The sequence below is a fragment of the Paroedura picta genome, chromosome 16, assembly GCF_049243985.1.
Source record: "Paroedura picta isolate Pp20150507F chromosome 16, Ppicta_v3.0, whole genome shotgun sequence".
In the NCBI taxonomy this organism is placed as follows: domain Eukaryota; kingdom Metazoa; phylum Chordata; class Lepidosauria; order Squamata; family Gekkonidae; genus Paroedura; species Paroedura picta.
Genome location: NC_135384.1, coordinates 8617767 through 8727408, shown reverse-complemented (window position 1 = coordinate 8727408; position 109642 = coordinate 8617767). Strand labels below are relative to the sequence as shown.

Genomic DNA, 109642 nt, shown 5'->3' with positions numbered 1-109642 from the left:
AGAGAATATTGTCAATTCAAGGGCGGTCTCGCGCGCAAGGAGTATATATACGAAAGCACTGATTGACAATTGCTGCTTGGGTAATAAATGGATACAAAGATAAAATATATATGTTATTTCCTACCGGTCTGTGTAAGGTGCCTTAAACAATCTGACGTAAAATCCTACATTTTTCTTAAATCTGCAGAGCTGTTGTGTAGTTGGATGTTTTTTTTTATCGGACAAGATATCCAAGTCTTATTTTATTTGACTGATTGTCATTTCACAGGGTTCCTCTCCCTGTCCCTCTTTTAGCTCTAATTCCAGATATTTCTGCTTGCTAGTAATAATTCTTGCCTCGTTGCTCTGTGTGGCCTTTCCCTCAGCAGGGGCGATCCCACCATTCAGGATTTTGCATTTAGGCTGCTGCTTGTTCAAATGCAGTTGGAATCGAGTATTTCCCCCTAGTGTAGTAGCCCATGACATTTCTATTCTGGTTGTCCCAGGGTTATGTGAGTTGAGCTGCCCCACCTGAAAAAATGCCAGCCTTTCATTGGGGCTTTTCTCAGCTATCCACTAAGTCCTCCTCAAACTGAGAGCCTGTTTGGTGTAGTGGTTAGGAGTGTAGACTTCTAATCTGGCATGCCGGGTTCGATTCTGCACTCCCCCAAATGCAGCCATCTGGGTGACTGATAAAACTGTTCTGACCGAGCAGTGATCAGGACTCTCTCACCCTCACCCACTCCACAGGGTGTCTGTTGTGGGGAGAGGAAAGGGAAGCCGCTTTGAGCCTACTTCAAGTAGAGAAAAGCGGCATATAAAAGCTGCTGCTGCTGCTTCTGCTGCTTCTGCTTCTTGCCATAGCATTTCTGTTCTCTAAACTTAGCCTGGGATACTCCAAATAAGCTGGAAAATTCTTACTATAACAGCGCCTTCTTATAAATGGATGTTGTCATAAATATATGCCCCTGGGATTTAAACACATTTGAAATACTGGGTTGTTTTTGCATATAACTGTGATAAGTGTTTGTTTCCCATGGCTTGTATTTGGTACTCCCTTAGCATGTATGGGAGAGTTGAAAACTTCTGCCTTTCATGTATATGCACTGCAGAATGCTAGAGGAGAGAGTGTTTTGTTTAGCCATTTTCCTAGTCCAAATTTTGTGAGGCCTACAAATAAACTCAAATGCATCTGAGTTCTCATAACTGATACCATTCTGATGGCAGCTAATCAACTATACCCTCAAGAAAAGGAAACGGAAATTAATTTCAATTTTATCAGCACGAGATTTCTTAATGTAGCTATTAAACCAGTCAGAATGATTTGTCAGAATGATGGTCCTAAAACATATGGGATTTTCATGCTTTGGTTTGTCTACACTAGTTCTGAATGAGAGATAATTTAAGTCTTTTTATTGGATTAACAAAACCTGGTAAAGAATTACCTGAAGAGGCTTTTTGCTGTGCAGATACTAGAACTCGGTGTGTTCATATTTCGTTTGCTAAAGATAGAAGGAGAAATGGGTTTTAACGCACTGCTTTTCCTTTCAAAACTGCTTCCAGTGAAGCGAAATTCCTCATTCAGGAACGTATTCCTGTGCAGCGATGGAGGACGCGTGTTACAGCTCTTTTGAGAGTACCGAATACGAAGAATTAACTGCGGAATCGACAGGAAGTACGTGTTAGCCATTTCTGAAAAGATCAGTTTGTAACAATTTACGTCATGTGAGAAACTTCTTGTGGAAGACAGTTTGCTCTCCCTGGTCAATTTCATGAAAAAGGGCATCTCCCTCATGGGTTTGTAACAGGCCAACCCAAGGGGAGCTGGCAGGTAGCTGCTTTAATATGGTGACCAGATTTTAACATTGGTAAAGTGGGACACCATTGACTGGGGGGGGGGGGGGCCTTGATTAAAAATTTGGTCTATATGGAGCAACAAAAATTGTCATAGAACGCAAAAATAGTATTGTAATATATATATTTACTTGCAGCATAAGTACAATTTGCCAGGTGCCCCCAGATGTCCCTTTAAAAGTGGGACAATCTGGTCACCTTATGGTTTAGTCTTAATGGCTAGGTTCTCATAGCAAGTGGGGCTATCTTACCATCTTGGGTGAACTAGGGACTGTAGCCCATGGAACCCTCATGTCTCATTTGGCCTTATGAAGAAGGAAGAAAAATAATTTAACAGACAGTTGCTTTTTTGGCATTGAAAACTCAGATCCCACTTCAGTCTTTACCACTGCCTTACCTCACTGCTATGGTAGAGGACAGGAAGGCCTGGAGGATCACTGTCCATGGGGTTGCGATGGGTCGGACACGACTTCGCAACCAACAACAACAACAACCACCTCACTGCTGGTTTGCTCCCCTCCCTGGACAGTGATATATTAAATTAATATAATTCCCCACCGAGCCTTTTCCAAGTAGTTTTTATTCTAGACATCCTCACCTTAGTAATGGGATTGTAAATACATTTCATAACAGCTCCGGAAGGATGACTGCAGATAATCCAGGCTTAGGAATAAAAAAAATCTAATTTACATTTAATGTTACTTCCTCTTGTACCTTAGTGGAGCCATGGGACAACATTGGCGTCAGCAGCGAGAGCATAATTCCAAGTGCCAGCCAGTGCTCTGAGGATGATGATCTTAAATGCACATTCCAGGCTTGTGATCCGGAAGAAGCAGGTAGAAAGTGTTTTCGTGCCATGTAGAGACATCCAGTCTTCAAATCTAGCAGGAGCAGAGATTTGTTTCCTAATTGGTTAGCATGAGCACAAGAAGTCTTTAGCATCACACTCTTTACCCCATTTCAGTGTTCTCAAATATTACCGGGTAAAAATAGCAGCAAATCTGGGGTAACTATTTAATGACATTACTTCCTGGAAGAAAAGACAGATTTTTAAAAAAAACGGTTAAGTTTTTATCAAGGGTCTGCTGCTCAGTGGTACAGCATTTTCTTTACAAGCAGAAGGTCCCAGGTTCAGTCTGCGGCATCTTCCATTAAAATGATCAGGTAGTAGGTGAGATGAGGGGTCTTTTCCTAGAGAGCTGCTGCCAATGCTGAACTTGATAGACCAAATATTAGCCAACTTCAAGTGTCCATGTGTTCAGTTATTCAATTGATGATAACCACTTCAAAGTTATTGTGGCAGAACAGCCTAGACCCTGCTCTGCGTAAATTCTCTGAGGCATCTAGGCACCAGTAGTCATCCTGACTCTCCACCCAATGACATACCATGCTCTGAACCTTTGGAGGGGTTATCCTGCACCTCCCCTTATGTACACTGCTACCAGATGGCCAATTTTATAATCACCTGACAAGCAGGCTAGCAGTCCCAGATTTCCTTCTGTGTCGCCTATTAAAGACTCTAGTGTCCATGTCCTGTTACCCAATGATGGTTTACTGCAATTACAGGGAATTAGCACTTTAGCAACAGACTGCCTCTTTTCCCTTGATGCCTGTTTTGGAATGGTATATTTGAATGGTGGAGGTCTATGTGGTGTGATGAGCAACTACCAGCATTAATTTTTTTTTTTTTTACAAAAGCAAATAAAATGGGAGAATGTCATTGTTTCAAGAGGTTTGCGTGCAATCGAATCCTCTTGGAACTGCTGTCACGGTGGTTCTTGCGCAGAAAAACACGATTCAAGCATTAATTGTCTCCAGCAGTTTGACACAGATTGTTTAATCCAAATTTCTTCTAGATAGGAGAAACAGGAACACAAATACTGAATAATGTAAACGAGAAATGAGAGAAAGATCCAGTTTTAAATAACTTTATGTCCTTGGATTTTACTGGCTACCTCTGACTTTGCTCACCTGTGTTCTGGTTATAGGAGCGGCGTCTGTTTTCCGAATCATTGAATGTTTACAGGAGATGACAGGACAGAGTGACGAAGACTGTAGTTTTCAGTCTCTCTATAGAAGACTGGATCCAGAAGAGAGAGGCATTTTTGTTGACTTTCTTACCTTCCGACAATCCATGAAGGAAGGGATAGCCAAATGCCAAAAAGAGGGGTTTGTATTTACAAAAATCATATGCGTTGGCTTACTAATCGTTTTGACATCCTTCTCTGTCCTTTTCCCTCAATCCTGGGCAGGGATCAAGAACAAACTGAGTAGTAACCGCTGGTCCCAGTAAATCAAAGAGTATCTCCCCCTGGACAGATTTGCACATTTACACTTGTGGTGTCGTTTAGAGACTCCACCTGGTTGCCTTGTTTCCCTACAAGCTATCATGGGGACAGTCAATAATCAATTACATTTTTACAGTTTTGGGCTATGGCAACTTCTACATTTCTGTCCTTCTACATTATGGCACTTCTGATAACAAGACGGAATAGGCACAATGTGTTTACAGAGATCAGACTTAGAGAATTCATGATGTAAGAACATTTAATAAATGAATAAAAACATGCAATACTCTTTCTCTACAGTTTGGATCATAGAATTGGAAGGGGTCATACAGGCCATCTAGTCCGACCCCTGCTCAATGCAGGATCAGCCTAAAGCATCCTTGATAACTATCTGTCCAGCCACTACTTGCAGACTGCCAGTGAAGGGGAGCTCACCATCTCCTTAGGCAGTCGATTCCACGGCTGAACTACTCTGAATGTGACAATTTTGTTCTTGATATCTAGCTGATATCGTACAACACGTAGTTTATAACCATTACTGTGGGTCCTATCCTCTGCTGCCAACAGGAACCTTTCCCTGCCCTCCTCCAAGTGACTTAGAGAGCAATCATGTCTCCTCTCAACCTCCTCTTCTCCAGGCTGAACATTCCCAAGTCCCTCAGCCTTCACTCATGGGGCTTGGTCCTCAGAGGGTTTTTTACTCTTTAATTTGTACTTTTCAATATCATTAAGATTAGGGGGGCAACTTCCTGTGCATTGGAGGTAAGTCAGTGTTTTTTCCCCAGCACAAAGTAGAGGAAAACAACTGTAAGAAAGAGCGTGACAAACAAAGAAAGATCATCCAATGTCGATTTACTTTCTCAGGCTGATAATAAGGCAGAAGAGATGGCTGTTAATCTGTGTCTTATATAGGAGATTAGACAGTACCCAAGACGTTTATAGGCTATATCTACATGTTGCCATCTGGTCAATGCTTGTGCTGAAAAAAGAAAAAGGAGCAAATGAAGAAAGAGAGGACACTGTCCTTAGCTTTCTAAATATAGTGTGGTCAGTGATGCAGCCTCTTTTGGGACATGGTGCTGACTTTGCACAGATGGCTTCCTCTCTTGTGAGGAAACTTGTCACTGTTTAAAATGCAATCTATTTCCGCGTTGGTTTTTTGGGGGGGTGGGGCTGGAGGGGTGGGGAAGGGAAGCCCATGTAGATAACTGCCAAATGGATAGCATTCTCCTTCCGAAGATATACATGTGTGTGCTGATTAGTAAATAAAGACAAAAACAGCATGTTTTGATGTAATAATTATGAGAAAGTATGGGAGGATATTAAGAAAGATCTAATTTTATGGAATAAACTTAACCTCTCTTTGTTAGGAAGGATTTCAGCTATAAAAATGAATGTGTTGCCAAGGATGATGTATTTATTTCAATCAATCCCAATAATAATTAAGAAACATTGCTTTTTAAAATGGCAGAAAGATATTCAGAATTTTCCGGGTTGGTTTTTTTGGCGGTGGGGGCTGGGGGGGGGGGAAGGGAAGCCCATGTAGATAACTGCCAAATGGATAGCATTCTCCTTCCGAAGATATACATGTGTGTGCTGATTAGTAAATTAAGACATAAACAGCATGTTTTGATGTAATAATCATGAGAAATTATGGGAGGATATTAAGAAAGATCTAATTTTATGGAATAAACTTAACCTCTCTTTGTTAGGAAGGATTTCAGCTATAAAAATGAATGTGTTGCCAAGGATGATGTATTTATTTCAATCAATCCCGATAATAATTAAGAAAAATTGTTTTTTAAAATGGCAGAAAGATATTCAGAATTTTCCGGGTTGGGTTTTTGGGGGGTGGGGGCTGGGGGGGGCGGTGAAGGGAAGCCCATGTAGAGAACTGCCAAATGGATAGCATTCTCCTTTCGAAGATATACATGTGTGTGCGGATTAGTAAATAAAGACATAAACAGCATGTTTTGATGTCCTTGCAAAGCAGCTGGTCAGTCTTGGGCTGAAATCTCATGAACACTGAAAAGAGCTGGATGGTCATAACGTGCTCTTAAATTAGCCCTCCTGGATGGCCATCAATCAATACAGTCAGAGCCTGACACAAGTTTACTTAACGCTGCCTTTCTGTTTTTCACACGTGCATACCGACAGCAAAAGGGAGTCAGAAAGCGGCAGGTGCGATTTCACGATTTCACTTTTTTGAACAGAAAGTCCTGATGGGTTAGAAGCATTTATGGGGGCTGGCCAGAGAAAGTTTGTAAGTTCCAGCCTTTGAGGACCCAAACAGATGTGACACCAGAGGAATCTGTAAATAGATATTTCTGGCGTTTTAAAAAGAGAAATAGCAGTCTGGCCTGAAGGGCATTGATTCAGATCAGGGACTCACTTTCTAGAAAGCTGTTGTATTTCTTTTCTGTTTCCTAGAAGATCTTTGTGGGCTAGTCTCTGTGTACCAGAAGAGGCTGCCTGTAGTATCTGCAGAAAAGAGTTTCCAACCTCCAGGAGGAAAAATGGATGAACTGGGAGGGATGGGTCCCAGTGAAGAGACAAATATAGTACAGACGCACTGGGAAACCAATATGGCAATTAAAAATATCCAAATTGGACTTATATTGAGTCGTCTCTCTTCAGTTTCAGTTATTCTTTAATCCTTATTTCACACAAGTCCCAACGTGTTTTGCCTACGCCTTTTTCAAGGGACAATGGTTTTTATATCTAAGGACCAACTTCAACTTATTAAGAAATCTGTTGACAGAGTATAAGGTCATACAATAGCTCAACTTAGCTTGTGGCATTTCAGATGCCTATTAACCTCCAGGAGGGACCTGTTTTGCAAAGACACCAAAACAGGGAGATCTCCCAACATCTCCATTCATCTCCTGACAATTAAGATTAATTTATAAGATCAATTTATTTAGATCAAAAGGCAAGAACTATAGTAAATAGTGATTTATCAGAAGAATTTAGAATATATAGAGGGACGAGGCAAGGGTGTCCACTCTCACCCCTACTTTTTATATTATATTATATATAGTTCTTGAGGTATTATGTAATAAAGTTAGATCTGAACAAGGGATTAAGGGCACTAAAATTGGTCAGCAGGAATATAAATTGAGAGCATTTGCTGATGACATGGTCTTCTTCTTAGATGATCCTCTAAACTAGCGATCCCCAACCTGTGGGCCGTGGACCACATGTGGTCCTTCGACTAATTGGAGGTGGGCCCCGAAGGACGCCTTCCCCCCCCCCCCTGGCCCTTTACAACACACTTCGGGTGTCCTTGTCTCCCATCACTCCCAGATGGGACTATCTCGTTGCAGAGAAACAAGCTCAGGGTTCCCATTGATTTGTGATTGTCATGAGTTAAAATTTCCATGAAAATAAAATGTTCCTTATGTTCATTGTTGTGGCATGTCTGTATCTTATTTTGAAGGGATGTTTAAACATTACCATAGCGATCAGAGAGCGTTAGGTCAGTGGTTGAGAGTAGAGGAGTAAACTACCCCCCCCCACTGGACCTCAATAAAATTGTCAAGCGTTGAGTGGTCCCCGGTGATAAAAAGGTTGGGGACCACTGCTCTAAACAATATGAATGAAATGTTGGAAGTTATTAAGGACTTTGGTCAGGTATCAGGATTTAAGATGAATGAAAGTAAAACGAAATTATTGATTAAAAATATGAAGTATGAAGAAGTGGTAAATTTACAGGAGATGAGTGGTTTGAGATGTGAAAAAAGGTAAAATATTTGGGTATCTGGTTGACTAATCAAAATATAACACTATTCCGTAATAATTATGAGAAAGTATGGGAGGATATTAAGAAAGATCTAATTTTATGGAATAAACTTAACCTCTCTTTGTTAGGAAGGATTTCGGCTATAAAAATGAATGTGTTGCCAAGGATGATGTATTTATTTCAATCAATCCCGATAATAATTAAGAAAAATTGTTTTTTAAAATGGCAGAAAGATATTCAGAATTTTGTTTGGGCAGGGAAAAGACCAAGAATTAGTTTTAGAATCTTATCAGATTCAAAGGAAAGAGGTGGGCTATCTCTTCCAAACCTATATCTATATCATGAGGCTGTTATTATTAGTTTGGATTAAAGAAAGGGTGACATTGCAGGATACCAGTCTATTAGATCTTGAGGGTTTTGATAGACGATTTGGATGGCATGCTTACATGTGGCATGATAAAGAGAGGATGCATAAAGATTTTAAGAATCATTTTGTAAGAAGAGCCTTACTGCAGACATGGAATAGATATAAAGCTAGGTTAGAGAGGTGTACCCCACTTTGGATTTCTCCTACAGAGATAGTTAAAAGACCAGAAAAGAATATGAGAGATCAGTGGATTAGATACAGAGACATTTTGACTAACTCAAAAGAAGGCATCAAAATGTTGAGGTGGGAAGAAATGGCTGAGGCAGTGGATGGTTTCAGTACCACCAGCCATATGAATGTTTTAAGAGAGACAAAGCAACGGGCTTTAGTTTTAAGAAATCCAGATTTGAGATAGAGATAATAGACAAGGATGAGAAACTTATATCAAAGGCTTATAAAATGCTATTAGAGCGGGACACTGAAATGGAAAGTGTTAAATCAGTCATGGTTAAGTGGGCCAAGGATCTAGCCTATCCAATAGATATGGAGACTTGGGAACATTTATGGAAGAAACAAATTAAGTTCTCAGATAGTTATGATTTGAGGGAAAATTTTTACAAAATGTACTTTAGGTTAGCGATCCCCAACCTGTGGGCTGCGGACCGCATGTGGTCCTTCGACTAATTGGAGGTGGGCCCCGAAGGACACCTTCTCCCCCCCCCCAGCCCTTTACTTCATCCCCCCCGGCCCTTTACAACACACTTCATTGTTGTGCCGTGCCTGTATCTTATTTTGAAGGGATGTTTAAACATTACCATAGCGATCAGAGAGCGCTAGGGCAGTGGTTGAGAGTAGAGGAGTAAACTACCCCACCACACCGGGCCTCAATAAAAGGCATTGAGTGGTCCCTGGTGAGTGGTCTCCGGCGTTGAGTGGCCCCCGGTGATAAAAAGGTTGGGGACCACTTAACGCCGTCAAAATTGGCAGAATGGTCTCAGGATTCTGACAAGAGATGTTGGAAATGTAAGATAAATGAAGGCCACTTTCCCCATATGTGGTGGAGCTGCCCAGGGATGGTTAAATTTTGGAATAAAATATATGTAGAACTTAAGAAAATGCCGGGTGTTAACTGTTAGTAACTGTTAAAGTTACTAATAAAGTAAAAAAAAAAGAGAGATTGAAAGTCTCTAAAAGAGACTTATTAAAGTTATGTTTCTTAAAACAATTAAGATTAACTCCCCTGGAGAAAAAGGCTGCTCCAGGTACTTCCCTACCTAAGAGCTGGCAACCCTACGGGCAGCACAATATTCAAGGTAGCAGGTACCAGAGTTGTTTAAAGGGGAATGGACAAATTGATGATGATGGTTGCGTTGTCTAGTTAGCATTATCACAGAATAGTGTGCATCTCTGATTTCCTAATTTTTCCATATCCTTTCTTCCCCTAACAAAAGAGAGGAGGGGACAGATGTGACCAGCAGCACCAGAGATTTGCAGCAGGGGAACAAGCCCCTAGCCATGCAAAATGTCAATCTGCAAAGTACAATTGAGTCGGCAGAAGAGCTCAGTTTGCAACTTTCTGAGGTGATTGCCGAGCTGAAAGGAAAGCTGAGAGGGTACGTTAAAACAGACTGACTGGCTGACTAATAATTAGGACTAATCCAAGGAGGTAGAGGGTTCGGAAATACATGGAGGTTTTGGGGTAGAGCCTGAGGAAGGGGGAGAGACAGTGGGGTACAGTGACATAAAGTTCATCTTCCAAAGCAGCCATTTTTCCCCCCCAGGTAAACTGATTTTTGTTGACTGGAGATCAGTTGCAATCCCAGGAGATCTCCAGATACCACCTGGAGGTTGGCACTCCTAGGCCAGAGGGTTTAGTAAAAAAGAAGATATGAGATTATGTAATATTGAGAGCCGAGTTGAAGGAGGTCCATGTAATCCAATAAGAGGCTCCTTCGTATTTTCTGTTCTCCCCTTGTTTCAGGTCTGTTCCCACCCCCCTAGAATGCCTTCTAATCAATGTACTGCAGCCAAGGTTTCTTGTCCATGGATGGTGGGAGCCTGCGTCCAGTATAACAGGTTTCTCTTACCAGAGGAAGGCTCCTCATGCTAGGTGAAGACCCCATTATTAGCAGAATGGAAACTTTGAAGGCAACCTATATTTTCCAGCTTGGACTATGCTTCTTTCCTCTTAACACCGACACTCTTTGTTTGCATACCTGTAAACACAGCAAAGTTTGAAATGTGAGCATTTTAAGTAAATATCTATTGCCCTTTATTACAGCAATCAGCAAGCCCTAGAACAAGCTCGAGCAATGGCGGATGAATTACAAGACATGAAGTTGTACTCCAGGAGTTTGGAAGAGGAGAACAGAAAACTTCGCATGCAAGGACGGCAGATGGTCAGTACTTCCTGATATTCACTTGCGGGGGTTATCCATAAACATGTAGGTGTAGGTGCTTTTGCCGTAATTTGCAGTAGGTTACTGAAATCACAACTTTTGGGGGATTAGAGAGTGGAGATTCCTAGTTACTGTGAAACTGTGGGCAGGCTCCTGTTTATTGCAGCAGTTTTGTGTAAATACTTCTGAAAATGTGTTGTGTAAATATATTATCCATGTGGCTTCTTGTGAACTATCTCTGAATGTGTGGTACTTGCTGTTCATGGGACAAGAGGTCTATAATTGATGACCCATTTTCCACAAGTCTCCCATATGTATTGAGACTCCTGAACCACTCCTTGGTGCTGTAAAATGTGATGTCAGAACTCAATGTCCTTTTTTAAAAAAAATGATCGAACTAAGACATTTCCCCTTCAAACTTTAGGAAAAAGAAAATCATTCCCTTTTGAGTCAAGCAGATAAACTGCACGATGAGGTAAGCAGGGCAAAAAGGACCCCTCTATTGCCAGGCCAGTATTTGAAGAGCACGACCCAAACAAATTTCTTTTTATAAAGGGGATATCGGGCTCCGGGAAGGACCTTGTTTCTTTTACAGTTGTAGCTTCTGGTCACCAAATGTAGAGCCAAACGGTGGGGAATAGTGGACACGTGACCAGCGGTATGAAATGACATGGGATGAATGTACGTGTCTGTTTCTCTTAAGTATACATAGGGCGGAAACCCACCCAAGTGGATAGTTGATGTTCTCAGTTTCCACATTCAGCGGGAGAAAAAGCCCAACCGAAAAAATTATCCATATAGTTGATTCAGCACGAGATGACCGTGTAAATATTCCGGTGTGTTTTTTCTACAGAACCAGATGTTGCTTCGGGAAAACGAAAACTTCAAGGATCAAATCAGACAGCTGAGCACAGAGAAAGCCGAAATGCAGGTACGGGAGACCTGATGAGCCTATGCAGCGTTGTTAACATGTTTCGTTTGGCTGAGAAACTCTGTTCTTATCATTTATGTTATGGCTTGTTATGTTTCTTTCTTGCAGAGACAACTCCGTGAGTGTGAAGAGCTGATCTCTTACAATAATGCAGACCTTGACAAGGTGAGCTGCATCTAACAAATAACACCAACCTGAAAATTAGAAGTGAAACCAAACTGAAAGGGTTCACTCTGTTTGACCTGTCTAAATTCATTGCCTTAATTGGGCTTAAAAGAGTCCACCTCTGTGTAAGGTGATGCTGATGGAGCCGAGAGCTCTGGCCTGTGGGGTTCAGTGATGTTGGGGTACCTGGGGTAGCAGTATCATCTCCCGCTACTCTCTACCAGGAGGCACACTGCAGAGAAGAATTCTGTTTCGTGTGAAAGCTTGCTACTTTATCGGTTTAATCAGGACTTACCCTTGGGTCTCATGGCCAAGTCCCATGCCCACCAGACAGCCTCTGCTGACCCAGAGCTCACTTCCTCTTCTCCTAGTGCTTCCATTAGACCTCGCTGAAAACCATGATCTTAGATAAACAGAAATGCATATGGAAGTGAGTCTCGTGGCTTGTTCTGGCGGGATTTGTTCATTTGCAGGTGTGCATTAACAGGGCACACCTGCCTTCATTGATCACTAGGTGTCACTGCAGCCTCATAGCTAGGCATAAGTCGGTGGCAAGAAGCCATTTTTAAAATAAATGGTAAGATCCCCTCAAGTGGGTCGCCGTGTTGGTCTGGAGCAGCACAACAAAACAAAGCCAGAGTCCAGTGGCCCCTTTAAGACCAACAAAGATTTATTCAAGGCGCGAGCTTTCGAGTGTCAGTCTGAGGAATCTTGCACCCAAAAGCTCACGCCTTGAATAAATCTTTGTTGGTCTTAAAGGGGCCACTGGACTCTGGCTTTGTTGTGTTGTAAGATCGCAATTGGCTTTAAGGCGAGGTTGTCATAATCTTCTACTGACTGCTACGATTATCTTTGGCTTTCCCAGAAAGATAAAGAAGTGGATGAATTAACAGTGACTCTAGGCGAATACGAAAGGATGGTTCAGGTAACATTGGCCTTATTTGGGACCTTGGCCTTATTTGGGACCTTCGGGGAGCCTACCCAGAGTGGTTTATCTGTAATATATTGTATAACATGCATTTGATTTAGGGTGGGATGTAGAAATACATGTGAACCCTCAACTATCCTATCTTTGGGTAGGAGGGAGTCCTGTCCAAGAAAGAGAGCTGTGAGGTCAGGCGGAGGGAGGTATATAGAAGCAAAAAGCTTCTAACACAATCCTACTGTTTCCACACATAAAACTCTGGGAATTCTCACAACTAAACCTGGCATCCCTAGAAAACTAGACTCCCCAAGCTTTAGTAGGCAAGCATCGACACCTGAACTGTTTGATGGCCTGTGGTTCTGTCTAGGTGGCCACAGTAGCAGTTGAACAGGCGTACCAAGTTTTCTTTGTGACATTTGTACAGGAATTGGAATCGGAAGTCCGCAAGCTTCAAGAGCAGCAGGGCGATTCCTATGAAGGAGAAGAAGTGTAAGTATTTCTAAATATATGGGAGATTGCCGAGCTGAAAGGAAAGCTGAGAGGGTACGTTAAAAGAAAACTGAAAGGAAAGCTGACTAATAATTAGGACTAATCCAAGGAGGTAGAGGGTTCGAAAATACATGGAGATATAAAGCTAGGTTAGAGAGGTGTACCCCACTTTGGATTTCTCCTACAGAGATAGTTAAAAGACCAGAAAAGAATATGAGAGATCAGTGGATTAGATACAGAGACATTTTGACTAACTCAAAAGAAGGCATCAAAATGTTGAGGTGGGAAGAAATGGCTGAGGCAGTGGATGGTTTCAGTACCACCAGCCATATGAATGTTTTAAGAGAGACAAAGCAACGGGCTTTAGTTTTAAGAAATCCAGATTTGAGATAGAGATAATAGACAAGGATGAGAAACTTATATCAAAGGCTTATAAAATGCTATTAGAGCGGGACACTGAAATGGAAAGTGTTAAATCAGTCATGGTTAAGTGGGCCAAGGATCTAGCCTATCCAATAGATATGGAGACTTGGGAACATTTATGGAAGAAACAAATTAAGTTCTCAGATAGTTATGATTTGAGGGAAAATTTTTACAAAATGTACTTTAGGTTAGCGATCCCCAACCTGTGGGCTGCGGACCGCATGTGGTCCTTCGACTAATTGGAGGTGGGCCCTGAAGGACACCTTCTCCCCCCCCCCCGGGCCTTTACTTCATCCCCCCCGGCCCTTTACAACACACTTCATTGTTGTGCCGTGCCTGTATCTTATTTTGAAGGGATGCTTAAACATTACCATAGCGATCAGAGAGCGCTAGGGCAGTGGTTGAGAGTAGAGGAGTAAACTACCCCACCACACCGGGCCTCAATAAAAGGCATTGAGTGGTCCCTGGTGAGTGGTCTCCGGCGTTGAGTGGCCCCCGGTGATAAAAAGGTTGGGGACCACTTAACGCCGTCAAAATTGGCAGAATGGTCTCAGGATTCTGACAAGAGATGTTGGAAATGTAAGATAAATGAAGGCCACTTTCCCCATATGTGGTGGAGCTGCCCAGGGATGGTTAAATTTTGGAATAAAATATATGTAGAACTTAAGAAAATGCTGGGTGTTAACTGTTAGTAACTGTTAAAGTTACTAATAAAGTAAAAAAAAGAGAGAGATTGAAAGTCTCTAAAAGAGACTTATTAAAGTTATGTTTCTTAAAACAATTAAGATTAACTCCCCTGGAGAAAAAGGCTGCTCCAGGTACTTCCCTACCTAAGAGCTGGCAACCCTACGGGCAGCACAATATTCAAGGTAGCAGGTACCAGAGTTGTTTAAAGGGGAATGGACAAATTGATGATGATGGTTGCGTTGTCTAGTTAGCATTATCACAGAATAGTGTGCATCTCTGATTTCCTAATTTTTCCATATCCTTTCTTCCCCTAACAAAAGAGAGGAGGGGACAGATGTGACCAGCAGCACCAGAGATTTGCAGCAGGGGAACAAGCCCCTAGCCATGCAAAATGTCAATCTGCAAAGTACAATTGAGTCGGCAGAAGAGCTCAGTTTGCAACTTTCTGAGGTGATTGCCGAGCTGAAAGGAAAGCTGAGAGGGTACGTTAAAACAGACTGACTGGCTGACTAATAATTAGGACTAATCCAAGGAGGTAGAGGGTTCGGAAATACATGGAGGTTTTGGGGTAGAGCCTGAGGAAGGGGGAGAGACAGTGGGGTACAGTGACATAAAGTTCATCTTCCAAAGCAGCCATTTTTCCCCCCCAGGTAAACTGATTTTTGTTGACTGGAGATCAGTTGCAATCCCAGGAGATCTCCAGATACCACCTGGAGGTTGGCACTCCTAGGCCAGAGGGTTTAGTAAAAAAGAAGATATGAGATTATGTAATATTGAGAGCCGAGTTGAAGGAGGTCCATGTAATCCAATAAGAGGCTCCTTCGTATTTTCTGTTCTCCCCTTGTTTCAGGTCTGTTCCCACCCCCCTAGAATGCCTTCTAATCAATGTACTGCAGCCAAGGTTTCTTGTCCATGGATGGTGGGAGCCTGCGTCAAGTATAACAGGTTTCTCTTACCAGAGGAAGGCTCCTCATGCTAGGTGAAGACCCCATTATTAGCAGAATGGAAACTTTGAAGGCAACCTATATTTTCCAGCTTGGACTATGCTTCTTTCCTCTTAACACCGACACTCTTTGTTTGCATACCTGTAAACACAGCAAAGTTTGAAATGTGAGCATTTTAAGTAAATATCTATTGCCCTTTATTACAGCAATCAGCAAGCCCTAGAACAAGCTCGAGCAATGGCGGATGAATTACAAGACATGAAGTTGTACTCCAGGAGTTTGGAAGAGGAGAACAGAAAACTTCGCATGCAAGGACGGCAGATGGTCAGTACTTCCTGATATTCACTTGCGGGGGTTATCCATAAACATGTAGGTATAGGTGCATTTGCCGTAATTTGCAGTAGGTTACTGAAATCACAACTTTTGGGGGATTAGAGAGTGGAGATTCCTCGTTACTGTGAAACTGTGGGCAGGCTCCTGTTTATTGCAGCCGTTTTGTGTAAATACTTCTGAAAATGTGTGGTGTAAATATATTATCCATGTGGCTTCTTGTGAACTATCTCTGAATGTGTGGTACTTGCTGTTCATGGGACAAGAGGTCTATAATGGATGACCCATTTTTCACAAGTCTCCCATATGTATGCAGACTCCTGAACCACTCCTTGGTGCTGTAAAATGTGATGTCGGAACTCAATGTCCTTTTTTTAAAAAAATGATCGAACTGAGACATTTCCCCTTCAAACTTTAGGAAAAAGAAAATCATTCCCTTTTGAGTCAAGCAGATAAACTGCACAATGAGGTAAGCAGGGCAAAAAGGACCCCTCTATTGCCAGGCCAGTATTTGAAGAGCACGACCCAAACAAATTTCTTTTTATAAAGGGGATATCGGGCTCCGGGAAGGACCTTGTTTCTTTTACAGTTGTAGCTTCTGGTCACCACATGTAGAGCCAAATGGTGGGGAATAGTGGACCCGTGACCAACGGTATGAAACGACATGGGATGAATGTACGTGTCTGTTTCTCTTAAGTATACATAGGGCGGAAACCCACCCAAGTGGATAGTTGATGTTCTCAGTTTCCACATTCAGCGGGAGAAAAAGCCCAACCGAAAAAATTATCCATATAGTTGATTCAGCACGAGATGACCGTGTAAAAATTCCGGTGTGTTTTTTCTACAGAACCAGATGTTGCTTCGGGAAAACAAAAACTTTAAAGATCAAAACAGACAGCTGAGCACAGAGAAAGCCGAAATGCAGGTACGGGAGACCTGATGAGCCTATGCAGCGTTGTTAACATGTTTCGTTTGGCTGAGAAACTCTGTTCTTATCATTTATGTTATGGCTTGTTATGTTTCTTTCTTGCAGAGACAACTCTGTGAGTGTGAAGAACTGATCTCTTACAATAATGCAGACCTTGACAAGGTGAGCTGCATCTAACAAATAACACCAACCTGAAAATTAGAAGTGAAACCAAACTGAAGGGGTTCACTCTGTTTGACCTGTCTAAATTCATTGCCTTAATTGGGCTTAAAAGAGTACACCTCTGTGTAAGGTGATGCTGATGGAGCTGAGAGCTCTGGCCTGTGGGGTTCAGTGATGTTGGGGTACCTGGGGTAGCAGTATCATCTCCCGCTACTCTCTACCAGGAGGCACACTGCAGAGAAGAATTCTGTTTCGTGTGAAAGCTTGCTACTTTATCGGTTTAATCAGGACTTACCCTTGGGTCTCATGGCCAAGTCCCATGCCCACCAGACAGCCTCTGCTGACCCACTCACTTCCTCTTCTCCTAGTGCTTCCATTAGACCTCGCTGAAAACCATGATCTTAGATAAACAGAAATGCATATGGAAGTGAGTCTTGTGGCTTGTTCTGGCGGGATTTGTTCATTTGCAGGTGTGCCTTAACAGGGCACACCTGCCTTCATGGATCACTAGGTGTCACTGCAGCCTCATAGCTAGGCATAAGTCGGTGGCAAGAAGCCATTTTTAAAATAAATGGTAAGATCCCCTCAAGTGGGTCGCCGTGTTGGTCTGGAGCAGCACAACAAAACAAAGCCAGAGTCCAGTGGCCCCTTTAAGACCAACAAAGATTTATTCAAGGCGTGAGCTTTCGAGTGTCAGTCTGAGGAATCTTGCACCCAAAAGCTCACGCCTTGAATAAATCTTTGTTGGTCTTAAAGGGGCCACTGGACTCTGGTTTTGTTGTGTTGTAAGATCGCAATTGGCTTTAAGGCGAGGTTGTCATAATCTTCTACTGACTGCTACGATTATCTTTGGCTTTCCCAGAAAGATAAAGAAGTGGATGAATTGACTGTGACGCTAGGCGAATACCAAATGATGGTTCAGGTAACATTGGCCTTATTTGGGACCTTGGCCTTATTTGGGACCTTCGGGGAGCCTACCCAGAGTGGTTTATCTGTAATATATTGTATAACATGCATTTGATTTAGGGTGGGATGTAGAAATACATGTGAACCCTCAACTATCCTATCTTTGGGTAGGAGGGAGTCCTGTCCAAGAAAGAGAGCTGTGAGGTCAGGCGGAGGGAGGTATATAGAAGCAAAAAGCTTCTAACACAATCCTACTGTTTCCACACATAAAACTCTGGGAATTCTCACAACTAAACATGGCATCCCTAGAAAACTAGACTCCCCAAGCTTTAGTAGGCAAGCTTCGACACCTGAACTGTTTGGTGGCCTGTGGTTCTGTCTAGGGGGCCATAGTAGCAGTTGAACAGGCGTACCAAGTTTTCTTTGTGACATTTGTACAGGAATTGGAATCGGAAGTCCGCAAGCTTGAAGAGCAGCAGGGCGATTCCTATGAAGAAGAAGTGTAAGTATTTCTAAATATATGGGAGATTGCCGAGCTGAAAGGAAAGCTGAGAGGGTACGTTAAAAGAAAGCTGAAAGGAAAGCTGACTAATAATTAGGACTAATCCAAGGAGGTAGAGGGTTCGGAAATACATGGAGGTTTTGGGGTAGAGCCTGAGGAAGGGGGAGAGACAGTGGGGTACAGTGACATAAAGTTCATCTTCCAAAGCAGCCATTTTTCCCCCCAGGTAAACTGATTTTTGTTGACTGGAGATCAGTTGCAATCCCAGGAGATCTCCAGATACCACCTGGAGGTTGGCACTCCTAGGCCAGAGGGTTTAGTAAAAAAGAAGATATGAGATTATGTAATATTGAGAGCCGAGTTGAAGGAGGTCCATGTAATCCAATAAGAGGCTCCTTCGTATTTTCTGTTCTCCCCTTGTTTCAGGTCTGTTCCCACCCCCCTAGAATGCCTTCTAATCAATGTACTGCAGCCAAGGTTTCTTGTCCATGGATGGTGGGAGCCTGCGTCCAGTATAACAGGTTTCTCTTACCAGAGGAAGGCTCCTCATGCTAGGTGAAGACCCCATTATTAGCAGAATGGAAACTTTGAAGGCAACCTATATTTTCCAGCTTGGACTATGCTTCTTTCCTCTTAACACCGACACTCTTTGTTTGCATACCTGTAAACACAGCAAAGTTTGAAATGTGAGCATTTTAAGTAAATATCTATTGCCCTTTATTACAGCAATCAGCAAGCCCTAGAACAAGCTCGAGCAATGGCGGATGAATTACAAGACATGAAGTTGTACTCCAGGAGTTTGGAAGAGGAGAACAGAAAACTTCGCATGCAAGGACGGCAGATGGTCAGTACTTCCTGATATTCACTTGCGGGGGTTATCCATAAACATGTAGGTGTAGGTGCATTTGCCGTAATTTGCAGTAGGTTACTGAAATCACAACTTTTGGGGGATTAGAGAGTGTAGATTCCTAGTTACTGTGAAACTGTGGGCAGGCTCCTGTTTATTGCAGCCGTTTTGTGTAAATACTTCTGAAAATGTGTGGTGTAAATATATTATCCATGTGGCTTCTTGTGAACTATCTCTGAATGTGTGGTACTTGCTGTTCATGGGACAAGAGGTCTATAATTGATGACCCATTTTTCACAAGTCTCCCATATGTATGCAGACTCCTGAACCACTCCTGGGTGCTGTAAAATGTGATGTCAGAACTCAATGTCCTTTTTTTTAAAAAATGATCGAACTAAGACATTTCCCCTTCAAACTTTAGGAAAAAGAAAATCATTCCCTTTTGAGTCAAGCAGATAAACTGCACAATGAGGTAAGCAGGTCAAAAAGGACCCCTCTATTGCCAGGCCAGTGTTTGAAGAGCACGACCCAAACAAATTTCTTTTTATAAAGGGGATATCGGGCTCCGGGAAGGACCTTGTTTCTTCTACAGTTGTAGCTTCTGGTCACCAAATGTAGAGCCAAATGGTGGGGAATAGTTGACCCGTGACCAACGGTAGGAAACGACATGGGATGAATGTACGTGTCTGTTTCTCTTAAGTATACATAGGGCGGAAACCCACCCAAGTGGATAGTTGATGTTCTCAGTTTCCACATTCAGCGGGAGAAAAAGCCCAACCGAAAAAATTATCCATATAGTTGATTCAGCACGAGATGACCGTGTAAAAATTCCGGTGTGTTTTTTCTACAGAACCAGATGTTGCTTCGGGAAAACAAAAACTTTAAAGATCAAAACAGACAGCTGAGCACAGAGAAAGCCGAAATGCAGGTACGGGAGACCTGATGAGCCTATGCAGCGTTGTTAACATGTTTCGTTTGGCTGAGAAACTCTGTTCTTATCATTTATGTTATGGCTTGTTATGTTTCTTTCTTGCAGAGACAACTCCGTGAGTGTGAAGAGCTGATCTCTTACAATAATGCAGACCTTGACGAGGTGAGCTGCATCTAACAAATAACACCAACCTGAAAATTAGAAGTGAAACCAAACTGAAAGGGTTCACTCTGTTTGACCTGTCTAAATTCATTGCCTTAATTGGGCTTAAAAGAGTACACCTCTGTGTAAGGTGATGCTGATGGAGCCGAGAGCTCTGGCCTGTGGGGTTCAGTGATGTTGGGGTACTTGGGGCAGCAGTATCATCTCCCGCTACTCTCTACCAGGAGGCACACTGCAGAGAAGAATTCTGTTTTGTGTGAAAGCTTGCTACTTTATCGGTTTAATCAGGACTTACCCTTGGGTCTCATGGCCAAGTCCCATGCCCTGGGAAAGGCGGAAAAGCTGAAATTCCCATTATAGTCAACGGCACCATTGACTTCAACGGGTGCTAAAGCCAAATCAGCCGAATTGGGCCCTTAGTGCCCAAGCCTATTTTCAAGTCCTTTGCTAAAATCTTAAATGAAAGATGAGACTCTTACAGCTTTCAGTGAAACTTGTCCCAAAGCAAGGGGCATAAGAGCAGATCTTTCCTGAGGTTTCGAAACAGCAGTTCAGTGATGTTCAGAAAACACATGACACTTCCTAGTGCCTGACCCTTTTCACCTATAGGTATTACATATAAACACCTCTGGTTGCTTTCTGACGTTGCACTGTACTTTCAGGAAAGAGAAGATGAAACTGGCTTGGGTGAATTGAATTATACCCTCCAGAACAATGTTCAGATATTTGCTCCTTCCTGAGGTGCTGAGTGACTCATGTCTTCCTGGTGGTCATCATGTCCTCTGAAACGCCGGCTAATGCCCCTTTTGCCACAGACTGTGTTGCCTGTGCACATCATTCAGAATGTCACGGGTCCTTCCTCCTTTCTCATTCCAACGTCAGAGTTCCCCGATATCTTGACTATTATCAGTTCACGTAAATGGGCTCTGATCCACAAAAGCTTGTACTGGGAATACTCTTTAGGGTGCCACAAGACTCCTGCTTCTTTTGTCTTTGACACCAATAACTTCTGCTTATACATTCCCACTGTCATGATGGTCAGTTCACACTCTGGGGAAGAGGGGCTTGCCCTCGGAAGCGCACGCCTTGAATAAAACTTTGTTGGTTGTAAAGGTGCCCCTGGACTCTGGTTTTGTTCTCTTCCCGAAGGTAAAGCAGACAGGTGTGTGAGGTCATAAATACAGAACGTCTTGATCTGACATTTCTGTTCTATATAGCCCACCATCTCTTCCCCCCATCATCTGTTCTCACCGTTCCATTTAGACTAATGGAAACTCCTCAATGAGATCTGTACTATTGTATTTGTTAATTACCCCTTTCCTGGGTAAGAGCTGTTTTTCCCATCTGCACGGACGTAGAGAGGGGGTTATGTGCCTTGCATAGAGATAATTAGTTTTCTAAGGCTGGGGGGGGGGGGAGAAAAGACCAAATGGATGGGGGGAGGACTCTTCCTTTTGGATACCTAGCACCATTTATGTAGCTATCGCAATTATGAGCCATGCAGTATCAACTGCAAATGGAGCTTGCTTACCGTAACTGCCACCTGACCCCACCATCCCATCATGTCTTTGATTAGACTGGAGTTGAGTTAAAAGACCCCCCCCCCCCCTCCTGTCCTGGTTTTTCTTTTCTTTTCTTTTTTGAATGGCCCACCAAGTAGAGAAAGGCAACAATGTGGACAAGTATCGCAGGCTCCATGAGACACATTGTGGCCAGCCTCCCCAGTTTCTAGCTTAGGAGGCCTTTGGTGCGACAGACCATGGCTGACGCTTACCCCTTCCGTCTGGTGGGCAGCCTTATTGAAGAGCTACTGTGGGGTGAAGCAACTGGGGTTGTTTTTAAAGAGGAAAAAAGGGCCAGTTTATAGAAAAATAAAGGAGTACACTGGACTATTCCGCTGGGGGGGGGGAAATCATTGGGCAGAGAGAAGATTTTGAATCTTCTCCGTCTGGGCCCAGTGTATCTGAGAGACCGCCTCCCTGCCTATACCCCCAGAAGAGCTCTATGCTCCGCCACCTCCCACTGGCTACGGATCCCTGGCCCTAAAGAGGCACGTCGGGCCTCAACAAGGGCCAGAGCCTTCTCGGTCCTGGCCCCCACCTGGTGGAACGAGCTCCCCGAAGAGATCAGGGCCCTGTCTGAACTCCCACAGTTCCGCAGGGCCTGCAAAAAGGAGCTCTTCCACCAGGCATTTGGTGGGGCCGACTGAGCCATAACACCTACAGGTGCCCCCCAGACTGAAGGAAGGAACCGACTGAGGGATTGTCAAGTTATTGTTGAAGTGCCGTTCTGATTGTTCCAGTTGATATGTTGTTGTTATTGTTATATTGATTTTGATATTGATTTTGATAGTGTTCTATGTGAATGTTGAAAAATGTTTTATGTAAACCGCCCAGAGCCGTAGGGAAGGGCGGTATAAAAATATAAATATAAATAAATAAAATAAATAAAGATGACTGCAAGGGAGAAGCGTTTAGCGCAGCATTTTCAGCTATATGCTATTTTTCCCGTATGCAGAGTGTGTTTCTTCCCTTTGGGGAGCATGTTGGGATGTGATGCTTCTCTCCTTTGAAGTGCCACAGTCCAAGAGAAGTATGGCCATTAATGAAAACTTTGCAAAGAGTAAGATAAATAAATATCCCTACAACAGACGAGAAACACTGCAGTCACCCTTTGGATTTTGGGGCCCGAGCACAGTTGTTTGGGGGCAGGAGCAGGACAAACAGAACAAAGGCCAACGATGAAGCAGGGATAAAGTTCTGAGTAGCTGGAAGAAGTAGAATATGAAGTGAAGCTCTTCCTAAATGTATTTTAAGTTGTTCTCTTTGAAGGGCAGGAGAGAAAAATTGTTAGACGTGGTGATCCAAGAGGCTTTTCTTTTCTGAACCCCTTGCCCACTGGTTTCATTAGCATTCTCAAAAATAATTTGGTTTTGCCCACATAGTTAAACAAGCAGGACCCCTGACTTATTGTCGTAGGTACTATATATGTTGTAAGAGACCATCTTATATGCAATTGTTGTGGGCCGAGCAGTCATAATTTAATGCATGGTGACCGAAATGGGCTAGTTAGAGTAGCAGGAGTTTATTCTCTGTCAGATTGCTTTGCCCGCCTCTGCAGAACCCTTGCACAGGGAAATCTAGCTGCAAAACCCCATCGGAAGTGGTTTATCCAAACGTCCGCAGAATGCTGAAAAACTAAAGTAACAGTTCAAAGGTTATCAAGGGATTCAGGAGCATGCCAAAAATGCCTTCAAAAGTTGTCGGGTGTTTTCAGATGGCGAAGGCATCACAAGGTTTAAATGAAAGGGGTAACAGATTTGTGTAACTTGCGTTAAAGCACCTTCATTGCATCAATGTTTTTCCCCCCAAAGGATGAATGGATAGAAATAACCGAAGTCACCGAAATAATAGAAGTCACACAAGTCTCAACAGAATTGTAAGTCTCCACGTTAGTCAGATAATACTACGGGTGCCAGGCCCCTCCTGGCCATTGGTAGGGGATGGGGGGGGGGGGACGACTGGGGTTGCCAGATTCCTATCAGAAAACTCCAGAAGATCTGGAGGTGGGAGTCTGAGGAGGACAGAGACTTCAGTGGGGTACAACGCCACAGAATACATCCTCCGAAGCATCCATTTTCTCCAAAGGAACTGATCCCCATAGTCTGGAGATGAGCTGTCACTCCAGGGGGTCCCTAGGCCTAACCGTGAGGCTAGCGTCCCTAATCCATAAGGGTGGTCCTTCTGTACTTGGGGGATGAGTCCCAAATCCAGAAACTGCAGCATACATCTGATCAAAAGTACTTGTGGTAGTCCAGGGGAAGGCAGGAGGGAAATGCTTTGATCCTAATTATGAGAAAATAGCTGTGCTTTTTTACCTGCAGCCTATCAGTTTAGTGCTTTGCCCAGTTACCCCTGCGGCTGATTCCCAACACAGATTTTTCTCTATGTGGAATACAGCCCCCCCCCTCCGCTTTAAATCCTGACACAGCTTTTTCCTTTAAGCTAGATAGGAGAAAACCCACTTTTGATCCAGCTGAGCAGAATCACTGCTGAGCAGGGCATCCATGTGGATGTTCCTTCTGCAGGCATTACAAGCAAGGGGACAGTGTCAGACTTTGCCTTCCCTTCCCCTTTTTGGCCCCGTAAAGGTCTCTCCCTCCCTCTGTTCCAAGTTGAGGTGTGCCCTATTGCCCCCATGGTGAGAACCGCGATCTTATTAGCACCCCAAAAGCATTTCAGTTTCCAAAATATGTGAGTTTCTGTTCCAGCTGTTATGAAGCAGGACCCAATGATGAGCCTGATTGGAAGAAGCCAGGCAACAAATGGTGTGCAAGTCTCTCAGACTGGTAAGCAACCTCCACAAATGCTTGTGTCAGATTGTGGCAAGAACACTGAGTATATCTCACTGCTGTTCAGCACAGCACTTCTGCATAGTCAGCTCCTGGGTCAGCCCCATAAGTGGGTCACACCAGTTGCAGCACAAACAAAATAGAAAGAGGTGGGAAAAGAAGATGGGCACAGGCAGTAAAGTGCAAAAATAGTTGTCCAGAGCAGGCATTTCAGCAGTGCTAGTCTGATGAGCCTAGTAGGAGCTCTTTAATTCTTGTCTTTCCGCTTCTCTCTAAGAAGAATCCATAAAGTATTTTAGGTGTTGTTTGCTCAAGTTGAAGAGAAAAGTCTGAAACCCATGAAGATTTGTAGCCTAAATGCAATTCAAGGCATTTTCTTCCATATTTCTGGCTGTGACCTAGATGAACTAACCATAAACGAGAGAACTTTGAGCACAGGCCATGGGTTGGATCCAATAGAGAACATTTCCTTCCTCTAGAGCAGGCTCTCGCAACTGTTTTTCCATTGAGAAACCCCTGAAATATTATTCAGGCTTCAAGAAACCCCCAAAAGTGGCACAATCATGTAGAATATGGTCGGGAAGCATAGCTGTGGGCACCTGATTTATTTAAAATCTGTAATTCCTTCTATTAGCCATTCCATAGTTTCTCCAGTAGCTTTTTATGTTTCACTTTTGCCTTCTCTTTCCCTTTCAACTGTTATGGCTTTTCGGGCAAGGAGCCCTCCGGTAGTCCTGAGAATAACCTGTCCCCTCTCTCCACAGGTTCTTCAAACTGGTGTTGCCTGGCCTCCTTTTTGCATGTCTTGCATTGATCACAATTGTCTACTTAGTGCCACCATATGACCATCATGATGTCTGGAGCAAGTCCAGGGGAAATCAATGGAATCACCTGTGGGTGCAGCGCGTGCGGCAGGCACCAATATAGCTCTGCCCCTCTTCGTTCATTTGTGCATAGGCGAGGAAGACCAATGCCAAACTAAAAAAACAAAAAAACAAAAACAAAAACAAAAAAAACAAAAAAACAAACAAAAACAAAAAAACCAACCCCCCCCAAAAAACAAACAAAAAAAAACACAAAAAAACAAAAAAAACAAAACAAAAACAAAAAAAAAACAAAAAAAACCCCACCCCCCTATCCTTTCCCTTGATTCTTACCTACAAATTCTCCCCTCCCACTATCTTTAGCACTTCCTAGTTCTGTGGGTAGATGAAATAGGCTAAGGAGCATTTATTGTGCTTGTCTACATCGCCCCCTACAGTTTTCCTTGATTCTCCCCTATAAATTCGCCCCTCCCACTATAGTTAGCACTTCCTAGTTCGTAGTTTGTAGAAAAAATATGTAGATATGTAGAAATGCTCCTTAGCATCCTTAGCTGCCGCCCCCACCCCCAGCCTCCCCGAAGGCCAAAACTGCCTCCTCACCCCGGGAGAGGGGAAGCCTCCCCGAAGGCCAAAAGGGCCTCCTGTTGCTCCCGGAGGCGAGAGGAAACCGGCTGCCGCCCCCCCAGCCTCCCCGAAGGCCAAAAGGGCCTCCTGTTGCTCCCGGAGGCGAGAGGAAGCCGGCTGCCGCCCCCCCAGCCTCCCCAAAGGCCAAAAGGGCCTCCTGTTGCCCTCGGAGGCGAGAGGAGGCCGGCTGCCGCCCCCCCAGCCTCCCCAAAGGCCAAAAGGGCCTCCTGTTGCTCCCGGAGGCGAGAGGAAGCCGGCTGCCGCCCCCCCAGCCTCCCCAAAGGCCAAAAGGGCCTCCTGTTGCCCTCGGAGGCGAGAGGAGGCCGGCTGCCGCCCCCCCAGCCTCCCCAAAGGCCAAAAGGGCCTCCTGTTGCTCCCGGAGGCGAGAGGAAGCCGGCTGTTTGTAGAAAAAATATGTAGATATGTAGAAATGCTCCTTAGCATCCTTAGCTGCTGCCCCCCCCAGCCTCCCCGAAGGCAAAAACTGCCTCCTCACCCCGGGAGAGGCGAAGCCTCCCCGAAGGCCAAAAGGGCCTCCTGTTGCTCCCGGAGGCGAGAGGAAACCGGCTGCCGCCCCCCCAGCCTCCCCAAAGGCCAAAAGGGCCTCCTGTTGCTCCCGGAGGCGAGAGGAAGCCGGCTGCCGCCCCCCCAGCCTCCCCGAAGGCCAAAAGGGCCTCCTGTTGCCCTCGGAGGCGAGAGGAGGCCGGCTGCCGCCCCCCCAGCCTCCCCAAAGGCCAAAAGGGCCTCCTGTTGCTCCCGGAGGCGAGAGGAAGCCGGCTGCCGCCCCCCCAGCCTCCCCAAAGGCCAAAAGGGCCTCCTGTTGCCCTCGGAGGCGAGAGGAGGCCGGCTGCCGCCCCCCCAGCCTCCCCAAAGGCCAAAAGGGCCTCCTGTTGCTCCCGGAGGCGAGAGGAAGCCGGCTGTTTGTAGAAAAAATATGTAGATATGTAGAAATGCTCCTTAGCATCCTTAGCTGCTGCCCCCCCCAGCCTCCCCGAAGGCAAAAACTGCCTCCTCACCCCGGGAGAGGCGAAGCCTCCCCGAAGGCCAAAAGGGCCTCCTGTTGCTCTCGGCGGCGAGAGGAAGCCAGCTGCCGCCCCCCCCGGCCTCCCCGAAGGCCAAAAGGGCCTCCTGTTGCTCTCGGCGGCGAGAGGAGGCCGGCTGCCACACCCCCCCGAGCGTCCCCAATGGCCAAAACGGCCTCCACTCGCTACCGGCGGCAAGAGGAGGCCGGCTGCCGCCCCCCCTGCCTCCCCAATACGGCCTCCTCTGACCCCGGGAGGGGCGAGGCCGGTCTTGGCAGCGAGAGGAGGCCGGCTGCCGCCCCCCCCAGCATCGCCAAATGCCAAAACGGCCTCCTCATTCCGGGAGGGGCGAAGCCGGTCCCGGAGGCGAGAGGAGGCCGGCTGCCGCCCCCCCTGCCTCCCCAATACGGCCTCCTCTGAGCCCGGGAGGGGCGAAGCCGGTCCCGGGGGCGAGAGGAGGCCGGCTGCCGCCCCCTCAGGCTCCCCGAAGGCCAAAACGGCCTCCTCATTCCGGGAGGGGCGAAGCCGGTCCCGGAGGCGAGAGGAGGCCGGCTGCCGCCCCCCCCCAGCCGCCCCCCCAGCCTCCCTGAAGGCCAATACGGCCTCCTCTGACCCCGGGAGGGGCGAAGCCGGTCCCGGAGGCGAGAGGCCGGCTACCACCCCCCCAGCCTCCCCGAAGGTCAATACGGCCTCCTCTGACCCCGGGAGGGGCGAAGCCGGTCCCGGAGGCGAGAGGAGGCCGGCTGCCGCCCCCCCAGCTCCCCGAAGGCCAAAACGGCCTCCTCATTCCGGGAGGGGCGAAGCCGGTCCCGGAGGCGAGAGGAGGCCGGCTGCCGCCCCCCCCAGCCGCCCCCCCAGCCTCCCTGAAGGCCAATACGGCCTCCTCTGACCCCGGGAGGGGCGAAGCCGGTCCCGGAGGCGAGAGGCCGGCTACCACCCCCCCAGCCTCCCCGAAGGTCAATACGGCCTCCTCTGACCCCGGGAGGGGCGAAGCCGGTCCCGGAGGCGAGAGGAGGCTGGCTGCCGCCCCCCCCAGGCTCCCCGAAGGCCAAAACGGCCTCCTGATCCCGGGAGCGGCGAAGCCGGTCTCAGCAGCGAGAGGAGGCCGGCTGCCGCCCCCCCCCCCCCCCCCAGCATCGCCAAATGCCAAAACGGCCTCCTCATTCCGGGAGGGGCGAAGCCGGTCCCGGAGGCAAGAGGAGGCCGGCTGCCGCCCCCCCCCAGCCGCCCCCCCAGGCATTTCCTTAATAGCATCCAAACTTGGAAGACAACCCATCCCAGGAAAGGTGTGTGTGTTCATCAAGTGGCAGAGCCAAAAATAAAGCTACCTCCAGAGCAGGCTGCAAAGCCAAAGAGAGAACTGCTTCAATGTTTATTTTTGGAAAAAGTTATCCCCACAGACATCAGATCTCATCGATCAGTTAGCTTATTCACAGGTTTATTCCCAGTGATGGGCTTTTATTATACAGTTCCTTAGGACTGTGGCAAAGGACCAAATCAGTTAACAGTATTCTGAGGGTATTTTGTAAGGAAAGGCTGAATACAGGATAGAGACTGATGCCTTATTTAATCACTAGCAGGATCATTTTCAAGGTGACTTTTTCCTGGTCTCTAAATAGTTGGGGCGAAGACAGGAACTTAAGACTCCTGGATCCAATTTTTCTGGTTTCTAAAGTGTCAAAATCTTTTTTTTTTTACTCCAAATCACGGACAACCATTTAGTAAAAGAGGCAGCAGTGGCTTGTTCTATTAGGACATTTCTCTTGGTGTCGACACTCAGCCATTTCCCAAAGGCCAACTGTTGGCTTTGCAGAATTATCAGGCGCCACTGCCTCTGGATGGAAGCCACTGTTTTTACAAGTAACCCCAAAGGTCCCGCTCCTTCCCACTCTGCCGATCTCGCCACACCGCGACACTCCTGACACAACGTGCTGAGCCTTTGCTCAGAAGTTAAGCAGAACAGCCCAAACAGAACAAAAGAACCTAGAAAGTGAAACGACAGAATACAAAACTCAGCCACCCCGAAGAAGAAGAAGAACTGAGCACCGTCTATTTTAAAACCGTGGGCTGAAGTATCGAGCTAGACGGAAGGTTTGGCTCCCCACGTTTTCTCCCTCGGTGTTTCGGACGGCCACCTCCAACCAAAGGGACCCCTTTATTCTGCTAGCAGGAAAAAGTGGCACCGTGCCAGTTTGGCGTGCTCTTCCATTTTGCCCAGAACCCAAAGGGGGAAATGCTACAAAGGGGAGAAAGGCCTCTAAGGCTCTGATCGAGACGCTGCCTTTAAGCTTTAACTCCCATCTAACCGGCAGGACCGACCTGTATGAGGACTGACCTCTGTAATCCTAAGGATTGGAAACACAGTGATCTTTAAAAAGAAGAAAAAGGGAGGGGGAGAAAAGGCAAGAAAGGTCAGGAACGTAAAAGATGGTTACAAATCCTCCTTATTATCTGATGCAGTGTTCCCAGGTTTTAAAAATAGGAAAATAAAAACCGAGGCTTTAGAGAGCTCTGCTGCCTTCTCCTTCCGGCCAGACAGGGTGAGGGGACATGGCCTTCAGAATATATCTTGCAACTAGGGAGGGGGGGAAACCCAGACTCCGGAGGGCTTTTCCGCATTCCCAACAGTGGAATAAAGTCTTTCGCCCCCTTCAGAGGATGACGCACTTCCTTTTGGAAGATTTCTTCTTGCGCCCGTTGTTGATCTTCTCTTTGTGTTTTCGGATTTCTCGCACCAGGGTGTAGAAAGCATCCTCCACTCCCTTCAAGGTACGCCGGAAGACGGTGCAAAGAGGGGAGAGAAAATACAAACAGATGAGATAAATTAGTTGCCCTGTTTAAACATCAGGTGGCTTTTTAAAAATGCGGAGGGTTCCTTCCAGATCAGTGGGTTTTCCCCCTTTGGGGAGCCAAGTTTTCATTGACCCAAGAACCCTTCACATATTCATTTCAATAAAATACACAAAATAAGTGTCGATCCTGCTGCCAGGATGCAGAGCAGGAGAACAGATTTTACAACTACAAACGAACCGTCAATTCCTTTTGGCAACTCCAGCCCAAACAAAATGTATAGGAATTGTCCAGGCTATTTCAAATCATTAATGGGTGATAATGGTCTAGCTCATTAAGACTTAAAAGCACGATGAGCGGAGAGCCCACGGGATAATTAATATGGAGCAGTGAAAACATCAAGAAAATACGTAGGATCACAATCACTGAGGAAGTTTGGGAAAACGGGATATTATTTACCTAGGAACCCTTTTGGGTTTGAATTATTATAAAATGAAGAAATGAAAAGATCCATTCATGATCTGAAGTAAACAGATTTCACAGTCTGGCTCTGTAGCCTCGCCCTCCAGCAGACTAACCGCAAAGCCCAGAAAGTCAAGCACGTCTTCCCAGTCTGCACGGTACCGATACCTGTCTGGTTTTGGCAGAGGTCTCTACAAAGGGGATCCCGTAGCTTCTGGCCAGTTCCTGAGCCTGTTTCGTGTCCACTGTTCGAGAGGGGAGATCGCACTTGTTACCAACCAGCACCATGGGGACGTCATCGGAGTCCTTTACACGGTTGATCTGTTCTCTGCAATGGCACAAGAGAGACGGGGTGACAATCCAAGCATGATGAACTGACCAGTCAGCCTAGACCAGGGGTAGTCAAACTGCGTCCCTCCAGATGTCCATGGACTACAATTCCCAGGAGCCCCTGCCAGCAATGCTGGCAGGGGCTCCTGGGAATTGTAGTCCATGGACATCTGGAGGGACGCAGTTTGACTACCCCTGGCCTAGACCAACAGCTCCCCAATTCCACCCCAGTCCCCACACTCATAAGCAAGGGATCTTTGAACTGCACCCCTATTGCAGTATACCGGAACTTAATAGTTTGTGCTGCAGACTCCCCTCATAAATCTGGGGGCAGACCAAGGTCTAAATTAACAGGACGGGTCATTATGGATCTCTCCTGCCAACTTAAAACAACCGCCACTACCAAAACCATAGTATTAGGTTGCTGGACAATGGAGTGGAGGAGTGACACCCCCTCTCCCTCTCTGTTTTTCCATTCAGGATTACGCTAGAGAGAAAAGTTGCAGGCTGGTGGTTCAGCACACAGCCACGCCCTGTTTCTCCACTCAAAACTTGCAGCCTCACGAGGAAAACGAGGGTGGGCTAGGGAGGGGGAGGAGATACGTGGCAACTATGTGCCACATCTCTCTTGTCTCAAAAAAGATAGGAAGGAGCTGCTTGACAAGGACAATAAAGGGAGGCCAAAGCAGTTTCTCCGCATACCCAATGCAAATCTGTGTAATAGCACAACTTATGTATAGTACTGGCCGAAGTTCTTCTCTGTTGGATGGAGAGACCACACGTAACGTATTTTCACAGATTTTATCAACAGTGTTTCTACCCTGCCTCCACCACTGTACAATACAGCAGCTCCAAGGTGACGGTCGGGCGAAGCTCCGGGGGCCTCTTACCTGTAGTGGTGAACATCTTCAAAAGACTTTGTGTTGTTGATGGCAAAGACACAAAGGAAGCCTTCCCCCGTCCTCATATACTGGTCACGCATGGCACTGTATTCCTCTTGTCCGGCCGTGTCCAGAATATCCAAGAGGCATGTCTCCCCGTCAATCACCACCTGCTTCCGGTACGAATCCTGAGGTTCAGAAGCACAGAGATGCGGCAAAGCGGTTTAACCACTGAAAACTAGCACAGAGAGTCTGAATTGAACTCGGTGGAAGATACATAAGAAGGAGGACTAAAAAGGTAAAGGTAAAGGTATCCCCTGTGCAAGTATTGGGTTGTGTCTGACCCTTGGGGTGACGCCCTCTAGCGTTTTCATGGCAGACTCAATACGGGGTGGTTTGCCAGTGCCTTCCCCAGTCATTACCGTTTACCCCCCAGCAAGCTGGGTACTCATTTTACTGATCTCGGAAGGATGGAAGGCTGAGTCAACCTTGAAGAAGGAGGACTGAAAGGAGGCAATTATAAGCAAGGGTGCTTTGGCGATAGGCACAGGAAAGAAGGGCACACAGATTGGATGTGGGGAAAGGACTGTTGCCGACACCAATAAAAAAGAATTCTCAGCAACAACAGGAACAAGGTTTGGAGATGATCAGAGAGAGGGTAGTGCATTGGAAACCCAGGGAAACTTGAAGAGGCAGCAGGGGACTCACGAAAGACATCTGAATGTGGACATAGGAAAGTCATCGGGGACACTGTGGGGCTCCCAGTACCTCAATAGTTGGGTCATATTCGTCCACAAAGTGATTCTGGATCAGCTGTATGGTCAATGCACTCTTCCCAACGCCACCAGCACCCACCACCACGAGCTTGTATTCCGTCATCTCCGCTGGGTAGTGGGTCGAGCTGCAAAGGAAGAGAGAGTAGGAGCGATACTTGCCGAAGCCATCCCAATGGAATCCTTCATCCCCCCCACCAACAATTCCCGCGAGCCACCACTGCGGTCACTCACCCTCCCCGCCCACCAGCTAGTTCCACGGATGCCCTTTCCCACTATGTAGGGAATTCTTTGGACCCAGTATATGAAAACAGATGGAGATGTTAACCCAAACAGATCATCTCAGAGGAAGGGTACAGACCTAATGACGAACCACGACTCTAGGTTAACCCGTGCTCGAATCCTGGTTTGTAACTCGGAGAAAAACCCGCAGGCCGGATTCAGATTGAATTCGACCTTAACAAAAGCACCAGTTTTTCATTAGAGAGCTCTACGTGATGAGGAGGAGGGCAGGGAGAAACTTACAAGCCTGAGGATCCCCGAGGCTTCTGCCTGGGATGAAAAAAAAATAATGGGTTGCCATTATACGTGAATAATACTATAGAATTTCTTTTCTACAAAGAAGGGACTGGCACTCCCTGGTTCTTTCTTCTTGATCACCTAAAGCACTCCCAGGCAGCAGGATTTCGAGTGAGTGGCATTTGAGAGATGCTAGTTTGTGATATCAGAAGCATCGCTCTGTTGGGTGGAGCTGGGCCAGGGCTGAGACGGGGAGGTCGATGGTGCCAGAGGGTGAGAGCCGACGTCCTGGTAACCTTTACACATTTACCAGACCAGTAAAGATAGATTGGTTGAAAAGGGTAGGCTTGCTGTGTCCGTACACCCGGCACAGACACACGTCACACGTGTGTGTGTGTTTGTGGGGGGTCTACCTCAATCTGTATGATAACTACAAATACCTCCACAGCTGTTGAAGGACTAGCAGGATCCCCAGAAGCAGCACAGGTGGCATTAAGGTACAGGTCAAACCCTATGAACTTGAACAGTTCGGCAAAAGAGAGCTCCTCCACAGGCATTTGGTAGAGGAGGTCGACCTGGACCACCGCTTCCCAAGGGCCCTCCCCCTGAGCCTCCCTCCTATGGCACCCACCATAATTCTGCCCAACTCACTGGGCTCTCAGTAGGAGTCACTTCAATGTTTAATTTTTCTACGGTTCCATGTTGCTGGTTGTTTCACTTCATTCATTATAGTTAATCTAAGTTACCTGTTTTGTTTCTGCTCTGTTTCACGCGAGCCGCCCTGAGCCTTTGGGGAGGGCAGTATACAAATATATAATAAATAAAATACAAGGGGCCAAAGGCTACCGAGATACCCCCTCCCATTGGCTGGTTAAGATAAGGTGACCAGATTTTAACATTGGTAAAGCTGGACACCACTGACCAGGGGGGTTCTTGATTAAAAATTTGGTCTATATGGAGCAGCAAAAAGTTTCATAGAACGCAAAAATAGTATTGCAATATACATATTTTTAATTGCAACATCAGTACCATTTGCCAGGTACCCCCAGATGTCCCTCCAAAAGTGGGGCTATCTGGTCACCTTAGGTTAAGAGCCCCAGGCCTCAACCAACCCCAAGGAAAGCTACCACCTGGCCACTGCTACCTTCCCTCTACAAACCCCCTCCCCCCCCACACCACCTAAGTACTTCCGGGATCTTCCCTAGCAGCCCCACCTGGGTGCACTTACAGGTGTATTTGCACCGCACCCCACCGGAAGAGCAGCAACGTGCCCACCTAAAGATCGTGGAAGGAGACAGGCGGGGGAGGAGAAGGTGCCCGGGGACCAGGCAAAGGGGCGGCGTCTCCGGCTACCTTTTGTCTCCGCGTTGCAACACCTTCCCCTGCACGCCCAGCCCCGCTTTATGGCCCCCGTCGCGCACGCGCACATGCACGCGCACACACACACACAGGCCCGGCGGTGTTTACGCGCTGCCTTTCCCCCCAAACAGGTGCCCCGCCCTGCCCCAACCCCCCGACTCCGGCGCACGCCCGTAATCCGCAGCGCCATACAAATCTGTCCTCCCGCTTCCGGCCCACCCCTGCCCTTTTGGACCTTGCAACCCCCCTCCCTCCTCCTCCTCAGGCCACCCCTGCTGCGGGGCTGTCAATCACCCCAGCCCCCTGCACGCGCTGCCCTCGAGACTTACCCTGCGGGGAGGAGGGGGGGAGGAAGAGCAGCCGCGGGTCTCACGCGCCCCCCATGGGGGAGGGCAAGGGGTCTCGCGGCGGCCGCGCGCGCAGCACTCTCCTGGCAAGGCCCGGGCCCAGGGCCGGCAGCGGAAAATCCCTCCCTCGGACGGCCTGACAGCTCCCCTCCGCGGCGCCCCGCCTCCCGGGCCCGCGCGGCCAATGGGAGCGCGGCCGCGCCCCGAATCCGCCAATCGGAGCCGCTGGCGCCATAGAGCTGCGAGCCCTGGGTGAGGCTAGAGAAGCGCAGGATGCCGGGAGGACTCGGGCGGGGCCGGGGAGGGAGGAAAGAGTGTCAGCTGGAGAGGGCCTGGGCGCCCGGGGGAAGGGGGAGGGGCTTAAAGGGCCAGCGCCTCCTTTCTTCCCGGCGGGCTGGTTCTGTTGAATGGAATTTGATGCATACGTGCACGCGCGTTGATGTGGATGTGCACGCGCCCTGTTTCAGCGGAGGGTGGATCTGTCAGTGGCAGTTGTTCTCAGCAGCTCAGTAGAGCTTCCAGGTGCAGAGGCAGTGTATCCGGGGCTCGGAGCAAATTCCGCCGTGCCCTGCGGGTATGCTCTCCCAGAGGTAGCTGGCTGGTTGGTGCTGGCGGAAACAGCGCTGAATTAGATGGATTTTAATGTGAACGGCCAGCGGGCCAAAGATCACAACTTCGAAATCTCATTTTTGGGTATCAGAGCATGGAGACAAGCATGATGGTCACCGGGTGATTGCAATAAAGACTCCTTATTTTTATATATGTTCTTTTGGGACTTGAGCGGGTGGTGATTGACCTGGAAAAAGGTCTTGGGGGTTATAGTGGCTAGTTAGATAGAGAAATGTTAACAAAAATGTTAAGTCGGCCTGAAAAAGAAATTTCATCTAAACATCTGGAAGAAGTTCCTGACAGTTAGAGCGGTTCCTCAGTGGAACAGGCTTCCTCAGGAGGTGGTGGGTTCTCCATCTTTGGAAATTTTTAAGCAGAGGCTGGATAGCCATCTGACGGAGAGGCTGATTCTGTGAAGACTGAAGGGGGTGGCAGGTTACAGTAGATGAGCAATTGGGATGTGTGTCCTGCAATGTGCAGTGGGGTGGACTAGATGACCCAGGAAGTCCCTTCCAAATCTATAATTCTATGATTCTATGATAGATCTACGGCAGTGCAGCCTCATTAGAAAGACATCTCCAACAGATAGTGTAGTGCTGGAACATTTTCACAAAAGGTAACCAAAGTGATCAAAGAGTCAGGCCACCTTTTCTACAAGGAAAGGAGCAAGAGTTTGGGACTCATTTGCAGGGGGCGACAGCTAAGAAGAATGTCCGCAGCTCTGCTTCCCAACCATATTCTGCACGTTTGCACCACTTCTGGGGTTTCTCGAAGCCTGACGGCTGTTTCAGGGGTTTCTCAACAGTAAAAAAGTTGACAAAGGCTGGACCACAAGCGGACTCTTAGCTTCTTCCAAACCCCCTGACCATACAACGCTTATTTCCCAGAAGATCCCGGAGCCCTGACTGGCAAGCCAAGCCTATCTCGAAAGTACCCTGGAATTGTGGCTCCCAGGCCAAACCAAAAGCACTCGAAGGGCTGTTGGAACAAGCAGATGAAAGCCTATGCTTTTGACATGTTTGAAGGAGTGCCACTTCTAGGCCATCGGGTCCATCCCCCATCCCCTGGCGGCCTGCAATCATATCCCGAAGCCACCTCCTCTTTCCTGAAAGCTCTTCAGGAGCACTTCAAGACGTCAGTGGGCCTGGGTGGGTGTGGGGGGGGGACTCACACAAGAGCTCTAATTGTGCCATGAGGGCCAAAAGTTCCCCAGGTGGCAAAATGGGGTTGAAAATCTTTGTGGCCATTAGGACAATCGGCTGCGGGAGGGATAACAAGACAGTGAGGGGAGGGGAACAAGCTGTGGGCAAAAAAACATTCATTCTGATAGGGCCTGTGGAGCTGTGACTGCTGTGAACAGTCCTATGTCATTGAGAGAAGCGGTGCTGGGGTTTTATACTCCGCTTTGGACTACCCTTGAAGTCGGTGAGGCTGAGAGAGCTCTGGCACTATTGATTACCTTGTTCTCTAGGTGTGTAATCTTGTTTAAGAATACATGTGATTCTAGCACATCCTCTCATTTTGTCATCTGGTTTATTATTGCATGACATCGAGGTTGCTTTTTTATGACATTGTTTTAAATCGGGTTGTTTGCCCAGAGTCTTGGCCAGAAAGCCAGAGTACCGTAAACCACGAAAGCCGAACCGAATAGCAAGTATCTGTGTTGATCTATGCAAAAAGTTAAAAGCGGTTTTTATTAGAAGCAGTCAAAATGATCCCAAAGTACATGTTTCCGAGTTCGTCAGAGCTCACGGCAGTGAGGTTCAGCACAGAGAAAAGCAGGGGGACAAAGTTGTTTCAGATTTCAAGTCCAAATTTTGCAGTTTGTAGTTTTCTTTACGTGGAGGCCAGGACAAGCTGTACTTTATTAGATTATGTGGCATTTCAAAGTGGCCCAGGAAAGAAGGGAGGGAATGAAATCTCATCTCATCATCTCACCTATATATAAAGCAGTTCCTCGCTTTACTAAAGGTTTACTAAAGGTGAATACCCTATCGAATGATACAATCCTGTACACAATTCCTGCAGTCTAAACCCACAGAAATAAATAAAATCGCACGGGAAGGGTGGTATTCTTCAAGCCAATGGACAAAAATTTAAGTTTGGACAGAGCCTCATCAGAACCTAAGTTGGAAATGCAGGGGAAATTTTGAAATTGAAATTGAAAACACCAGCAGTTCAGCCCTAATTGCATTAGAGTTCGCAACGTTTAGAATATTGGGAAGTTCAGGTGCACGTACCTACCAAGGTACCTGTGTGACTGACTGGATTCCCAGGAGGGCAGCAAGAAAAGGGGTCTGGACATCACCCTCTTGAAGTCCCTGCGTCAGGACAGGGAACCTGGACCGCCTCCCAGTTACCCTCTTCTTCTTCACTCCGACGAGTCAATTAGGACTAATTACCCCCACTTTCCCACCCATTTTCTGACAAAGGATGCGAATAAATGGCACATTAAAAGCAAGCAGAGCATCTTTCTTTCCCCATCCAACATGGTCTCAGGGGGATCATTACAGACAATTATACAGATTCCCCCCCTTCCTTTTGTCTGCAGAGTTCTGACGCACCCAACCCCCAATTCCTTCCCTTATAAAGCCCAGGCCCTCTTTCTTCCTGGGATCAAACGCCCAGCAGCTCAGGACGGATCTAAAGGTAGGAATCCCTCCCATCTTCAGAAGTTTGGGCTTTGAAGGCTTTGGTCTGGGGCTGAGGAGCTGACTTTTGAGATCCAGTAGCAGGGCTGATAAAGCATTAGAAGGTGTCCAGTAGGATACCCAACTTTTTTTTTGTCAGGGGGAGGGTGAGATTTCTGAGTGTAACAGGCAGAAATTCAACAGGTGTGGCACCTTGTGGCCTGGCAGGGCAGTGATGGCTATCCCTCACCTATTGAACAGCTGTCTCCTGCGTAGCAATCGAAAGCACAAGCCAGGCAAAGAAACAAAAACGATACGTACGGAAAAATTTTGGAGTTGCACATGTAAATTTACCCAAGAAGTGAGTTATGGGGCAGCGGTAGGAAGAGCTAGAATTAGGAGAAAAAGGTCCTGACCCTTTAATAAAGGTTCAGTGGATGGAAACGAGCAAGTTTATCCTAGTAGTTAACATCCATTGAGTTTCTGTTAAAGGGACTGGGCATTTCCCCCGCCCCCTTTGGACTGTTGACAGCTGTAGCCTAGGATCTTGTGTTTGCTAGGAATGCAGCAAATTGGCACCGTAGACCCAAGCAAGAGTCCAGCTTTAAAGGCCAACACAATTTGTGGGCTTTCCCAAGCTACTGCTCAAGGTAAAGCAGTGGTTCCCAACCAGGGGGTCGGGACCCCTTTGAGGGCCGAATGACCCTTTCACAGGGGTCGCAGCAGGACAAGCAGCTTGGCCAGGAGGGGCGCCATCCACACAACAGCCTTGCGGGGTAGATCGAGATAGAGCGTTCGTCCGTCTGGAGCAGCGGGAAAGAGCGAAATCGGCCAGGTGGGACAAGAGGCAGAGCTGAACTGAGAAACCCTGGGGGAAAAAAAAAACAATTTATATACCATTATGAACAATGGATCTTCACACCATTGATCAGTTTCAGTTTAATTTCTGTGCAAGAACCCTTGCATCATTTTACGGTTGGGGGTCACCACAACACGAGGAACTGTATTCAAGGGTCGCGGCATTAGGAAGGTTGGGAACCATTGGTGTAAAGGAAGGTGCTTTCTGTAGGGACTCAGAATGGGGATGCTGGAAGGGGTCAGTGGGACAAAACAATTTTTGAGAGCTCCCAAAGATGTCTCACAGGGGCTTTGCTGGGTTTCATGCAGACATCCATGTTTGTCTATGGTCAAACAGGTGTGGCAGGTTTTCGGGAAAACCTGCCAAACTGGAGAGGACCGGTGGAATAAAAATGTGGTTTCTTTATCCTAGGTTCTTGGAAGGAGGAATACACTAAACCATAATCTTAGGGCAGCTTTCACATCACTCCGCTTTGAAACCATGCCCAAGGAGGATTTGGCCTGCCGTTGTAGCCATACACCCAAAAAAATCCATATTTTTGTATTTGTGTTGCACAAGCCCTGGAGGATCTACCCTGCTACATATTCCTCTGTTCACTTTAGGCTCAACCCAGGGCCAAATTCCTTGATGAGATCCTGTGCGTTTCTAACCACCGTTCTGTGGCTGAAAAGATAATTGACCTCTTATCTGACTGTGTTGACGAATAATGTTGCATAAAACAGTCAGAGTAGTTCATTTTTCACAGTCAGAGTAGTTCAGCAGTGGAATAGGCTGGAATAGGCTGCCTAAGGAGGTGGTGAGCTCCCCCTCACTGGCAGTCTTCAAGCAAAGGTTGGATGCACACTTTTCTTGGATGCTTTAGGATGCTTAGGGCTGATCCTGCGTTGAGCAGGGGGTTGGACTAGATAGTAGTCCATGGACATCTGGAGAGCCGCAGTTTGGCCTCCCCTGCACTAAACCCTCCTGAGCTTAGTGGGGTTTGCTGGTAGGTGTGTGCAGGGCGGACCGGTCCTGAGAAGTGCTGTTAAGTCACGGCTGACTTCCAGTGACCCTGTAGGGGTTTCAAGGCAAGAGTGGTGCAGCAGAAGGCGTTTGTGGTTGCAGACCACCCTGGACTTCTTTGCTAGCTCCCCACTCACGTACCAACCAGGGCCAGCCCTCGGTAGCAGCTTCTGTGATCAAGCCAGCCTCTCTCTTTCTCTCCTCTCTCTCTCTCTCTCTCTCACATAGATGTGGCATTCCCGTTCCACGCTGTGTTTCTCTTTGCTCCTCTGCGGACTCCTGGGGGAATGCTTCGGAATTGCCCTTGTGGTGAGTGAGGCTGGCTCCTTCGGCCTCGGATTCACATTGTTCCTCTTCCTTCGGCAGCCTTATCAGTGCCCAGGAGGGGGGCTTGAGGGACGGGGGAGAAGCGGCAACAGGCCAAGGGGGTGCCAGGGGTGACCACTGGGCATCGAGAGCCAGCTTGGCGGAGAGGTTAAGAGCGGTGACCTCTAATTTGGAGAGCCAGGTTTGATTTCCCACTCCTCCACTTATAGCTAGCCGAGTGAGCTGAGGCTAGTCGCAGCCCTGTTCTCACAGTTCTCTTACAACTCTCTAACTGGCTGCCTGTTGTGGGGAGAGGAAGGAAAGGTGATGCAAAGTCACTTTGAGACTACTTTGCCTAGTGAAAAGCGGCATATAAGAACCAACTCTTCTTCTTGGCAGGCGCCACACAATGCCCACCAAAGGACCGTACAGGGAGGGATCAGACCTTTGTGCTTGCTCCTCAATCTTTTAGGTCTCAGTGTACAGTTGCCAACCTCCAGGTGCCACCTGTAACCCCCCCAGAATTACAGCTGATTGCCAGACTACAGAGATCAGTTCCTCTGGAGGGGAGACTCTGTGGCAGGGGTGTCCAAACTGTGGCTCTCCAGATGTCCATGGACTACATGCCATGGACATGATGGCAGGGGTTCATGGGAATTGCAGTCCATGAGCATCTGGAGAGCTACAGTGTCGGCCACCCCTGCTCCCTGGCATTATACCTTACTGAGGTCCCTCCCCTTCCCAAATCCTGCCCTCTCCAGGCCCCACCCCCCAAACCCCCAGGTAATTCCCAACCCAGAGCTGGCAACCCTCCCTCAAAGGGGGTGGGGGAGAGAGATTCAGGAGAAGCAAACCCCCGAGAAGAGAGCCCCACTTTGCTACAAATGGCCTCGTCCGTGTTTGGGGGAGTCGGTGGGCTTGGGTGGGGGAGGCCTGCCGGCTGCACAGACCTCCACGGCTGCGGTTCCCTCCCCCCCCCACCTCTTTCCTGGGGCTGGGACTCCTCTCACGGGACTTTCCTTGCCTTTTGTTCCCGTAGCCCAAGGACAAACGCGGCTGGACCTTGAACAGCGCCGGATACTTGTTGGGACCTCGTAAGTCCGTCCCGGCCCAAACGGGTGCGGTTGGGGTGGGAAGGGAACGGGAGAGCGATGTGACCCAAGTGTAGAGGAAGGACTCTCAGACCCCGGGACACGGAAGGGAGAGTGGAAGATGCCCCCCTGCCCCGGCAGGGCAGCCCGATGGTGTCACTGGAGACTGACAATGGGCTCACGAAAACACAGGCTGCAGTGACCACCACCAGACCCTTTAGTGCAGGGGTGGCCGAGCTGTGGCTCTCCTGAGGCCCACGGACTACAATTACCATGAGCCCCTGCCGGTGTGTGCAGCCTCCTCTGCCCTAGCGCTCCTTGGCAGGGACCCAACCCGAGTGCTGTCCTTCCACGCCGTTGCCTGCAGCGGTGGCCCAAAAGCCAGGGGTGGCAGCTTGTCGGCCAGAATCTCCCAGTGTGGGCCCCCCCACGCAGGCCGGGGGCACCTGCCCTGGTTCCCCCATGGCCGCAGCCAGCCCTGAGAAGGAAGGGAACAGACGCCCCCCCCCCCCCCACGCATGCGCCCTAGAAACCTTTTCCTTGCTGGGGAGAAGGGTGTTCCTTAGCGTCCCCCGGACTCCACGCAAGCTGCTCTCTCTAAGCCTGGTTTAATCCAGCCTTTTCTTCCCTCCCGGTTCCCCAAGCAGATGCCCACCAGACGTTGCCCGATAAAGGAAGCCTAGCTGGTAAGCGAGAAGCTTTGGAGGACTTGTATTCATTAGGGCAGGATTCCTTTGGTGAGCATTTCTCGACCCTCCTCCTCCTCGAAATCCGCCTGCTCCGTTCCGCCATCTCTGCCTTTCAATGCCGTTTCCTCTCCCTTGCAGCCGCGGCTCCGGCCCACCCTGTCGAGGAAAGCACCCTCCAAGCCCTGATGGACTTCCTGTCTTTCCTCCATCTCCGTGGTGAGGCCTTTTCTCCAGGTGCCCTGGCAGGGAGGAGGGCGAGGGGCAAGGGCAGGGGAGGGGAGGGGAGCGGATCCTTCGGGCGTTCGGGCACAGGGTTGCCAGCTCTGGGCTAGGAAGTGCCTGGAGGCTTTGGGGGCGGGGCCACGAGTGGGCAGTTTTTGGGACAGGGTGGGATCTCAGCCGGATGTAATGGGAGCCCACCTTCCAGAGCAGCCCTTTCCTCCAGGGGAACCGCCGTTTGCCCAGAGAGCAGGTATAACAGTGCAACATCCCCAGGTGGGCACCGACAGGTTGGCCACTGTTTTACCCCAGCACGTTTTCACACTGAGCTAATTGTGCAGATGGCCCACCCCTCGCCTTGTCCCTGTGACAGCTCTGCTGCTCCTGTTGTGACGAAGTTAAGGCCTTTGGAAAGAGGGAACTGACTTTCCAGCAGAACCGGATATCGGGATATCTTGGCATCGCCTTGGTCTAAGGTTGCCAGCTCTGGGCTGGGAAAGACCTCGAGATTTTGGCGGGTGGGACTTGGGGAGGGCGGGGTTTGGTGCTGGGAATTACATGGCTGGGAGCCTAGTGGCTCATTCCTCTCCCCCCCCCTTCCAATTTTCTCTTATAGAGCAAGGAGCTGTTTCACGGATGCCGCTGATGGAAGAACCTGGTCCGCAATAGCGTTTCTGACCTAGAGGGGGCCGTCCAGAGCTGCCTGCGAAAGCCACAAACCCGACCACATTTTCTTCTCTCTCCCCCCCCCCCCACCGCAAATAATTGCTCTTCTGAATGCTCTGTGTTGCCTGTGCCCAGCCCTGACTTGAACAGCCCGGGGTAGCCAATCCCCTCAGATCTCAGGAACTGAGCAGAGTTGACCCTGGCTAGCTTGGTGCCGCAGAGCCAGCTTGATGTCGTCGTGGTTAAGTGCGATGGTCTCTAATCTGGCTGGGTTTGATTCCTCAGGGGCTCATGAGAATTGTAGTCCATAGACATCCGGAGAGCCACAGTCTGGCCACCCCTGCCGTCCCTCCCTTCTCAATTCTACTGGGGTTCTTTTCCATCTGCAAAACCACCAGTTCCGTCCTGCTTGTGGGAACAGAGAGACTGGAGCTGGGGGCCGGGTTTGTGCGCTTCCAGGGGGCTGAGGCCCATGTGAAAAGATTAGCTGAATAAATATTTCTCTTCTAAATGGCGTTTGTCCTTTGTTGCGATGTTGGGGGAACCTGGCTCCCAGAAGAGCGAGACATGGTGGATTCTCTAAAAGGATAGACTGTAGTTGCCTGTTCTTCCATTCTTTTACGGCAGCTTTAGAGACCAGAGCCCATTCTGCACACATAGGATAATGCACTTTCAATGTGCTTTGGCAGCTGGATTGTCCTGTGCGGAACAGGAAAATCCACTTCTAAAGTGCATCGAAAGTGCATTATCTATTGTGTGCAGACTAGGCCCAAGGCTAGGAGTGACGGGTTTAAATTACGGGGAAGGAGGCCCCACTCAAATATTAGAAGGCATTTTTTGATAGTGAGGGCCGTTCATAGATGGAACATGCTGCCTCAGAAGATGAAGGACTCTCGTTCATTGGCAGGTTATAGGAAGAGATTGGATGAGCATGTGCCAGAAGTGTGTGATTTTCAAGTCCCCGAGAAGGGGGGTGGGAGTGGTTCGGGCTGGATGGTCCTTCGTGGTCGCTTCCAGCTCTGTGTGTGATTCTGATTCTCTGGTTCGGTGCCCAGAAACCAGCAGTTGAAATCTTCGATGATCACCACTTAATGGGAGGCTGGAGGGTACGTTTCACCCCCAGGAAACGATAAGATATTTAGGAATTTACAGTTCCGAGGAAGGCAACTAGTAGGGATGGGACACAGATGCCTGTAACAGGGCTCATGGGGTGGGGTTAGGGGCTAGAGGGAACACATTCACCTACTTTCCAAAGGCGGGGGCGTGGGGGCACCCAATGAAGTTTTCCAGGCAGGTAGAGGGACGGAATTCTTCACACAATTGGCCTGCGGGACTTGCCGGCACATCCCAGTCAACAAACAGAAGGTGGTTTGCCACTGCCTCCCTCTGTGTGGCAGCCCTGCCCTTCGTTGGTGCTCTCCCGTCAAACCAAGGCCACCCCTGGGTAGCAGCTGAGATCTGACACCACCGGGCCAGCCTTGGCTGGCTTTATGTTTCTTGGCATAAATTGGTCGCCTCCAGTTTGAGTTCTCAAAGATTTTGGAGCTCATTGACCAAGATCCCCACCCCCCTTGACGTCTGGAGAAAGGCAGCAGGACTTAGCAGACCCACACATTCTTCGTGTCTAGCAAGTTCTGGGTTCAATTGCTGACATCTCTGGGATCTCTGGCTGCAGGGCGGGAAAGACCCTAAAACACTCCAGTCTTCAGGGCTTAGCAAGGGGCTGGCAGCAGTAAGCATCAGAGGAGCAGGCAGTATGGGTGTTGTTCCACCCCCAGCCCTATTTTCCGCTGCCACGGAAGTGCTCATTTCCAGGGTGGAATGGAAATCCCTAAGAGAAATTCCAAAGCTGGAAGCGGCCCAAGTGGACTCACCTGAGGATTCAGTCGCAGATCCCGACCATCGGCTGTTAATAACGGGCCCTCCTCTCCCACACTTCCGCTTGCTTGGTTCCAACACCTCTTTCCTGCCGCCCCCTTCCCCTCCAGCACCCCGGGTCCTTCCCCCAACAAAACACAACAGTCTGCTTTGCGATGGGTTCCATCTTTGTTCTGAATGAGAAAATCCACATTGAACAAAAAGCCTCCTTTTTTTTTATTAAGACAGAGGAACAATAGCCCGGCTGGGGTGTGTACAAAACATGCACAGCGAAGACAGACGACTCTCCCGCCCCGTAAGTTTAATTCTCGCTTAAATTGGGATGCGTGACATGCTACTGTATATACAGGGTCCATCTTGGGTCCACCTATGAGGCTGCGGTCGGCCCCAAGACTTTACACATGAATCCTGCAGCCACAGGTATTGGCCAGAACGCCCCAAAGTAAGTTTTGAGCCACCCCAAAGCATACACCCCCAGATTCTGGGGACTGTCGTCTTAAAGGTGACACAGGTCCCTTTCAGATGGGCTCCTTTGTTTGCTATGGATTCTGAAGACAAGTCCATTTTTGGACAGGGCTCCCAAACCTCAGGGATGAAGCCCAACAAGAAAACCCATCAGATAAAAACAGGTTTGAAAAACCTACTCAAAGAGTTCATTAATTGTGGGAGGACAGAATTCTATCCTTAAGATGAGTGGAATCTTAAAAAAATAAACTTAAAAGGGGACTGTACACCCCTGCGTGCAAGAGAAGATGAAGCCAGATGCACCCCAAAGTATGCTTCGGACCACCCCAGAATCACACACCTGCAGATTTTGGGACTCTCCCCTGCAGGATCCAGATCCTGGTATCTTCCCCTTGATTTTTCGTGGGAGTTCTCCACTTCAATCTGACTTTGGACCAGGCACCAATACATGTCACCTTTCAGAGGAGAACCCTTAGAGTTTGGGGATGTACAATTTGGGGAGATCAAACGCTTCCTTTGCAACCCAGAGCTGGTGATTCTGCAAATACAGAGCTGGGACCTCGTTGTTCACTCCCTGGGCACCACCCACCATCCACATGCTGGAAGTTATACATCAAAATTTAACCCCCGGGCTTGCAGGCCCCTCTCTTGCTGCCCTCATTGTGGGGACCGAGCCCTTCGCATGTTTTAGCAGAAGAGAAGGTGGCCAAATGAATCATTGGTTGTGTGGAAAGGGAATACAGCGGGGAAGGAAAGATTTAGGGAGGGGACGGCAAAGTGGGGAGGGGCATATTGGAGGCCTATCTTCGATCGAAGGCCATGCTTGTTAACAGCAGCCCAGTTCTCGGTGGGTTTCGGTCAGATAGCCTACAAGACCCTCATCACCCTCTCCATGGCCATCCCCCACCTCCGCTCCCATTTACTCAGAGTTCACCATCAAGAACTTCTGCATGTAGGAGTTGAGCCATTTCTGCCTCTCCAGAGCAGCCAGCATCTTGCTCTTTTCCCGGAAGGCGGCATCATCTGCCACCACCAGACTCCGTTTCCCACCCCAGCCCTGCACCCAGCTTTGCGGAAACAGCGCCATCTTCAGTCCTTCAGGAGGCGGAACTTCCTGTCTCGTTGGGCCCCAGGGGCGGGACTTCTGGTTTTGCCCTTCCTCTTCATGCTGCGGAGCAGCGAGACCGGACGATGTCCACTTGAGGCTCCAGTCACGCAGGGTGATGGAAGGGACGCGGCTCCCCCAGGGGACAAGGGGGGCCTGGAGGTCGACGCTGCCCTCCGACGAAGGGTTCTGTGATAAATCGCGCTTCCAAACCAAGCTGGGAAAGAAAGCAGGAGGGGGGGGAAACCTTTGGTTTTCTAAACAGACACTGGGATCTGGTGGGTCTGAGCAAAGGGAAGATGGTCATGTTACTCTGAGAGGAACAGAAGGGCTTTCAGATGTTCTGTCCCCAAAGACTAGTTCTAAGGATGCCAACTCTAGGTTTGTCAATTCCTGGAGATACGGGGTCAGAGCCTGGGGAGGTCAGGGTTTGGAGAGAAAAAATGGCTGCTTTGAAGGATGAATATTGCCATAAAGTCCACCCCCCGAAGCAGCCATTTTTCCTCCTGAAAACCATCTTGTTCAACTGCAGCTCTTCTTGCTAGCCCACACAGATAACTGACCCAAGATCGGTTCATCTCCCACATAATCTCCCACATAAGATGTTGCTGGTTCTTAAAAGAGGTGTAGGGGAAAATTGATTCTGCTGTATGCACATCTGGCTACAGCATCCTGCATCCTGTCCCCAGTTCTGGCCAAACGCTTCATTCATTCATTCATTCATTCATTCATTCATTCATTCATTCATTCATTCATTCATTCATTCATTCATTCATTCATTCATTTGCCGCCTTCCACGAAGGCTCGGGATGCTATTGGGATGTTTGCAACTCAGGTCATGATGGAAAATGCCATTCCCCCATTGGCAATCCCAAGACAGGTAGATTGCTACTGGGCATGGAGGGTCCATTAGTCACCATGGCAAGCAGCTGCTGACATCTCTTCCTTTGTGTACTTGTATTTTTTCAGCCATCTCAACTTGAGGCTGCAAGAACCCTTCAGGGCAAAAATCCCTTGCACGTTAATTACAGAATTAGGGTGGGAGAATTTTGGGAGCAAAACTGCAGAATTAAGTACACTGTAAACAACTAGGGGTAAAATTCTATCCTTGGGTAAAGTACTATGTGCATTGAAGAATCCATCCACCCACCCACCCACCCATCCATCCACCCACCCATCCACCCACCCATCCACCCACCCACCCACCCACCCATCCATCCATCCACCCACCCACCCACCCATCCATCCATCCATCCATCCATCCATCCATCCATCCATCCATCCATCCATCCATCCATCCATCCATCCATCCATCCACCCATCCAACCCATCCAGTTTTCTCTCAGCCTCATCTACCTCACAGGGTGTCTTTTGTGGGGAGAAGAAGGGTAGGCAATTGTAAGACACTTTGAGACTACCTTGGATAGTAAAAACCCAGGTCATCGTCTTCTTCTTCTCTCTAACACCCTTCTCTGCCACAGACTCTTTGGATGGACCTCAGTCATGTTCCTGAGCTTTCTCTAGTTCTCCGAGGATAACCAGGAAAGGAAAGAGAACCGTCCCTTCACTTACCTGCCTGAGTTATGCAGCTTGGGAAGCAAGACTCCCGAAGAGAACAGCACCCATGAGCTGAGAAAGATGGTGATGATCCACAGGTCTCTACAGCTTATGACCTTGGGTTCCATCAGCCCCGATCCTGGCAGGGGAATAAAACAGATGCAATCAGGCCTGCTCCTGGACAGACCTCCTTACAGAATCGCTTCCTCTTCCACCGTCCACCCTAGGCTCCTTACCAGCAGGTGAGGGTGCAGCCAAGTTTTCTGGTCGCCAACGCCCGGATCCCCCTTTTGCCACCTCCTGCAGGGGCCTTTATACTCCTGCGTCTCCGCTTGTGACGCAAACAAGAAGCCCAGTGTGGGGGGCAGGTGGAGGCGTCGGGGTCCCAATCAATGGGAAGGCCAACCGGTCCCTTGAAGCGGGGAAGGAGGAATGGATCGGCCTGCATCAGTTGGACTGAGAAAATAATGAGGATGTCAAATGAAGTGGCAGCCAGGGTGTGTGTGTGTGTGTGTGTGTGTGTGTGTAGTTTCAAAAACAGAAGTATGGCTTGTTCTTAAAGTGTAAATATGCAGGAAAGGAAGACCCGATGGTCAAGGCAGTCAACAAACAGAAGGGGCAGTGTAAGGAGAGCAAAGGAAGGAAGAACGGAGGGAAAGAAATCATACCTGGAGGAAGTAGGGAGTCCCGATTTAGGGCGTTTTTGTTCTGTCTTTCCGCCACATCCCAACGCATCTTGCCACATTGGTTGGCCCAGCCTCCATTTTTGTTGTCACAATAACCCCGTGTAATAGGCCAATCAGAGAGCAAGAAAGACTGGCTCAAGGTCACCTGGGGAGTTTGGTTAAATCTGCGGGTGGAGACAGACACTGGGAGTGAGTTGAGCTCTTTATGGTGACCCCAGCAAGTTATAACGAAGCACTGACCTGAACCAAAACTGAACCGGAAATACCCCCCCCCCCCCATGTATACACTCAAGCAAACAGTGGGTGCGATTGGTCAATTTCAACTGACTAGATCTGGCAGAAGGGATCTAACCATGCATCAATCAATTACACTGTAGTCTAAGATCCTGCCTTGGATCTCAGTCTTGGCCCTTGGCCGGTCTACAGATACAACAATTGGGCTCTAAGCTTCTGGTTCATGTGCCATATAGTTGGGAGGGGGCCTCCAGGGTCATCTAGTCCAACCCCCAGCACAGTGCAGGACACTCACAACTACTATATGGTGAGGAGGCATTTAGTTCATGCCAAGGGCAGCTTTGGAAGACGTTGTTGTAAGATGGGTTTTCTGGATAGCCTCAAGGACTGAAGATCTCCCGCTTTTACAATGACCAAGATTGGTTCTTCTGGGGAAAGTGGCTACTTTGGAGGGATGACTCTACGGCTGGGGTGGCCAAACTGTGCCTCTTCAGATGTCCATGGGCTAGAACTCCCATGAGCATTTGCCAGCACATGCTTGTGGCAGCATGCGCCTGTTCTGACAGAGGCTCATGGGAATTGTAGTCCATGGATATCTGAAGAGCCACAGTTTGGCCACCCCTGTGTGATATGAAGTGCCCCACACATTAAGCCTCTATTTAAAGACAGGCCATCTCTCCCTCCCCCTCCCCATTTTTGGCAGCTCTACTAAACCCCCTCACAGCCATGGTTGTGATTAAGATAAAATGTTTCCCTCCAAAAGACCACGTCTGCGAAAACTTTGATAACCCTTACAAGACGGGGGAATGAGGCTGCCCGCTTTCCCCTCGTTTCCGATTATTAAAGCGTCTCTATTGGAGCCAATCGACCCCTCCGGAAAGGTCGTGTTCAACGCGGCCATTAATGAAGGCCTCTCCCACGCCAAGCCGTGACTCACAGCGGGTATCGATGGAGGGTGGACGGCACCGGGGGTGTCATCTTATTCCTGTGGGGCTTCATTAACATAAAGTTCATTAGCAGGCCTTACTGCTAGACAGCCACGGCGGGAGGAGAGATACCACCAAACTCAAGCGTGGCTCTGCTGTTTCCGACCATTTTAAACATAGGAAGGGTTTAATAATCAGGTCCGTACTTGCGTTTATGAGTTAGAGCTAAGAATCCGACACAATGTTTGTTTAACGAATCATTCATACACATTTGACGTGTTTTATTTTTAAGGCCAGTTACCCGCCTGAAGATGTCATTCTAAAAAAGTCTGAGGAAGAGTGCTTGCCCTCAAAAGCTCACGCCTTGGATAAATCTCTGTTGGTCTTAAAGATGCCACTGGACTCTGGTTTTGTTTTGCTGGGCTGCTTCAGACCAATACGGCGACCCACCTGAATCTATCTTATTCTTAAAAAGGTTTAACCAATGATAGAAAATGCAAAAGGCATGATCTTCTTTCATTTTGTAGAACTTAAACGTGGTTTTTCTGCATGGAAGTCAAAATGCAGTTGTAATCATGATTATAACCTTTAGGCTAGCGATCCCCAACCTGTGGGCTGCGGACCACATGTGGTCCTTCGACTAATTGGAGGTGGGCCGCGAAGGACTTCTTCTCCCCCCCCCTGGCCCTTTATTTAATCCCCCCCCCGGCCCTTTAGGACACACTTTGGGTGTCCTTGTCTCCCATCACTCCCGGATGGGACTATCTCGTTGCAGAGAAACAAGCTCAGGGTTCCCATTGATTTGTCATTGTCATGAGTTAAAATGTCCATGAAAATAAAATGTTCCTTATGTTCATTGTTGTGGCGTGTCTGTATCTTATTTTGAAGGGATGTTTAAACATAACCATAGCGATCAGAGAGCGTTAGGGCAGTGGTTGAGAGTAGAGGAGTAAACTACCCCCCCCCCACCGGGCCTCAGTAAAATTGTCAAGCGTTGAGTGGTCCCCGGTGATAAAAAGGTTGGGGACCACTGTCCTAAAGCATCCAAGTAAAATGCTTGTTTTGTTGGGCTGCTTCAGACCAATACGGCGACCCACCTGAATCTATCTTATTCTAAAAAAAGCTTTAACCAATGATAGAAAATGCAAAAGGCATGATCTTCTTTCATTTTTGTAGAACTTAAACGTGGATTTTCTGCATGGAAGTCAAAATGCAGCTGGAATCATGATTATAACCTTTAGGCATTGACAGGGTCACTGACAAAAGAAACAAAAATTGTGACAAAACCTAGGCTTCCGCTTTGACATGGTTTTAGCAACTTTGGCAAGGAAGGAAACACGGCAATCTCATACGCCATGGGGTCTACTGTCCGAAGCAGCCGTTTTCTCCAGGGGAACTGATCTCTGTAGCTTGGAGATCGATTGTAATTCCAGGAGCTCTTCTGGCCTATCTAGTGGTTGTCAAGCCAAATTAGAATGAAAGGGCGCCAGTGGAAGCTATTTTGTAAAACATAACTTAACATGGCTTGAGGGATTGTTGGCTAATGCTTGAATAGATATTCAGATGCGGACGTTCCAGGAAGGGAAGCAAGGAGTTGGCGTCTCTGAAGTGGTCGATAGCACCTTGGCTGGCAAAGCCGACCTCCGGCGCCGCTAATTGGGCTCCGAGATCAGAGATGCGGAGCGAGAGAGAAGATCACTGTCATAAATTAGCGGTGTTACGGGCCACCCCCGGATGCTCCGTGTTCTTGGGCCTAGCCAGCACGGAAGTGTGGACACTTGATCTTTAGCCTAACACACATCCGTGCACCTGGACTTTCGAGACCAAATTGCTCTAAACACCCAAACGAAATACAATAAAACCCACACTTTCACTCCAGAGGAAAGCCTGCGCAAACTGGCTGGAAGAGACCTGTGGGAATGTCAACACCCAAAGGATGTGTTTGCCCATTTACCCAAGAGCCAGTGTGGTTAAAGTGCTGGACGAGGATTGGGGGAACCCAGGCTGTTATCCCCACCCTGCCATGGGAACTTGCTGGCTGACCTTGGGCCCTTCACACCCTCTCAGCCTCACAGAGTCTGCAGGGTTGTTTTGAGGGCAAAACCGAGGCAAGGAGAACTCTGAAAACCCCTTGAGAATCCCGAGGTGGCAACGAGGACTGTACCACCAGATGGTGAGGGGTGTGTGTGTGTGTGTATGTACTCCCCCAAGGATAAGGTTCCCTACAGGGTTGCCATAATTCAGGGATGACTAGATGGTGCTTTCCACCATCTTGTGATAGTGGTCACAGAATATAAGACAAGGTAAAGGTAAAGTAAAGGTACCCCCTGTGCAAGCACTGAGTCATGTCTGACCCTTGGGGTGATGCCCTCCAGCGTTTTCATGGCAGACTCAATACGGGGTGGTTTGCCAGTGCCTTCCCCAGTCATGACCGTTTACCCCCCAGCAAGCTGGGTTCTCATTTTACCGACCTCGGAAGGATGGAAGGCTGAGTCAACCTTGAGCCGGCTGCTGGGATTGAACTCCCAGCCTCATGGGCAAAGCTTTCAGACGACTGCCTTACGACTCTGTGCCACAAGAGGCTCATAAGACAAAGGTTTATGCAAATATACCCTTATTACTTGTGCTTTTTTCAGCCACCAAGCCAGCATGGTTTAGTGCAGGGGTGGCCAAACTGTAGCTCTCCAGACGTCCACGGACTACAATTCCCATGCTGCTGCTGGCAGGGGCTCATGGGAATTATAGTTCGTGGAGATCTGAGGAGCCACAGTTAGGCCACCTCTGATGTCGTGATTAAAAGCAGTGGGCTCTAATCTGAAGAACCGGGTTTGATTCCCCACTTCTCCTCCCCATGGAGCCGGCTGGGGGAACTTGGGCTGGGTGCAGTTCTCTCAGAGCTGTTCTCAAAGAGCAGTTCTCTCAGAGCCCTGTCAACCCCACCCACCTCACAGGGTATCTGTTGTGGGGAGAGGAAGCATTTGTAAGCAGCTTTGGGACTCCCTCAGGTAGTGAAAAGCAGGGTATATATATAAAAAAACAGCCTCTTAGCTGTCCTACAGTGGTTCTCAAGTGGTTCTCAAGGCAAGATACATTCTCAGGGGGTTCCCCACTGCCTCCCCCTTGTCAGGGCCCTGCAGGTATCCCTACAGCAGAGAGGCTGCGTCTTCCTGGGTGGAAGGCCCCAGACCTTCTTCCCCGGATCATTTTGGTCTGTCCTAAAATCTCTGCATGCCGCTCTCTGATTAACAATATATTGTCCGCTTTTCAATCTGAACTGGATGAAATAACAATTGTTAATAGACACCTTGATGGCACTGCGCCTACCCAAGCCTCTTGTATTGCACCGTTTTTAGGTCAAGTTTTCAGCATTAATGCCAGCTTTTTCACAAGACCAATACTGTCTTATCATAACTATGTCATGTATATTTATCATAGTTAACTATGTCATGCCAATAAGGGTGTCTGTCTACCTACCTACCTACCTGGGCCTGCCCTTCTCAGCTTCTGAAATCGGACAAGAAGAAGAGGAAGAAGAGTTGGTTATATGCCGCTTTTCCCTACCCGAAGGAGTCTCAAAGCGGCTTACAGTCGCCTTCCCACTCCTCTCCCCACAACAGACACCCTGTGGGGTGGGTGAGGCTGAGAGAGCCCTGATATCACTGCTTGGTCAGAACAGCTTTATCAGTGCCATGGCTGCATGTGGGCGAGTGGGGAATCAAACCCGGCATGCCAGATTAGAAGTCCGCACTCCTAACCACTACATCAAGCTGGCTCTCTGATAACCTGAGCTAGCCCAGGTGGAAATGCCTTCCTCCCCCTTCTCTGGGGCTAAGAACTCGATAATTCAACCAGACTTGCATGCAAGAAGGTAAACATGGCAACCGGCCTGGAGAAAAATGACCTGCTCCATTTAATGGAGGCTTAATGCGTAGAAATAGGCAGCTGTAGCTTTTTATTTCATTGGTAAAATAACATCCCATTAAAGCCTCTATTAAAGGGACAGGGCATGTTTTTCCCCCCTCTCCAGGCAACTGGTAAGTCAACAGCTGCAATTTTATGCACCAGTTCACTGAGAACTCCGAATAAGTTTTGAGGAATCACAGATGGCCCTGAGTTTCCCCTTCTGACATTGATTGCCCTGCCGTTCACAATCAGCTTTCTCTCCCTTTAAATACACCCCCCAATTGTTTACAAGAAGATCTGTGATCTTAGCCTGAGATTTGCTCAGTCAAAGATGAAGGGGGTGATGGTGGTGTTATTATTCGGTGTGGACTTATTAGTTCCTTTTGGGTCTCCTTCTCTGTTGACATTGGGTGAGTGGCAAGGGTTCAGTAGGGAATAGTTGTCCTGTAGGCCAGGTGAATGAAAGAGAGATATGCTACTTTCCTAATTCATGGTTGGGTTTGCCTAGGATGCTTAGGGCTGATCCTGCGTTGAGCAGGGGGTTGGACTAGAAGAAGAAGAAGAAGAGTTGGTTCTTATATGCCACTTTTCTCTACCCAAAGGAGTCTCAAAGCGGCTTACAGTCGCCTTCCCTTCCCTCTCCCCACAACAGACACCCTATGAGGTGGGTGAGGTTGAGAGAGCCCTGATATCACTGCCCGGTCAGAACAATTTTATCAGTGCCGTGGCGAGCCCAAGGTCACCCAGCTGGTTGCATGTGGGGGAGCGCAGAATCGAACCCGGCATGCCAGATTAGAAGTCCGCACTCCTAACCACGACACCAAACTGGCTCTAGATGGCCTGTATGGCTCCTTCCAACTCTATGATTCTATGATTCTATATAGCCCACCCTCTAAAGAAGCTGTTTTCTCCAGGGGACTTGATCTCTGTAGTCTGAAGAGTGAGTTGTAATCCCAGAAGATCTCCTGCAAGCCGGCAACCTTTGGTCTATTTTTATTTATTTTACTTATTATCAAGCTCCTCTGATGAGGACATCTGTGCCTCTGCATGTTTATTTCAAGAAAAGCTGCACTTACTGGATTTCTGTTTCCTCTGCTGTTCAAGCAGGAGAACATTTCCAGGCGGTAAGTCCGCTACCAGTATGACGGGAGTGCAGAGCCAGCGTGCAACCAGGATTCTCTCTCTGTTTATATACGAGGAAGGATCTGGCTCTCTTGTGGGGAGATAGGGTCAGTTACCTGAATTTCCTGCTTAAAATAAAATGACTTCGCTCTTCCCTCTGCAAAGACATTAAATAGATGGTCTGTGGTCCTACACACTCCTTCATAAAAAGGCCTCCCTTCCAGGGCCAAGGGACACACATACATCGGGGTAGCTTACTAGCAAGCATCTGTATAAACCTCACATTTCGTTCATGTGATGTGAATTCGTACCTGTGGAGTTGGATTTGGCAGCATAACTTGTGTGCTTGATCGGAGGCTGATCCTTTAAAAAACTTAAAGGGGGCAGAGGGACGTTCCTTTCCACTCACTTCTCCTTTCTTCTCTCCTACCCTCTAGACGATTATCCAATTTCCTTGTATTACCGAGATTCCCGTTTCTCCACTGTGCTTTGGTTCCGTCCGCCCTACTGCCTGTATGAGCTTTGGGCTGCAAAAACTCTGCATTCTAGCCAGATCCCCCGGCAGGCAGCCACCATTCAGATGCAAGTGAAATTATCAGGTATGAGGTAGAGGGTTGGGACAGAGCGTGGGAAGAATTGTCTGTGCAAGGAGGTCCCCAAAGAGCTTCTGGTTTTCTATCCTCCTGGGTTCACAAAAAGCAAGGTGGAATGTTGTTTAGGTTGCAGACCTTCCTGGGAGAAAGCCCCTCTGAAGGAAGCGGTGCCTACCTCTGACCGGGCGTGCTTAGGATTGCACTCTGCTTCTTCTCCTAGGGGACAACGGGGTCTACAAAGCCACCCAAAGGTTCCCTGTGCCCATGTGCAGCCCGACAGGGGCGCAGTCTTTGGCCTTGGGAGACCATGCTTATGAGATGGGACCTGCCCTGGCCTGCCTCAATGACACCTGCATAAAAGCTGTCCTTCCGGGTCGAAGGTACAGGTGAGTGGAAGGATTGGACTTGCGGGTAAGTTGGTCATTGCTCATCACAGCCAACTTCTTGTTCATAGGCAATTGAATTGTTTAGAAGTTGGTAGCTGAGCAAACCTGGAGATTGGCGATCAAAAGAAGAAGAAGAAGAAGGGTTGGGTTTTATACCCCGCTTTTCACTACCTGAAGGAGTCTCAAAGCGGCTTACAATCACCTTCTCTTCCTCTCCCCCCAGCAGACACCCTGTGAGGTAGGTGTTGAGAGAGCCCTGACATTACTGCCCGGTCAGAACAGCTTTATCAGGGCTGTGTTGAGCCGAAGATCCCCCAGCTGGCTGCATGTGGGAGAGTGGGGAATCAAACTCAACTCGCCAGATTAGAAGTCCCCGTCTTTAACCACTATACCCAGCCGGCTCTCGGAAGGCTGAACTTGCATGACAAGAATGAATCTCAGTGAGACAAAAATGAATCTCAGCACAGCTGGCTGTGTTGCTTTTAAACACGGCTGGAGAAGCGAGCTAGGCAATTTTCTGAGGAAGTGTGCCATACACATGAAAACTCACACCTTGAATAAAACTTTGTAGGCCTTAAAGGTGCCTTTGGAGTCACATTTGGATCCATTGTCGATCTTATTCTTCACAGAGAATAAACGGAAACTTTTAAATCTCACTGGCTGCATTCTCTACTGCAGGGGTGGTCAACCTGTGGTCCTTCAGATGCTCATGGACTACAATTCCCATGAGCCCCTGCCAGCAAATGCTGGCAGGGGCTCATGGGAATTGTAGTCAATGAACATCTGGAGGACCACAGGTTGACCACCCCTGCTCTACTGCATCATCTGGGCTGTGTCTATGTTTTTAACTTTTTAGACTTTATAAATTGTGCACAATAAGTGTCAATATAATTTGAATATTTAGATTTTGCGGACAACTAACCTTCCAGGAGGCAGCATCACTGGGGGAAGCCTTGTGCAGCTTTTCTCAGCTGTTTCACTGTTGAGAAACCCCCTGAAACATTCTTCAGGCTTTGAGAAATCCCAGAAGTGCCGCCATTGTGCAGAATATGGTTGGGAAGCAGAGCTGTGCACATACCCACATCCCCTTCCCACCCCCTCCAGGTCCACCACTGGACATTTTCAGAGGGGGGCTCCCACTCATCCAGGAAACCTTTCCAGGGATGTCAGGAAATGCCAGGCTTTCACAAAACCCTGACTGAGAAGTCCTGGCCTTGTGTGTTGGCTCTGTAGGAGAACAGGTTGACAATTCCACGTGGAATGGACGGTCTCAGGGAATGGGATGCCAGGATTTCAGTGTGGGTGAAGGGCAGAGTGCAAGAAGGAAGAGGGGGACGTGTTGGCTCACTTCTCAAATAGCTCCAAACCTGCTCTTGTATTTCCTGCTTGGACAGTATCAGATTCCTTCTCTGCAATCAAGATCTGACTGTGCTAGCTGCAACCGGCTGGTCCCGGCACTTCCGTACCCGGGGTGAGTTTTGTGGATGGAGGGGGGGGGGGAGCTGCTGCCTCTGATCCAGAAGAAGCACCGGAAGAAGCACCATATAGATGGTTGCATTTGTGGTGACTTCATAATGCAGGGGCTCTCGCCTCTTTTTGAGCCTGCGGGCACATCTGGAATTCTGACACTGGTTGTGTCAGACAAAATCTCTGCTGCAGGAGGAAGTGGTGAGATGCTCCTTCAGAGAAGTGAGTATGGAAGTAAGGTGTGGGAGCTAGCCAACCGATCAACCGATCAACCGATCAGTCATTTACCATTGCCATTATGGAGAAGGGGACTAGGCCTGTAGAGCAACAAAGGAAGTGGGCTTCAGTGACATCTAGGGATGTCACCGGCCAGCCGAACTTCTTGGGAGACGCCAGGACTCTTGGGAGCTCTCATGTAACCCCAGTTTTCCAGGGGGACCCTGGTTGGAAATCCCTGGATTAACTCCTTGACAGAAGTATAATGCTGTTCTCTGGATAAAGGGCACCCACTGTTTCTTATCTCCCTCCTCTGCACTTTAGACATGCCCCACGATTTCCGCACCATGGACGTCTACTTTGGAGGCCACTCCACTGAGATGCTGGTTGTCACGGCCCTCACGAGCGCTGCGGCCTTTCTCCTCTTGGGGGCTGCCGGACTCGCCCTGGTAGTGAGACCACCATGAGCCTTTTCCACCTGCATCCCACTACATCGCCCTCGATGGAATCTAGGCCCAGCTTGGATCTTTCCCGTGAAGCTCCATCACCCTTGACCCATCTTACCAATGACTGTAGCCTAATAAATGAGACTTGAAGCTTTCTGAGGCTCTCGGCTGACTCTTTTGTCCCCTGTTGCATATTGAAGGGAAGCAGATTTTGGACATGTACAGGAAGCTGACTTCTGAGTCTATCAAGGTCAGCGGTGGCCTGTCAAGGTCAGCAGGGCCTGCTCTGCTCTGACTAGCAGCAGCTGTGCAGAGTCTCAGACAGACAGTATTGCTACCCATATGTGGGGAGAGGAATGGGAAGGCGACTGTAAGCCGCTTTGAGCCTCCTTCGGGTAGGGAAAAGCGGCATATAAGAACCAACTCTTCTTCTTCTTCTTCTTCTTCTTCCAATCCTTTTAGCTGGTGATTGAACCTGGGACCTCCTGTATGCAAAGTAGATGCTCTATCCTGGCCATGAAGGAGTCTCAAAGTGGCTTTCTTACTACTGAGAGCCCCCTGAAACATTCTGCAGCTTTTGAGGAACCCCAGAAGTGGCACGATCATACAGAATATGGTTAGGAAGCATAGCTGTGTACTCACCCACCCATGGCCCCTCCCCTCCTGCCCCCTCCAGGCCCATCACTGGCCATTTGGGGAAGTTGGGGGGCTGGTCGATAAATGTTTAACAGATTTTAAAATATATGTTATTTTTTTATTTATTTTATTATTTCGATTTATTTCCCGCCACTCCCAAATGGCTCGCGGCGGGTTACAATATCTTAAAAAACCCATTAAAACTCCCATTAAAAGACTTTAAAATGTCACAACATGGCAGCACAATAATAAGATCCCCTTCCTACCCCCATTCCTAAAAAAGGGGGGGGTGGAGGAGAAGGAGGTCAACGATGTTCAAGAAGCCCGGGGGAGAGCAGTCGATGTACCCCGGCAGCCCCAGCCTCAACCATAGACCTGGCGGTCTATGGTTATCTCCCACCCATTCTGGAAACCCTTCCAAGGCCATCAAGAAACCTCAGGGTTCCATGAAACCCCGGTTGAGAAAACTTGCCCTACAGAGTAACTTCTGTTCTTGTCTGAAAATAGTGGTCACGCAGACAGAACAAGAGTTTGATGCCTTTTTCTGCTTTGAACAACCAAAGATGCAGGAGGGCATGGAAAGACCAGTTGTGTTCGTTCATTGGTTCGTTCCTTCCTTCCTTCGTTCATTCATCGTCTGCCTTTCTGCCTGAGACTCAAAGTGAATTGCAGAATAAAAGTGGTGTGTTCCTCACACATCCAGTGAACAATGCGAATTGAGAGGCCTTGCAAACAAGAAACTGCTTAGGGGTAGGAAAGGGTGTTACAAAGGCAGGAGGCCATGCAAGGAAAGCCACCGCATGCCCAGGGCCATCGCTGCATCCTCCTGATCCATTGCCCAGGTGTTCTCCTGGACAGTCCCACTCTGGCACAGCTCTAATGCCCTCTTGAACGGGAGCTGGGTTGCTAAGCAGCTATTCTGTCTCCCTCGAGGCTTATGTTATGCTCCATTCTTCTCTCTGGGGCGGATAGGGTACTTGGGGTGGGGCCTGTTCTCCTTAGTTACATTTGACAGCAAGTGGTTTCCTTTGAACTTCATTTGTGACAGTCCCTGCTTTTTAGGTAAGTGTACTAAACTGTCCGAATGAAGTTGACTTCATCTTGTACTGGGTGGTGTTTTCTTTCTTTCTTTCTTTCTTTCTTTCTTTCTTTCTTTCTTTCTTTCTTTCTTTCTTTCTTTCTTTCTTTCTTTCTTTCTTTCTTTCTTTCTTTCTTTCTTTCTTTCTTTCTTTCTTTCTTTCTTTCTTTCTTTCTTTCTTTCTTTCTTTCTTTCTTTCTTCCTTTCTTCCTTCCTTCCTTCCTTCCTTCCTTCCTTCCTTCCTTCCTTCCCTTAGCCCTGAGTCCTATTCTCCTTCCTTCCTTCCTTCCTTCCTTCCTTCCTTCCTTCCTTCCTTCCTTCCTTCCTTCCTTCCTTCCTTCCTTCCTTCCTTCCTTCCTTCCCTTAGCCCTGAGTCCTATTCTCCTTCCTTCCTTCCTTCCTTCCTTCCTTCCTTCCTTCCTTCCTTCCTTCCTTCCTTCCTTCCTTCCTTCCTTCCTTCCTTGCCTCTGAGTTAAGGTCTTCTAGCAGTTTCTGAGCCCTAATTTTTATTGCTGGATTTAAGTACCTTGTCGATGCCCTGGTTAACTTCTCCAGAAGCAGCTGTGAAACAGACTTGCTCCCTGTGTGAATCCCCTTTCAGTATATTTCCCAGATGGGTCTGCTTTTAGAAACTATTCAATGTCCGGGTCCATAACCAAGAGTACCGGGTGTGGAACGATGATTGGCAGTGGGTGAGAGGGGGAGAGGGGAAGACCTCGGATTGCACCTTCTGATGATGATGGTGATAATAATAATACATCTCATCATTATGAACACCTATCTTCATATAAACATCACTACCAGCACCCTGGCCCATAACACTTACCCCATTGTAACATTCAAATACATAACACTGAGTTTCCTAAAGGATTCATAACTTTATTCAAACACATGACATTACGTTTCTTAAAGGATTTATAACCTGCAGTCCGGATCACTTGTCCAGATTTGGAGAACTGGAAACAAAGATGTGATAACTGAGCCTGCTTCAGCCTTTGTGCTTTAATCAGAAGCATCAGTCGCATTACCCATGTCTAGAGACACAGATTTTGTTTACCCTTCAGTCAGTCCTGTGCGGAATCAGCCTCATTTTCCTCTCTGTATCCAGTTTTAGAATTTCAGTTCCTTGCGGCAGGGTGATCTCTTGAGTCCTGTCGACAAATAATCTATGTGGTGCTTTGGTGGAAATTTGGATTTTCGTCTCCCAGGCTCATATTCCACCTTCTAGCCTCTCTTGGCACAAGCCACTGAATTTTCCAGGTGTTACTTTGCCCAGCATTATTCCCCCCCCCACCCCCGTGATGTCATACCTCTGTACTGGGGTTATCCCAAAATTGCAAAGTCCCTTCTCATTGCTCTTTGTCAGGTGGGATGTTCAACAGAGTGAAGGCCTTTCAAGGACTTGAACGCTTACTGGCTTTGTGGTTGTTTTTTGTTATTAATCTCAGTTTTTAAAAAGGTTTCCTTGCTGCCGTCGTTGGGGAGAGGGGGAGACAGATTTCCCCTTAATGAGCTATGCTGCTTACTTTGCGGTCTTTCTCTGGGTTATTAATCCTGGCCTGCTCAGTCGAAAGTGTTCCCTCCCCCCCAATACAATTCTAAGCATTGGTGGTAGACTGCTTCTCCACATGGATGCTCTATTTAGCTAGCCTGGGTCGTTGCTTTGAGAAATCCACCCTTCCAGGAACTTGTCCAGTGTTTTCATGGTTAGCCATTACAAATTTGAAAGGTGTCAGAGCTTGAGAAAAGACAGTTTAACCTTCGAAGGTGTGCATTGATCAGGTTTGTTTTGTAATGATTTCCCTGAAAATCTCCCCATCCCCTCCTGCAAAAAGATAAAGAAAGGGAGAAGAAGAAGGAGAAGAGGCTTGTCTTGTCTTCGTGAAACCAGCCTCCAAGTGCAATGATAGACAAGCTGGAAACTGTAAACAGGGATTTCCCAAGGGGAGATTGGTTGACACACAGGAGAATATGCCTCTCCGTTTTGTAGCTAGGGCTGGGCAAGGGAACATGATACCCTGGTCCCATTTGCAGCTTTCTCTTTGCAATGAAGCAAAACAAAGTGGTTTTTAAAATTGTGTTTGCTGTGGGAAGCCTAGGTTGGCCCAAAGAACCCCTAGCAAGGATCCCTCATTCTTATAAATCTCTAACAAACCTCGGCTGTGGGGAATGAGTGGAGCATCTCTGTAGCAGGCAAGCCAACATGTAGCCTCAGAGCAGACCCTCCAGTAGGGCTGTCAGCTCTGGGATGGGAAATACCTGGAGATTTGGGGGGGTCAAACTGGGAGTGGGTGAGATTTGGGGCAGGGAGAGACCTCAGTGGAGTATCATGCTGCGGAGTCCCCCCTCCAAAGCATTCCTTTTCTCCAGGGGATCTCTGTCACCTGGAGATGAGCCGTAAAACGGGGGGATCCCTTGGCCCCACCTGGGGACTGGCATCCTACCCTAGAGGGATCCTGCTTCTCTTCCTTTTTCATCCTCCACCCAGGGACAGAGCTGAGATCAGGCTGAGGTTCGTGTGGGAAGATTTATGCGTAATTGAGAGGCTTTCGGTACACGCAGATGTAATGTTTGAAAAGGACCCCACCCACCCCCAAACAATGAGAGACGGGTGAATGCGGACTGAGCTCAAACCCTGAGCAAAAATGTATATTTTGTATTCTTATGCGTTTCTTTTGGGCTGCCCTTTCTTGACCGTTCTGCGTTCAAGTCTGTCTTGTTGTCCTCTGCAGAAATTCCCGGGTGTGACTGAACATGGATCGATACTATCTCCTTTGGGGCCTCTTGCTTACCTTCAGGACGAGCTATTCTCTTGACAGTGCAACCCCCAGTCCATCCCTTCCTTCCTCTCCGTCCTCCTTCCCGACCACCCCACAGTCACCCCCTGAATCCACACCAGATACCAAGTCTCTCCTTGCTTCTGGGCCCGACACCACGCCTCCCCCCGATCCTTCCCTGCCTCAGCAGAACCAGACCCAACCTGTATTTCCCACCAAGCAGACACCAAGAGCCAGGCTGTCCCTGGAGAAGTCAGCCCAGCTGCCCTTCAAGTTTCCCGTGGACACCGGGAGACACGATTCCGGTGCGAGCCAGCGGTGGGTGGCCGCGGCGGGCGGAGTGGAGATCGTGCTGATGGAACCAAAAGGTGAGACGGCTGAGCCAAAAGTCACATTTTCTTAGTTTTCCTGGAAATGGCATTGGGGTTCCTTGAGCCAGCTGCAGTTGAAGAGTTTGGACTGGTTATTATTATTTAGCACATATGGTGGAGTTACGCACGTATTATAACAATCTAAAATATGTAGCCAAATTGGTACAAAGGCTACGCAGGCCGACTGGGCAATCCCCCTAAATCCTAACAGATGGGAGCAAACAGAGCCTGGGAACCCGAACTTTTGAGGCTGTTTCTGTCCAACAGCTTTGTTTTCCCTTTACAGGCCGGCTGCCCATGAGGGAACCCCAGGGGACAACCAACCATGCCATGGGGCTCTTCTTGGGGGGCTGTGGTCTGCTCCTGTGTCTTTTTATTGGCATCTACTGTACCTACAGCCGTGGGGCCAAGAAGGAGCCCTTTTCTCACCATCGGTTGTATGACGATGGGTTTGACGACCCGGGTAAGTGGAGGCTGATGGGCCTTTGGGGTGGGAAGTATTCCAGGGGTGGCCACAATGTGGCTCTCCAGATGTTTGTGAACTACAATTCCCATGGACCCCTGCCAGCACGGTCATTGGCCGGGGCAGGGGCTCATGGGATCTGTAGTCCAAGAACATCTGGAGAGCTAGAGTTCCCTATTCTTGGCTGCGAAATACTTGGAGATTTTGGAGGTGGAGCATGAGGAGAGTTGGGTTTGGGGAGCTGAGGGTCACCAATGAAGTCTAATGCTGTTGAGTCCACCTTCCAAAACAGCCAGTTTCTCCAGGTGAACCAATCTCTGTTGCCTGGAGATCAGTTAACACCTGGAGGTTGGCAACCTTACCTAGAGGACCTGAATAGAGGAGGGCAGTGGGGAAGTCAGTATGTGTTACATGCATCATGTCCCATAACAGAAATTAAGTCTTCCATCTGACAGCCAGTGTGGTGAAGTGGCTAAGAGTGGCGGACCCTAATCTGGAGAAGTGGGTTTGATTCCCCACTCTTCCTCCACGTGCAGTCAGTTGGTTGACCTTGGGCTAGTCACAGTCCTCTTAGAGCTGTTCTCGCAGAGCAGTTCTCTGAGAGCTCTCTCAGCCCCACCTACCTTACAGGAGGGGAGAGGAAGGGAAAGGTGTTGGTAGGCCATTTTGGGATTCTTTTGGGTAATGCAAAGCAGAGTATATATATAAAAAAGAACTCCACATAAGAGCTATAGCACAAAGACATGTGCCTGAAGTCAAAAGGAGGGAACTTTGGTAGAACAGAAAACAGATTTCTTTTTTTTTATTATTCTTATTTCCCGCCTCCCCAGCTCTCTTCCTGGACAACCCGAAAGATTATGACTGGTTCTTCTACGAGACAGATGGCTACGTGTACCCCACGCCCTCCCAAACTCTCTCCAAGCCAATTCAGACTCTCTCCATCCCAGCTCTGAAGCAGCCTGCCTCTGCTCTTGAAATGCCCCCAGGGAATCTGGAAGCTTCAGAGGTCACACCGGACACCAAGCCCCCCTCGCCCAAACTGGAGTGTCTGTCCCCAGCCAACCTGCAAACTGGGAACTTCATCTGAGACTCCCATTCTCTCCAGAAGTCTGGGCTGGGGGCAAATCCCTTTTCCCCACCCCAATCTGGAATATCCTAGAGCACTGGGTTTGATGCTGCCTTCATGAAACCATTCCCCCATTGGTCTGTCTGCTGTGAAATCTCCACTGCATAGGTTCTTCAGTTACAGTCCCATGCAGGTCTCCGACATTTTGCGGTGGCTCTTTTTCATAGGCCGAGGGGGCTGTAGTTTTGCTAACCTCTAGGTGGGGCCTAGAGATCTCTTGGGATTACAGCTGGTCCCGACAACAAAGATTTGGAGAAAATGGCTGCCGTGGAGGGTGGACTCTATGCCATTATCTGCTAGTGAGCCCTGTGCTCACCAAACCCTGCCATCCAAAGGCTTCAGACCCAAAACACTGGGAATTTCTTGACCTAGTGGCAACTCTAGATTTAATTCATGGTAGGCCCCCTCACTTTTTCTCTTCTCCCCTGCCCCAATTCCAGCAATGCTGAAGGGCTGGCCAAACTGTGGCTCTCCAGATGTCCATGGACTACAATTACCATGAGCCCCTGCCACCATGATCCCCTGCCAGCTCATGGTAATTGTAGTCCCTGGACATCTGGAGAGCCACTGTTTGGCCTCCCCTAACAGGCCTCCCTGTGCTTTGCAAAGCATTCTGGGCCCGTTTTGAGAGTGCTCTCCATCAGATGCTGGCAAAGCCTGGTCCTTGGCCTAGTGGTTGCCTTGGCAACCAGAACACGCCCGCATTTCCTCCCTGTCTGTCCACTTCAGGGGATATCAGTAATGATAGGATGCAAAGGTGACCAGGTGGCTTCTCTGGAAAGGCCGGTCTCTGGAGGAAATCCTGGCGTTCTCTTCTAGCAAAGCTGGGTCCTTAAAAACATTTCTTTGCAGTCTTAGTCACAAAGAGGGTAAAGGGCCACTTGATTAAGGAGCTGCGGCTTGAGCCCAGTTCATGGGAACAGTTCCCGTCGTGGGTGCCTTTATATTTCTTCCCCCCCACCAGGAGCAGCCTAGCTTACCTTGTAGGGTAGAGCCAGCCCTCTGTCCGAGGCATCCTGGAAAGTTTGAAAACCCACTCAAGTTCCCCCTAGCCCTTGTTTCAATCTTCTCCCCTCTAGGAGATGCCAGCTCAGGCTTTTAGGCTGTGATCCTAGACACCTTTGACTGGATAGCCCAGGCTAGCTCGATCTCCTCAAATCCCGGAATCTAAGCAGGCTGGATAGGAGATCACGGAGGTATATCGGGGCCAACAATGCCTCTTTCCTTGAAAACCCTACAGCAGAGGTGGCCAAATGGTGGCTCTCCAGATATCCGTGGACTACGATTCCCATGAGCCCCTGCCAGCACGTGCACGTGCTGGCAGGGGCTCATGGGAATTGTAGTCCACGGACATCTGGAGAGCCACCATTGGGCCACCCTTGCCCTACAGGGTTGCTGTAAATAAGCTGTGACTTTACGGGACTTTTCTCCATCACCAGCTATGCACTTTTACTTGTTTGTGAATCCCATTGAATTTGATGGGATTTCCTTCCAGGTATACCTGAGTAGGGTCCTTGGCAGCTCCTTCCCACAAGGAGCTGCTGGATCCCTTTGGGAGGATCGCTGGTGGATCTGGAGACCGCGGCACCGGATCCAATATTGCTCTAGGCTGCACGTTTAATAAAACGATGCTTAAATGAACTTCTGTGTCTGCTTAAAAGATCGCTCAGGTTGCTTGGCACAGCCGCAGGTGTTTGGTATTCCTTCACGAAGGCGAGTAAAAAAGAAACCCTGACGTTCCAAGTGGGTTCAGATGGATTGCGCTATTCCATTTGCGTGCAAGCCCCGAAAGTCATCCCTACCTCCCTAGTTGTTCGTGTAGACCAGCATCCTTCCTGTGCGCACGCGCTAATGGAATAGCAGAAATTGCAAAATTCAGAAGCAGAAATTGCAAAACGTGGGGTGAGCTGGGGTTGAAATCGATTCCTGACTTGATGTCAAGTTGCCACCTGCTTAAGAGTGCATGTCCTGGACTGTGTGGACAGCAGGTGGCGATATCGGGTCGCAGCTGCCATTCAAACAGCCCGGGGGGGGGGGGGGAGCAGCCTCGAAGAAGAGACCCCCAGGGCCTGGAAGTGTGGTGGGATGAGGGCGGGCGGGAGGAAGAGTTCAAGGCCTGCTGAACATCCTTCTGTTGCAAGGCCTGATTGGCAAGGGCCTCAATTTCTTCGCCTTTGTGTGCACAGATTGCATAATGCGCCCCACAGGGACCCTCTCGTGCAATCCGACTCGGCCTTGCCTCTGGGATCACCAGTCACCGCCAGCCGCTGGGCAGGATTACGCCGGCGGCCTGAACCCATCGCGGAGAAAACGGCCTTTTGCGTCATTGCCCTCCTGCCTCTCCCCAGACGTTGATTAAATCCCTGGCTTTCTGCTGCTTAAGTCCAACAGACGGACTCTCCTCCACCCCACCCCACCCCCCCTCCTCCCCGCAATCCGTCTCTGCATCTCTTCTTCCTTTTCGGAGATCTTTAAACTACTTTTGCAGTGCAGCACAGGCCACCAGGTGCATGGAGGCCCTTGCAGGCTCACCACCTGCCCTGGCCTGTCCAAAGGATCCCTCTAGCAGGCAAAGAAAGGATCTCAGGACCCTGGAGAGCGGCCAGGATGGGAAATGTGGAGCTGGTGGGCCACTCAATACAGGCCAGTGTCCCTGCTTCATATGCATCTTGACCTCGATGGAAAAACAGCTTTTTTTTCTCCTTCCTAAAAAGTGGGAGGGGCTGCCCTAAATCTGCCTACCAGTTACAGTGACATCCAGATTTTGTTATAGGGAGATCATCTTCCTTTGGAGGTAAATATGGCCTTTGTTCAAATGTGCAGGGAGCTGTTTCTGATCCCAACAAGCCCAGGGATGGACTTCCTTGTTGTAGTGAGATGTGCAAATGTCTTGTCAGGAGCTCTCCAAATACCAATGCCTGGGAAAGAGTGATGGGGACAAGGAGGCGTCGAGATCGCATTGCTTTGGAACGACCGCTGTCGTTTCCCCCTGTGACCGTTGCCGTTCAGTTGGGAGGGAAGAGAGCTCTCCCTAAAAATCAAAGCAGCAGTTATGGATGGGAAATGGGTTGAGAGGAATTGTGGGCTCCGGTTGACAGAAATGGGCAGCCTGACCGACTTTGTCAAACGCAGAAGCCGTTCTCTCTGCAAAGGGATGGTCACAGCCTTGGAGAAAAGTGAGGAAGCCCAAGAGATATCGATGGCTTGCTTACTACTTGAGAATGATCACTAAAATAGATTTACACAGCTCCTGAAAGCAAACACATTCCCCCCTCCCCCAGCATCTCCTTCCTTGAAAACCCTTCGGGGTCCCCATAGGCTGGCTTCCATAGGTCGACGGCACTTTGCATCACCCCAGGGTCTCAGAGCTGGGCTCTAGGCCTGTAATTCAGATCCTCTGGAAGCCTAGGACCTTGTTTGCAGATTCATCAGAACCACTTTGCTAGGCCTGAACTGCTGGACAGCTCAGAACAGGGGTAGTCAAACTGCGGCCCTCCAGATGTCCATGGACCACAATTCCCAGAAGCCCCTGCCAGCATTTGCTGGCAGGGGCTTCTGGGAATTGTGGTCCATGGACATCTGGAGGGCTGCAGTTTGACTACCCCTGGCTCAGAACAAGGCCTTGCATCAGCCGCTGGCAAGACTTCGGAGCCGAGCTCTTGATCCGCCTGGAATTAGCAAAAGTCCTTAATTAAATGCCAATTAGCTCGACGGCAAAACAGGCTCAGTAGGAGGCACTCAGGTTTGAGGCACCCGTGGACCGAAATAATGCGGCAGGCCACTCTCTGAATAGTCACTGGGGTTCTCCTATGAGAGGCTAGAATGCGACGGCTTTGCGCAGAGACGAAACAGATCGCTGGGATGTAATAACAATACTTAGTATTTATAGAGTGCTTTTTGTTTGGAAAGTGCTCCAAGCGTTTTGTGTACATTTTGCTCCGTCGGGTTGACAGTCGCCCTGTAATATTGGCCGGAAATATTAGAAGAAGAAGAAGAAGAAGAAGAAGAAGAAGAAGAAGAAGAAGAAGAAGAAGAAGAAGAAGAAGAGTTGGTTCTTATATGCCGCTTTTCCCTACCCGAAGGAGTCTCAAAGTGGCTTACAGTCGCCTTCCCATTCCTCTCTCCACAACAGACACCCTGTGGGGTGGGTGAGGCTGAGAGAGCCCTGATATCACTGCTCGGTCAGAACAGTTTTATCAGTGCCGTGGCAAGCCCAAGGTCACGCAGCTGGCTGCATGTGGGGGAGCACGGAATCGAACCTGGCATGCCAGATTAGAAGTCCGCACTCCTAACCACTACACCAAACTGGCTCTCATTAGTCCCATATTACTGATAAGAGAGGGGAAAGTCAAAGCCTGTCTCCCTGCATGGTGGAAGCTGCACTGCGGTTCGTGGTCTGGCTCTCAAGTTGGCTGGCTGAGATGGAGACAGACAGAATGCATGTGTGGACGGAGGGAGAAAGGTATATAGATTCGATGAGCCAGTTAAAGAGGATAGGGTCCGGAGGATAGGGGGATTTGTGGCAGAGCAAAGAAGTCACAATGATTGGTTGTTTAGATCACTGGACTTCAGCAGATGGGCTGAAGGTGATACCTTGGATAAAATAAATAAATGAAATCAACCTTGCTGGTTTTAAAGGTGCCACTGGACTCAGACTTTGCTCTGATAGCCTAGAAGAAGAAGTAGCTGGTTTTTATACCCCGCTTTTCACTGCCCGAGGGAGTCTCAAAGCAGCTTCCCATCGCCTTCCCTTCCTCTCCCCACCACAGACAACCTGGGAGGCAGGTGAGGCGGAGAGAGCTCAGAGAGAAACTGCTCGGTGAGAATAGCTTCTAACAGGACTGTGACTAGTCCAAGGCCACTCAGCTGGCTGCATGTGGAGAGGCAGGGAATCACATCTGGCTCGCCAGATTAGAAGCTGCCGCTCTTAACCACGACACCAAGAAGACGGCTCGGTCTCCCCAAATGGCTGGGAGAATTGAGCCCCTCTTCCGTTCCCTGGACCACTAATTCCATGCTGCTTTCCCAGGTGACTCCCGCACTCACACACTACTGATACTTAAGTCTCTCTCTCTACAAGCCTGTGCTCAGCTGGTATTTAGACTGGGCTAAGGACCAGACGATCGAACAACTCAAGCTCAGTAGCAATACTCGCAGACATAGTTCAAAACCCAAAGCCAGGGTCGTCCCTTCTTCCCTCCCCTCCAAAGATGATGAGACGATATCTTGTGTCTGAGATTCCCAAGGATCCCCTGAGCAACATGCTGAGGGCAGAAGGGAGGTGGGCGGAAGAGAGCCTTCCCTCTCCCTTTCCAAAGAATCTACGCAAGGTTCACCCCTCCCAATGCACATTTCTCTCTCTCTCTCACACGCGTAAAAGGCAGTGAGGACACGCAGTTGTCCATGGAGCAAGGGGAGATGTTTGGCCTGTTTCACGTGTCGCTTAGCAGCTGCCCTGGCTGGGTAGAAGGATGACGTTTGCCAACGGAATGTAAAGATATTAAAATCCGCAGGGGTTTCTCCCGCCCCTCGGTCTTTGCTGAGGCCAGCAGCAGCGACTAGGGGGGAACTCAGGGGTGGCGGAAAAGTTATTCCTCATCTTCCGTCTTCCTCTCTTCGTTCCCTTCATCATCTCCAGGTCCCTCGTCTTCCTTCTCACTGTACTGCGATGCTGCGTCTATTTTCTCTGGTGGCTGGAAGGAGGAATTGGGGGGGGGCATTAACGTCAAGGCTTGTGTGGGATTGTGTTTAGGCCTCTGTGCTACCACCACCACCACCCCCGGTCGGCAAAACAGGGCACCAGAGGCTTCCCTTGACCCAGGCTCTGACTGGAAGGGAGTCCTCAACCTTTTTGAGCCTCTTTGGAATTTTGACTCAGCCTGGTGGGCATGGTGACAAAATGGCCGCTGAAGGAGGCGGAGCTAGCCATAAAATGGCTGCCACGGTTTACCTTCAATCAAACGCTGATGATCATTGTTTGGTGGCAGCAGCTGCTGCTGAAGTTATATATATTAAAATTGCACATTGAATCAAATCTCCAGCAGCAGCCAATCATAACCTTGGCTGGGCCAAAGCCCCACCTGGCTCTGTCCCCTTTTTAAGGAGCACTAGGAAAGGTGTTGGATTCCCATGCTCTAGGAAGCTCAAATGATGCAAATCAGGCCATATTGGATTAATTTGCATGCAACTGCATTGCCTAGTCAAGTGGGAGAGGGATGGGAAGATGAGAACTGCGGAATCTAGCAGCAAACTCGCAGAATCAAGGTTGGTTTGGCTCTTACAAGACTGCAGAGGTAGTTGGTCATATCTGGAAACCAGGATGGCATTTCTAAAATTTGTGTGACCTCAACATATGCTTGCCAGCCCCCTCCCCCCCCAGCCATGCAGGGAGTGGGAGGGGGTAGGGATGCCAGATCCAAGTTGGAGAACTCTTGTAGATTTGGGGATGGAGCCTGGGAAGACAGAAACCTCCATGAGATACAATACCATAGAGTTCACCCGTCAAAGCAGCCATTTTCTCTGGGGGACTGATCTCTGCAGTCTGGAGGTGAGCTGTAATGCCAGAGGATTCCCCAGCTCCCACCTGGAGGCTGGCATCCCTACCTCAGCAGTTGGGAACTTGTCCTAGTTGGTTTTGGCACGTTCTTCATAAGATTATGTTTCCTCACCTCTTCTTCTTCCTCCTCCTCCTCCTGGCTGGGGAGGGCCGTATACCCTGACCCAATCGAACCTTCCAATGGGCCTTGGTGATTGCCCATCGCCTGCAGTTTGAGGTCAGGAGAGTCCGACTCAAGCACTTCAGATCGGCCGTCCAGGACGTCCAACTCGTTCCGCGAGAGGTGATAGATGATTCCAGCACCGAAGGAGTCACCCACCACGTTGATGGAGGTCCTCATGCGGTCTCTTGGTAGGAAAAGAGGAAAGGGGCATGTAATGCAGCCTTCTCTCTTCAGAGAGGTCGGTCAATGGCCATCTTTAGCTGTCTTCAGGAAGCTCATTTTTTTTTTAAAAAATCCACTTTGGTACGATTTTAAACCAGGCCTTCTGTGACCATGCGGTTTTGTTATTGACATTTCTCGGTTCCTTGATGAGCTAGGCCAGGTTTCTTGACAGCCCTGGAATGGTTTCCTTAATTTCTAGATACAGAAACTCTGGTTTTAGGTTTAGGAGTTGTTTTTTTGCCGCAGTTCTTGGTCTATGGGTTTTGTATTACTTGTGTTTCTGGCTTTTTGTATTGGTTTTAATGGGAAAATTGGGTTTTTTTAGCCGAATGCTGTACCCTACCTTCAACCTTCAGGGGGAGGAAGGCAATAAATAAAATAATCACAATCACAATCACAACCACAATCAAAATATTTATATATTTTTAAAATTTTGTTAAATATTTACTGGGTGAGATGACCAGATATGGTCATGTCAACCCACACACCCCTCCTCGAATGGCCCATGATGGGCCTGGAGGGGGTGGGAAGGGGAGGGGCCCCAGGTGGGCATGTCCACAGCTCTGCTTCCCCAGCATGTTTTGCAATGCTCCTAGTCTTTTAAATAATAGCACTTTCAACATGCTGGTTTTAATAATTTCCAATGTCTAGTTGACTTGTATTCTTATGTTTTAACTGACTGTGTGTTGACTCTGAGAACCTCCCCGAGCCCTCGGAAATTGAATAAGTAAAGAAATAAGCTAACCGCTTTGACATTCATTGGAAGGAGGATTAGAAGGAGAGGGACAAAGCGGACAAATGAACATCTACGTGGAAACTGCATCAAGTTTTGCCTCTCGTGGCCCTTCCTTGCATAGCCAGGGAATTGCTCGTCACCACTGTGGGATGGTAGGTGAATTCCCTCCAGTCCAGGCTGGATTCTGGACCCTGGAGGTCCCTTCCAACTCTTTGATTCTAGGACTTTTGACTCCTGTCCTTGGCCATACTCACAGCAGCCAGTCTACGGCAATGAGGAGGCTGATATCCTGAGTCGGTAGCCCCACAGCAGTCAGGATTAGTAGCATAGTGACCAGCCCTGCACTGGGTATGCTGGCTGCCCCAACGCTGGCCAAGGTGGCTGTCAGGCTGCAAGAAAGGAGAGAGACAGAGAGGCAGAGAGACAGAGATGGAGACAGAGACAGAGACAGAGAGAGACAGAGAGAAACAGAGACAGAGACAGAGACAGAGAGAAACAGAGAGAGAGACAGAGAGAGACAGAGAGAAACAGAGAGAGACAGAGAGAAACAGAGAGAGAGACAGAGAGAGACAGAGAGAGACAGAGAGACAGAGAGAAACAGGGTGAGGGGCTTTTATCTTCCATTATGGGTTCCCTATCTCTGACTCCAGGGAAAGGGGGTCACCCAGGAACTCAAGGCCTCACCTGACCGTTGCAATCTGCCCACCGTCCAAGATTATACTGTTCATCTGGGCAATAAAGATGGCAGCCACGGCCTCATAGAGGGCGGTGCCGTCCATGTTGATAGTGGCACCAATGGGCAGCACAAAGCGCGTGACCCGCTTGTCAATTTTCAGGTTCTCTTCAAGGCAGCGGAATGTGACAGGCAGCGTACCAGCACTGGCATGACGTGGCAGGAGCAGGGATGGGACACGGGGGAGGAAAAAAGGGGGGAATTAAACCAAAGAGTTCCAAGTCTCTATAAGTCACTTTAATACCATTCCAAAAGAGGCTTGGCTGCATTCGGGGGTCATTAATTTTTTATATTGTGTGGCACCACCTTTGAGCCAGTTTCAGTTCCACAAGACTGTGGGAGGAAAAGGGGGAAGAGAGGAGGGTAAGCATGACTCAGCAGGTAGGTGCCTGACAGGGACTTAGTCCAACCAGAAGAGCTGTCCAATGTCCTCATTGAACATGACTCTCCTGATAGGTGTTTCCTCATGCAGCATTTCCAGTTTTCAGTAACATTGCTTTCTTATTTTATATATAAGTTCAGGCACTATTTGTATGGCCTCCCGCCAGCTGCCATTAGCCCCAGCAGAGAAAAGACAGGCAAACTCTTGTTCTTATAAAAGAAGCAAGAAAAATATCTTCTGTTTTAACTCTAGTGACCTTCTGTTAAAAACAGAGGGGGAAATGGTGCTCAGAAGGAACAGAGAGCACATTCACTGCCGCTGGCAAATAGTAGAAAAAACAACACAGTTCTCCATACCTGGAAGCAGTGCCAAGGGCCGTGATCCAGGCCTGAAAGATGCCCATATAGAAGGTGAAGGGGTTCTGGCGGGTGATGACAAAAAAGATCAGAGGCAGCACCAGAACCCCATGGATGACCAAGCCCACCATGACAGTCACCATGTACATGCCCAGCTGACGCGCCACCATCTCCAGGTCCTTGATAGCTGCAATCTTGCCACAGATCAGCGAGGCTATGCCAAACGGTGAGTACCTAAGAGAAGGGAGGGCAAGGGCCAAAATTTCAAGTAGTGTGTACAGCCGCCAAGTGAGCAGCTGGATAGCCATCTGACAGAGAGGCTGATTCTGTGAAGGATCAAGTCGGTGGCAGGTGACAGTGGATGAGCGAGAGGGTTGTGAGTGTCCTGCGTAGTGCAGGGGGTTGGGCTAGATGACCCAGGAGGTCCCTTCCAACTCTATTATTCTATGATTCTAAGATGTGGGACACCAGAAGCCATCAGGCAAAGGAATATATTAATATCCTAGAGATAAGGGTGGCGGTGATTCCTTCTTGCTCCCATACAGAATTGTGGTTAATTGAAGATTTCCCTTCTGTCAGGAATTTCAGGATGTGTGCCACTCTAGCCTTTTCCTCTCTCCGTGGTCTAGCCTTGAGAAGATCGAGGCCAGCCTCAGCCCTGGTGCTTTGTTCTCTGGGCTGCAGATCTGTGTTCAGGAGACTCACCACATGATCATCGATACCAGCTTCATGATGATCTCATTGAGGATGTTGAAGAAATCGGCCACGGGCTTTGCCTGTTCCCCCATCTTCCCCATGCAGATCCCAAAGGCGATGAAGAAGCCAATCAGACCTGTGAAGGTGGGGGGAAAATGTTTTTTTTCAAAATGGCGGTTAGGGAAAACCCTCCCACCCTGTGTCTGCCATTTCTGACTAAGAGGAAAGAGAAAGGTTTTTATTTTTTTTTTCTTTTAAAGTTCTACCCTTATTTGGGCAAGTTGACCCATCCTCTCCCTAGGTGGCCAGTGATGGGCCTGGAAGGGTGGGAAGGAGCGAGACTACAGCCATTTTAACCTTTGCCAGGGGGCGTGGCAAGGAGGTGTGGCAAGCTGACATCACTTCCTGGTAGCTCAAAGGCTGAAAAAACATTTCAGCGGTCCCTCCCTGGTCAAAAGGGCTACTCTACAGCAGGGGTAGTCAACCTGTGGTCCTCCAGATCTCTGTGGACTACAATTCCCATGAGCCCTTGCCGGTGTTTGCTGGCAGGGGCTCATGGGAATTGTAGTCCATGAACATCTGGAGGACCACAGGTTGACTACCCCTGCTCTACAGTACACTGACCCACAAAATGGTTTCCCTGCCTGGGCTGACGGGTTTACTTTCTGTCCAAAGGCACTGGGTTATCTTAAGGCTCACCCAAAACGTTCATTCCAGACTTGAACTCCAACCGCTTCAGCGTCACGGTGCTGGGCCCCACGTTCACTTCTGTGATGGTAGCGTTGAGCACCGAGCCATTGGTGCGGACAATCTGGCTGATATTTTCCTTCCGCACGACCACAGGTGGCACGGAGACCTTTGTGGAGACGGTTTGGATCTAGGCGCAGAAGGGAAGGGAGGGGAGAAGACAGTTATGGCAGGAGGCTGCCCATTGCTAAGCTCTCCCTTGGCCCACGGGATACCCCTGGAGTTGTGTTACCTGCTGGAAACAGGCCTGCACTAGGTTTTCGGGGAATAAGTTCCGGATCAAGTCCAGAAAAGCATCCAGGCTGGAAACATCTTCGTTTTTGGTCATCACTGAGGGTGTTCTCCTGAGTTTTGGGTTGCCGGGGTGGAAGGACAAGACGAGAATGACCCCCAAGATGGCTGCCATGATGGTGGTTGATATGTAATAGACCATCGCACGAGTGCCCATGCGGCCGCTGGACCGGGCGTCGAGGCCGGCCAGGCCTGCCGACAAAAAGAGGGACCGCAGCAGAGAGTTAAAACGGACCAAGAGGCCTTGCCGAATCCCCGTTCCTTCCCTTCTCCATACGATCTTTTGTTCAACAAGAGGCCAGCGCTTTAGAAAACCTAAAGCAGCTTTCAAATATATTTCCCTTCCTCTCCCGACAACAGACACCCTGTGAAGTAGGCAGGGCCGAGGCAGCAAGAATAGCCCTAAGAGAATTTGATTGGCCTGAGGTCACCCAGCATGTGGAGGAGGAGGAGGAGGAGGAGTGGGGAATCAAACCTGGTTCTCCAGATTAGAGTCTGCTGCTCTTCACCACTACACCAAGATGGCTCTCAAAGACCACCTTAGATACTCTTCAAACATAGGTGGCCACAGACTACATGTACAGAAATGGAACGCTCGTTCCTCTAATCCTAGAATCCCATAGATCAGCAGTAGTCAACCTGTGGTCCTCCAGATGTTCATGGATTACAACTCCCATGAGCCCCTGCCAGCGTTTGCTGGCAGGGGCTCATGGGAATTGTAGTCCATGGACATCTGGAGGACCACAGGTTGACTACCCCTGCCATTGATTTCATTTTCTGCCTGAGCTAACCCATGTGAATTTCCACTTGGGCCTGGGGCGTGATGCCTTTTGCCTCCTCTCCTCCACACCAAGTTTGCTCTCACCGGAAATGAGGCTGGAGATCACAAGGGGCAAGATCAGCATTTTCAACATCCGCATGAGGATGTCACCAGGGAAAGAAATCAACATGAGCAGGTCGCTATCCAGCGGCGGGATCAACCTCAAGAGACAGCCAAACACGGAACCCAAAATCACTCCTAAAAGGAAGAGGGTATGTGTGAGAATAATTAAAGGTCACCCGAAGGTGCAATTGGGCTGGGAGAGGCGTTGTCGGTCCAAGGATCCCATACCCAATACGCATGACTTTGTGCCTCCCACACTTTGTAGGTGCAAAGAGAGTTTGGAATACCCCTTTTCTTGTCATAGTCCTTTCCACATTAAGAAGAGCTGTTTTATTTATACCCCGCTTTGTACTACCTGAAGGAGTCTTAACATGGCTTGCAATCCGCCACCCTTCTTCTCCCCTCAACAGACACCCGACCATTTCCACAGCACTGTTTGCCCACACCTTTTGCTGTTAAACATCCAAAGAAGCCCAAGATTTCCACACTAAAATCTCCCCGGATACTCCCTTACTCCCTGGATCCTCCGCTGCCTGTGAGCTAAGTCAGGCTGAGAGAACTTTGAGATAACTGTGACTTACCCAAGGTCAACAAACCCAGTTCTCCAGATCACAGGCCACTGCTCTTAACAGCCAGACCACGCTGGCTCTCAACCAACCAAGAAAACAATCGCTTCTCTATCAGCTCTTATGTGCTATTGCTTGTAATATGGGATGAAACGCCACACAGACAAAAAGGGTAAAGAATGGGTTAGAACCTCCCCCCCCCACACAATTAAATCAATCATATATTTCTGAAGGCTCTACTCCATCAGTTGGGTGACAGCTTTGCTGACTCTGTACTAAATCATTCTCCGATGAATTGAAAGCCAAAGCAGAGGTTGTTCCTCAGGTTAAGGGCAAGGGAAAAAAATCACAGTGTATTTTATTTATTTATTTAAGACATTTATAAGCCGGCCTTTCTGCTAGATCACTGGGATCTAAAGTGGGTAACGACAATAAACTTGGTGCAAGATGCCATCTCTAAATGTTAACAGAATGAGAACAACCAACAGAAAAAACCCTGAAGGAATACAATTAAACCGATTTAATTGTGTGCGACGTCTTGCGGAACTGCAAATTTGTAGCTTTTACAATTTGCAACCCTTCTGCTACATTAAATTTGTGCGGAATGGCCCCGAGATTTCCTTGTGGCACTCAGACAGGTCGCAACATATACCATATGGGTTGTGGGCTGTAGTAAAGAGGGACATTGGGGGAGACCGAGTGATAAAAGTTGACTGAAAGAAGAAGAAGAGCGATATGACAACTCATGTCCCAATAAATTGGCTCATAATAATAATATTAAAAGATTCCAGACGACCATGCTGGTACAAAGAACAGTCCTTAAAGGGCAGCCACGCAATACCTTTGACTAAGGCCAACCAAAATGTCGCGCTTTCCTGTATGGGATCAGTGCAAAGAGGCCATGACCCACTTGGAGAACAGCCAGGCTACGGGGGATCACGCCCCTGAATCCCCACTGGGAAAAGATCCAGAATACACAACTGGGGTAAGATGCCAAGTCAGAACAACCTTGGGGACAAGGGGTCAAGAAGAAGAGCAACCCTCCCTTGGTGCCAAATGCAGTCACGGGCATAAGGGCCCACCATCAAAATTATGATCCTATTTTGCAATGACTTCCCCCAGTTCTTTACCAAGCATGTATTCAGAATCAGCTGTGCAAACAGGAGAATTTAAGCAAGCATAGAATTTAAGCAAGTGAGTTTTTATTCTGAATTCTGGGGATGCACCCTTGGGAGCCGGGGACAATGAGGTGTGTGAAGCCGGGGAGGGGGGTATGGAGGAGGAGAGAGACCAGAGGAACCTGTCTGAAGGGAGGGAAGCCCAAATCCTCATCCTCATCATTAAATTTATTACCCACCACTCCCAAGCAGGCTTGTGGTGGGTTACAGATGTCCAGTTAACCCCTCATTAAAATGGACAGAAAAATACCAATACAGCAGACCAACAACCCAACAACATGGCGGAGAAACCCTCCTATCCCCAACCCCTACCCCTACCCCTACCTACATGCTCCCTCCACCACCATGAACACTATTCTAGATTCTGACTTTTGTCCGGAGAGGTAGATGTTAGAAATTGAGGTTTTCAATGACTTGAATCTGGGACAAAAAGCATTTCCCCTGCCTTAACCTGGAGGGCCCGAGCTAGCCTGATCTTATGAGATTTCGGAGCTAAAGGAGAGTTGGCCGAGTTAGTCCTTGGTTGGGAGACGACCAAAGAAGTCCAGGGACTTGCAGGAAGATGCAAAGGAAGGCAGTGGTGGACCAACTAGTCTTAATGTCTCTTGCCTCAAAAACCCTACGGGGTCACCACAAGTTAACGATGACCATTCCCGGCATCTGTCCCTTCCAGCACGTGAAGAGATTTTTTTTTTTGGGCCCTCTTGTCCAAGCTGATTAGGATCTGGCAGCAGACGCAAGGCTGGGCCATGGGGAAGCTGCAACTGTTGGGAGGGATTAGACCATGTTTAATTTTCTTTCTCCCAGGCAATGACGTCAGAGGAACAATAAGAGACTAATGAAATCCTTGCCCTTCCCCCCCTTCCGTCTCTGGGCTTGCTAGTCACTGGGGGAGAACTGTGGAATATATATACATATATAGTCTTTTGAGAGAAAGAGAACTGTACAGTGCTAGTGGCCCACAGCTGTCAGATGTTTTGGGTTCAGGGAAGAGTTCCCAACTTTAGGTTGGGAAATTCCAGGAGATTGGGGACCTTATTAGAGGGATTTGTTTTCTCTCCAGTGTGTTGAGGAAAGTTCCATTTTAGATCTGGAAATGTCCCATTGGTTTCTAGGCAATTTACCAGCAGGTATATTTAGGAAAGCAGGCCTGTTCTCTGTCTACTGAACCACACTGCCTCACATCTGTGTCTGGCAGGGATGCCAGAAACCCAGGTGGGGCCTGGGGATCCCCTGGAATGATAGTTCCTCTCCAGGGTAAAGAGATCAGCTCCCCTGAAGAAAAGGGCTGGTTTGGAGGGTGGATTTGCTAGCGTTAGAATCCACTGAGGTCTCTCCCTGCCCCAAATTGTGCCCACGCCCAGCTCCACCCCCAAAGTCTCAAGGAATATCCCAACCCAGAGATGGCCACCCTAACCGAGATCCTCATGGCTCCAGAGCTGGGGAAAAGAAATATATTGTAAATTGTAACCCTCCATAGCTCCGAATCTAATCTCAATTTCTGGGCAACCAGCCCTGTTCAGCAGTCTGGCTCTCATGGCCACGCCCACCACTGCCCCACAACGTGGCTGGGTTCTTGGCCTCCAGTGACCTCCCTGGGGAGAGCCTGGCTTGAAGCAGCAGAGTTAATTTTAGCAGGACTGTCTATTTCTTGCAAGCAGAAGAGGAAGAGAAAGGGACTTAGGGGACTTCTCCAGAATGGCGGACAGGTAGGGGGTGGCAGGTGACAGTGGATGAGCGAGAGGGTTGTGAGTGTCCTGCATAGTGCAGAGGGTTGGACTAGATGACCCAGGAGGTCCCTTCCAACTCCATGATTCTATGATTCTAAGTTTTCAAAGTCTATCTACACCCTATCAAGTACAAAGCACACCTGGGGACTGGCATTGTACATTTTGTAAAATTTCCTTTTTCTCAAGAGGCACCAATCATGAGGAGAATAGCTATGGCCAGGAAGGTTTGTAGAAGCAGCTGGCCTGGGGTGTGGATTTTGGCCATGGTTTAACACTGCCTTACCCACAATCTGTACAACAACAATAACAACAACGACAACAAGTTCATTTCCGGCCTTTCAGACCAAAATATAAAGATACATTTATAATGAAATGAAACGAAACATATTTATAATGAAATGAAACATATTTAAACTGACCGTACCAAACTGAAGACATCATTAAAACTCATCGTTAAAAGACTAGATGCCAAGCAGTGAGTCAATTAGATCGGAGAAGGCACTTTCTGTTCCCTATATATACTACGCAATTTAATCGCGGCACAGAACTTAGCAGTATGGAGAGTTGCTTGGCTGTTTCCATCGGTAAGAAGTTCCTTAACTTTCTCCATTGAGGAAAGATTTTGGAGCCTGCGTCGAATTGGCTATATTAAATAGCCTCTGATGGTGTTATAAATGGGTAAAGGTAAAGGTATCCCCTGGGCAAGCACCGGGTCATGTCTGACCCTTGGGGTGATGCCCTCTAGCGTTTTCATGGCAGACTCAATACGGGGTGGTTTGCCAGTGCCTTCCCCAGTCATTACTGTTTACCCCCCAGCAAGCAAGCTGGGTCCTCATTTTACTGACCTCGGAAGGATGGAAGGCTGAGTCAACCTTGAGCCGGCTGCTGGGATTGAACTCCCAGCCTCATGGGCAGAGCTTCAGACTGCATGTCTGCTGCCTTACCCCTCTGCACCACAAGAGGCTCTTATAAATAGGACAGTGTAACAAGACATGATGTTCTGATGTTTCTGTCTGGCCACTAGCACACGGACAAGGTCTCAGTGACAATGTTCTTGCCTTCCGGCACAGCCCCACAATCTGCACATCTGTCTCATTGTTACAATCTGCTCATGATTTAGGCACCTTGACAGCATGCTGTGCAAGCCATAATAAGTACATGGTCTCCGCCAAGAAGGATGCAAAGGGAAGCGATAAAGAGAACAAGGGGAAGGAGGCTATTTTGCAAGCAAGTTGTGCCGTGCCTTACCAAGTATAGTCAGGGTGAGCAGCGCATTTCGCATTAGCCAGCCACAGTATTTATCCAGGCAAGGTTTCGGTAACTCTTCCAGGCTAATGCTGGGAGGGCCATCTGCCATGGTGACCTCCACATGGTTTGTCATTTCTGGGGGCAGCCCCAAAGCCCCTTGGTTTTGGCTGGAGGAGAGGGAAAAGGGAGAGAGAGAAAAAATTACCATTGGATGAAAGACCAGAATGCAGAAAGAGTTCCAGGGGAAATAAGCTACCGCAGTTTGTTTGTTTGTTTCTGTGGGGGTTTTTTGAAAAATTGACTAACAATATTAAAGTAATTAAAGGAGGGGGCGGGGAGAAAGGAAAGATTCCAGTATAATTTGGTTTGATCTGATGAATTATCTGAAGAATGTTTCGGAGTGTGATACGTGTAGACCAGTGGTTCTCAACCTTCCTAATGCCGTGACCCTTGAATACAGTTCCTCGTGTTGTGGTGACCCCCAACCATAAAATTATGCAGGTGTTCTTTCGCAGAAATTCAACCGAAACTGACCAATGGCGTAAAGATCCATTGTTCATGATTTCTCAGTTCAGTTCTGCCTCTTGTCCCACCATGCTGATCTCTCTCTTTCCCACTGCCCCAGATGAATACTCTATCTCGATCTACCCCGCAAGGCTGTTGTGTGGATGGTGCCCTTCCCCCGGCCAAGCTGCTCGCCCTGCTGCGACTCCTGTGGAAAGATTGTTCGACCCCAAAGGGGTCCCGACCCCCAGGTTGAGAACCACTGAAGACTGCTGACTTAGTAGATGCCAGAGACTAGAGAGAAAGGATCTGAGTTGCCATAGTAAGGTTAGGCAAAAGTAATTAGCAACTGAAATTTCAGGATGGAGGTATTGTGGATTGTCTGTTGATTGAGCTGCTAGTTTTACGGTTCTCTGTACGTTAAAAAAAATGATTACAAAAAAAAGAAAGACAAGAAAGCCCAGCTCTGTTCTTCACTGCTGATACTGAAGAAGACGGCTTGGGAACCACGAACTGCACCTCACTGGTGTTCATACTAGCTCTCACCTGAGTTTTCGCCGCAGCCCGTGGGCCACGTGGATGGTGTCCATGCAAGTTGGCGGATTGGGAAAGCAGGCAGGCTCCAATTTCACATCCTCTGATCACGTTGCGCCCGGAGAACAGCTAATGAACAGAATATTTGGCATATTTCAAAAGTTCAAAACACTCCATGTATTCGATGATAAATGAGGTCAGCTATTGGCCCTGGGCACCCCCTGGTTGGCCATTTGTGTATCTAAACAGGGGGAGGTTTGGTGTCTTTAAAAAAAAGATGTTTAAACAGAGGTAGGGCAAAGTCAAGCTCGACCAGTGTGGTTGACAGACTTAGCCCTAGTGGCTTCTGGGTAAAATAAGTTTGCCCCTGTGAGGAAAACAGAAAAAGAGCAGGAAGTTTTATTTATACCCAGGGGTAGGGGAATAAGGCAGTTCAGAAAAACCGCACAGAAAAACCCATTCATGGGTATGGCATGTGCCATTTCTGCGCAAGGGCCAATTCCCACATCAGTGCTCCTAAAGAATCGAACAATGCAAATCTTTCTGCACAAAATTTTGTCTCCCCAAGAGTAGATCTCAATTTCACACTCCCTTACCCCGTGGTTCCCAAATTCTCCTTTACACTGATGTTTTTCTTCCTTCAGATCTTAACTTGCAGTTTCCCAGTGAGATTGCAGGTGGGTAGCCGTGTTGGGCAGAAGCCACCTGCTTCCTAAAAACACAGAAAATGTGTCAGTGGGTGACTGGGTGCCACGTTGGGGACCGCTGAATTAAATAATCATCAAATGAGTGCATTTTAGTAATTCTATAATATCTGACCTCCTCACAACATGGCAGTAATTGTTACTTTCCTCCACAATAGATTTCAGATAGGTTTTCTTTTGTTATTAGTTATTGATATGCACACGTATACAATAGTCATATATATGACAATTTCCTCTCCACGCATAGGAATGCCCCTTTCTAGAACAAAATTTCTTGCAAGGCTATCAGGCAACTTTGGTGTACCGAAACTGGGGAAAGGAAACAAAAATGAGCCGTACCAGCAACTAACCACAGTGGTGTGCTAATACCAAGCTCTGAAAGAGGCACAGTAGAAGAAGAGTTGGTTTTGATACCCCGCTTTGAATTACCTGAAGGAGTCTCAAACTAGCTTACCTTTCCTTCCTCTCCTCTGTGAGGGAGGTGGGGCTGACAGAGCCCTGATGTTTCTGCTCTGTGAGAACAGCACTATCAGGGCTGTGACTAGCCCAAGGTCACCCAGCTGGCTGCGTGTGGAGGAGCAGGGAATCAAATCGGGCTCCCCAGGTTAGTAACCGCCGCTCTTAACCACTACACCAGGGCAGCCATAACCCCTATGTGTGAGCCAGTGTGTGTGGGAAAAACAGGAGTCTTCTGGAACATAAAATAATCCCCCCCCCCCTCATCATATTGCTTTCCTGGTCCAGAGCCTGTTCCTGGCAGTCAGCCCTTTTAACTTCCCCTTTCAGCTTTTCAAAACGGATTGGTTCAAGCTGAACGGGGAGGAAAAGAGGGTGGAAACCACCGTAGTGAGGGGAACCTGCTTTTAGGCAGGGGGAAGAGTTCTGGAGGCCTCACTTCAAAAAGGACGGGGACAAAACTGAGAGGGCACAGAGGAGGGCAACGAGAATGATCTGAGGCCTGGAGACCAAGCCCTCTGAGGAAAGGCTGAGGGACTTGGGAATGTTCAGCCTGGAGAAGAGGAGGTGGAGAGGGGACAGGATGGCTGCCTTGTGGTACCTGAAAGGTTGTCACTTAGAGGAGGGCAGGGAGCCATTCCTGCTGGCAGCAGAGGAGAGGAACTGCAGCAACGGGTTTAAACTACGTGTAGAACGATATCGGTTAGATATCAAGACAATTTTTTTCAGTCTGAGTAGTTCAGCAGTGGAATAGGCTGCCTGAGGAGGCGGGGAGCTCCCCCTCACTGACGGCCTTTAAGCAGCAGCTGGACAGATCCTTCTCCTGGACCCTTTAGGCTGATCCTGCACTGAGCATGGGGTGGGACTCGATGGCCTGCATGGCCCCTTCCAACTCGATGAAAAGAAAGCTGGCTGGGCCACGTAGCTCTGTGCAGGAGCATGTGTTCGGCGTGCCAAAGGGCCCTGGTTCAGTCTCCTGCATCTGCAGAGATCAGGTGTTGAAAGGCCTTTTTTTTGAGGCAACTCCCCAAGGGCAATGTGTTGTAGCCCTGGCCAAAGACTGCTCTTGCCAAGTTCTGGAGCTCTCTCTACACGTTTCTCCTCTGCAAGTCAGATGGGAAATGGAACGCACTGTGGTTGGCTGATGGTTCTTTGGCACAGAGAAGAGTGTGCAGGGAGGGGAGTGGGGGAGAATCATAGAATCATAGAATCATAGAATTGGAAGGGGCCATACAGGCCATAGAATCACAGAATCATAGAGTTGGAAGGGGCCATACAGGCCATCTAGTCCAACCCCCTGCTCAACGCAGGATCAGCCCTAAATAAAGCCGCCCTGACCCCCACCTGACCCCACCACCATGCCCTGGTGGTTCCAGTCCCTTCCCCTGATGACTTCAAGAATCAAGAGGAGCACCGCAAGACCTTCGGTCCGTGTGGGAGGAGGGACTCAGCTCCCTGCCCTCCTCTTTTGCCTTTGGGACAAAAGTAGCTCCCCTACCCCCTCTGTTGCTTTAGAAGTAAAAAGAGCAGAGTTGTATGGGGGGTGGCCAAACTGTGGCATGCTGCTGGCAGGGCCTCATGGTCATTGTAGTCTGCGGTCATCCGGAGACCCATGGTTTGGCCACCCTTGGATTCGTTCATGTTATTTATTAAGGTTTTAATACTTATATGTTACTGATGTATACTGTACACTGCCCTGCGCCATATGGGAAGGTGGTATATAAATTAAATTATGATGATGATGATGATGACGACGTGCAGATCTGTGTTTTGGGTCTCCAAATCCATATTCAGTTGTAAAACTTGGCTTCTCTGGTTCGTTCTTGCCAGATGAATAAATATAGAAAAGGGGACCCCCGCCAGGAATGCTACCCTGCAGGTGGGACCTGGAGACCTTCAGACTACAGAGAGCGGTTCCCCTGGAGAAAATGGATGCTTTGGAGGGTGGCATTGTGCCCTACTGAGGTCCATGTCCCCCCCCCCCCAGGCTCGGTCCCCAAATCTCCAGGTGTTTTTCAACCTGGATCTGGCAAATCTACTCCCCCCCCGCCCCCCGGAGCCCTTTGCTGGTGTTTTATTTCTCCAACTTCGCATACTGCAGCTGCATTCCATACACAATCCTTTTGGTACACACAACTACCGTTTTGTCTCAAAAAGGGCTAAATGTGTGTCTTGCGGTGTCACAAGGTACAAATCGTCAGATTCCAGGCTTCAGGCAGCACATGCCACGGCTGGAAAGCGCGCCCATTGCCCTTTTTCAGATATATTTGTGATTTGTGCACCCTGCAAGGCTCCCACACGGTGCGTTTTCCCCAGTACACCTGAAAGGAAGGCCAGGAACGTCATGCCTGAACAGGGATGAGGAAATACCTCTCAGCTTTGCTTTACGCTTGTAGAGCAGCAGAGCCAAGGTAAGATTTAAAACAAAAATTAGATGCTTTCAGTTTTGGAACCGAGCAGATAAGAATGCGGATTCTATATCTTCCTTCGTCAATCTGAGAGATAGCACCCGCTGGAGGAGCAATACACAAGGACCACTTTCCCAGTTCTCCTCCCTACCCCAGCGAATTTTCAGACTGAAGACAAAATGGCAATATTTGGCTCTTATCTCTCTCAGGCAGGTGCAAAAGTATGCAAGCTGCCATGCTTCACGGGATCCTTCATCTAGGAATATGACCAAGTACCTCGGGGCATCCGAAAGCCTACATGATTTTGCATCAGCCTGCACGGGCCTGATAGAAAGATGCCACTTAGCCTGATTTGTGTCTCCTAACCATTGACACCGACACCATGTACTGAAAAGCATCCCACCTATAGCAGCCCCTTGACACAGGAGTGTGCTAGACCTTCCTGCCTCCTCCTCCCTCCCTTCCCTCCCTCCGCCGTAGCTCTCTCTGCGTCAGAAAACAGAAAGAGGCACAGAGATCGGAAAGCAAAGGTTCTCGTCCCCTGCTCTGCCATTCCAGCTCTTAGGGCTTCTCTGTTTCCAGGTTGGTCGGCCAACTTTCTAAAAAATCCACGCTGTTTCTGTATGTTCAGCTGCAGCCCCTCAACAGCCCAAAATCCAGTAAAACATCACCTGGTTAAACGTGCCAGGCCGATGGAAAAACGCAGAAGCAAGGCCACTCAATAAAGCAATATGCTTATACGACTTGCAATTACAATTCTGTATCCTATCCTGTTTCCCCCATGCCCAACCACCGTATATTTTGGGTACCAGGGCCTCTAAAGGGCACTCTCAGGAGTAATTCTCTCCCTGGTATCCCAGAAGGGAGAGAGCGCCCCCTAGGGGGAGAACAGCCCGATAACCTCCTCGTTGCCCCATCCTGAAGAGCTGTCGGGACCACAGGAGACGTTGTCCTCATCTCCGCGGCATCTCACCTGTGTCCCTTCACACCCCTCCCTGCCGCTCCTTTTCCTCCCCCCAGTCGCTCCTTACCTGAGTTGCGGAGGGGTGGTGGTCTGTCTTGGTGGAAGGCAAAAGGGGATCTGAAGAAGACCAGCGGCTAAAGGGGAGCTGCTGGCAGCTTATGCCCCGTCACTCGACGACGTCAAAGTCCAAGTATGGGGCGGCGGGGAGGGGGGAGGAGGAGGTGGTGGTGAAGAAAGATTACGGGCCGGAGAAAGGAGCAGAGGGACGACATATACAGAAGACATGAACACGGGGATAATACCCCTAAACTGGGACTCAGCAACGGCTCTGTTTAATCAGAGACAAAAAGAGGAGGGGGAGGGCGAGGAGGGAGAGTTTGCGGGACAAAGTGGGCACCTGCTTGGTTGATGGAAGACCCACGACAGGCACTTGGACCTTGTGTTCTTCCACAAGGCTCAGGGCGGTCTTTGAGAACGTGCCATCTGTCCCGAGACACTAGCCTACGAATCACCCGCATCTTCTGTCGGATCTGCATCTAAATCCGAAATCTGTTTGTTCAAGCCAAGAAAGAAACACGACCATCCCAGGTGCCTCCCCAATCCACCCCCAATCCCACATGGACTCCTACAGTGTCTGCCAGATGGCAGGCCCAGCTGAGATGCCCGCTCAAGTCAGGCTGTCTCAATCATCTTGCCAAAGTGGCTTAAAGGCATCGATCCTGACTGAAAGCAGATTTTTTGTCTCTAAGTGGAGCTTACTCCAGAAGAAACCATCCCAGCAAGGCGAGGCTGGTAAACCCAGAGTCCTTTGCATATCACTGAGAGAAGAAGAGCTGCTTTTCACTACCCGAATGAGTCCAAAGTGGCTTACAATCGCCTTCCCTTCCTCTCCCCACAACAGACACCCTGCGAGGAGTTGAGAGAGCTGTGAGAAGAACTGCGACTGGCCCAAGGTCATTGAGCTGGCTGTACGTAGAGGAGGAGTGGCGACTTGAATCTGGTCCCCCAGATCCGAGGCCGCCGCTCTGAACCACGACACCACGCCGGAGACGTTCACGTAGCTCCTAAACCGCTTTTATTTATACAAAATAAAAAATATATATATTAAAAAGAAATCTTGTCACTGTCTGTATAAAAATTGTGACACAGCACCACCTTCTGACACACCGTGGTACTGACGCAACCGTGTCTCCCTTGCAGATATTCCGCAGAGTCTGGTTTCTTTACGTTCTCTCCCCTTTCCATGTGTGTGCTTTGGCAGTAACGTATGACCTTTTAATCCATTTCTCTTTTGTTGTTGCTCTTGTAGGTGGTTGTGTTCCCTCCCCTGTGTCCGTCACTGGAGGTTCCCAATACCTTTCAGCTTATATGGCACTGTTGCACCGTTTTTCTTATTGTTCACACCGTCGGTATGCCACCTGACACCCACCGAAAAAAAGGCACGAGTTCGTCGGGAAGAAATGAACAGTTTCATTTGTGGGGTCGGCAAAAAAAATTTAAAAACGACTGTAGATTCGTCCTGCAGTGGGGAAAATTCCCGCCCTAAGCATGGCGTATTCCCGAAATCTGGCGTATTCCCGAAATCTGGTGACATCTCCTAGTTTTGAGGCCTGCAAACGCGATCCTGCAGGAAGGCAAGTGAATGTAGGAAGGGTCTTGATCTCGAAGGTGCACAATAGGAAAAACGACGTCCTTTTTGCTCCGGGACAAGGTCATCCCGTCCGTTCGCTCATACTTGAAGCTGTAAAAGACAGACAAGGTGAGAGATGGATCGTGGAGCCAAAACCAGGCCGAAGCACTGACTAGGTTGCCGAAACAGAAAAAGGTTCGCTTCCAGCGGTGCCTTTAAGACCATCAAAGTTTAATTCTGGGTCTAAGCTTTCGTTTTCCTATTCGATAACAACCCCTCTCAATTTATTGATTCAGTTGCCGAGTTTCTGAAGCTGGAAAAGAGGTCTCCTAACTACAGAACAACGAATGCTTTATAATGTATATATATATTTTCTTCCATCCTCTTTCTTCTATGCCAATAAAGGTCTTCCGATTCCGGTACCCAGGATTGGTTTTGTTGGTCTTTAAGGTGCCCCAAACTTTGATCTACTGCTTCAGACTAACACAGCTACCCACCTCAAACTATGTTGCAGGAACTGGACTTTGGATCTCTGTAAGAATTCCCCGATTATTTATTAATGTTAGCTCCTCGTAGTTGGCACTCTTGGTTCCCCAGACAGCTTGCCCTTGACACTGGGAAACTTCTCATAATTCAATGCACCGAAAAGCCCAGAAACATGACCTTAAAGACATATTAGTGGGCCTGATTCTAGCTGTCCTGATGCCGTCCTCCCTTGCCCAATGGGCAGTAGACTTTGCACAGGCGCACGGAAATATTTCTCTGCCTAATGCAAAAATAGCCCAGGCTAGCTCTCTTGCCAGGCCTTGGAAGCTAAGCAAGGTTGCCCCAGGTGGCCGTAAGTTGGCTGCGACTGGAAGGTGCTGCCACAAGATACAGTTGAGAATGCCACTAGATTCGAGGGCTTTAAATAGGGACGTCAGAAAGAAGAACCCGCTTCGCAATAAGAAATTTCTTTCAAACAAACAAACAAAAAAACAGAACGGGTTTTGATTTCAGAAGCTAAGCAGAGTCAGCCCTGGTTCATACTCATCCACAGCGACTTAGCGGCATTTCCACCCATCAAGTCGGGAGACATCCCTGCGTCCTGTGGCAGCAAATTCATGTATTACTAGGGGCCAAGCCTTTTGCATTCAGGAATACAACGGGCACAAGATTGGGGGTGGAAGAACTCTGTGGATGGCCTCCCCCTCCCCCCCCCCAGGACCAGGAAAGGCTGCAGGCAGCTGTTAGGGAACTCACCAGCAGGGGCAGCTCTCACACAGCAGGGATCTGCAGCCTCCAAGCCTCGGAGGGAAGTGGAAGGAGGAGGGGGTGGTCAGGGTTGGGGGACGGAAGGTGATTGGCTGGCTCCTGGACAGGCAGGCAAGCTGGTTGGAGGAGGAGACACTCTGGGGCGGGACAGCTGCCCTGAGTGGGTGTTAAGCGCTGAGTGGCACTGAAGCCGTGAGACACGCTCCTCCTCCAAGCCCTTACCAGAAATATTAAGTGGAAGAGATTTTGCCTTGTGTGAAGATGTCCTTCCCTTTGCTGGCAGCCCACTCTGGCTACAGCTCACCCCCTGCCTTGGAAGACCGGAATTCCTGAATTCCCGTTTAGTTTCTCCGCACCAAGCCTCATTTTCGACAGCTCAGTGATGCCATATTTTGCCTCGCCTCTACTCCCTCGAGTCAAAAAGGCCTTTCCACTTTGAAGGGGGGCTCCAGCCCCTTCCTCCTGCCGGGCTCTTTGGTGCATTTCGTCTAGCTCTAGAGCTCTGCATTGGAGGAGGGCTCCTTTCGCGCCAGACTCACCTGTGACTGCTGGAAAGGGACCCTGCCCGAAAACTTCATGACGCTGAAAAGGCAGACCAGCAAGGGGATCAGGATCAGAATCCAGTGATGCCTCCAAAGGACAGATGATTTGGATTCCTGCCTGTTTTCCAGCTGTTGTGGAGAGTACCCGGGGTATGGCGTGTTAAGAGAATCTGCGATAAAAAAAGAGGAACTGATTAGAAGATGGGAAGAGACTTAGCCCCTTTGGGTAGTAAGAACAAGCAGACGATTGAGACGATTAACAGATGACTAAACCACCTTTCACGGTGTGTGTGTAACAGTGGCTTTAAGGGAAACTGGGAAACCCCGAGTTCAAATCTTACCCCATCCACAAACTCACTACGCGTTAAGACCAAGAAAATTTTATTCGCAGTCTAAGCTTTCATGTGCATGCACACTTCCTCAGACTGGGAATCACCAGGCCACACATATTGGTAAAGAGTGAGCAGTAAATTAACCTACAGCATAACGAAGCTGTTTAACAGATTCCAGAACCGAACAGGAATAACAATCTTAACTGATAAGCTTACCACCAGCCTGGGCTCAATTCCAAGGGAAAGCATAGTGAAGGAAATAAATACGTCAAAATGGGAGGTTAATGGGCAGGTGTATCCTGAATCATGGAATGCTGGGAGTAATTAACGGAGACCCTGCCATTATGCTCCATCTGTCTCCTTTCAAGCACGGAGGCATGTTGACACCATCTTCTTCTTTGAACAAAAAAATCTGGATAAATTACAGACTATTTACAAACGTAAATTTCCCACAGATCCAAAAATATGTTAAGTTATTTCCCACAGATTTACTGAAACAAGGAAGAGAATCCTCCCATGCAACCACAGCCGTTAAGACCTAATTTTGCATCTTGCTGGAAGTTGCAAGAAACCCCTCCCATTGATTCAGGGGTTGGAAAAACTAGAAGACTTGCAGTGCTGGCTAAACTAACTAATTTGGTCAATCAGAGACGGCCGGAAGAATTTCAAGACTGTTGGGAGGGATATATGAATTCTTGGTAACTTGCTCTTTTTTTTCTATTTCCCCCCTCGTAGAGTGAAAAATAAAACTGACCCTCCTACACACACAAAAAAAGAGAACTCCGAAACGTGGGCGGACAGCCCAATTGTCCTTGTCACTTTGGCAGGACAGGGGTGTGTGTGTCTCTTCCACCACGGAACGTGACCCTTCAGCGCAGGAGTCTTACCAATCTGGCACCGAATTGGGTTGCAAAGACTGAAGTCTATAGAAGTCTCCATCTTCTCTAACATTGCGTCGATGTTTCGGGGAATGGAATCTAAGAACGTGGAGATGTTTGTCCTCCCAAATTCAACACAGTCACTCTGCGGGGCATGAAAGGAAAAACAAAGGCGTTGCGATCGTCAATCAGAACTTGGGATTCCCCTGCCCTAGTCTAACAAGCGAGTAGACAAGAAAGAAATGTCCAAGCTGGCGACGGCAAAAACTTTATTCAAACAATAGAACGAGTTCCTAGGTATAAAACCTCGTTTCCGTATTTTACTTCATCAGTGAACTTATTTCTTAATTGGTTTTTTCCAAGGATACTAACAAAGTCTTCAAAACACTACCTTATATTTTATTCCTTATATTTTATATTTTAAGCCATATAACTTGGGTCTATTAATATCAAAGGTCCATGATGGTGACCATCATGGGCAAATGCTGGCAGGGGCTCATGGGAATTGTAGTCCATGGACATCTGGAGGACCACAGGTTGACTACCCCTGTTATAAATGACCCCAGGTTGGCTAGTGAGCTACTCTGGGCTACCGGGCCCTGCAAGAAAATAGTGGCAACTCTTCCCCCATTCCTGTCCATGTCCCCCCTTCCCTCCAAAACACAAGATATGCTTGAGAAATAAGAGTACAGAGCACCAAGGTTAGCCCTTACCCACTGAGCAAAAGATGATGCTGTGGGCAGATAGGACACGCACCACCTGGGGTATTTTTATGCCCATCTCTCCTTCCCTTCACAGTCCTTGCAGTGGCACAAGATGCCACAAGATTCCCCAGTTATTTCAAGAATGGCCAACTAACCTGGTTGCCCCTTTGGCATCCAGTATTTCTATAGCTAACCAATGCTCAGTGCGCACCATTTTAAAGTCCTCTGCCAGGATCGTGTTGACTTGATTCTGGCTTAAATGAAAACGGAGTTTTTCCAGACACATGCAGAAAACTAAGCACTGATTCCGGATTTGCTGCCGCAGCGTACGTTGTGGTCCAAGAGCAATAATTCCTTTGCTGTTGTCTGACCCTGAATTCTACGAAATAGGCCTGCAGGTGGGGCCTGGAGATCTCCCGGAATTACCTGAAGAAATTCCAACGCCTTGTCCAAACAGTCCAAAATTGATCTATGAATTACTAGACGATCAAGACTCCAAGATTACAGAAAAGATGGCAACCTTCTTAAAGACAACGGAACCTTAGTTCAAAAAAGGGGCTATACTGACACATGCTGGGATCCTTCCCCTCTTCAAACTCTGCCCTCCTCAGGTTTCACTCCCCCACCTCCCAAATTCGTAACTTACTTCTAGCATGCAGTTTTCAAATAGGTCCTTTAAAGCCATCTGATCTTTTAACGCTGTGATGTTTTCACGCAGTTTGGACCCAGCCACCTCCTCCATGCGGCTCAGCTCCACGGAGATGAAATGAAGTTGCCAGAGTCCAGAACAGTGTTCATCCTAGGCGAAACGGGACAAGAAATACATAGGCTGGAAGGAAACAATGTTGTGTGCCTTACAAACCAGGGTCCTTTCTGCATTCCATTTACTCTTGATTCTTACTGAATAGAAAGGGTATCCCTTTAATCCACCTCCTGTCCAAATCCCGTTCTTCTTCCTTGGATTTTCTCCTCCAAACTGCAGAGTTTAACTCTGCATGCTAATAAGAAAAACCACATTGCCAAGATTCCCCCTCCCCATTTTTTTTAAAGCTCTTGATTGGCTGCTGGGAGGAACAGGGCTTTCACTTCTGGACTTTACATTTTAGCATTTTAGCACTGCCTTCATTTTGTCTCAGCTTCTATGCTGTGAAAGCTTTTCCCCTGCATTATAAGCCCCCCTAAGTAATGTCACAAGCATTAATGTCAGGAGAAGTAAATATGAACCCATCCTTGCCTTGAGCTGTGCTCCCATTGGCCCAGTGCAGGCCTGGAACACGGGGAGCACAACTGATAACCTGGCCCCCCAAGAATGATGCCCCATTCAAGAACACCAGAAATCTGCATTTGCATTTTCATTAATTAACAGAGCGTCTTTAATAACTTACCAGTTTCAGGTTGGATGGCTGTTTCACTAGGTAATCCAAGAGCATGAGGCTTTTCTGGAGACAGAAAGAAAGAGGGAGGTGTGGGTTGGATGTGGGTGGAGGGAGGCGTATAAAACCAGGAAGGGCTTGAGTGGGCGTGTATTTACATTCTGAAGCACAGAGTCTGAAGGTTCGTCTTACAAGTCAGTCTTTTAAAAAATTCCTATTGTTTATGTAGGCAGGCAGCATGGGGTTTCAGAGTCATGTGCAAATGGAGGATCATAAATCAACCAGTCAGGGACTCTCATTGACCGAGACTTATGGAGCAATCAGGACCTTCCATTCAGGTTCAACCAGGGCATCTATTTCATTGGGGAGGGGGATTGGGACACACTCACCAGTTTGTCGGTGTTTGAATAATTAAATGTGGTAGGAAGAAGGTCTGTGGAAAGGATGCAGTTTTCTCCCAGTCCTGAGTGGGTAAAACACAAGAACAGCAGGAGGAAGACCTAAGAGGACACAGGAAGGTTTCTTTAAGCTGCTGACAACTCAAAGCTCATTGCGTGAGATCTAACGCAAATTCACAGCAAAATTATCCAATGCAAAAGTTATTTGTCCCGGTGAGTCTGTTGGGTTTGATCAAGGGTGGACTGGCCATTTAACTTGTAGGGAAATCTCCTGGTGAGACACTGCCCTAGGGAGTCACTGGCGGCCACGATCCGAGCCTCAGCAACTCTGCCCAAGCATCAGGGACTGCTTGGTTCATACCCCTCGATGGCTAGGGCAGTTTGTGTCAGATCACCAACCAGGACCGGTTTATCCTTGTAGCATCGTGGTTCTCAACCTGGGGGTCAGGACTCCTTTGGGGGTCAAACGACCCTTTCACAGGGGTCGCGGTGGGGCAAGCAGCTTGGCCGGGAGGGGGGGCACCATCCACACAACAGCCTTGTGGGGTAGATCGAGACAGAACGTTCATCTGTCTGGAGCAGCGGAAAAGAACGAGATCGGCATGGTGGGACAAAAGGCAGAAATGAACTGAGAAACCCCGGAAAAAAATGTTTAATCTACAATCATGAACATTGGATCTTCATGCCATTGCAGTTTAATTTCAGTGAAAAGAACACTTGGTTCTCCATTTAGAGGCTGTTGCTCTTAACCACTGCACCATGCTGTCTATTGAGGGTAAGTTACCTTGGTGTGGGTGAACTATTCTGAAGTTTTCCCCTGCTGGCTTGGTGTCGTGGTTAGGAGTACAGACTTCTAAACTGGCAACCTGGTTTTGATTCTGCACTCCCCCACATGCAGCCAGTTGGGTGACCTTGGGCTCGCCACAGCACTGATAAAGCTGTTTTGACTGAACAGTGATATCAGTGCTCTCTCAGCCTTACCCACCTCACAGGGTGTCTGTTGTGGGGAGAGGAAAGGGAAGAAGATTGTAAGCCACTTTGAGACTCCTTTGGGTAGAGAAAAGCGGCATATAAGAACCAACTCTTCTTCAGTAATATCAGGGCTCTCTCAGCCTCACCTACCTCACAGGGGGTCTGTTGTGGGGAGAGGAAAAGGGAAGGCAACTGTAAGCCGCTTTGAGACTCCTTCAGGTAGAGAAAAGCGGCATATAAGAAACAACTCTCTCAGCCTCACCCACCTCACAGGGTGTCTGTTGTGGGGAGAGGAAAGGGAAGAAGATTGTAAGCCACTTTGAGACTCTTTTGGGTAGAGAAAAGCGGCATATAAGAACCAACGCTTCTTCAGTAATATCAGGGCTCTCTCAGCCTCACCCACCCCACAGGGTGTCTGTTGTGGGGAGAGGGAAGGGAAGGCGACTGTAAGCCACTTTGGGACTCCTTCGGGTAGAGAAAAGCGGCATACAAGAACCAACAACAACAACAACAACAAAGGGAAACCCTTGTTCACTTCTGCATTCTCTCCCCCTTTTTTGCCCAGTTTGGATGAACTTCACAATCTTGGCCCAGGAGCAAAGGTGCCTCTTCCCTGACCCAGCCAATTCCTTCTGACTTACCACAGAAGCATCTGGAATCCCATAATACCGACTCATCTCCTCACAGCTTGGAAGGTGGCCAGCATGCTGAGGATTACCCCCCTGGAAAGAGGGGGAGCTGGAAGGAAACACAAAACCGACTTAGAGAACCAAGAAGCAGACGGACGTTCATCAGGAAAGCACGAAGAGTCGCTGTGGATGCCAACTCTGTGATGGGAAATCCTGGAGACTCAGGGGCGGAGCCCGGGAAAGGCAAGATTTAGGAGGGGAGGGAGTGCAATTGGGAAAGGATGCCACAGGATCCAGAAGTCAATGTGGCGAGAATGCCACAGCAAATAACAACTGCGGAAACGGCTCAGGCGTTTCTCAACCTGGATCGGGTAACCCTTCCCTCCTCATCTCCTGCCAGTGGCCAGGAGGGACCTGCTAACCCTACTTCCTGACGCTGTGGGGCTGGCTCCACCTTCTGTGGCGGCCATGTTGCAGTTGGGCCTGCGACATTATGTCAAAATTCCAAAGGTGCCCACAGTCTCAAAAAGCCTGGCCCTCTTCCTAAAGTTTTTCACTTTATTATTATTATTATTATTATTATTATTATTATTATTATTATTATTATTATTATTATTATTATACAATACCTTTATTGGAATAAAGCAGATAAGCAGGATAAACAAAGTTAGTCAGGATACGTCAGACAGTTTAAATTTAAAAACTGAGGACAGAAATTCAGCCGTAATAAAAGTGACGTTGGCATCCTTATCACTCAGTAAAAATTGGCAAATCAGGTCTCTTGAATGGTTTCTCCGTTTTGGTATGAAAGGTATGATATGCCTTCTCTGTTCAGTGAACAAGGGACAATCCAGTAGGATATGTTGGATGGTGTCAGGATTTAAATAATTATTAAATAAATAATAATTATTATTTCGATTTATTTCCCGCCACTCCCAAATGGCTCGTGGCGGGTTACAGCGTCTTAAAAGCCCCATTAAAACTCCCATTAAAAGACTTTAAAAGACTTAAAAATGTCACAACTTGGGCGCCAACCTCCAAGGGAGAGAGGTCTTTCCCGTTGCCTGTTACTCAAGACCCTTTTAAGTGGAACAGGTGGTCTTCTAGGTATTCTGTCACTGAAGCACAATCCTTTGGGCCAATCGACGTTATGCTCGATACTTCTACTAAAATCTGCTAATACAGGTAACACAGATGCAGCTGAATTGCGTTAATCGTGATAAGCCACCAAAGAGAACGCTGGGTGTGGACTTGGCATCGGGGTTTCAAACAATACTATTCCCTGCTTGGCGACTTGTTTTTCAAACCAGATAATGGAATTTGGCCATTTGTACACATTTTATCAAGCCACACGGACCGGCCGGGGTTGATAGTACGTCAGAGGCTGGAATGATTACACCATTTTATCTTTGAAGTTGTGTTTGAGGGCCATGTAACAGTGATATTACTGAACTGTGCTGATAGCCAAACGGCCTAATTAGGGTTCTTTTGCCCAGTCCCAATTAATCACGCTGAAAGAAAAAAAAAACTCTTTATATTTTTACTGCAGAAGAAACAGAGGCACAGGGGAGTTCCCAAATCTGTGCCAAGAAAAATAGGATTAAAAAGGTAAAGGTAAAGGTATCCCCTGTGCAAGCACCGAGTCATGTCTGACCCTTGGGGTGACGCCCTCTAGCGTTTTCATGGCAGACTCAATACGGGGTGGTTTGCCAGTGCCTTCCCCAGTCATTACCGTTTTACCCCCCAGCAAGCTGGGTACTCATTTTACCGACCTCGGAAGGATGGAAAGCTGAGTCAACCTTGAGCCAGCTGCTGGGATTGAACTCCCAGCCTCATGGGCAAAGCTTTCAGATGACTGCCTTACCACTCTGCGCCACAAGAGGCTACATCGTGTTAAATTGCCCTATTCTTGGAGGTTGGGAAAGCCAAACTTTTAGGGCTTTCCCTGCCAATGGTTTTGTTTTCAGTGATTCAAGATTAGTGATAAACTCATATTGCTGGACTCAACCCACTTTTAAACTCCCCCAACATTTGAAAGATGGAAAACATAAGCAAGAATCGAGCTTGTACACTGATGAGGGGGGGAGGGATAGTGGGAGGTGCAGAATGGGAGGAATGACCCAGTGGAGTGGTACCAAGGGGAGGAAAAAAGGACGAGCAGAAATCCAAGGAAATCTGTGTGCTTTCGAAGTACCTTCAGCAAAGCTTTCAAAAAACCACCACAAAACCACTCTCGGAAAACCCAGGGAAACTGCAACCAGAGAGCGAACTGAATGCTAAAGAGAAGAAAACGACTACAGAACGAAAAAGAAAACCTGACAGACATGCAAGGGGAAAGTGAGGGGAAACACCCATACCTAATGTGCCTCTATCTGGAAAAGTGAGAGGGAAAACATTTTCTTTTTGCAAGCATGAAAACAGTTATTTGCAGTTTTCCAAGCACCAGACAACAACCTTTATGTTCCAGGGTCAACAAAAGCCAGCGTTTTCAGAAGCACACCCAGCCAAGAAAACAGGTAGAAATATACTCTGGATGGAGGGCCAAAAGCTGCTTTATTTTTACTCTAGGGGACGGGGGGGGGGGCTGACAACTGCACGGCCACTGGTTGATCTGGGAAACTCATACAAACACATTTTGATTGCCTTTTTTATTCTTATTGCGCACGGACCAAGAATCAGATCTGAAATCAACCTAAGAGATGCACTTGATACACATTGAATCCGGATGATAGACACAGCATGACGGGAAATTCTGAAATCATATTTTCCCACGCAAGAGACATAAGATAAACCCGGCTTTACTTAAAACGTTCTCCAATGCAAACATGCACATAGCTGCTGTCTTACTATCTTTTGAAGCTGAAATTCGCTTGACAACTGAAATGTAGCAGGTATAGCAGGGTTAGCACAAAGAATGGTACTATCTGGCATGGATTTTTTTTTTTTTAAGCGTAAGTGGATGTTAAAAATATGTCCAGAATTTGAAACGGAGCCGAATGCTGACTCTTCATCTTGTGGGATAGCTGAGTGTTTAGGGAAAAATTTAAATCATGAAGATAGGAACACCGACACCGGAGCACACAAGACGTGTAAGTTATTGGGGCTTGGAAAACGTTTGCAGATTCTCAACCAAAAGAGGGGGGAAATGGTCTCTTAAAAAAACAACTGAAAATAATTGATTTCTATTCCACCCCTTCCCTAAGGAGCTCTGGGGAGAGGGGGTGGATGGAGCAGTCTTTCCCCTGTATCTCCCCCCCCCCCGAGAGGGCAGAGGGAGGGGGGGAGGAAGAATGAGAAAGAGAGAGGGAGAGGGAGGGGGGAGGGAGGGAGGGAGGGAGGGAGGAAGGAAGGAAGGAAGGAAGGAAGAGGAAGGAAGGAAGGAAGGAAGGAAGGCATGACTGGTCCCAAGGACACTCATATTCCATGGCAGAGTGGAGATTTGAACCTAGGACTCTTCTATTGTAGTCTACCTTTATACCACACTGGTTCTGTGAACTCCTGGGGCAGAGACCCCTGTTAAGCGCCATAACCATTATTAATGCTAAATAGAATCATAGAATCATAGAATCATAGAATCATAGAGTTGGAAGGGGCCACACAGGCCATCTAGTCCAACCCCCTGCTCAACGCAGGATCAACCCAAAGCATCCTCAAGCATCCAAGAAAAGTGTGTATCCAACCTTTGCTTGAAGACTGCCAGTGAGGGGGAGCTCACCACCTCCTTTGGCAGCCTATTCCACTGCTGAACTACTCTGACTGTGAAAATTTTTTTCCTGATATCTAGCCTATATCGTTGTACTTGTAGTTTAAACCCCTTACTGCGTGTCCTCTCCTCTGCAGCCAACAGAAACAGCATCCTGCCCTCCTCCAAGTGACAACCTTTCAAATACTTAAAGAGGGCTATCATGTCCCCTCTCAACCTCCTTTTCTCCAGGCTGAACATTCCCAAGTCCCTCAACCTATCTTCACAGGGCTTGGTCCCTTGGCCCCAGATCATCCTTGTCGCTCTCCTCTGTACCCTTTCAATTTTATCCACGTCCTTCCTGAAGTGAGGCCTCTAGAACTGCACACAGTACTCCAGGGGTTACCAAATAATTCAAGTGCAGCAGTAAATTAAACTCTGGAAGAATTGTGAGGTCACCAATACCTCTTCACGTACTCTTATGCACACTTTCATGGGAGATATTGCCGCTGAACTCAGTAGGTGCTACTTCCGAGTAACTCTCACAGCCGAAGCCGTGCTCAGAGTACAGACGCTGTCCTGAAACATTTATGCTGTCTTCCCTGTATGGCTGTTTGGGGACACCACTGCCGTAAGAGCAAAACCCCCTCCTGAGACGACGGGGAGCCCAGAGATTGTCTCTTTAATTTAGGACATTTCGACGCCACTATCAAACCAAATTCAGGGAATTTCGAAAAAGCCCATTTTGATTTGCACAAGGCATCAGTTCTCCTAGCAAGCCATTCCTGGTGTCAAAGGCGTCTGCTGGGGCTGGGAAGACCCCTTGGAGATTTTGTGCAGAGCTGCTGCAAATCAGAGCTCTGTGCTAGAACCAGGCTAGCAGATTGCCTATTCGAGGAGACAGTCTCCCAGTGACCCCAGGCATGATTTAGGGCAGGGGTGGCCAAACTGTGGCTCTCCAGAAGTCCATGGACTACAATTACCATGAGCCCCTGCCAGCATGCTGGCAGGGGCTCATGGTAATTGTAGTCCATGGACTTCTGGAGAGCCACAGTTTGGCCACCCCTGGTCTGAAGCAACATCTGCCCAAGAGAATTTTTATTCTAGGTGCCAGTGGACTCAAATTTGGTTCTGCTACTTCCGGCCAACAGGGCTACCTACCTGGATTTATCCCCTTTCCAATTCCCCCCCCGAGAACTTCTCAACAAGGATTTTGGCTACAGAGGGGGGGGGGCGGAGAAGGAAAAGTGGTCTTCTTGGCAGTGTCTAAAAATGGAACCCAGGATGTGGTGCAGGCGAGACTGCGCTGACAGCAGGTTTCAAAAGGCACAGAGGACTCCGGAGACAGACAAGCCCCCCCCCCACAGCTCAAGGCACTCTACCGAAACAGAGCGATCCTAACCGCCCTGGAAACCTATTAGATTGCGACGCATCTGTAAGGGCATCGCGCTGTTCCAGAGGGAACGATTCCGGATTCACCAATCCGGATTCGCTAATCCGGATTCACAAATCCGGATTCAATCCGGATTCATGGTCCCTCGGCGCCGATCTCTCCCTCTCCCTCTCCAGCCAGGAGCCAGCCCAACCCTGCGCGACTCACCTCGGCCAGATCAACTGGAATCGGGGCCGGCGGAGCGCGATCCGGACTCCCCGGGATCCCGCATGGGCTCGGGGTGGGCGGGGAGCGGGCTCTGTGTCCCGCCCGCTCCCTGGAGGGCCGCCAGGGCCACTTGGATGCCGTCGCGGGGCAGGCGGCGGGAGAAGCTTACTGGAGACGCTTCCCTTCCCGACGCGGGTTTAATAGCGCCGGCAGCGAAACCGAAAGCGCCGCAGCCAGCATAGCCGCCGGAGGGGAGAGGAGGGGCCAGGGGATCGCACCCCGGGGGCCGAGGAGGAGCCCGGTGCGGGGTGCGGGGTGCGGCCCCCACCCCTGACCCCACCCCCCAAACCCCTGGTCTCCAGAAGCAGGAGGGGAGGACCCAGCAGTGGGGGTCGCCCCCCATCCCTTTTTTTGGGTGTGGGGGGGTTGATTTATTTTAAGATTTCCGGAACTTCGCCCCCCCCCCAGCAGTCCTCTAGCGATATTCCTTTGGGGTAGAATCCAGCCCCAGAAGAACCCAGGCTCATAGAACTGGGAGGTACCTCCAAGATCATCTAGTCGACCCCATGGCAGAATGCAGGAAATCCGCAGAGACCTGCCCACCTGCTGGCATTATGAAGAACTTCAGGTTTTCTGCTGCGATCAACCGCCGGATTGGGAAGACCCAATCCGGAACTCGGCTCCACCGACCTCACAGGGTATCTGTTGCGAGGAGGAGAAGGGAAGGCGATTGCAGGCCACTTTGGGACACACGCGGGCAACCGGGCACAGTTCTCCCAGGGCTCTCTCAGCCTCACCTCCATCACAGGGTGCCTGTTGTGGGGAGAGGAAGGGAAGGTGACTGTAAGCCACTTTGAGACTCCTTGGGGTAGTAAAAAGCTGGATGCAGAGATTAAAAAAAACCCAAATAAACCCAGCTCTTCCCACCAAGTCAGGACAGTCAACAACCGTGGCCTCCCATGCCCTTTGCCCCAAACCACTGCAACTGACTCCCTGCTCCGGAAATCTGCTTCGCTTCCATTCCATCCCCAAATGACCCGACGCTGCTGGTCAAGGGACTCTGGTGGGAGTCCTCCTGGCTGCTACCCCCCCCACCCGCCGCCCACCAGTATCCCGACTTCCCCTTTGGCTTCAGAAGGCGCCACCAAATGGGCTGCGGATTTGTTTTGCTTCCCCCTTCCAGCCTCAGGGAGCCGCCCCCCTCCTGCTTCTAGGAACCAGCTCTTCCCACCCAAGCAGGCCCAACCATGTTCTCACGCAGGCCTGTTCCAGTCCCCCTTCCCCTAATTCCAGTCCCCCTTCCCCTAACTCAGGAGACGCCGAGGCATCAGAATGCAGAACGGAACCCGCATCCCCCTGCTTTCCCCAGACCTCCTGCCCTGGAGGCTTTTCTGCCTCTGGCTCGACTCCTTCCCCGAGAGGGAGGCGAGCAAACGGGCCAAGCCTCAGCCAATGTCGCAAAGCCCGGATCCTCTGGCTGGCCTGGCCGCAGGGCCTCTGCGGAGTCTGGGTTAGGGAAGGCGTCTGCGAGGTCAAGGGGCAGCGGGGGGTGTTGCGGTGGGGCAGAGGAGGAGGGGAGAATGGTCAGATGCAGGCCAGCATGCCCCATAGAGGACTGCAAGGCGCTGAGCAGGGGGAGGAGATGGTTGGTCTATGCAGGCGGAGAAGAACGACGCTCTGCATTTATAGAATGCTTTCCGGAGATCAGGGCCTTTGGCATGGACAGGGTGCTGAGGAGAGCGACGTGGGGAGAACTGGGATTTCAGTGGAGCAAAAGCCCACAAGCGTCTGTCCTCCCCAGGAGGCTACAGATCTCTGTAGCTGTAAGTTCCCCAGGTCCCACCTGGAGGCTGGCATCCCTCTAGGAGAAGAAGGTGGTGGAATATTGAGATAGAATGGACTGCACCATTTCAGGGGACGGATTCCAGCTTTAAATCTTCCTTTGCAATTAAGAAACAAATCTTTCATGCAAAGGGTGGTGGTGAAAAGGACCGTCAAGGTGCACATGAATGGAGCACTAACCCAGTTGGATTGCCAACTCTGGTTTGGGAAGTTCTTGGAGCTGGGGTTTGTGGGCAGGCCTTGGCAGGATACAATGCCGTAGATTTCAAAAGTGGCCATTTCTCCAGGGGAATTGATGTCTCTAGTCTGAAACTAGGTCGTCATTCTTGGGAGGTCTCCCGGTGCCACCTGGAGGTTGGCAACTGAACACAAGCCAGAAGAACCTTAAAGAATTGCTTTAAGGGCTGAGGAGTATTTTCAGTTGTGGCTGGAGGGGGGAGAAATGGGATTCATGGTAGATCGAATATTTCGAGGGCAGTAAGGCTCGCTGATAAAATGCTTTCAGCAGCACGGTTCGTCTGACTTCCTTCCCTTGGGGAACTCTGTGCTGATTTTTGCTGCGAGGGAGCCTCCTGTCTTTGGATCAACCGGCCCCTTTTATCACGCTGTTGACTTTGTGCTGCTTATCGGCGCACTGAGTGTCTGGGGAAGAGAGAGCCTCTCGCAGGCTCCAATCCCACACCCCTTGCCTTGGGCCCTGCTGAGTCAACACGCACCAAGTGGCCACAAGGACACTGCATCGGCCCACTCTACTCTATACTGCGGGGACAAACAAAACAACAACCGCAGGACAGAGCCGGCCGAGGGAATGGAATCTAAGGGGGAAGAGAGCCAGCAAAACGTCAGAAAGGCAGCTTGGGGGCAGTGGGCCAGAGATGACTCAAAACGCGACTGAAGCCGGTGTGGTGCAGTGGTTAAAATGTCTGCTTGTGTGTGGGGGAAGCCCCGGTTGCATCCCCGTTTGGTTCATGTGCTCTTGGGTTAGTCACCCTTTGAGGGACGGAAATTCCCCCAGCGCCTGCAGTCGCTCTGCCACTGGGCCGGCTCATCTTGCTGCTTCATCCCAGATGTTTTCAGAGCTAATTTCAGAGCGAATCGAATCGCTCCCGCCATATGACAGCTGCCAACTCATGTTGGCATGGATGGCATGGGAAGAGTGCAAGGACGGGGTGATTGGCCCTGGCACATCGGGCGATGCCAGAAGTCCCCCCTGCCCCTTGGGAAGGCTTCCCCCAGGAAGCCTGATCCTATTGCAGCCAGGACTTTAAGTCTCTAAGCATCGCCAGAATGAGCCAAAAGGGGGCAGAGCTTGACACGCCACCATCCTGGTGTGCTGATGTCATTTCCCGGAAGTGACATCACTAGACGCTCTTGGATTTTCACGTAGAGGGGTTGAAATTCGGGGAGGCCGCTAAGCCCCTTCCAAAGGTCAACAACCCTATGCTACACCCCTCCTGCAGGTTTAAGCCTTCCGGCAGGTGGACTACCAACACCCCTGAAGATGCTACCGGTGCTATTCCTGGAGAGGACGGCTGTCTCCTAAGACACAGGGAAGTTCTGCTTCCTTCACAGGGTCTCCAACCTTGTGGCTGGACACCTCCTGCCAATAAGACTGATCTCTCGGTGACAGAGATCAATTCCCGATGAGAAAATGGCCAGTTTGGAAGGTGGACCTTATAGCAACGCACCTCATTGAAGTCCCTCCCCTGTGCTAACTCCACCCTCATCAGGCTCCACACCCCCAAAATTTCCAGGTGTGTCCCAATGGAGAGCTGGCAGCCCTATTTCTTCAAGCTATAGGGATTCCAGACCTTGCTGGCTGCACCAACCCCTGCTTCGTCCCCTACATCCTCTTGCCCCCCCTTTTTTTCATTTATTTTTTTATTAATCAACAGACAAGCCCCAACAAAAACAAGACAGAACCCCCAACACAGCTCTGTAGCCTCATCCATCTTTTGATTCCTATAGACAATGTCCATTTCATCTATTGCCCTTTATTTCCCTTCCACTTATCCACCCCAAGTTCTTGTGTCCCTCAGTTTACTCCCGAGTCTATACCAGAAGATGCCTTTACTCCAGAGCTATAGCGTGGGTCCAGCACTGCATAGTGCGGTGTGGTTAAGAGTAGCAGTCTCTAATCTGGAGAACCGGGTTCAATTCCCCACTCCTCCTCCACATGCAGCCAGCTGGGTGATCTTGGGACAGTCCCAGTTCTCTAGACCCACCTACCTCACTGGACATTCGTAGTGGGGAGAGGAAGGGAAAGGGGTTTGCAGGCAGCTTTGAGACTCTTTCAGGTAGTGAAAAGCAGGGTATACCAGGTATACGTAACCAGCTATTCCTCTTCCCCGGCAGCTCTTTTGCTGTACGGCTACTTCACTCAGGTCTGGGCTACTAGGATAAACCACTTCCGGAAAGAGGCAGCACAGGACAGCTGAAGGTATCTGCAGAGCTGCCTTTACCCTGTAGGTGTGCTAAGAAAAAGGAAAGCCATTTCCCTGGGGAATTCCCTGCCGCCGGATGGGTGCAGCTGCCCAGCCTATGCCAGCTTGTGTGGGTGTGTTCATCAGTCCTTCGAATGTTTCACAAGAGCCTTTATCAGAGCGACTAATTCTGTCCCCCCCCCCCCCGAAACATGGCAATCCAGTGCTGGGGAAGAACCAAGGGCGTGGCAGAAGATTTGGTCCTGCAGGGAGAAGGAATATTGTTGGGCGAACTTTCTAGCAGCGCAAAAGAGAAGCATCTCACCACACGCTGAAACAGCCCAGCTCAGCAATTTGCAGTTTCCCAGGAGAAACTGCATCCTCTTTCTTGCATTTTCTTTCTTCCTCTCCCTCCAGGGAGTCTCGCTGGGTTATCTTCTTGCTTCTCGGTATGCAGAACAGAAAACAAGAGACTTCACTGGAATTCGACAGGAGCTGGACGGTTGGAGGTTTGTGCCAACTGGACACAGGTTACAAAAATACACCTCCCCAAAACCCTGGTATACTCTACAACAGAAACCGAGACTCAAATACTTGGGCAAGGCTATTGCTGGACCCAATAACATCAGCTGTAAAATTACCCATTTGGGTCCTCCACTTCATTGTTCTACGGTATAATATATACCATCAGAGAGCCAGCTTGGTGTAGTGGTTAGGAGGACTCCTAATTTAGGAGTGCAGACTTCTAATCTGGCAACCTGGGTTTGATTCCCTACTCCTCCCCCACATGCAGCCAGCTGGGTGACCTTGGGCTCATCACAGCCCCGATAAAGCTGTTCTGACTGAGCAGGAATCTCAGGGCTCTCTCAGCCTCCCCCACCTCACAGGGTGTCTGTTGTGGGGAGAGGAAAGGGAAGGCGACTGTCAGCCGCTTTGAGACTTCTGGTCTATGTACCAATCGTGCCCTTCTGGTATCGACCTTGTGCATGAATCAAAAAAGGCTCTGTAGGATGAAGTGAACAGTGGGAGAAGAATGTTCCGTCATGATGACACCTTTGGGGCTCTGTCCAGGCAAATTTTTTATTTGGAAGGGTGCTACAAAAGCCGAGGTGGGTACCAGAGTCAGCAAATTTTCCTGGGTTCGGTAGGCCCATCACATTCCTAAGCAAGGGGTCAACAAAACGTGATTAATTAATGGCCTACAGGAACTTCCAGAAGAAGAGAAGAATACCCTGCTTTTCACTACCTGAAGGAATCCCAAGCGGCTTATAAGTACCTTATCAATATGAAAACATTAGCCTGAAACATAAAAACTAAAGCCTGTGCCTGTGCTGGTTTTACCTCACAGTTTATCTATATAGAGAGCCAGTTTGGTGTCGTGGTTAGGAGTGCGGACTTCTAATCTGGCATGCCGGGTTCGGTTCTGCGCTCCCCCACATGCAGCCACCTGGGTGGCCTTGGGCTCGCCACGGCACTGATAAAGCTGTTATGACCGAGCAGTGATATCAGGGCTCTCTCAGCCTCACCCACCCCACAGGGTGTCTGTTGTGGGGAGAGGAAAGGGAAGGTGAAAGTAAGCCGCTTTGAGCCTCCTTTGGGTAGGGAAAAGCAGCATATAAGAACCAGCTCTTCTTCTTCAACTCTTCTTCATTGGTTTTACCTCAGGAATTTCAACCCCTGTTTTCACCTGACCTTTCCCCTCTATGTTGAATAAAATATTTTTTAAAATTTAGAATATAAAACTGTCTCGAGTGCCATTTTCAGCGGTTTAAGCTAAAAGGCGATCCCAAACGCCCCTCAAGATAGGATGGGACAGCCATAGTTTTTCAGGAGAGATGAAAACAGACCACAAGGGCTGCTCAATCCGAACGGGAAAGAAAAACCAAATAAGCCATGAAAAACAGCATACAATGACCATTGAGCAATCTAAAAAAGTTAAAATTGGCCTCAGTACAGGAGCTATGAGACTTGTGACAGGATGGAATGAAAGGGTGATTAAGTGATTTTTTAAAAAAGGGACATGGGTGCCAGGAGATGAAGATGCATCATGATGGGCCAGCAGTTCTGTGTGTGTGTGTGTGTGTGTGTGTGTGTGTCTTTTCCACAGAAATTGATTTGTTGGTTCAGGGCAAGGGTGGCCAAACTGGTGCTCCAGAAGTCCATGGACTATAATTACCATGAGCCCCTTCCAGCATATGCTGGCTCATGGCAATTGTAGTTCATGGACATCTGGAGAGCCAAAGTTTGATCATCCCTGGCTCAGGGTTTCCAGAGTTGTTTAATTTTAATTCCAGCCCCCACCCACACCCACACCCCCAATTCCTTTCTTGATTTCTTGATTTCCCTTGTGTTATTTGTTCGTTCTTCTTACACTCCTACGGCGTCAGCTTTCATTTATTTTTTGGGCTAGCAGATGGTTTCGAAACAGTTTCAGGGTTGTGCCTTAGATGTGTCTTGATCTTTGTGGTTTTACGCATTCTTTCATCTTAAACTTTATTATTACAACGCTTTGGTGGAAGGTGGGGCTTACTTGATGGGACTTGTTGGTATGGATCCTTTCGGGATGCTAGCCTCCAGGCGAGACCTGGGGTCCCCTGGAATGACAGCTCATTTCCAGATGATGGAGACCAGTTCCCATGGAGAAAATGACAGCTACGGAAGGCAGACTGTATAGGAGGTCAAACTGTGGCTCTCTAGACTTTCACGGATTACAATTCCCGTGAGCCCCTGCCAGCATGGCCAATTATAACAGGGGCTCATGGGAACTGTAGTACATGAACATCTGGAGAACTGCAGTTTGGCCACCCCTGCAATATGGGATGGTACTCCTATGAGGTCCCTGTCTTCCCCAGGCGCCATCCACAAATCTCCAGGCGTTTCTCAACCTGGATCTGGCAACCCTACCACCACCACCCATCCCCTGCCAACAGCAATCCTACAGCCCCCTGAAGAAGACTGTCGAAATGAAGCAGGGATTTGCTATATGCCAGCAGGCTCCCACAGACAGGTTGGTAGCTGCTGACTATGCGGCTGTCCTGCTGTCACCTGGATCATAGAGTCATAGAATCATAGAATAATACAGTTGGAAGGGATCTCCTGGGTCATTTAGTCCAACCCCCTGCACTATGCAGGACACTCAGATCCCAATCATTCATCTACTGTCACCTGCCACCCCCTTGAATCTTCACAGAATGTTAGCTGTAATTTATCTGTGGCATGGACTGCCCTGAGTCCACAGAGATAGGACAGAATAGAAGCTTAAATAATAAACAAATCAACAAAGCCTCGACTAAAGAGACAAGACTTTTTTTTTTCTCCAGGCAGGTGGCAACCAAAGCTGCAGTGGCTGCCCCGAAGGCACGAAGAGTGGCCAGAGGTTCTAAGCTCTCATGAAATACGGATAATTGTTTACTCAAAGATTATACAGGATGAAACATGAAAAATTTCTAATGTCTGTAAAACATTATAAAGACAATGACATCATGGTCAGATAAGCCAGTTAGTATCTCTACGGAGGGAGAATGAAAGCCAAGTCTCTGTTTATGCCTGGAAGAGAGTGAATGATTAATTACTCAATGGGTTCCAGTGCTGGAAATGTCCTGGAAACATATCTCCAGGCTACAGACACCCCTTTCCCCCTGGATTGCCAGCTGGGGTGTTCTACCTTTTTTCTGAGTTCCTTGCTGCTGCTCAAGAGGGAAGAGGAGGGTGGGAACGGGGGAGCCAAAATGGCCATCCCACGACACAACCAGCCTGGTGGAATGAGCTCCTGGAAGAGCTAAGGGCTCTGCTGGAGTTATCAGCTTTCTGCAGGGCCTGCAAGACGGAGCTCTTCCGCCAGGCGTATGGTTGAGGCTGGGCTGAGGTCCTGGATTTACCACCAGTGGATCCCCTAGAATCAGTGAGATCAGGACCCTCGCTCCTAATGAAAGAACTCCTGACTGCGGTGTAGAAAAACCAGCTTTTCCTCTTCTTTTAGTGTTCCTAGGTCTGTGCTTGTCCGCACACTTTGCAGACGGGTGCTAGGGATGGGCGATTCCATTTGGATCAGCTGAAAAATACCTGAATCAATCTGAGCCGAATCACTCATCCCTGCACTTTAAACAGGCCAAACCAGTAGTATCCCAATTGTGATTCAGCCATGATTCAGCCAGTTCAAAGGGAGGGCGGGGTGGGGAAGAGTGTGCCAAACAGCTGATCTCTCATGATCAGTTGCTTGGCACACCCCTCAGACCTTCCAGGCAGCAGAGACTGGTTCACCTGATGAGATGTTCTCTGCTGCCTGGGGAGGGGGGAGAGAGAAGCACATGTGCAGAAAAGAAATTTGGATTTGTTTTGGATGTGTCCAAATCCGAACCATAGAATCATAGAGTTGGAATGGACCTCATGGGTCATCTAGCCCAACCCCCTGCACTCTGCAGGACACTCACAACCCTCTCGCTCATCCACTGTCACCTGCCACCCCCTTGAACCTTCACAGAATGGTGATGGATAGCCATCTCTCCGTCAGATGGCTATCCAGCCTCTGTTTAAAAATGTCCAAAGATGGAGAACCCACCACCTCCCAAGGAAGCCTGTTCCACTGAGAAACCATTCTGTCAGGAATTTCTTCCAGGTGTTTAGATGGAATTTCTTTTGAATTAATTTCATCCCATTCATTCTGGTCTGTCCCTCTGGGGCAAGAGAGAACAACTCTGCTCCATCCTCCATCTGGCAGCCTTGTAAATACTTGAAGGCGGTTATCAGATCCCCTCCCAGTCGTCTCCTCTCTAGGCTAAACAGAACCAAGCGAAAGTTGATTCGAGTCATTCGGATTTGGCCTGAATCGAATCGGGCTGAATCCAAAATGGCCTGAATGTTTTTCTTCTGCACATAAGTAGTACCACCTGCTCTGGAACGAAAGCATCCGGTTTCTTTGGGCTTTGAGCCATAACACAACAAAAAGGTTTTATGACACGCTATCAGCAGAAGCAGCGACCCTTCAGCCTTGTCAACAAATTCTGCTTACATTATCCGACTGGGCACTGCTGCAGCCAGGGAGGGGGCAAAGGTAGCAAACAAGCTGGAATTAAGCCAGGTTCTCTGCTTTGGCGTGGCAGCCAGAATCATAATTACCTACGGTTAACTCCGGTTAACAGACCAATTTCTAACCACGGTTTCAGATCCACGTTTGCACACCCTACCTAAACACAGTTAGCAGAATGGCCCACATTTGGACAATCCCACTAACCCAAGGTTTTACTAAACCATGGTTTCAGGACACATCATAGGGTTGCCAGCCTCCAGGTGGTAGCTGGAGATGTTGCTATTACAAACTGATCTCCAGACATGCTCCATAGCTCTGCCTCCAAAACCTCCAGGTATTTTACAACTGTGAGCCAGCGGCCATAAATCTGAACCAAATCTCTCATGAAATCTGACCTAGGCATTCCTCAAAAGCAAAGATTATTGTCCCTTCTGCCCATGCAACTCTCACTGAATTTTATCTTATACACGGGACTAGGTATTTCTTTATTCTATATGGACAAAAGGCCTATACAAAATCGAAACAATAAAACACAAAAATTGAACCAAGTG

At 48.7% G+C, this 109642-nt stretch overlaps 9 protein-coding genes and 1 long non-coding RNA gene across 16 annotated transcripts; 6 read left to right on the top strand and 4 right to left on the bottom strand.

The window, feature by feature from the left end:
- The first annotated feature begins 1584 nt into the window (after positions 1 to 1584).
- On the top strand, positions 1585 to 13143 carry LOC143826637 (uncharacterized). The gene is made up of 10 exons (XM_077315479.1): positions 1585 to 1654; positions 2553 to 2669; positions 3822 to 4002; positions 9682 to 9843; positions 10512 to 10629; positions 11054 to 11104; positions 11483 to 11560; positions 11669 to 11725; positions 12591 to 12650; positions 13018 to 13143. Exons 1-10 carry the CDS (start codon positions 1585 to 1587, stop codon positions 13141 to 13143), a joined length of 1020 nt encoding a protein of 339 aa, XP_077171594.1.
- Positions 13144 to 14632: 1489 nt separating this feature from the next.
- LOC143826160 (uncharacterized) lies at positions 14633 to 15992 on the top strand. The gene is made up of 3 exons (XR_013227022.1): positions 14633 to 14731; positions 15400 to 15517; positions 15942 to 15992. It is a non-coding gene; the product is annotated as an uncharacterized LOC143826160 (long non-coding RNA).
- A 2761-nt stretch (positions 15993 to 18753) lies between these two features.
- LOC143826469 (uncharacterized) lies at positions 18754 to 25239 on the top strand. The gene is made up of 7 exons (XM_077315291.1): positions 18754 to 18865; positions 19290 to 19340; positions 19719 to 19796; positions 19905 to 19961; positions 23335 to 23399; positions 24232 to 24309; positions 25077 to 25239. The coding sequence occupies exons 1-7, from the start codon at positions 18779 to 18781 to the stop codon at positions 25237 to 25239; spliced, it is 579 nt and encodes a 192-aa protein (XP_077171406.1). The 5' UTR covers positions 18754 to 18778.
- Positions 25240 to 28123: 2884 nt separating this feature from the next.
- On the bottom strand, positions 28124 to 34403 carry LOC143825652 (GTPase KRas-like). Of its 3 annotated transcripts, none has more exons than XM_077313845.1 (5): positions 34226 to 34403; positions 32014 to 32146; positions 31255 to 31433; positions 30203 to 30362; positions 28124 to 29544 (listed from the first exon to the last, which is right to left on the bottom strand). In XM_077313845.1, exons 2-5 carry the CDS (start codon positions 32122 to 32124, stop codon positions 29434 to 29436), a joined length of 561 nt encoding a protein of 186 aa, XP_077169960.1. In that variant the 5' UTR covers positions 32125 to 32146; positions 34226 to 34403; the 3' UTR covers positions 28124 to 29433. The 3 variants fall into 3 exon arrangements, with proteins under 3 accessions (XP_077169960.1, XP_077169959.1, XP_077169958.1); XM_077313844.1 differs by lacking the exon at positions 34226 to 34403 and adding an exon at positions 33813 to 33831; XM_077313843.1 differs by lacking the exon at positions 34226 to 34403 and adding an exon at positions 33766 to 33784.
- Positions 34404 to 37352: 2949 nt separating this feature from the next.
- Positions 37353 to 42802, top strand: LOC143825899 (galanin peptides-like). Of its 2 annotated transcripts, none has more exons than XM_077314305.1 (6): positions 37353 to 37501; positions 39572 to 39652; positions 40689 to 40743; positions 41388 to 41477; positions 41568 to 41645; positions 42265 to 42802. In XM_077314305.1, the coding sequence occupies exons 2-6, from the start codon at positions 39572 to 39574 to the stop codon at positions 42315 to 42317; spliced, it is 357 nt and encodes a 118-aa protein (XP_077170420.1). In that variant the 5' UTR covers positions 37353 to 37501; the 3' UTR covers positions 42318 to 42802. The 2 variants fall into 2 exon arrangements, with proteins under 2 accessions (XP_077170420.1, XP_077170419.1); XM_077314304.1 differs by having other exon boundaries at positions 41385 to 41477.
- A 1539-nt stretch (positions 42803 to 44341) lies between these two features.
- PTH2 (parathyroid hormone 2) lies at positions 44342 to 54214 on the bottom strand. Of its 2 annotated transcripts, none has more exons than XM_077314254.1 (4): positions 54145 to 54214; positions 47988 to 48169; positions 47335 to 47458; positions 44342 to 45979 (listed from the first exon to the last, which is right to left on the bottom strand). In XM_077314254.1, the coding sequence occupies exons 2-4, from the start codon at positions 48052 to 48054 to the stop codon at positions 45577 to 45579; spliced, it is 594 nt and encodes a 197-aa protein (XP_077170369.1). In that variant the 5' UTR covers positions 48055 to 48169; positions 54145 to 54214; the 3' UTR covers positions 44342 to 45576. The 2 variants fall into 2 exon arrangements, with proteins under 2 accessions (XP_077170369.1, XP_077170370.1); XM_077314255.1 differs by lacking the exon at positions 54145 to 54214 and adding an exon at positions 47556 to 47775 and having other exon boundaries at positions 47988 to 48055.
- On the top strand, positions 53369 to 57452 carry LOC143825868 (uncharacterized). The gene is made up of 5 exons (XM_077314253.1): positions 53369 to 53478; positions 54628 to 54789; positions 55004 to 55169; positions 56564 to 56640; positions 57177 to 57452. Exons 1-5 carry the CDS (start codon positions 53400 to 53402, stop codon positions 57317 to 57319), a joined length of 627 nt encoding a protein of 208 aa, XP_077170368.1. The 5' UTR covers positions 53369 to 53399; the 3' UTR covers positions 57320 to 57452.
- Positions 57453 to 58921: 1469 nt separating this feature from the next.
- GFY (golgi associated olfactory signaling regulator) lies at positions 58922 to 65679 on the top strand. The gene is made up of 4 exons (XM_077314073.1): positions 58922 to 58996; positions 61745 to 62157; positions 62447 to 62623; positions 63454 to 65679. The coding sequence occupies exons 2-4, from the start codon at positions 61767 to 61769 to the stop codon at positions 63708 to 63710; spliced, it is 825 nt and encodes a 274-aa protein (XP_077170188.1). The 5' UTR covers positions 58922 to 58996; positions 61745 to 61766; the 3' UTR covers positions 63711 to 65679.
- A 1994-nt stretch (positions 65680 to 67673) lies between these two features.
- LOC143826313 (excitatory amino acid transporter 2-like) lies at positions 67674 to 86335 on the bottom strand. Of its 2 annotated transcripts, XM_077315058.1 has the most exons (13): positions 85874 to 86335; positions 81871 to 81986; positions 81287 to 81403; positions 80237 to 80403; positions 75497 to 75649; positions 74573 to 74823; positions 74293 to 74470; positions 73603 to 73729; positions 72898 to 73131; positions 72111 to 72305; positions 71681 to 71815; positions 70418 to 70652; positions 67674 to 69442 (listed from the first exon to the last, which is right to left on the bottom strand). In XM_077315058.1, exons 3-13 carry the CDS (start codon positions 81328 to 81330, stop codon positions 69338 to 69340), a joined length of 1824 nt encoding a protein of 607 aa, XP_077171173.1. In that variant the 5' UTR covers positions 81331 to 81403; positions 81871 to 81986; positions 85874 to 86335; the 3' UTR covers positions 67674 to 69337. The 2 variants fall into 2 exon arrangements, with proteins under 2 accessions (XP_077171173.1, XP_077171174.1); XM_077315059.1 differs by lacking the exon at positions 81871 to 81986.
- Positions 86336 to 86858: 523 nt separating this feature from the next.
- On the bottom strand, positions 86859 to 100649 carry FLT3LG (fms related receptor tyrosine kinase 3 ligand). Of its 2 annotated transcripts, none has more exons than XM_077314974.1 (8): positions 100404 to 100649; positions 94531 to 94627; positions 92909 to 93019; positions 92532 to 92585; positions 91793 to 91945; positions 90452 to 90587; positions 89230 to 89402; positions 86859 to 87547 (listed from the first exon to the last, which is right to left on the bottom strand). In XM_077314974.1, exons 1-8 carry the CDS (start codon positions 100601 to 100603, stop codon positions 87536 to 87538), a joined length of 936 nt encoding a protein of 311 aa, XP_077171089.1. In that variant the 5' UTR covers positions 100604 to 100649; the 3' UTR covers positions 86859 to 87535. The 2 variants fall into 2 exon arrangements, with proteins under 2 accessions (XP_077171089.1, XP_077171091.1); XM_077314976.1 differs by lacking the exon at positions 100404 to 100649 and adding an exon at positions 99801 to 100020.
- Positions 100650 to 109642: the final 8993 nt, after the last annotated feature.

Bases quoted from the DNA above. Each gene is read 5' to 3' on its own strand.
- LOC143825868 (XM_077314253.1), top strand. From the start codon at position 53,400: ATGAAGGGGGTGATGGTGGTGTTATTATTCGGTGTGGACTTATTAGTT. The intron at 53,479-54,627 runs GTGAGTGGCAAG...CCTACCCTCTAG, and splicing joins TCCTTCTCTGTTGACATTGG to ACGATTATCCAATTTCCTTG. The intron at 56,641-57,176 runs GTGAGTTTTGTG...TCTGCACTTTAG, and splicing joins CCGGCACTTCCGTACCCGGG to ACATGCCCCACGATTTCCGC.
- LOC143826469 (XM_077315291.1), top strand. From the start codon at position 18,779: ATGGCGGATGAATTACAAGACATGAAGTTGTACTCCAGGAGTTTGGAA. The intron at 19,962-23,334 runs GTGAGCTGCATC...TTCCCCCCAAAG, and splicing joins ATAATGCAGACCTTGACGAG to GATGAATGGATAGAAATAAC. The intron at 24,310-25,076 runs GTAAGCAACCTC...CTCTCTCCACAG, and splicing joins TGTGCAAGTCTCTCAGACTG to GTTCTTCAAACTGGTGTTGC.
- LOC143826637 (XM_077315479.1), top strand. From the start codon at position 1,585: ATGGAGGACGCGTGTTACAGCTCTTTTGAGAGTACCGAATACGAAGAA. The intron at 10,630-11,053 runs GTCAGTACTTCC...TTCAAACTTTAG, and splicing joins GCATGCAAGGACGGCAGATG to GAAAAAGAAAATCATTCCCT. The intron at 11,105-11,482 runs GTAAGCAGGGCA...TTTTTTCTACAG, and splicing joins CAGATAAACTGCACGATGAG to AACCAGATGTTGCTTCGGGA.
- PTH2 (XM_077314254.1), bottom strand. From the start codon at position 48,054: ATGCGTTGGGATGTGGCGGAAAGACAGAACAAAAACGCCCTAAATCGG. The intron at 47,459-47,987 runs GTATGATTTCTT...TTCCCCTGCCAG, and splicing joins GGACTCCCTACTTCCTCCAG to GATCGGGGCTGATGGAACCC. The intron at 45,980-47,334 runs GTAAGTGAAGGG...TTTCTTTCCCAG, and splicing joins AAGCTGCATAACTCAGGCAG to CTTGGTTTGGAAGCGCGATT.
- LOC143825899 (XM_077314304.1), top strand. From the start codon at position 39,572: ATGTGGCATTCCCGTTCCACGCTGTGTTTCTCTTTGCTCCTCTGCGGA. The intron at 40,744-41,384 runs GTAAGTCCGTCC...CGGTTCCCCAAG, and splicing joins CGGATACTTGTTGGGACCTC to CAGATGCCCACCAGACGTTG. The intron at 41,646-42,264 runs GTGAGGCCTTTT...TTTCTCTTATAG, and splicing joins GTCTTTCCTCCATCTCCGTG to AGCAAGGAGCTGTTTCACGG.
- LOC143825652 (XM_077313845.1), bottom strand. From the start codon at position 32,124: ATGACGGAATACAAGCTCGTGGTGGTGGGTGCTGGTGGCGTTGGGAAG. The intron at 31,434-32,013 runs GTACTGGGAGCC...TCTGAACCTCAG, and splicing joins AATATGACCCAACTATTGAG to GATTCGTACCGGAAGCAGGT. The intron at 29,545-30,202 runs GTATCGGTACCG...CGTACCTTGAAG, and splicing joins CCTCTGCCAAAACCAGACAG to GGAGTGGAGGATGCTTTCTA.
- GFY (XM_077314073.1), top strand. From the start codon at position 61,767: ATGGATCGATACTATCTCCTTTGGGGCCTCTTGCTTACCTTCAGGACG. The intron at 62,158-62,446 runs GTGAGACGGCTG...TTCCCTTTACAG, and splicing joins CGTGCTGATGGAACCAAAAG to GCCGGCTGCCCATGAGGGAA. The intron at 62,624-63,453 runs GTAAGTGGAGGC...CCGCCTCCCCAG, and splicing joins CGATGGGTTTGACGACCCGG to CTCTCTTCCTGGACAACCCG.
- FLT3LG (XM_077314974.1), bottom strand. From the start codon at position 100,603: ATGGAGGTGAGGCTGAGAGAGCCCTGGGAGAACTGTGCCCGGTTGCCC. The intron at 93,020-94,530 runs GTAAGTCAGAAG...GTGTCCTCTTAG, and splicing joins GGATTCCAGATGCTTCTGTG to GTCTTCCTCCTGCTGTTCTT. The intron at 89,403-90,451 runs GTAAGACTCCTG...TTTTTATCGCAG, and splicing joins CCCAATTCGGTGCCAGATTG to ATTCTCTTAACACGCCATAC.
- LOC143826313 (XM_077315058.1), bottom strand. From the start codon at position 81,330: ATGGACACCATCCACGTGGCCCACGGGCTGCGGCGAAAACTCAG. The intron at 74,471-74,572 runs GTAACACAACTC...TTCTGCGCCTAG, and splicing joins TGCAGGCCTGTTTCCAGCAG to ATCCAAACCGTCTCCACAAA. The intron at 71,816-72,110 runs GTGAGGCCTTGA...CCTTTCTTGCAG, and splicing joins GGGCAGATTGCAACGGTCAG to CCTGACAGCCACCTTGGCCA.